Source organism: Lynx rufus, unplaced genomic scaffold, assembly GCF_022079265.1.
Source record: "Lynx rufus isolate CCGP_SWC_20201006 ecotype Redwood Valley unplaced genomic scaffold, mLynRuf1.p SCAF_2, whole genome shotgun sequence".
NCBI classification, from domain to species: domain Eukaryota; kingdom Metazoa; phylum Chordata; class Mammalia; order Carnivora; family Felidae; genus Lynx; species Lynx rufus.
The window spans coordinates 20777957-20920872 of record NW_025814834.1 but is presented as its reverse complement, the minus strand read 5'-3'; the positions used below and the strand labels follow the sequence as shown (position 1 = coordinate 20920872).

General features: G+C 46.2%; 2 protein-coding genes and 1 long non-coding RNA gene across 5 annotated transcripts; all 3 read left to right on the top strand.

The window, feature by feature from the left end:
• The first annotated feature begins 22357 nt into the window (after positions 1-22357).
• On the top strand, positions 22358-76698 carry SMARCAL1 (SWI/SNF related, matrix associated, actin dependent regulator of chromatin, subfamily a like 1). 3 transcript variants are annotated; one of them, XM_047084284.1, is made up of 18 exons: positions 22358-22397; positions 23653-23689; positions 24124-24999; positions 25763-25813; positions 29812-30045; positions 32213-32263; positions 37057-37243; positions 40540-40690; positions 42286-42444; positions 45540-45605; positions 53211-53351; positions 57721-57939; positions 63951-64021; positions 67339-67441; positions 70915-71097; positions 72188-72288; positions 73454-73550; positions 76418-76698. In XM_047084284.1, exons 3-18 carry the CDS (start codon positions 24183-24185, stop codon positions 76631-76633), a joined length of 2847 nt encoding a protein of 948 aa, XP_046940240.1. In that variant the 5' UTR covers positions 22358-22397; positions 23653-23689; positions 24124-24182; the 3' UTR covers positions 76634-76698. The 3 variants fall into 3 exon arrangements, with proteins under 3 accessions (XP_046940240.1, XP_046940239.1, XP_046940241.1); XM_047084283.1 differs by having other exon boundaries at positions 22367-22532; XM_047084285.1 differs by lacking the exon at positions 73454-73550 and having other exon boundaries at positions 22367-22532.
• A 10064-nt stretch (positions 76699-86762) lies between these two features.
• On the top strand, positions 86763-89647 carry RPL37A (ribosomal protein L37a). Its single transcript, XM_047085311.1, has 4 exons — positions 86763-86841; positions 87220-87348; positions 87885-87967; positions 89524-89647. Exons 1-4 carry the CDS (start codon positions 86839-86841, stop codon positions 89585-89587), a joined length of 279 nt encoding a protein of 92 aa, XP_046941267.1. The 5' UTR covers positions 86763-86838; the 3' UTR covers positions 89588-89647.
• A 9043-nt stretch (positions 89648-98690) lies between these two features.
• On the top strand, positions 98691-107556 carry LOC124516003 (uncharacterized). Its single transcript, XR_006962953.1, has 3 exons — positions 98691-103546; positions 104631-104691; positions 104973-107556. It is a non-coding gene; the product is annotated as an uncharacterized LOC124516003 (long non-coding RNA).
• The last annotated feature ends 35360 nt before the right edge of the window (positions 107557-142916 follow it).

Below are 142916 nucleotides of genomic sequence, written 5' to 3'. Positions count from 1 at the left end.
ACTGTGATTTATTACACAAAGTGCCTTTAGATATGGGGACACTGGCCTCATTACCTGGGTTCTTTCCAAACTTAGATACAAAGACATGGCCTGTCAATCTTGGGATTTGGGAATGGCAGGTAAAAGAAGGCTGAAAGGAGAAGGTGGATGAGTGTTGTAAACAGTCTTAAAACAACAAATTATTTTTATTGAACCAAGAAAAAGAAAAGCCACACAGGGAGGCAGTGACAGGATAGAGGTTCTATCCTGTTTGCAGGCAGAGGCTATAGCTTTCAGCTTCTCTTCCAAAGCAGAGACCATTCCCATTTATGCTTCCCTAGAGATGAGCCACAAAATCATTTTCAATGAGGAGCAGCCACAATTAATTCCCTGACCATATGCAAAAATCCCAGAGGCCCTACTTATAAAAATTTTTCTAAGGAATCCTCTTTTTCTTTATTATTTTTTATTGATATAATGACCAAAGGAAGGACAGGCATGATTTTCTACTAATCTCTTTCCTAACTCTTTTAATCCTCTAGTAAGAGGGCTTCTGAGTATCACATTTCTTTCTTATGTCCGCTTTTTCTTATCTTTCCAAGGTGACAACTTCCAAGATGTCTTCTTGGGTAAAGATACAGAGAGAAGCAATATTGCCCAGTAGTTTAGGACACTGAGTTTTGGTTCAAAAAGACTTATATTTGATACCAGCTCCTCCACTCTTTCAGTCAGCAAGGTTAGATTATGCTGCAGTAACAAATAGCACCACACTTCTAGTGTCTTAACACACAATAAAAGTTTATTTTGCCTTTCCACCAAGTCAGTGCAGGCAGGTCTGAGTGACTCTGCAGGACAGCTGCCTTCATGTAATGCTTAGCAGTCCAGGTTACTTTAATGTTATCCCATCTCAACACATGCTATCATGACTGCAGAGGCAGAGGAATCAGGATCGAGTATCACGTGCCAGCTCTGAAATACATCATCCCAGAAGTACCTTGTCACTTGAAGTCACAACCCATTCAGAACACTATTCACAGGATCTTCCCCACTTGCAAAGAAGGATGGGAAATATAGTTTCCCATGTATCCAGGAAAGGGAAGATAATCAGAAATATTGGTGACCACTGGTATTAATGACCATATTTACCAGCTGTTTTCTCCTGTTGCTTAACTGTCAGAGCCTCGGTTCTCTCAGCTATAAAACAGGAAAAATAATAGCACCTAACCCAAAAGTTTGTTGGGCAAATTAAATTAGGTAAAGCATATAAATTGTTTGGCAGAGTGTCTGGCACCTTATAAGTGTTCAAGAAATAGTATGTAGCATTTTCAAATATAGCATTATTAGCCCACTTTATACTTGCTTAGACAATAGGGTATAAATGTTCCAGGGACTAGAAGTGAAGAGGGATAATAACTCTCAAATCCATAATTTTAACTATTAGGCTTCCCAAGAAGGCTAGGTCCTAAAGAATATGTGTGAGTTCATATGTGGAATTTAAGAAAAAAAAAACAGAATAGGGGCACCTGGGTGGCTCGGTCATTTAAACATCTGACTCTTGATTCTGGCTCAGGTCATGATCTCATGATTCATGAGATAGCACAGAGGCTGCTTGGGATTCTCTCTATCTCTCTTTCTCCCTCTGCCCCTCCCCTGCTCTCTCCCAATCTCTCTCTCTCTCTCTCTCTCAAAATAAATAAACATTAAAAAAAAAGAAAGAAGCAAAACAGATGAGCATAGATGAAAGAGAGAGAGAGGTAATCCAGGAAACAGACTCTTAACTACACAGAACAGACTGAGGGTTACTGGAGGGGAGGTGGGCAGGGGTGTGGATTCAATAGGTGATGGGTATTAAGGAGGGCACTTGTGATGAGCACTGGGTATTGTATGTAAGTGATGAATCACTAAATTCTACACCTGAAACTAATATTAAACTATATGTTAACTATCTAGAATTTAAATAAAAATTTGGAGATGGGGCACCTGGGTGGGTCAGTTGGTTGAGCATCTGACTTCGGCTCAGGTCATGATCTCACTGTTTGTGAGTTTGAGCCCCATGTCGGGCTCTGTGCTGACAGCTCAGAGCCTGGAGCCTGCTTCAGATTCTGTGTCTCCCTCTCTCTCTCTGCCTCTCCCCACTCTCTCTCTCTCTCTCTCTCTCTCTGTTTCAAAAATAAATAAACATTAAAAAAATTTTTTTAATTGGAGAAAGAGAAAAAAAAGAACAGGTTATGGGGGACTATTCTTTAGACTTCTAGAATATTAATCAGGTGTGATCAAATGTACCTGTACCTGTCAAATGCCTGTTATATCAGTTAGGATTCTTAGAGGAACCAGACAACATACTCAGAGACTTTCCATTGAAAGTATTATATACAGATGTGTAGGTAAGAATAAAGGAACCAATAGGAAGTATTGAGTCACTCAAGAAGGTAACCTCAGGGAGTTAATGCCATCTTTAGACCTGAAGGAGCAAAGGGAGGAAGTGGTATTATGGAGTCTAAATGAAAGAAGCATCATGAAAAGAGTACAACTCGACAGAAGGTGGTAATGGAATGTGGCCACTGTAAGAACCATGACAGCAGGGAAGAATCAGGAGTAATAAATATCCAAATCTCCTCTCCCTCCCTTTCATCTCCTGGTGATGCCAACCATTGACCAAACCCAACCATAAGGCAGAAGACAAATGGTCCTGGGTGATGCAGTCCCATAGCGTTCAGTTCCAGGGCAGAGAAGTCATTTGAGATTAGGGACACAGCACACCTGTGCCCCAGCTCTCACTTTCTCTGAACACTTCTTAGCTGCCACCTCCTCCACTCCCTCCCCCTTCTCTGCCTCTCCTGCTCTCACTTTTCCAGGCTGACTGAGCATCTCCTTAGGTGAAAAGTGCTGCCTTCATGGAGGTAATTAAAGCCCCAGGACATCTACCTACCGAGTGCAATGAAAAATTCACTGGCGCCAGCCCAGAGTCTTCCTAGACAGTCCCATTGACCTCCCACTGCTGTTGCTGCTATTTTGAGTCCAAATACAAACACAGTTCTTGCCTCTGTAGTCTCTTGATGAGAGGAGTGTGGGTGGTGGGCATCTGTTGTTTTTGCTGCCCAGCATCTATTCACCTCATCTTGATTACCATCCCTAGCTCTCTCTGGGGTATCATGCTTTCTCCCCTTACTCTCAGCTTCAGGTAGGGTTGTCTCATCCCTGCTCAGACATGGAACATGTGACCTAGGGTTAAACCAGTCATAGCTCCGCATTCTGCTGTACACAGTAATTGGTTCAGGGATGGATGTTATAGTTATATTTGCTAGAAATGCTGGGACAAAGACTGTTGTTTTACAGATAGAACATGTAGAAGTCATTATGATTGACTCTTCACTAACCATTCCATTCTAGGTAATTGTCTAAACCAAGTTTTTTCAGTCTCAGCACTACCGACATATTGAACCATAGTTCTTTGTTGTGAGGGCTGTCCTGTGCAGTGTAGGATGCTTAGCATCATCCCTGTTCTTTACCCACTAGATTTCTACTACATTTATGACAACCAAAAGTGTTTTTGGATATTGTCAAATGGCCCCTGTGGAACATCTTCCTTGGTTGAAAACCGTTGGTCTAAGCTAACATGATAATTGTATTCCACTTGTCCATGGTTGGTTGAAAAATGAGCAAGGGGGCAATTCTACCCCATAAGACATGAGAAGTCCTCTAGGACATTCTGGGGACCATTTATTTTTTCTGAAGAAAAAGCTGGAGGAAGAGGTAGTTATCCTTCTTTTCCCGTGCATTGCAATGTCTGGGTACGACACTTGGAATTCCAACAGCCATTTATGTGACCACAAGGGGAGCCATTCTGAGAGAAAAAATTGATACTGAAAATAAAGGAGGAGAAAAACTTGGCTCCTTGATGACATTGTTGAGGCACTTAATTAACCCATCTGGATCTCACAATATCTTTGGATTTCTTGTTGTGTAAGGTGAAAATTTTCCTTATTGATTAAGCTAATTTGAGCCAGGTTTTCTGTGGTTTGCAGCTCAAATTATCCCAGTCAACAAAAACTTTAATATGGATGTACACGACCCTGGGGATTTCTAAATGTTCTCTTGTGATCACAAAGAGATCCTACATACAACTTGAGAAAATACAGAGGATGTAGAGCTGAGAGGAGAAAAGAAACGTATTTTACTGAGAATGGTTCAGACATGAGACAATACATTTTCCTTGCTTGGTTTAGTCCATTAGAGTTGGGTTTTCTGTCCCTTACAGTAAAACATGATCTAACTGATGCAGAAGCAAGTAGAGCCTCCAGCATCAGAAAGTCACCTCAGAGAAATAAAGAGATGTGAGTACTTAGGATATCAGTCCACCCAAATTAATCTGGATCTTTTGGCTGTGTATATACAAGCAAGTTAAGTAGAATAAGGTACTTCCCAACCTCCCCAGCCCACTTTTCTGAAGTATAACAAAATACTCCTACCTAAAATATTAATAAAACTAAGGAAAGTTTGGCCCCAAATGTGGACAACTTCTCACAATTTCAAATTCCACTGACTTACTGTAGATTTTGCCTGGATGTTCCATGTAGGTATTTGATCAAAGTGAATGATATTGGATCCATAGAAGGAAAGAGTTGACAGTAAACTTAGATACATCCTATCTGACTTTTTCATTTTTGTTCAGGAGGAAACTGAGGCTCTGAGAGGGGAAATGATTACCAAGGTCACACTGTTCCTGAGCGGCAGAGCCAGGACCAGAAGCCATGTCTCTTGACCCCTCCATCCCTATGCATTCTCCCTCACTTCACCTACCAGATAGTGGGTCTCATTTTCTGAAACGCTCCCTGCAGAGCCTCAGAGCTTGGCTGGGCTTTCCTGAGTGCTAGAAACCATTCTCCCAACATCCAAATATTCTGTCGGTGGAACCCCTGAGAATACACGCTTTAGTATCTTTTTCCTGGAGCAGCTGTGTCAGCAGCCCTGGGAAGCCCTAGGACCAGCGGGGCCCTCACCCTCAGCTAGGACAGAAGGCCCGTCTGGTGAAGCTGGTCCAACTGCCTGCTCTCCTTCAGGCTGAATCGGAGCCAGCTGGATGCTAGAGGGTTGGATAACTGGAGACAGCAGAGTGGGAGAATGGGCCCTCCCTGTGGCAGGAGGCACAGAATCTTTTGTGCCACCAAAAATTCAATCCAAGTTTAAAGCTGACACAGGTGGAGTGGGCGGGCCTCTGTGATTTGATGGGTTCTCTGAGGTTCTGGATGCCTAAAAATATCTCCTCTACCCACCTGCCTATGACACCCTCCCTTCTTATCAGGCCTGCAATTCCTGCCATTAGAGTCTCCAAGGTTTAGATGACAAAGGATGGAGGATGTTTCCCAGCAGGTCACCGTTAAAGCAGGTTTCCTGGGAGTGGAAGGGAGGCCCTTGTGTCTGCTCCTTTTAGCACAAAGAGCTAACATTGCCAGGAGCTCAGAGAAGACGAGACTGGCCTACTTTACAATTTTGGCTCCTACTGAGACACCAATCACTCAATTCATTCATGCCCATATGACCAGGGCTTTGAAGAAATTAGGAAGCAGGCTTTAATAAAAATAAGGTGAAGAAACTGACAAAGTATCATATTCTGCCTCTCCTTTGGGTTCCTACTTAGGTTTTTTCCTCTGTGGGAATCTGGGTCCAAGTTGGAGAACTTTTCCATGTGCCTGTGGCAGCCAGATATCAGAATGCTTCCAGAGTTATGCAGGGCTCTCCAATTACTGCTGTTCTTGTTTTCCCCTAAATCCTTTCCCATTTCCTCTTGTCATCACTTCCTTTTGGCTAGTCCCAGAAGGAAATTTAAAATCCTGGCATGCTCCTGAGAAGCAGAGGGATGAAATGGTGGAGGGCAGGGAGGGGCAGTGGAGGAGATTCATAATCCTGCTGATTGATTTTGCCCACCCCATTTCGACAGGTGTGAGCTTCCACTCTGCTCTGTCAGAAGCTGGGGCGAGGGAGAAAGATCGACAGGAAGGATCAGAGGGAATGGTTGCTGACAGAAAGGGCCTGGCGGGTAGCAAAGTGATTAATGGTCTTGGGCTTGGGGAATAGACAGTGGCCACAGGAGGGGAGGACAGTGTTGACGGGGTTGGGGGTTATGCTAAGAATTTATAAGCTCTGGTGTGAAGGGGAAGCTCTCTGAATACTTAAGAAGATGCTTGGTATAGGGCTGATTGGTGGGGCTCAAGGTGGGTACCTTGATTTGGATCAGATAATTCGTGCATTCATTTATAAGGTGCACGTGGGTAAGACTGGAGAACCCAATTGAAGGAATGGATTAATGCCAGACAATTTTTCTGTCTTATCTGGGCTGGACACACTCTGGTGGCAGGGTGGGGGAGGTGGGGGATGGCTTGCCCTTGAAGCAGATGGATACTCCCATTGTCAATCATCCTGGCAAGAATTTAATCAGTCATTAGCTATAAGAATATAAGGGGGAAGGACCTACATTGGGAAGAAAAATAGCATATTTGTTCTCCCCAAAGTAAGATATCTCTTCAGCTGCTGCCTCAAGGCCAAAAACAGCCCCAGGATATTTCTGGTGTGAGTACATTTTGGGGCAGGTTGTCAATGGAGGCCAACCAGGAGCCAAGCAAGGAAACTGATTTAAAGGATGAGCCTGATATGGGAGCCAGAGTTTTTGATAATTCTCAGTTTTCATAATTTCCTTTCATTAACCCTGGACTTGAAGAAAATCTCCTTAAGATATATTACCTGGTCTCAGTGATGTTGTCATAGCTGAAGGGAGCAGCTGACACCTGCTTAGGACGCAGCAGCAGAGCAGTGAGCAGCATCCCCTTCCTTGAGGCCAGAGAAGTAGCAACAGTGGCAGTCACGGGCAGTTGTACCCAATAGGAATGTCATGAAAGTCACTGGCTGAGGCGGTGGCTTGCAGATAAGGCAGAATGAAAGAATATTATGGACTTGTTCCTGAACAATGGGTAAGGCAGCACTCTGGGAAGTCCTCAGAATGGTCTGATAGGACTACGTCTCAGCTCAGGACACTGTAATTTTCTGCACTTTCTTTTATAGTATCAAACATTTCCTGAGGGGCCTGGCATTGTATCAGGCTCTAGGGATACAGGGATGAAATGGACATGATTCCTCCCTGAGGGCCCTTCCTGACTAAGTGACTTTACTGCATCCCTGCAGGTGTCTGGAAACAGAGGGCCTTGGATAGAAAAGGTACTCTAAATCCTGGGCTCAGAGGGACCACACCACTTGTTTTCCTTTGCCTTGTCCATGTTTCCAGGCCGGTGGCTTAATTTAGGAACCACAGGTTTATAAGATCTGGAAAAAAGGTTGGAGGATATCTGGCTCATCTCTCTGATTTTACAGACTTAGGAACATCTATATGGTAGGATATAGGGGGTAGAGAATCTGATAGGATCTGATGTCCAGAACTGTCCCTTTGCAAAGCATCTCTCTCTGCAAGTTGATATCAGAGCATCACCCTGGAAATGATATCAGCCCTGTGGCCAAGCGTCCTGACTCAGACACGAGGATTTAAATCCTAGTTCCAGCTCTGTGACCATAGGTATATTACTGAACCTCTAGAAGCCTCATTTCCTTGTCTATAAAATGGGGACAATAACTGGCCGCTACTCACAGGGAGTCCATTGGGGATTAAATGAAAAAAAAATCTGTGTCAAGAACTTAGTGCTGTGTATAGTACATTAAAAATGTTCCACAGATTTTAATTATTTAAGGAAAGCTTTTTCTCAAAATATGCTCAAGTTGGGATTGATTTGCCTTTTTTTCTGCCTCAAAGTACGCGGCATCTGTAAACCTTGCTACTTTTAAGATCATCAGTCATTACCAATTGATGAAAATAACCCTTGTTGAAGCTCTTGACTCTCATTTCCCTGCAGCTCTTTCCCTAATGCTTCTTCTTACATTTCACACATTCTGTAATAATACTCTAGGTAAGAGGTAATAATGTTCCAGCTATCTACTTTTGCATAACAAACTGCCCTACAACATACTGGGTTAAAAAACAACTGTATATGTTATATCTCATGAGTTTATAGGTCAAGAACGTGGGCAGGGCTTGGCTGGGTGGTTCCTTTGCTCCATTTAGTGTTGAAAGAGGTTATTCGGTGATATTGAGTTTGCCCTGGTGCAAATGGCTAGAATTCTGGGCTCAGCTGGGATGGTCAAGTGCTTACGCATCACGTCTCCAGCAAGGTGGCTTTTAAGGTAGTCAGACTTCTTACTCGGAGACTCGGGATTTTATGAGCTTGTGCAGCAAGGGGATAACCTTGCTTCCAAAATCCCAGGACATCAGTTCTACCATATTCTGTGGTCAATCAAGTCACTAAAGCCTGATTCAAGAGGAAAAGAATTAGACTCCAATTCCTAGAGGTAAGAGCAAAGGATATGCAGCCATATTCAGTCTACCAGAAGTACTGAGAGCATACAGATCAACTTTATTTATTTATTTATTTATTTATTTATTTATTTATTTTAGAGAGAGAGAGCAGGGGAGAGGAATAGAGGGAAAGAGAGAGAATCTCGAGCAGGCTCTACATTCAGTGCAGAGCCTGACATGGGGCTCAATCCCATGGCCCTAGGATCATGACCTGAGCTGAATTCAAGAGTCAGATGTTCAACCAACTTAGCCACCCTGGTGTCCCAGATCAACATTTTTCAACGTTTATTTATTTTTGGGACAGAGAGAGACAGAGCATGAACGGGGGAGGGGCAGAGACAGAGGGAGACACAGAATCGGAAACAGGCTCCAGGCTCTGAGCCATCAGCCCAGAGCCTGACGCGGGGCTCGAACTCACGGACCGCGAGATCGTGACCTGGCTGAAGTCGGACGCTTAACCGACTGCGCCACCCAGGCGCCCCAGATCAACATTTTTAATGTAAACATAGAAACCATTGGGGGAACAAAATAAAAGGAAATATACATGATTGTTTGTCCCCTCTATGGATAGGAAAACCCTAAGCATAAGAGGATAAGAAACCAGAGACACAAATTTTGATAGAGTTCAAACTTTTGTATTTCAGAAGCACTATAAACAAAACAGAAAATAAAACTCAAGCTGTAAAACAATAGCTACAACATAAAATAGGTTAACTTTTCCAAGGTAGAAAACTAATACAAATAAATAAGAACAAATAAATCTAATAGAAAATTAGGTAAAGTAAATTCATAGACAATTCCCCAAAACAAGAAATGCATATGACCAATAAACATGTGGAAACACTTCAATCTCAGTCAAAAAATATAAATTAAACCAATTATAAGATATTTTATAATCTCCTTGACTTTGGCTGACCAAAAATATTTGACTGGATACTGGTAAAGATGGTGGGGCAACAGAAATTCTTAACAAACTTCCTGAAAATCAACTTGATAAAATATATCAAAAGCTTTTAAAATGTCATATTCTTTGAACCACTAATTCTGCTTCCAGGAATTTACCCTAAGGAAATAATTATCAGTGTGCACAAAGATTTAGCAATAAAGATATTCATTGCAGTATTGTACAAAACAACAAAAAAATTGGAAGAAATCTAACAATAAGAGATCACTTAAATAAATTACGATATGTTTGCACAGTGTAATTCTATGCCGCCATTGAAAACAAGGTAAAATATGCTATTGATATGAGAACATTTTCACAATATATTGTTGAAGGGAAAATGTGCAGTATGATTCCATTTTTGCAATAAAAAAATATATTTACATAGAAAACAACATTGGCACCAGACAAATGTTATTGCTTCCACCACAGCCGTTTGAAGGTGCAAATATACGCTCTCAATATGACTATCATGGGTTGAATTGTGTTTTCTCCAAAGATATCGAAGTCCTAAGCTCCAGTATCTGTGAATATGACCTTATTTGGAAATAGAATCTTTGGAGATGACCAAATTCAGATGAGGTCATTAAGGTGGACCCTAATCCAATAGGACTGTGTTCCCATGGAAGGGGAAATTTGGATACAAACATAAACCCACAAGGAGAGTGCTGTGAGAAAATGAAGGCTGAGATGGGGGGTGATACAGCAGAAGTCAAGGAATGCCAAAGATTCCAGCAAACCATGAGAAGTTAGGGAAGAGGCATGGTACAAATCATCCATCAAAGCCCTCAGAAGGAACCAACTTTACTAATATCTTGACCTTGGACTTCTGGCCTGCAGAACCATGAGACAAGGAATTTCTGTTGGTTAGGCCACCCAGTGTATGGTACTTTGTTATGGCAGCCCTAGGAAACTAATAGAGATTTGCGACCCTGTCTACCAGATGAAGCTTCCTGACCTAAGCTGGGAGAGTTTTCTTGGCACGTGGAATTGGGACAATGAAAGATTGAGCCCGTGAGACGGAAAAATCATAGAAGCCCCAGAACAGACAGAGGACCCCATGTGAACTAATGAGTGGGTGAAGGAGAGTGGTCTTTGGAGACAGAAGATTGAAGCAGGGGGACAGATGAAGCAGAGATGCCCTGGGAAGGAGGTCCTAAGGCCCCTCGGAGCCAGAGAGAGCAGCTTTGGTGTCTGTTGGAGTTTAGTTCCCTTGAGGTCCAGAGATGCTTTGTGCCCTGTGGGTTTCTCTGGAGTCCACTGCAGACTTTGATAAATACTCCTGTGTTTGGGCCAACCAGAGTGGATTTAACTGCTGACAGCTTGGAAGGCATTGAAGAGAACAATCAGGACGGATCCACAGTGAATGCCAGCACTAGGTATTTCCAGATGGTAGTCCTTATTCATTCTTAAGGCTTATCATAGTTTCTAATTTTCCTACAAGGAACCCATATAATGTGTTTCATTTTAAATTAACTAGATTAACCCATTTATTCGTTCACTTAACACATAGTTATTGAAAACCCCTTGTGGGCTAGGCACTGCTCTAGACCCTAAGGATGCAAGCACACAAGAATCCTTATCCTTGTGGAGCTAAAGATAAGGAAGATGGGTCAGTAAAACATAAGTGGTGATGAGGGTTACGGAAAAAAATAAAGGGGAGGGAGAAGGTATTGCCAGAGGGAAAGAGTTTTAATTTTAAATACAGTGTCCGGGCTAGGTTTCACTGAGAAGGTAAGTTTTGAACCAAGACTTGAAGGAGGTGGGAGAGCAAGTCACTGAGTGGAAGAAAAGTGACTCCGGCAGAGAAACCCACAAATGCAGAGTGTCTGAGGCTGCAGCCGGCCTGGGGACTGCTCAGCATAGGCACCTCTTCATGTGGGGCTGCCTGGGTGTCCTCATGACACAGAGACTGGTCATCCCTCCCCACAACCCCAGGGAGTGAGCCCATACAGAGCAGGTGACAGCCGCAAGGTCTTCTATGACCTGGCCTTGGGAGGTACATTCCATACCCAATATTTTGCAACATGTTACTGGTTACAAAGACCAGACCCATTCAGTATGAGAATGTGAATACCAAGCAGCTTTTTTGGAGGCTGGCTACCACAGCTATTCTATTTAAATGATCATTTCTAAGGGGCACCTGGGTGGCTCAGTTGGTTAAGCCTCTGACTTCGGCTCAGGTCTGAGCTCAGGGTTTGTGAGTTTCAGCCCTGCATGGGGCTCTTCACCCTCAGTGCAGAGCCTGCTTCGGATCCTCTGTCTCACTCTCTCTGCCCCTTCCCTGCTTGTGTGCGTCCTCTCTCTCTCTCTTTCTCTTTCAAATATAAATAAACATTTAAAATATAAATAAATAAATTGTAATTTCCAATATTTGCAATATTTGTCAAGTTCCACCTAACACCCCCTGTTGGGTTTATCTAAATAAAACTAAGTTGTAGAGTTTGGTAACTGTCTGGTTCTGACTTCCAAGGGACCCGATCTATGGAAGCAGATCTTCAATCTGTTAATCTCCTGATATGTCATTTGTCCCCAGAAAGAAAGAATCTTTAACAGACATCAACTTAAAATTTTTTTTTAATGTTTATTTATTTTTGAGAGAGAGAGAGAGAGAGACAGAGATGGAGTGCAAGCAGGGGAGGTGCAGACACACACACACACACACACACACACACACACACACACACACATAATCTGAGCTGTCAGCACAGAGCCTGATGTGGGGCTCAAACTCGTGAACCAGGAGATCATGACCTTAACTGAAGTTGGACACTTAACCGACTGAGCCACCCATGTGCCCCTAGAGCAGGAAACTGATCTTTAAAATGCAATGTTGTTTTCCATGTAAACAAAAGGACTTTTTAAAATGGGTTTTCATGTATGCTAAGTATACACTAAGAATGGAACTGGCAGGAAAAGCACAGGAAGATGACACTTTATTTTGCTCAGTGCTTCACCAGGAATTGTCCACTGTTTTTGGAAAGTCTCATCACCGGTGGCAATGCTGTCTGTGGGAACTGAGTCTCCAACATACCTACCTGTACTAGCCTCCATTCGGATCTGTCCCATTTGTCTGTTTCATTGTCTTCTGGGGCTGGGCTCTCTGTAAGTGTTTGTCAGCCCCTTCTGTTATGCCCAAACCAGACATACAGTCTCCAGCTGCATTTCCCTGAGGGTGATGTCCTGACATCCAGGGTGGAGGGGGTTGGGATAAGAGTTGAGCAGGGATCTCCTGAGCTTCCTGACATTCAGGGGCCAAGGAATGCCCCTGTGGGTCACAACAGGAGGAGAGCCAGTTGGGGCTCACTGAGGAAGAAACATTTTGTTGCCTCACTCCTGTCCCCATTGCCACCACCACAGCTGCCCCCATCATTACCACCCACCTACCTTTATAACGAAACCCTAAGGCACGGGCTCCAGAGTCAACTTCTACTTCCCAGGTGCCTCCACTGTGCCTCCATTGTGCCAGGCATCTCCTAAGCATTGACACAGGCATTATTGTCCTCAGTTTACAGGTGGGGAAACTGAGACCCAGTTTCCACAGTATGGCAAAGACCCTGAGAAGTTCTCCTAGAACCCTCACTGCTTTCAGGAAGGGCTGAGTAGTCCTTTCCGAGTTCAGGCAGAGACAGGCCTTCTTTCTCTCATCATTCTCTCTCTCTCTCTCTTTTCTCTCTCTTTTTAAATGTTTATTTATTTTTGAGAAAGAGAGAGAAGGAGGGTGAGTGAGGGAGGGGCAGAGAGAGGGGGAGACACGGAATCCGAAGCAGTCTCCAGGCTCTGAGCTGTCAGCATAGAGCCCCAGGTAGGGCTCGAACACCTGGACTGTGAGATCATGACCTGAGCCTAAGTTGGATGCTTAATGGACTGAGCCACCCAGGCGCCTGTCTGTTCTTTCTCTTTATCCCTTTTCATTCCTGTACAGGCTTAGAGGAAAAGAGGGGCCGGGAGTTCTGGCCAGATGGCAGGGTAATAAATGACTCTGATTTAATAATCTGTTGCTCTCCTCTTAATTAAGAGGCTTTTCCCTAAATGACCTGCTGATCACACTAGAGGGCACACTGCTTGGGTGAGGTTTGGGGGGCCAAGGGAAAGCTAGATGTGGAGGAGAAGGAGCTGGATAAAGAGGTGCCAGATGGACAAGAGAAACCCACCCTAAACATGCTGGTGGGCCAGCTTCAAGGGATCCTCTTTAGGTCTCAAACATAGTTGATCTAATCACAGGGCAGTGAGGAACTGCTTCGTCTTTGCTGTGTTGGGCTGGAAGCTGAGGTAGCCACAGGGCTTTCGAACTTCTGGAATAGAGTGTTTTATCTAACACATGCCTTGGCACTCAAGTCCCCAAAGCCCTATTGGGCCTTGGGGAGTGGTTAGATGGCCTATGGACCATTCTGCATATGTAGTGTTACTTATACCCTTGATACACAGGGTAGGGGGGTTTACCCTTGATACAAGGTAGGGGTTCCTTGATACAATGGAAGGGGGGTTTACTTTCATCATTTAGAAGCAGAGGTTTGTGCCCAAGGTCTAAAAGCTTTGAGCATGGAATGCATACTAGACGACAGTGGTGGGAGGAGGGCTAAGGGTGCCCATTGTTCTGGGCATTGTCAAGATCGGTAGTTGCAATCAGATGATACTATTTAATAAACCCCCTATTTCATCCATGCAATGACACTGTGTAAGTCCTTGTGACTAAAAAAATCATGGCAATTAGCATGCAGCAGCATATTTTCAAAGCCTCGTCTGTAATTAGAACATGGTATTGATAAAGTGTTAGCTAAAGATTTAGACTTTGAGTTTGTTCGTGAGGGACTGGTGTAGTTAATATTGGTACTACCCCCCTCCCCCCATCACCACTTAAATTGTAGTTGGGAGTTAGATTGAGATGTCAAATGCGATCAAAGCCTACATTAACACCCCCACTGAGGGACTCCTGTCCCTCCCTTACTAGCTCGGACTTGTTCAAAGGACCCCAAAGGTCATGTCATTCCAGAAAACAACCTGTCACTCAGTAACTCTCTCTTTTAAACATATTTCATTTAATCAACCAAACTTTGCTCAGCCTTTGTGATTTTGTAGGATTAGGTCTTCCTTGTAACTACTATTTTTCCCCTTATTTCTGGATGTCAAATCCCTACTTATTCTTCAAAGGCCAGTTGAGACAACACTGCTTCCTTAGCCTTCTTGGCTCTGCACTAGGAGCCCACCAGGTAAATGATCTCCTCACCGGTCCCTGCAGCAGTTTGTTCTTTTTGTATTGCATTTTTTTTAACGTTTATTTTTATTTTTGAGACAGAGAGAGACAGAGCATGAAAGGGGGAGGGACAGAGAGAGGGAGACACAGAATCAGAAGCAGGCTCCAGGCTCTGAGCCATCAGCCCAGAGCCTGGCGCGGGGCTCGAACTCACGGACCGCGAGATGGTGACCTGAGCTGAAGTCGGACGCTCAACTGATTGAGCCACCCAGGCACCCCTGTATTGCATTTTTTGACACCCAGCTTCTCCCTTCCTCTAGACTTTAAGCTCCTTGGGACAAACTTTCCTTTCAGTGCTTGTTTTCCACCCACAGACAACAGGCATCTTGCACACAAATAATACGAAGTCACAGATCATCTGCCTGTTACTATGTTATCAGTACCACACTGTTTCCATTATTGTAGCTTTATAGTGTATTTTAAATAGTAACAATAGATTCATAACTTGCTCCCATTGACCATTTACTGTGTCCCAGGAAATGGGTTAAGTGCTTTACATTCTCATTTAATCCTGGCTGGAAGTCTCTGGGATGGCTACAATTATTTCCATTTTATAGAGGAGGAAACCAAAATACAAAGAAATTAACTGACTTCAAAACAAATGCAATAAGCAAAGTGTAGAACAGTGTATATAGCATGTTACCATGTATATGAAAGGAAGGGGGGATAAATATGTTTTTACTTAAATGTGCATAAAGTATAACCAGAAAAATATGCAAGAAACTGCTGATGCCATTAGGAAGGGAATGAGATGGCTAAGAGACAGGAAGGGGGGCAAGTTTTGGAGGCACTGAAGCTCATACACTTTGGGGGACAGGGAAACCTTTAAAGAAAAAATAATACAGGATCATGAATACAGAATTAGCTACAGGACCTTAGAAGAGGGCTATGCAGATGAGGGTCCCTGAAGCTGAAGCTTACATAGCTTCACATTAAATCTGCCTCCGGCCAGAAGAAAAACATTTCTCTGTGGGTACTCTTGCATGTGTATTGAGTTTGAATCATGCAATTGTATTGGCTATTCAAAAAGTATATAGTTATTTTAATTAATATTTTAAAATGCCATCTCTCCAACTGGCAGCGTGAAACAGGCCTTTTAATTCTTTTGAAGAGCAAATAACTAAGTTTCATTTATTTACAAGCAGAGAAGGATGTGCTTGTAACAAGCTGGAGGGGGCACAGAGAAGGAATTCTGGAGCTGCCTGTAGAATGGAAGGGGGGTTTACTTTCATCATTTAGAAGCAGAGGTTTGTGCCCAAGGTCTAAAAGCTTTGAGCGTGGAATGCATACTAGACGACACATCATTTGCTATACAAGGAGGGTTAAGAAGAGAGTCCCTGATCTTTCAGAAGCTTACAAGAGAGAAAAAAAAAAAACAAAAACCTAGAATAATATTGAACTGATTGCCAAGAGAGAGCTGATTTCCTGGAAACAAGTGCTGGAGGACCAAGGAGGTGAGTGGACTGGATGCTAATGCTCTTTCCCAAATGGATCTGATGGCCAGTGGTTTTCTCTTTATTGCATCCAGGAGTAGGAGGTCCTTACTGTAAACTACCTAGAAAGCATTCATTCTCTTAACCACTCAGTTAGGGTAATTCACCCCCATGATGAATGGGACTGTTCCTTCTCTTGGATTTGGTCTGTGCGGTGGGGGAGGGGGGGGTCATTGATGCAGATGTAGATGGTTCTGTTTGCAGCAGATGGCCAACCCCTCCCCCACCCCCACCCCCCACACCGCCCCTTCCCCCCCACCCTGTCCTCACTACCCTGATGCTTGAACTTGCAGCTTGCAGCTTGGAAGGGAATGGTCACAAGCCCCTCAGGCCCAAACAGAACATAAGATAGCTAACAGCTCCCTCCATTTGTCTTTCTCCTGCCGACAGAACAAATCTGAACTTGCGGAGAATTTGGAGAGGATGCTTGAGAGAATCTTCTGACTGTAAAAACTGAAATACTGGAGTACGGGAAAGAAGCCTTCTTGGTTACAATGGAGACAGGATGCAGCCCCCAAGGCCACTTAAATTTTCCCCTACTCTTGAACTTCCTTAACAGTTGAATGACATTTTATTTGTGTGAAGTTTTATTTGGGTCATGATGTGTCCCTTCCTTTTTCCATTGAAGGAGAGGAGGCAATTGATGACCACAAAAGTAAAACTGAAACAAATGAGAGTGGGGGAAGGCTAGGGGAGAGAAGTAGAAAGTGCTTCACTTACATCTTTGAGAGCTGAAAGCCAGGAAGCAATCCAACACATACAACAAATAAAAATAAGCTTTTGTTCCGTGATGTGGGCAGGCTGGATAAGGGGTCAGAGAAGCAGAAATAAAAAAGAGAAGAATTAAAAGTAAATAAGTATAATATAAAACGAAAAGGAAAGACATAAGAAGACACATATAAACACGGAGAACTAAGAGGTAGAAAGAGGGACCCAGACAGAGGGGACAGGTCATAGTGACATGGCCGGCCAGCTTTCAGGAACTATTATTCGCCCCCCTGTGGCCCTCATGGATATTGCACCAAGCCAATGACAATCCGTCGTGAAATTTGCACATCTGTAGAAACAAATGGGGCGTCACCATGTGAGCAATTTCCCACGGGAGACATGACATTATATCAAGAGTAGAATATCGAACAAAGTCAGGTGGCTGTGCTCTCACTGTAGGGTCCATGGAGGAGCATAGTAAAGGGGGAGTAAGAAGTAGGCCATCTGAGATGGAGCTTGGGCTCCGGTGTTGCTTCCATCCTTGAGGAAACTACTTAGCTCCTCTTTGCCCCCATTTTCCACGAACAATCATGAAAAAACGTAATTGTTCCAGTTCATACTTCGGCAAGGAAGCTGCAGAAAAAAATAACAGTCCATTAGAGAGTTCCACGTAGGACCCTGACTTTCTACGCCAATTTCACGTCTATTACTGCCAAAGGAAGATGAGCCATGGAGCTAGGAGGGTGGGTGTGTGCCGGCCTCAGACATTCAGGCTCCTTGAGAAGGAGCAATGGTGCTGGAGTCTCCCTCCAGGCAGCTTTCCAAAATGAGCATCCAGCCAGGCCTGCATCATGTCTTCTCTGGCCCCCTGCCATGGCTTGCAAAAAGCCCTTCTCGCTGGCTCTCTTGCCTTCCTTCCTCCAGGGCACGCTCCACTCTCCTGCAGGGAGCAAGCTTCTTAAGACACACGTCAGATCACACCATTCCAGAGTGAATCCTTCAGTGGCTTCCTACCGGTATCAGAACAAAATCCGAACTTCTCATCGTGGCCTGCAGGACGCTGAGGCTCTCTCTCCCACTTGCCTCTTCGGCCCTCTACTCCTCTAACACTGCCCTGCAGCCACACAGACATTCATGCAGCTCTGCAAACACACCCAGCCCTTCCTCGTCTGCCTGCAGTGGCGCTGGCCTTTTCCTCTGCTTCAGAACCCTCCTTGCTCTGACGTCTCAGAGCTGCTCCCCTCCACCTTCAGGTCTCAAGGTTAATGCCTGCCCCCCAACCCTCGGGAGGCCTTCCCTGATCACTCTGAAATAGCTGCTTCTTCAGTCTCTACGTGAACCTTCTGCTTGGGTCCTTCAGGGACTTGTTTTATCTTTTTGTTTCCTTTTCTTTTTTTTTCCTGCTGCCCCAAATAGACCGTAAGCTTTATGGAAAAAGGGTAACATTTTCTGGTTCTTATTCACTATTGCAATCCCAGTCCCTTTGCACTGTATGTGGCCCACAGGAGGTCCTCGAATGGTTGTTATATGAATATATGAATGGATGGATGGATAAATAAAGTGAAATTTGTGATTTTAGAGGAACACAAAAAGTGAAATTTTACAGGTCTAAAAAAACTGGATGAGGGTGTTGGGGGGGATGCTTTTGGCAAAGGATACACAAAGCTATGCTGGGCAGAGTATGTGCCAGATTTGAGAGAGAAGCTTGGGAAGTAATCACAGGCACCAAGAGCAGAGAAATGATGATGCTTGGAGAATACTCACCAAAGTATGGAACACACCGTGTGAAAAAAATCCTGGAGTTTCTCTGTCTTTATAATACATTTAGAGTTTGCAGGGAGAGGAGAGCTAGGGAAAGGCAGACCCAGGAGGGAGAAAAACTGAACTGTCAGACTCAGAGCAATTAAGTCCATCAGAACGGAACAACCGCTAAGGAAGGTGAATTTCTTGGCTTATAAACCTTCACACAGCTCCTCCGTGCTTTGGATATGTAAATGCCTTTGCCGACTGGCAGCACCGGAGGAGGGAACAGCCTCCTTTACCATCCAAAGTTTTGCATCTGCTCCAGAATCTTATCACAGCGCTCTAGGTGTAATTAACTTGAGCAATGACATGCCCTTGAGGAGGCTGTCAAAAGCTCTCTCCCCAAAGAACTGTCAAGCCCTCTCTGGGGGATCAGAAACAGAGAGAAGTGGGAAGCCCACCACCTACATCACTAGCATGTAAGCTCCAGGGGGAGGGATCTTAATCTGTTGTAGTTTTCCAGACATACTATCAGGCAAGGGCAAGCATGCAACAACCATTTAATTAGTGTCTAGAAAGAGCCCCACACTGGGACTGAGATTCCCTGTTCCAGCCTGGCCTCTGCCTGGTCTGTGACATCAGGCAAGCTGACTTCCCTGGGTGCATTTTTACAACACACCCAGGCTGATCTGGCCTCTATTTCCTCACCTACGAAACTATATAGGCTCTGAAGTCCCTTCTAGCTTTAAAATCCAACATATCAATATATCTGTAAATCTCGTATATATCAATGTATATTTGCTCGCAGCTCAGCTAAGCCTAACTAATAACATGAGTGAACTGTCGTTATGGTTGTCCGATAAAGTATAAGACACCCAGTTACATTTGAATTTCGGATAAACCACAAATGCTTTTTCCAGTATGAGTAGTCCTAAGCAACATTTGAGACAAATATTTAGGGCCTTTGACAAATCTGATCATTTTAACTATTTGTTTTCTATCCTCCAGATACAGTAAACTTTTGCAGAGACAGTATAGATCTTACACATCTTTGGCATCCCTTACTGTTGTGTCTGCCAGATTTTTGGATTTCACAGACTAAACATTATTGGATTTTCTTGGAGGGGAAAACAATTTATTTATTCTGGTAAATAAAAGTATTTATAACCATCATTGCTGTACTAAAGAAAACCAGTTAAACATGAAAAACTCTGACACCGGGGCGCCTGGGTGGCTCAGTAGATTAAGCATCCAACTTCCGCTCAGGTCATGATCTCATGGTTCATGAGATTGAGCCTGGGCCAGGCTGTGTGTGATAGCTCAGAGCCTGGAGCTTGCTTCGGATTCTGTGGCTCCCTCTCTCTCTGCCCTCCCTGGCTCTCACTCTGTCTCTTGCTCTCTGAAAAATAAATAAACATTAAAAAAAATTTTTTTTAAAAACTGACATAAACTCTCTTTTTATATAACTATAGATTTATAATTTACATTTATATACATATCCATATATATTTATAATTATACCTATAATTATATGTAATTCTATTAATCATTTAAAAATGTTAACTTTACAGAATACTCACTACACTGTCCTTTCGGTTGCGGGTTTCTAAGGCAACCGGGTGACGCTTCAGATCACTTTGGCAGTGGCTAGTTGCCCTGTGTTTGCAAGCTTCAGCTGTGTGGTCCTGGCACCGCCCCCCCCTTTTTTTTTTTTTGCTTTAGCTGCCAGAAAGGTCCGAGTTCAACTGGAGCTCAACTGCTGTAAGTATCTTCTCTTCTCCCTCCATTTCTTGGCTTATGTGCTCTCCTCCAGGTCTTTAAACCCTTTAATGAATGAACTTTCACTATAAGATGCCTCAAGAACTTCAGAAGTATGGGCGGGGGGGCGGGGCGGGGGTAAGCCTTGCATATAGTGAGGCCTCAACAAATGATGCTATTGGCAAAACAGATGTGAATATTAAGTGGCATCTGATTATATTACTTGCTGAAGATGATTTTTTTTTTTTAGGGAATTCTTATTTTCAATATGGCATTCTTAGAATTTTAGTGAGTGAGAGCTAAAAAGGTAATTGCAAATTCTAATCCAATTCCAGACCCACCAGGTTGGGACTTTTGGGGATAAGATCCACAAATGTACAGAAAATGTAGGATCCAAACTGCACTGGTCCACATGCCCTCTTAGCACATGTCAAAGGGCACTATGTGGTTTTACAGGTTTTATGTGAGCACAACAGAGTAAACTCGCTGTTATATAAATAGGGGGCAGACACCGTGAAAAGCACAGCACCCAACTTTCTTAGCAAATTAACAGACTCTGTTGGAGGACAGGGAGGGCAGGTAAAGGTGTTCATTAATTTCTGTTCGTCTGTATAGTAGAAAGTTCTTGCTGGGTGAAGAGAAATGAAAGACCAAGAAGATTTACCTCAAATAATAGCAATATCCATCTGGCATCTGTTCTGGGATTTCACAGTTCACTAAGCACTTCTCTTGTCTTGCTTTGATCCTCACCACAACAAGGAGACCTAGCAAGGTGATATTGTTTTCGATACCAGATGAGAAAATGGAGACACAGTTGCTGTGCTTGTGTGTCCATAAAAGAGGTAGAGTGAGATCTGCACGCTTTCTGGTACTAAATGTCTCTGAAGTTGGCTAAGACAGGCCAATATCTTTGTCAGTTAAAAAAAAATGATTTGCATGTTTCAAAATTGATTCTGTGTTTCAAAAGTCACACAAGTTCTATAGTATTATTATAAGAAAATCCAAATAATTCAGAAAAATATATAGATTAAAAAGAAAAGTGTGTTCCATCCTATTCTGGTCCTGAGCAGTTTGGTGAGTTTTGGGGTTTCCTTTCTAAACCTTTTTAAATGAGTTTACATGCATTTAGAGGTAAGGCTTTTTTCTTTCCTTCTTCTTCCTTTTTAAACGGATCAATCTATACACACTGCTGTGCTTTGTTTTTCTTAACATTATATCTTGGCCATTTTTCCAAATCCTTAAGTAGAGATCTACCTCTTTGTTTTTAAGTGAGCCATGTTTGAAAACAGAATAGAAACCTTTGTGTATACGGAGACAGAAATATTACCATCAATATGTAATAACTGAGTTGATCGTGTAAGGAAAGGGGTACTGATGCTCAGAAATGGGGCAAACTGACTCTGAGAGTGTCAGATAGTTTAGAGATTTTCCCTGAAGAATGGGGACTTCGGATTCAGAATCACAAATAGTCTAACAAAGCCTTGAAAAGCTAATAGCTGTCTCAGTTTTCCCATCTATAGAGTAGGGATACGAATAACACATGTTCCATTAGGTTATCGTGGAGGTTAAATAAGATAATTCACATTAAATGCCCAGCACAACAACCGATGAAGACGATGATGACCACGACGCCAATTCTCTTTAGTCCCTGAAGGTCAGGTAGGAGTTGGAACAAAGGGCGGGGGTTAAATTCCGAGGTTATCGACACCTCGAATGGATGCTCCAGGGGATACTTTTTATTAAGAGCTGCCCAATCCGCTGCCTGGGATTCCCCTGGAGACAAGCTGAGACCGCGAGACTCTAGTTTTGGGAACTTCTAGTTTCGGAAAGTTCTCGTTTTGGAAACTTTAAGACCTGGTGTTTGGCTAAACCTTTGTGGGCATGGAGGACTACAATTCCCAGGCTGCATCGCTCCAGTCCCGCCCCGCCCACGTCGGTGCGTGTCCTCTAATTCCCGCCAGGCTCGTGGCCCAAACTACAGGTCCCGGAAGACCTTGCGGCACCGGTCCCCATCACCCACTTCATCACTCCCACTTTATGAAGCGTAACTGCGGCCGCGTTGCCTGCTGGGAAGCGAAGTTCTGCGGTGACCTCTCACCCTCCAGGCCCAAGCGCGGCAGTAAGGTGGGCGAACTGGCGGCGCTGGAATACCCGCTCTTAGCCGCCCACCGGGAAGGGTACTCTAGCTCGAGAGGGATCTGGAGAAACCCCTGGGTTCGGGGAGGCCTCAAACGTGGCTCGTGTTCAGTGCCTCTACGGGTGAGAAGGCGGACGAGACCAAATGCCAGCCTGGAAGAGGGAGTCGGCCACGGGGATGGGTAGATCCAAGTGGAGATAATAGGGGTGGGAGTGGGGCGTGGCGCTCTGTTATTGCCCGGTGGCGGGAGGCGCGCCCACAGAATGGGGTGGAGCAGGGGGCCCCAGCCGAGGGGCGGCGGGGTGTGAATGTGGGAGGGTGGGGATGGCTTCAGGACTTGGGGGCTGTTTAGTGGGGTTTCATCGTCCCCTGGCCTCGCCTCCCGTGGCTAGTGAAGGCAGTCGGCGCACCCGGCTTGGGCCTGGAGATCTTGGGGGTGCAGGAGAGCCCTGGTTGGAAAGTTAGGAGCGTGTTACCCAGGGAGCCTGAGGGCTTCAGCTCTGACCTGGGAACAAAGCCTTTGCCATATCCTTCCTAACTGCTGGTGGTTAGAGGAAGTGAAAGGTCTTGGGGGGTACCATGGAAACTCCATGTGATGCAGAGCTGTGCCCAGGAGAGTCTTAGCAGCAAGGAAACCTTTAAACCCCTTCAGAGGCGGAACAGCGCTGCTGGATTCCATACTCAGGTCGTCATTGTAAACCCTCGTGGATGGAGGTCTGGTCTGAACCAAGCCAGAGAAATTGGTGCCCAGCTCCTTGGTTCTAGAATACTGTAAAAGATTGTATTGTTCATAGAAAAATGTCCAAGTAAATAAATTGAAAAAGAAAACCAGGACATGAAAAAGTGTATGTAATGATCCTTTTCTGTAATACATAAATGTTTCTGCTGAATATGTGGCATGCATCTACGGATAGGAATAGAAAAAAATCACTCTAAGCTTCTCTAAACCACTAACAGTGCTTATTGATGGGTGGTGAGATTACAGACTAATTTTACTCTTTTCTGTACATCTTTTTGTAGCATCTGAGTTTGTACAAGGAGCCTGCATTACTTTTTTTTTTTTTTTTTGCTGATTTTTCCAAGCGTCATGGTTGCTCTAACCAGGGCCAACTACTTGTGGCTTTCACCTGGCCACCTGCAGATTGGTTTGCCAGGAAGGATGACAGGATTGAATTCAAGGGGGTGAGTTTAGTGTGCAGTCTATATGAGGCTAATCCTGCCTTCCTTCTTTATTTCTTCCAGATTGGCCAGAGTCTGTGTTCACAAGTGACACACCATGGTATGTGGCTGTTTTGGTCTATGTCAGTCTAATCCATGATCACTTCTGGTTTGAAGTGTCACCCTTTTCATTATCTGAAAGATCTAGGTTGCACTGCATAACTTCCTTGGGATCTGATAACTCACATTGGCTGGGGGAGATGAGAGGGAGAAAAATATTGCAGCAAAATTACTATTTTAGCTTTGGATTCGATCTTACCTTGCTTTTTGCTTTTTTGTCAGGATCTTTGTTTTAGTGTATGCTACCCACTCTCCCTGTGTGTGTGTGTGTGTGTGTGTGTGTGTGTGTGTGTGTGTGTAATTATAAAAGAAACTTTAACATATCCCATGATTGTACTCCTTGTGCATTTCCTGGGACAAAAGCTTGTGAAAATAAAGGTAGGAGCATGGCAAATATGTTTGATGTTTATTTCAATGTTGTTTTTCCTTCCTCAGCTTTTGCCAAGTTTCTGATTGAAGAGTGACAATCCTTGCATAAGCATTTCCCTGTTAAAATGTCCTTGCCGCTCACAGAGGAGCAGAGGAAAAAAATTGAAGAGAATCGACAGAAGGCTCTGGCCCGTAGAGCTGAGAAATTATTAGCGGAACAGCATCAGCACACAGGCTCTGGCTCCTCCATTGCCACCAGCTCTTCCCAGTCCAAGCAGGGTCTGCCCCCCAATCTCCCCAGGGAGCCACCTAAGCCGGTGAGCCATGGTGTCCTTTTCAAACAACAGAATCTCAGCAGTTCATCCACTGGTGACCAAAGACCTGCTAATCCCCACCATTTTCATCTAAGCACTCCACAGCAGGCAAAGGGGAGTGGGAAGATACAAGAAGATGTGTCCACAGCCTGCCTGAGCCACAGCCCACCGAGTCAAATGACTGCCACCAGGGTCTCTCCTCCCTTGGCAAAAAGTCCTCCAGGGGCCCCCACTCAACAGCTGTTGTGTTATCAGTCAGGTCAGGCTTCACACGAGACCAAATCCACACCCTTTGCTAACACAGCTCGTGAGCCTTTGGCCAAAGCAAAGAGTTTCCAGAAGACACTGGCTTCTTCCTTTGGACAGCCACACAGGGACCCTGGATTAGACGCCAAGGCAGAGAGGCCCTCCACCTCGGGGCAGAACATTTCTGACAGCCGCTGTGGTTCAGGGAGTGTGACAGCCAGGCCAGAAGAAAGGCTCCCACAGAAATCGGGGGCCTCGTTCCACAAAGCAGTAAGCTCGCAGCAGGGAACATGCATAAGGAGTGGGGATCGTTTCCAGGTGAAGATCGGGTATAATGCACACCTCATTGCAGTCTTTAAGAGTCTGCCCAGCAGAAGTTACGGTAATGAGCCTTTGGTCTTGTTCTTCTGATGTTTTTTCCTATTTTTAGAGTCTCTTTTAATCTGACAGGTTCTCATAAATACGAAGAGAGCGCATTGGCACATTCTGTCCGTCCAGTTGTTAAAAATTTTTGTTTTTGTTCATGTTTCCTTTTGTAATAGACATCCCTCCAAACAGCTGTCAAACTTGGGGGCTGCCACAGGGCCGTATGGAGAATGGATGAATATTCACTGAGAGGCCAGGTCCCCTGCCGGGTACTTTATTTGTGCTGTAGCACTTAAGCATAACAACGATTTTTTGCAATAGATGAATGTTATTTCCATTTTAAAGGCCATAGAACTGGCTCAGTAAGGGGAAGTAACATGCTGGCATTGGTTCTTCTGGAAGGGCAGAGCCAGGATGTGGTTGGTGCTGCAGCAGCCCAGAGAGCATGCTCCTTCTCACTGTGCTCTGCCTGACTCTACTGGGTCTTGGAGAACTTGGCTTCTAGTTCCACCTCTGTCCTTCTCCCTCTTAGGTGAGGCCATAACGTGCCAGGGCCTGACTTGAGTTCCTCTATAGAGAGTAGAAACACTGTCCGCGCTTGTGTTTGCTTTTGGTCCTCTGCAGGGATTTTGTACATCGGTCGGGGCTCTCACTCTACTGTTTTGAACTCAGTACTCATTCATTCGTTAAGCAAGCTTTTACTGAATGTCTAAGTACAACTTATAACGACAGTCATCAACGTCCTTGTGAGCAAACCAAGTACTTCTGTTTCCTTTCAGATCCTGCCACCAAGATGTGGAACTTCAGCATGACCGACTACAGTACCCTAAGTAAGTGGGCGTGTCATTGCCTGGCATGCAGGGAAAGACTGGCACTAAACAGCTCCCAGAGTAGCAGATGTGGTCCAGCTCATGGTCCAGATGGCATTTAGGACACTCCCGCAGTGTTCTTCTGCCTTCTCACTAACGGCCAGCCTCGGGTGAAGGTCCCCATATGAACAAAAGCTAGCATTTAAAGGAGCTGCTACACAGCAGGTTTTTCTAAGCTTCCTATACAGGCATACCTCAGAGATTTTGCAGGTTTGTTTCCAGACCTCCACAGTAAAGCAAATGTCACAATAAAGTGACTCAGGCGAAGGTTTTGGTTTCCCAGTGCATATAAAAGTTATGTTTACACCATACCGCAGTCTGTTAAGTATGTAGTGGCATGTCTAAAGACAAAGTCTAAGTACAAACCTTAATTAAAAAATACTTTATTGCTGGGCACCTGGGTGGCTCAATCACTTCAGCATCTATCAGAACCTTGATTTCAGCTCAGGTCATGATCTCACAGTTAGTGAGATCGAGCCCCATGTTGGGCTGTATGCTGGCTGCTTGGAGTCTGCTTGGGATTCTCTCTCTCCCTCCCTCTCTTCCCCGGCTTGTGTGCTTGCTCTCCCTTTCTCTCTCAAAATAAATGAGTCAGCGTAAAAAAATACTTTGTTACTAAAAAATGGTAATTATCATCTGAGCTTTCAGCAAGTTGTAATCACTGGTCACAAATCCCTATAACAAATATAATAATAATGAAAGAGTTTGAAATATTGCAAGAATTCCCAAAACGTGACAAAGAGGGAGTGAGCAAATTACTGTTGGAACGATGGCGCTGACACCTTTGCTCGATGCGGGGTCGCCACAAAGCTTCAACTTCTAAAAACGATATTTGCGAAGTACAGTAAAGCAAAGAGCAATAAAACGAGGTATGCCTGTATACGCCGCATCTTCTGTTTCTCATAACAACCGTTTTACAGATATCTGGGAAAACTGAGACCCAGAGAGGATAAGTAACTAAAATAGGATCACACAGCCAGTGAGTTGCACAACTGGGATTCAGACCCACACAGTCTGACTTCAGAGTGCACGTTCCCACTGGAGTGCTGGCTCCAGCTACGACAGGAAGCTGGCTGCCCCGAGAGTAACGGCTCGGCAAACAGCACCCATCCTCACAACGCTACGTGGCTAGTTAACCTGAGCGCTCAGGCTCCAGCGGATACCGTTAACCCAGCCTGGCCCGTTGTCAGAGTCCCCGGATGCCCCACTCTGTCTTCTCACATTTTATTGACTCTTACACCAAGGTTTTCATCACCTTGGTGCCCGGAGCCTACATCTCTGCCTACGCGTAAGCCCTGGAGGTTCTGGTCTCCCATTTTCGTCCTCTCTTTTCTCAGCCATTTCTATGCTCCCTCTTTCCCCACCCGGCTCAAATAGGGAAAAGGTGAGGTCTGTCGAGGTCACTTCTCTGCGGGTTTGGGGCATGAGGTAGAATTGTCTGGAGCCACCAGTCGTTTCTGGGCGTGAGGGGTGATGGGACGGCCCCCTGCAGAATTTCCTGTGTCTCTCTTTGGAGTCCCACCTCTTTAAATGTATGGCGTCAGGTGATATCCCTTTCTTTGGTAGCTGCTAGTGATGTTTTTTTGGGGAAGGGCTCACTTCTACTGTAATATTTTAATCCATTTGTTAGGTCTTGGGAGGGGGAGAGCCAGTACTCTGGGTTAAGATTGCAGGTTTCAACACCTGTTTTTTTTCATTTTTGCTCAGCTTAGATCAGTGAGTTCCACTGTCATGGGTTTGTTTTACTGTCTTTTTACTCCTTTCTCACAACGCATGGTGACTTGGATGATTTCTGCTTTTGCAAATTCATTTCGGTTTTCCGTGTGATATGGTTGCTTTTTGTAACGCCCCACATCTTTTTTAAAAACTGGTTACTGGGTGGCACCTGGGTGGCTCAGTTGATTGAGAATCCCGCTTCGGCTCAGGTCATGATCTCGCAGTTTGTGGGATCGAGCCCTGCATCGGGCTCTGTGCTGACAGCTGAGCCTGGAGCCTGTTTCGGATTCTCTCTCTCCCCCTCTCTCGGCCCCTGTCCTGCACACTGTCTCTCTCAAAATAAATAAATACGCTTAAAAAAGAAACGGATTATTGGGCACAAAATTCTCCCTATTGCTTTTAGATGACTTTTACTGCTTATGAATAACTTCGCTCCTCTCTACATCCTTACCAGTGTTTTGCCCAATTGACCCGCTGTCTGCTGAGATAGCCCTTGAACACTCGCGCAGTGACCGTGGACTTGTGTGTTCATCCTTGCTCTTTTTCCTCTCTGTTGAAGTACAGTTGACACACAGCATTATGTCAGTTTCAGGTATACAGCATGGTGACTCAGCAGCTCTGTGTTACGCGGTGCTCAGCACGAGGACAGCCACCATCTGCCCTTGGTCTTTATTTTTCAGATAGGTTTATGATGTGTCTTCACAGTGGCTTATGCTTTTTATCAGTGTCGTGTGTAAAGACTGTTGGTCTTGCTGCCGACTTGCTCTAGGCGGACCTGTGGATTTTGTCTTTTTAACCCTGCCACATCTGCGTCATAGAACGCGTAGAAAGTATATCATCGTGCAAGGAACAACTATTCCCCCATAGTCTCCCCACTCAGTTAACCACTATTAGCATTTTGGTTCTGTGCCTTCCAGCCTTTTTTCTAGGCGTTAAAATGTACACACTTTATTTTTGTATTAACGGTGAACGTTAACCACTAACTCTGAGCTATGAAGAGGCAGGTGTCCATTACCGGACCACTCTGACCTCTAAAAAAATGATTTCATTCGGTTAAACTTAATATTGGCTTTTTGTATGTCTGTCTTTTCTAAAATTTCTTACTAAAAACAATTAATGGTCATATAACATTCCGTGGTATAAATGTGTCACAAGTTGCTTAAATCATTTCCTTTTTATTTCATTTGTATCCGCTCTGGGTTTTTCCAGTGTTAAAGCTGTAAGAAATACCTGTATCCGTTAATCTCTCTATTTTCAGTTGTCAGTTTGGATAGATTCCTGGAAGTGGAATCATTATCAGTGTTTAGGACTCTTCCTAGATAATACCAAACTGTTTTCCAAAAGGTTTTATTCCCAACGAGCAATGCAGATATCTGTTTGTGTGTTTTTTTAAGTTTATTTATTTTGAGAGAGAGAGCACGAGAGCCGGGGAGGGGCAGAGAGAGAGAGAGAGAGAGAATCCCGAACAGCGTGGAGCCGGATGCAGGGCTTGAACCACAAATTGCGAGATCATGACCTGAGCTGAAATCAAGAGTCAGATGCTCAACCTTCTGAGCCACCCGGGCGCTTTTTTTTTTTTTTTTTAATCTTGCAAATTTGATGAGTAAAAATGGCTTTTTATTTCTCTGATTATATGTGACGTCGAACACTTCTCCAGATGTTAGTCATTTCTCCCCTCTTTTGAGTTCGTTAGTGAGCTCTACTCACATTTCTTGCAAAAATCTTTATTTGGTAGTTTTGCCTTTCAATTCCATTTGGTTTTTTCGACAGTTTAGTTTTATATAGTCAAATCTGTTAATCTATAAGATGCATCCGTAACAGATAAAATAAGGCTTGCAACTGCGTTTTTGGACTGATGGTTCTGTGTCTCTTTCCCTGGTTCTCCAAGCGGTAGCAGAGCAGTGACCTAGGGGTCGGGTGAAGGGCATGATTTCTGGGTGTTGACCTCAGTGGCTTCTGTGACACAGCAACAGAAGTTCTCTAATAAGGTCACACATCTTGGTGAGATCCCTCCTCCCCCTGTTCATTTGTGCGTTTTTTAATTTGAACACTTAAGGAGCAGAAGTTCCATTCAGTAACCCTGCAGTTCCCAACGCCCCAGTGAAAGCACGCTCGCAAGCCTTCCTAATCTAACCAAGCTTTTTCTCGAGTCCCATCCCTGCCCTTCTCCTTTGCCTGTCCGAGCACCCCCAGGGTGCTGTGAAAGTCATCCACCTTGTCACATATGTCCTTTTCTTCCGCAGTGAAAGCAGCCCAGAGCCTCCCCTCCGTCACCCTGCAGCCTTTGGAAGAGGCCGAGGACAGCAGGGAGTTGCCCTCTGCTGGTGGTGTAGTCCAGGCCTGCCTGCCTTCAGCTCCCTCCCTTGCCTTTGTCAAAGGGCGATGCGTGCTCATCTCCCGGGCCCGCTTTGAGGCAGACATCGGCTACTCTGAACATCTGACTGCACTGTTTAAGCAGATGGATTCCAGAAATTATGGCAAGTACTTGGCTTCCGCCTGATTCCCAGGATGCATGGTGGTCCGTGTTCTCACACAGGTTGTTTTTCTCTGTTTGAATATTCAGAAGTGATTTTTGTCCTAGGAGAGCTCAAAAAATAGGCATATGCCATAAAAATAAATGCCACCAAAAATAAATGCCCTGGGGTGGACGGAGTCAGTGGTTGTCCAACTTGAGCATGCATCCAAACCACCTGGGGGGCTTGGTGACACAGATTGCCAGGCCCCGCTCCCAGAATAAACACTGATGCCTGGTTCCCAGCTGCAGATACTGATTTAACTGTTGCGAGGTGGGGCCTGGGCATTGGTATTTGTAAAAGTCTAATAATCAGCCAGAATTGAACACCGCTGGCCAAAGCAGAGCAGTTGTGCTTTAGTTTTTGTGAAGCTCTTCAAAAGGTGCCCCATGAGAACACGGGGCAGAAGTTAGTTTTAAGAATTCTGCACTACCGGGTTTCATTCTCAGCTTGGGCTTTTATGTGGCTGTTATGGATCAATATTTCCCATCCTTGATACGGTTTTAGTCTTTTCCGTAGGTGAGTATGAAAGCAAACCTTTGAAACCTCATGCCTTTGAGACATCATGTTTAGGCAATCTTATGGAAGAAGCCTCTATAGAATTACTTGCTCAGTGAGCTTTCATCAGGGTTTGGGGCTCCTTCCGGAGAAGGGTGATGCCAGCCATTACTGTTTTATTCCTTGGGTGGATCGAGTTTTAACTCACAAGGGCCGCCTGCTGAGTGGGATTTGGGTGAGATGTGCCGGGGCCTGTCCTGAGGCCAGATGAGCCACGGACACGAGGGCCAGGGTTCTTTGCCTTCTGGGCTCCCTTGGATTTTCGACTTCAGTTTGGAGTAGGCTGCCCTTAAAAGGCCGGTACAGAAGGCCTGTGTGTATTCCACAAAGAGTGACCTTTGAAATCACACCAAATAGATACGGTCTGCTGTTTTGGAAATGTGAACAGCTAAAATATTGGCACCCAGTCCTGCCCACGCTCAGACATCTAGAAACCGTGAGTGGATTTTTTTTTTTTTTTTTTTTTTTTTTTGCCGTCACTGCTATTCACAGACTTCCCCATTTGCTGCTCTGCCAGTGTCCGGGTCAAGCTGTTGTCACGAATAGTGTCCTGTGCCATTCCCACGGCGGGAGTAGCCTGTCTGCCTTTGGTCTGTCAGATTACACCGGGGCCACCTTGCTTTTTGTTCAGAAACTGACTCACTATGTTTATGCAGCTTGTTCCCTAACCACCTTGCTTTCTCCGTTGGTCATACAGAGAAGAGTTCATGTCTGGGGTCCAGAAGGCATTTATCTGCAACTATGTAGCTTTCATGATTTTCTCAGAAGGTAGCTCGGTAGGGGAGCCTCTCTAAGAACTTAGCTCCGGTTGGGTAGTGAGACACTCCCCTTCTTGATTAGTACTGTGTGTGGTGTGTACTACGCCAATCAGTGGATGGCATCATACTAATAACAACAATAATCATTTATAGTTGCTAGCTTTCTTTTGAGTGCTATTGTTTGCCAGGCACAGTTTCATAAGCATTTAATACTTAAATCTCATGTAATCCTCCTGAAAATCCTGTGAGGCAGGAGCTGTAGTGTCCTCATTTTTCAGGTGCGGAAACTGAGGCACAGCAGTGTTACATAATTTTCCCAAGGTCACACAGCTAGGAAGCGGCAGAACTGGGATTTGAACTGGTGTTTGACCACTCTGACCCCGGTACCCAGCTTATAGGGTAGTGAGGTGCATGTGAACCTCTTGATACTATGCCTGGCTTAAAGTAAGCACCGGATAAGTGTAAGCTACTGTAATTATCCCCATCTTGGAAATTCAGGGCCTTTCTGACCTGTCAGGCCATGCCTGGTCACGTATCACCGTAGGACCCTTTATCACCCCCTTAACAACGCAGTATTATCACCCCCTTAACAACGCAGTATTATTGCCACATCGGTTTGTCTTTCCTCCCTGAATTCTGTGAAAGCCACGAGGGCAGGTGCTCCTAGCCTCTGTGTCCCCACTGGCGGGCACAGGACCAGCCACCTCATCCTGGCTTCCTGGAGATTTATGAAACCAGGGAATGAACGAATAAGTGTAATGACGTCGCAGAAGGGCAGGCTGTCACGTTGGCTTGTGTGTTTCTTATCATTGCAGATGCCAAGACCAGGAGGTGGAGCTTTCTCTTGGAAGAGCACAATAAATTGAGTGAGATGCCTGCCTTGCTTGTTTCATATCATGCTGTTGTTAAGCTTTAATTATCTGCCTTAAATTTAACATATTTTTAAAGAGCACCACCCCCCCACCCCCCATCCCCTGCCTGTGGTAAGTTCACCTGCTTGTGCCCAGGACATGTGAAGGTGAAGATGGTCCCAGGCAGCCACACTCCGTCTGCTGAGATGGTGGCTTTGGGGCAGCTCGGGCAAACACAGGACCTCTTCTTCCATCCGAGTGCGGCCGTGCTAGTCAAGTTCCTGAGGCCCGTGCAACTTCCTACTCATCATAGAAGTGTTAGATGTGGACTTTGGGAATCAGTTAAGCTGGGTTTGCTTTGTGTAGATGGAAGCCACTGTAGATTCCCTCTAAGAAAGGCTCTCGGTTTTCTACGAGAACCAGATGATCAATGAAGGTTGCAGGGTCTGGGTGGCTGTGGGCTTTGTAGCACGTGTAGCATTTAATAAGCCCTTGGAAACTGACTAAGGGAAGGGATGTGTGTACAGCTATCAGTATAAGAAGGAGAAGCCAGTTGGGCTTACCATTTTTCCTCTCTGTGCTTTGCATGGGTCGGGCAGTAAATTCTAGTGTCCCTGAGAAAGGGGGGACATGGGCATAGCTCAGCCTGCCCTGGAACGCCCATCTGTCACCCATCTTCCAAGCTGTACACTCCTGCAGTGGGTCTGTGGCTGGCGCCACTTAGGTTCCTCCTGCTTGGCCCCCTGAGGACTTGCTGGGCCTCTGAGCCAGTGCTGGTCCCAGTCAGGCCAGGAGAGACATGATCCAGGGGGCAGCTCTGAGTCATTGGCCATCTTGCCCACCAGCCCAGGACTTTCAGCAAGAGGGAGAAGCTGGGTTTCTTCTGTCTCCTCCTCAAGCGACTGACTAGGTGACATCAGGTAGAGAATTCAACATTCTGGGTCTCCTCTGTCCTTTCAGTGAAAAAAAGGGGTCTTTACTCTGTTTCTATCCTACTGACAGAAGTTAAATAGGAGAGAAGTGTTTCTGATTCCTTGTGGAAGGACTTGCAGCAAATCCAAGGTTAAGTGTGACTGTGACGGGGTCCTTATTTAGCACCAGCAAATACTGGCTGACATGGCTACGACGGTGACCGACGTTGAGCTGAGGCCCTGTGGCTGCGGCTTTCTGGAACTTGTGGTTCAGAGGGAACTATTTGGCCAAAGCTAAATTTTTGATAAGCAGTAGGAGTGAGTGTTTCCCTCTTGCCCCTTTGTTTTTCAACCGCAGGAAGGCATATAATTATGTTAGCTATAAAGGCTTTGATTTTTACGGACCAACACGAAGCAGGAAATGTACGGCCTTAGCGGAGGAATGTAATGGAAAACCATGTCTCGTGACTCCTGTAACATTATATAATGGTTCCAAATCTTGTATGTGCCGTAGACTCTTTGAAATACCTGAGGAACACGATGGATTCTTCACCCAGAAAAATGCACATCCTGGCCACACGTGAAATTTTGCATTTCACGTTAATAATTCCGCAGATCTTAAGAATTCTAGTGTTAGGGCTCAGATTGCTGTGTTACATGCTATCTTGTCATTACAGCGACTGGTGGAAGAGAAGACTGATTCTACACATTTCATAGATTGCAAAAATCTTGGACCCAGAGAAAGGAGGAAACAGTTGTCTTCCTCATTGGGAGTGTTGTAGGCTTACAATCAGGCCAGTGACAGAAGTCAGACCAGGCTGGTGATCTTGAGGTTGTAGCATGACCTGTTTGGAAATGTAGATGCCAGCACCGTGAATAAGAGGCTGAGGAGACAAGGCTCTTCAGAATACCCCAGTTTAGCTCCCATTTTGTTGACAGACTGCAGACCTGGGCCTCTCCTCCACTCCCAGCCCTCGTTCCTCCTGTGTGAAGTTAGGTTCCCGGCCCTGAGCTACCAAGCGTGTGCATTTGAAACTCATTAAGAAATGACAGTAAGACCTCCTGAGTGCATGAATGCTTATTGATGACATGGTGACAGTTATTTTCTCCAGATAACGGTGAATCTAAGAGCTTTCCTTCTCCCTCTTTTCTAAGTGACTTGAGGCCTTTCGCCCACAGTGAAATTGGCATAAGGCCTTTTGTTTTCGCCCGGCTGTCACAGTCCAGAAGGGCTCTGCATCCCCCTCACTGATCTTGTCTTGTCAGCTGCTATTTGAAAACACTAACATCTCTCTGCTCTGTGGCTCAGTAGCATTCTGCCGAAGAGCAATTTTACAGAAACGATTTCTAGATGACTCATGAAGCCAGACAGCACATTCCTGTCATCTTCCAGCACCTGGAAAGGACATTAGTGACTTGGGGGGCTGTCTCAGAAACTTACCCACTTGGCTGAACCAGCAGCGTAGGACCACGGAGGCAGTAGCTGGTGGGAGACCGAGTGGAGGTTGCTTTTTCCTCTTGAACGGCTGGGAGAACATAATGCTTACAAAGCACCACATTTCACACCGGCCGGGTCGTCATCCTTTTCTTAGCTTCCATCAGGTATTTGAGCACCGGCGGTCACCAGGATTAAAATAAAAATGGTTTCTGAAAGCACACGGAGTGCTCAGTCTCCTGAAGTGTGCACAAATCAGCATGTGCAGATTTAATTTGGAGGCATAAAATGTATTTCTCTGTCAGGAGGGGAAGTCTCTTTTATATTAAAGCCATCAACCTTACCTAATTTCTTATCATGGTGATTCTGTTCACGCAAACGGTTTCCAGAAATAACTGGTACGTACACTTAGAGATGGAAATGGATTTAAATATATTGAGACTACAGAGCAATTTAAGGTAGCAGTCAGCTGGCTCAGCCCTCCATCTTGAGATCAGTACTTACAATGGTAGCCATTTGACGATGCAGAAGACTTGGAGTACCTCGTGAGGATATTAAGAAAAGATGTGACCGTGTGGCACACAGAACCAACAACCTTAGAATTTCCAGTACGACTGGGTAGAAATGAAATACACCCAGTTTCTTATTTGGTTCCCTTTACCAGGTTCCTGAAGAAAGTTAGCCCCTTGGTGGGTTATTGTGACTCCCAAGGTGCCCGTGAGAAGGGAAAGGACGAAGAGCAACAGAAGATCCGCAGACAGGAGTTACTCTTCTAATTAGATTTTTCAAAGGACAATGATAAAAGGGAAGGCCATCTCGAAAGCCTCAACCCATAGGACAGCAGGCTGTGATTAGTAGATTGCTGATAATTCCTCCACCAGTGACGTGTAGGTCTGTCATCTTTGGTGTTTAACTTGTCTCTCTCCCACCCCCAGAATTATCTGTTTTGTTTGTACCCCTGGTTTATTCTTTTTCTGTTGCTCTCTTAAATAAAGGAGCTTTTTTTTCTTCCCTCTTAATTTTAAAATCGGGTGAGGCTAAATTCTTTCAAAAAGCAAAACCATTGAAATTAATTTCCTTTCGTTTCTTGTAGGTCCCAAGTAATTTTCCCCACTTGGGGTAATGGCTCTGACTGGAAGGAGAGATTTCCCTGTCTGTTATATAGGGGTCTGGAACCAGCACACTTGGAAGGAAAGTAAAGACCCCTAAATACAAGCTTTAATTGAAAGAGTCAGAGTAATAGTCACTCTTAGGAACGGTTTAGACTCTGAACTTGGCAGAGGTTGGTAAACTTTTTTTGTAAAGGACCAGATAGTAAATAATTTAGGCTTTGTGGGCTATATGGTCTCCCATCTACTTGATTTTGTCATTGTGGCAAGCAAGCAGACAGTAGGCTGGTTTGGCCCGCAGGTCTAAGCTTGCCAACCTACTTTAGAGGTGCTCTCAGGTCACCTCCAAACCAAGGAACTTGGTCGTCTGCTTCACCATTGACGTCACTGCTGTAAAGCTCACCTCTCTCAAGGGGAGATCGGTATTCTGTCTTACGGAAAGGGTCTCAAGTGTGCAGGGCCATTTGTATTTTTATAAGTTGGTGGACTCAGCGTGACTCTGCCTTTTGTCATTGCTATTGTTGTTGTTTATAAATAGCCCTACTGTCCTCCTGATCTTTCTTGGAAACACCTAACAGCTTCTCTGCACAGAGCACGGTGCTTCCTTGCCTATCAACAGCAGATAACTTAGAGTTCTCAACTTCTCAAACATCAAACCCCAAATAAAACAAGAAGAGGGGTGCCTGGGTGGCTCAGTCAGTTAAGCATCCGACTCTTGATTTCGACTTAGGTCATGATCTCACAGTTCATGAGTTTGAGCCTTGCGTCAGGCTCTGCCCTAACAGAGCGGAGCCTACTTGGAATTCTCTCTGTCTCTCTGTCTCTGTCTCTGTCTCTCTGCCCATCCCCTGCTCTCGCACTTTCTCTCTCTAGATAAATAAATAAACTTAAAAAAAAATGAAGAGAATGGAAATGACAAGATTTATTCATTCTATATCTTGCTTTTTCATGGGTCTTTCTGGGCTGATTTTTAAGAATGTGGGTCCTTATTTATTTGAGTGGGAATACTGAGAGAATTGTTTTAAATTACCTTAGGTTAAAAAAAAAAAGAGTCACAGAAACATTTGCAATTCTTCCGAGTGTCCGTGTAGTGTAGAAAATCAATTTGGCATTAGTGACTGCCCTCTTATTTGCAGAAACTAAGTGATAAAGAGGGAAAACCAGTTCTCTAGCCTTATGGACTTGCTCAGGATGTGACCGTCATCCCGCGGGTTTCTCTCCAGTTACGTTTTTGAGAAAATGGCATGTGCCAGAATTCCAGCCACCGAGCTCTGTATTTTGAAGCGCCCTCCCTGTCCTTAGCTCTCGTGGGCATTAGCGCTTCCATTCATACCCTTCTGTGCTCCTTTCTAGTTGCACAAGTGCGCTGCCTTCCACAAGTTCAGCTGGATCCTCTGCCCAAGACGCTCACCCTGGCTTTCGCTTCACAGCTGGAGAAGACGTCTCCATGTGTCCCAGAAACCATCCCTGAGGCAGACCTTTCTGGAGTGGACTCCAAGCTCGTGTCCAGTCTGCTGCCCTTCCAGAGAGTGGGAGTCAAGTAGGTTCTTGGTCTTCTTCTTGCTTGGACTCCATCACTTAGTGCAAATGGGGTTCAGATGCTTCTTCTCTTAGGAACGCTCATCTTTCATGGACATTTAGGAGCAGCTAGGCATTAAACAGCCAGGTGTGCGGTCAGCAAAGCCTGATTATAACCATTGATTGCAAATTCTATGAGTTGATCAGGACTCTGGATCGCAGGTGTGCAGATACCCAACGAGGAGAGAGATTTCTCAGTGCATGGAGTAGACAACCAAGGGTCTCCAAAGATCCCATCACACCTCCCTGTCTCACTCTCGGCTCGGCTCTCTCCTCAGTTTGCTTTGTTCTCAGCCAGGTGCTCCTCAGGTGTGGCGGCCAGGGCTGCCTCGCACTTCTGGCTTGCACCCGTCAGCTCAGCAACCCAGCGGAAGCACCTCTTTTCTGGTGGGCCTGACACTGAAGGGTCTGAAATCCGGTGCTGATGCCAGGACCAGTCACTGTGCCCTGGGGGCTGGGGAGTCTTGTTGGTGAGAATGGATGACAGGCCCTGGAGCCAGCTGGTAGGGCCTGCCCCACCTGAGTTACTTGGATTGAGCGGAAGGTGGTTTTCCAAAAGAAAGTCAGGGTGTTCTTATTATAGACAGAAAAAAAAGATAAGCCCACATCGTGACCTGTCCTGTGTTCTAGAGCTGCTTGGGAGGACCAAATGGCAGGTTTGAACGTGCCTTCTAGTGAAGAGAATGGAGGTCATAGAGAGGAAAAAGGCAGTCCTCATGGCCATCCAGAAGACCGCAGGAGCTACCTCTGCCATTCGGTGGTGTGGCTGGGGATATAGCCCCGTGCAGGGGAAGAGAGGAAATCGTGGCGCTGGCAAACAGGACGGCCTGTCCACACGCAGTCCACTCGTGAGGTTTTGGCAAACGCGTGGCCACTGTCTCTGACGGGATTTTGGTCTGTGATTTGGGCCCAGTCCCGCCTCCCTGCATTCCCACGGCCCCAGCTCTGCTCACACCGTTTCCCTCGTTTTTCCCTCCAGTTCCATCTGTCACGGATAACACGCTCTGCACAGCTCCGTCTTGCTTGAGAGCCTGCCCACCCCCACCCCTGGGCAGCATCTGTCTTCAGTATCCCAGTTCTCCTGGGCTCCGTTAGAGACCGGGGCCCACGTGGCACCTGCCGGCCCGGCCAGTTAACCTCGTCACCACCGAGGGGTGTGACGCACCTGAACGGGAGCCTGGCCAGCAGCTTCCACCTTTTTCACTATGGCTCTGAAACTGCTAAACCTAAAGGCTAATGAAACTGCTAAAGCTGCACTTGCAGCCTTTCTTCAGAGCTCCCCAGTTAAATCCAGATTTTAACTTGCATTCTCTGAAGAGGAAGAATTTGGTGTTGAGGGAACAGGGCTGTCGGTTCCATGTTGTTTTGTAAGAACTACAGTGAGAGCTCCCTTAATCGTATGGAGCAAAGTCTCCTAGATAGGTACCAGCTTCCTCTAATATCTGAATGGTCCCTTTTAACAGATGAGGGAGTCGAGACCCAGCAAGTCATGTGCCCGAGGTCACTCAGCTTCCAAGAGTTTTCCAAGAGAGCACCCATGTTTTGTGACGACGTCGTGGCATGTTTTCTGTTAGGCTGCGCTCCTGTTGTGGCCGCAGCACAAGGCCCTCCGTGCTTTGTTGCTCACCTACCCCTGTCCGCCCTGGCTATCGGTTGTGTAAATCAAAAAGTAAGGGAGAAAATGAGTCTTTTCACACTTACCTCCCCACCTGGTCCGTGTGGAGAGTTGATCCTGGAAACAGTCTAGAAGATTTCTCTAAGGCCAGTGTGCCAAGGAGAGGCTGGGTCTGTTGGACAAGTGAGGCGGCAGTGTGCTGGGCTCCCTTCCTTGTCACTGAAGGTATATGGTGGTCACGGCCCTGGGGATGAAGGGGGGGGTGCACATCCCCCCCCCCCCCGGCTGGGCCGCTGTGGCCTCTGGGCGATGAGGACAGTGCCGTCACATGCCATGAGTAGTGGTCCACCCAGCTCGCCCCCCGCGGATGCGCTGCTCGCTTCTCTGTCTTTGCTGAGCACTGGCTTCCCCAGGGCAGCAACGCTACTTTCTGGCAACTCGAAAGGCCCCTTGCCAGCCATACCCGCTGCTGACCACGGGGGCTACACGCTGCCTTGGCTGTGAGAAGGAAAGAAAAAGAGCTAGTTGATGGGCTTGTTATCAGGTTTCTGAGCAAATGATCAGTTTTCCAGGAATTCACAGGAAAGAGGGCTGCTGTTTGGAGCAGGAGACCAGACATCTGGCACTTGGGATCCGTTTCGCTTTTCACTGATTCATCTTGTGAGCCAAGCAAGTCATTTTTCTTCTGTTCGTCTTGATTATTTTTCCCTTTTTGAGGAGTAGCAGTTACAAGAGAAACACTTCCTCAGCACTTAGGATGGATGGTGGCAGGCACTGTTTTCAGTGCTTTAGACAGTAGCTCTGTCAAAGCCCGGCAACGGCCTCTGGGGTGGGTCCTTTCATGCCCGTCTCACGGCTGAGGCGTGAGGAGATTGGGTGACTGGCGTGAAGGTACCCAGCTGCGAAGCGGTGGAACCGGGCGGCCCCCCAGGCCAGTCTGGCCCCCCGGACGCTGGAACGCGCCCCGATGCGATGCACACAGCGTCAGCAGGGGTTGTCACACTGGAGGGAGGAGGGGCTGCGGCGGCTCCTGGTGGACAAGCTGCTGAGGCTGCTGCTCCCTGATAGACACCCCGGCTCCATCCTCCCCACGGCCTGTCCTCCTCTTCTCCAGCGTCCTGTCTCTGCCGGCTCCTTCCCTTTGCCCCTGTGCATAAACGTCCTCTCTGACCTTGAGAAAGCCTAATTTCAATTCCATCGTCTCTTCTTCCTTTCCCTTCTAGGCAGACCTTTCACGTGAGAGGCGTCCCTCCTGGCCCCTCTTTAGGGGCTGGTTCCCAGGATCCTCCTGACCACTCCCCCAGGTCTCGCCTGCACTGGGCTGAGGGGCCGCCTGTCCTGGAAATTTTCTCCCTTGGCTTCCATGATGCGCTTATCCTCTAGAGCCCCTCCCTGCCTTTTGACCCCCATTTCACATTTTCCCTATTTTGACTCTTCAGTGTTATCGTTGATTATACTGTCCCCTAATTGGCTCCCGCCTTCCCTGTCCAGGGAGCAGGTCTGTAGCGAGCAGGGCCCGTGTTCCCTCGTGCGGTGGCCCACACCGGGTGGTGCGCGTCCCATTACGTGGTTAGCTAACAGCCCTGACACTAACAGTGACACTAACAGTGCCACACCACTGTCCTTCCCGCATCTGCCTTCAGTTTTGCCATAGCGAAAAGAGGCCGCCTGCTGCTTGCTGACGACATGGGCCTGGGGAAGACCATTCAAGCCATCTGTATCGCGGCCTTTTATCGGAAGGAGTGGCCGCTCCTGGTGGTGGTGCCGTCTTCGGTGCGCTTCACATGGGAGCAGGTCAGTTCCCTTTGTGTTGTGATTCTAACACCGAAGCGCCCTCGGTGTTAAAGCAGTCGAGTAGCAGTTGGGGACAGGGCCCGGGAGCTTTCAAGATCCTGTCTCAGCTGAGGGAGGAAGGGAGAGGAGATGGCCTTCTGAGGCCAGGCTTATGATTTTTCTGAATTAGAATCAGGTTGTACCTTTCCAAAGCTAGTCAAGGAGCCGTGAGCTCAGACGTGGACGCGTTGCCTCAGTCTGGCAGCAGACTCTTCCCCAGTACGTCCTGTGCCCCTGCCGGTAACACCTTTCACCTGCACCACACTTCAGCTCAAAATGGTTACCTCCTCATCCCGAGGCAGCCGTGTGCAGTGGACGCAGTAGATGTCAACCCCGTTTATGGATGACAAAACTGAATCTCAGTGAGGTGAAGCAGCGTGCTCACTGGTTGATGGGAGCATTACAGGACCTTGAAGCCGCGTCTCCTGAGGTCAGAGTTCTTGCACCCTGCCGAAGGTGATGTGAGCAGGATGTCCGTGTCGACCAGGTACCATTATAGCCGAAGGAGCCGACACGAGCTTGTCTTCCATAAATCTAGGGATCAGAGTGCTTCCAGTAAAGGAATAAACACCCAGACAAGCAAACTTGGTGGAGAATGAAGAGCTCATTGGTCATCAGTGGCTTTTCCCAGCTCTCTGCTACTCATGGCAGCTGTCAGCCTCGTCACACGCCGGCTTCTGACTCAGCCCCACCGTGAGCCACTTGTGGAGAAGAGGCGACTCTGCCCGTAGCGCTCAGCCCGGTGCACAGACGTGCCCTTCCAGCTGAAGAGAAAGCAAAACTTTAAAAATGTGCATCGAAACAATACCTTTTTATCCCTGTCCCTATGACCTGAATCTGCTGCTGCCTCTAGAAACTAACAACTCAACACGTATTTATTTGGTGCGTGTTAGATTCCCACAGCACCCTCAGAAATGCTGAAAGAAAGAACCAGGTGGTCACTTGGTTATGAGCAGAAGCGAAAGTAGAGAAAGAAGCAGCACTTGACATCACAGCAGTGTCAGCCCCGGGATGCCAGGGGAGCTCCCAGACACCAGCCGCTGACATGGAGGCTGCTGGGGGCCTCCCATTGGTTGCAGGCAGTGGCTTTGGCTAGAGATGGCAAGATTTCTGGAGAGAGCAGGTGATAAGTATTTTTGTCATTATCGGTGTCTTTGGTATATACCAGCATCTGGTAAGACTTCCTTTATAAAATTCCTCACTGAAAGAGTCACATTCTTTCCCTGCAGAAACCTGCCATCTAGTTAGAGATTGAAGGGATGGAATCCGCAGACCGCATAGTGACTGCTAATGATATTTGCATACTAAGGAAAGCAGTGTCCCGTTAGTAGAAAGTGAAGGAGTAGACGGGTAAGAGGGCAGCAGAGGTGTTTGCTGTTCATGGGCCCAAGGGTGCCAGCAAATGCAGAAGGGTGTGGAGAGAAAGGCACTGAGTTTGTTTCTCGGGGAGCGTTAACAATGTCCCTTGAGGGGGTGCTGTTGATGGGTCGGCTGGGGCCTCAGCTGACTGCTGCCGGCCGGGTCTCCCAGGCTCCATTCTCCCCTCTCATCCCCAGGCCTTCCTTCGGTGGCTGCCGTCTCTGAGCCCAGACCGCATCAATGTCGTGGTGACCGGCAAGGACCGCCTGACAGCTGGCTTGGTCAACATTGTCAGCTTTGACCTTCTGAGCAAGTTAGAAAAACAGCTAAAAACCCCTTTTAAAGTTGTCATCATCGTAAGTGACTTGGCAAAGTCTTTAAGTACTTTCTCTCTGGGGAAACTTTCTCTTAAAAGCTCCAAGAACTTTGATGCCTGTGTTCTACGGGAGCCTCCCTCTGTTTCTAAGAGAATAGAAATCACTGTCTTTATTTTGTGGGAAACTGACATTTTATTCATCTCAAATAGCAGTCCTCAACCCTAGCTGCATATTAGAATCTCCTGGGGCGCTTTTTGAAAAGTGTCATTTACTAGGCCTGAACTGGGGGTTTGCAGCCCATCTCTCCAACACGAAGTCATGGACAGGGGCTGCTGGTGCGGACAACAAGGGCGTGTACCTTCATGTGGCGGCCTCTTGTCCGGGTGGCTCAGGCACACGGTCCAAACAGCTAATAAGGTTTTTTCCAGCCAGTATAAAGACCCTCCCTCCCCCACCTCAAAAAGTACAGCTGACCCTTGAACCACATGGGTTTGAATGCATGGACCCACTTATGGGCACATTTGTTTTGATAAGTTCAGTCCAGTACTGTCTTTTCTCTTCCTTATGATTTCCTTAATACTTTTTCTCTAGATTACTTTGTTGTAAGAATTCATCATATAATCCTGTACCATACTAAGTATGTGCTAATCGACTGTGTGTTATCGGTAAGACTTCCGGATGAGTAAAGGTTTGGGGGAGTCCAAAGTAAACACTGACTTTTGACTTTACGAGGCGGGGGGCGGGAGGGGGTGGGGGCGGTTAGTGCCCCTAATCCCTGTGTTGTTCGAGGGCCACCTATACTTTTTCCTCAGGTTTGTTGTTTTTTGAGTAGGCTTTACTCAAGTTCTGTGCACAGATGTGACAGCACATCTTTCAGTCACTGGCTTTCCTTGTTTACATGCTTCACGTACTCCGTAAGGAAAGTCTAGAGAGACCTGGTGCCGGCTACCGGTCAGAACCCCGTGTGTTCACATGGCTCACAACTAAAGATTATGAAAAGGTGTGCAGTCCCCATCCCCCATCCAGGTAGCCACTAACAGACATGCAGGGCCGAAGACCGCAGCAGATGGTTTTCAATGGAAGCTTACCCTTGTTTATCCTCTTGGTGAAAGAGGGACACCCAATGCCTCGGGACGATATGAAAGAGTCTTCTTTATTCAGACGTGTGAATTTTAAAGCCAGTGGTATTTTCCTGAATTCTCTGATAGTGTCTTCCCAAATCTTGACGCTCAAAATGTGTAGTGCATATCTCATCTAGAAGGAGAGAAAGGGATGAGTTTTTAGGAGGCCCAGAAAAGTCAGCAAATCGCAGTAGAGCCTGTGGGTTTCTTGACATGGGGCTGGCTGTCATGGGAGGCTCGTTCATCCGCATGTCCAGCCAACAGCTGAGCATGAGCTCCACGGCCCGCACGGTGCTGTGCCCTGGGGGTGTGGAGGGAGGAGAGTCAGCCCCATTCTCTAAGATACCATAGTCCAGTAGGACAGACAGACACATAGCACACGGATCATTATAGTACATTTTAGTGCTTTCATAGATGTGTGAGCCAAGTATTGTGGGAACTCAGAGAAGAGAAGAAGAAGGCATAGTTGCTGACCTCGGGCATCTATTATCATGATTTGGGCGTGAGAACCATACTATGGCCTTAGCTCAAGCAAACTTAAATGGTTATATCTTTTTGTAAAAGTTTATTTATTTATTTTGAGACAGAGCAAGACAGTGTGCAATCAGGGGAGGGACAGAGGGGGAGAGAGAAGCTGTCAGCACAGAGCCTGACGTGGGGCTCGATCTCACAAACCGTGAGATCATGACCTGAGCTGATCAAGAGTTGGATGCTTAACGCACTGAGCCACCCAAGTGCCCCAAATGTTTATATTTTCTCATAGCTGTCAGGGCAATGAGTCTTCGAGGGAGTCATTTCTGGTTTGGCACAAATTTGGGTGTGGCTTTGAAAAAATGGTAGCATACCTGTAAAATGAAAACATGAAGTATCCCAGGCTGATGGTGACGGTTCTACAATGTGTAGGAAGAATAATGCCTTCATCTCCTGAGGGTTACCCTGTGTCAGGTACTTTATGTGTAACTGCCGATCTTCCCGGTGGCTCCTAAGGCAGATGTTCTCTCCATTTCAGCCCTAATGGAACCGACAGTGAAAGTGGTTACATGATTTGCCCACAGGCATGAAGCCAGCAAGATGGGGCGTCATTGATCAAAGCTGGACTGCATCTGGCTTTAGAATTCATGTTTTTCTGCTTCTGGCTCAACACTTAGCCTGCCATATGGTTTTTGGCAAGCCACTTACCACCAGTGTTGGTTTGTCTTCAGTTATTTAAGAGCCCTGTCTTCTGATTTCAGAGAAATGTTGTAAGAGGGAATAAAGTGTCAACTCTAAGATGTTACACTTCTTCGGAGAGTTCAGATAGAAGCCATTCCTTGGGGTTAGAGTGGTGGTACATGTTAGCCCACTGCTTAAAGGGTCTTTTCCTTCCCTGTCCTCTGTACTTTCTGCTGTTTCTCTCTATAAATCCCTTTTTCTTGGCTGTCATATGCATTCGTCATCACACAGTATGAATATTACAGCCCAGCTTTCTAGGAACAGATACTGTGACATTTGTGGGTTCACCTTACTTATACTCCCCTCCATTGTGCTTTTGAGGTCCATTTCGGTTTATCATAGCTGAAATGGAACAGGAGGTTTCTCACATCACCTCTAGAGATAGAGCCAGGATCCCCCCCACCGTGTCCCCATCATAGTGTGGCCAACAACCACCGGGTGCTTACTAAGTTAGCTGGCAGGACTGTTCTGTGTGTCAGCTCATTAAGATTTACAGCAACCTGATAAGTTAGGTAGTGGTATTTTACCCATTTTATTGATAGAGAAACTGTAGAGAGGTCTGTTGGTTGCTCAGGTACATAGCAAGTGATTTGAATATGTACCAAAATAGAAACTTCCCCTCAAAATACCAAGAATGTATTAGTTACAAATTTGGGTTTAGAAAATATGACAGGGACTCATGATCGGTTATGGTTGAACAAGAAACCGCTAGGGGAGGCATCCTCAGTGCAATGCCATGCCAGGTCAAGCTTAACGCAAGCCCTGTCTCCATCCGCTCAGGATTTGGCTGTTTCTTTTCAGGATGAATCTCACTTCCTCAAGAACATTAAGACAGCCCGCTGTCGCGCAGCTATGCCCATCCTCAAGGTGAGTCCTGCTGAGAATAGACTTGAGGCTGGAGCCCACCCAGCGCAGAGGTCCTGTTGTATCTTGCTCAGGCTTGCAGGGGGGTCCAAGGAGAGCAGGGGCTGTAAGTCCAGGGCCAGGGGCTCTGGGCCGTGGACGTGACTTATGTTGACCGAAGCTATCACCGTGTAGGGCTTCAGTGCCAGACTCGGTGTTCTTCCTGACGTCCTGCTAAGACTGGCGCCTGGTGCGGTCACCTCTGTCTCTCAGAGATGAAGGCCTGTTGAAGGCACAGGCTGGATGGGGACTGCATTTTGGGTCCTCCTTGGGCTCCCGGACAAGGCAGAGGGGAGCTGCCAGCATCGTGTCCTCTGAACAGCTCAGGAGAAGCTTCCTGTCTTCTAAGCCACTTGTGGGGGCCTGGCTCTCATGGTGCTAGGAACCAAGGGAGAGGAATCATACAGACTTGGAACCGGGCCGTCAGGGATCAGCAGGAAGCATTGGCAAACCCAAGTCATGCCCAGAAGCTGGTGCTCTTTCCTGGGGTCACCCTAAGCCTTTTTTGTTAGCGAGACGGGCAGCCATGCGCACCCCTTTCTGTGGCCTACACGGGGGCCTGAGTGCTTTGGCTGGTTGAGCCTTGGCTTCAGAGCAGGTGGGGGTGTGGATTTAGTGGAGCTTCGGGTCTTTACCTGGATGTGTTCTATTCTGACATGAATTCAACCTGTGCCATGTTTTACCTGGCACACACTTCCATGTCTGTGGTTTGTGTCCAGACTCTCCCGACCCCAGACGGTGACAAGGCCCCCAAATTTCCTTCCTTCTTTTTCTGGGGAGCTTTTTCGTAATATTGGGGGACAATACCACAATTAGGAAGGTAGCTTTTTCCTCTCCTAAGGTAGAAATCTCTCACAGATGACTTTGGGAGAACCTACTTTGGTTTATGTAGACTGAGCAGACAAAAGTACATGTTTATCTTGTGCTTTATTAAAGCAGCCTTGGTGTTGTGCCAGTACTTTAAACCTGCAGTTTTCATTGCTTAAAAGAAGCTTTAAGTTGTACCTAAACTAGGGAAAACAAATATGCTAAGTGTTGCTGGGGCTTATTAACATTTGAAAATTCACTTAATTTTTTCAACTCCCCCCGAAGCACAGCCGTCTACTCATTTCAAGTTTTATTTTGCTTTCTTTTGTTTTAGGAATAACAAGTAATATGATACATCTTCCAAAGCAGGATTATGTCATATGCTCCAAACTTAAAATAAAAGTCCTTTACTTTATTAAAAACCTTGATCCTCTGCTCATGTTACCTATAAATATTTATGGACACACTTAAATGAAACATTTTTCCCAGAGTGGTGACCCTTCTTTTAGGAGGCTTTAATATGTTCTCTTTTGCAAAATGTTACCAGATCTTCGTACTGTGGTTCCAGTATTATAGCCATACCTAAAAGTAAATGTGTACCCTTGATTGTTTAGGCCAAAGAAACGGCACAGTAGATCGGGTATATCATTAAAGGTATAGTTGGGGAGCTTCTGAGCAGCCATCTTGTTAATGCAGTCATTGCCCAGCGGGGAAAGCTGGACCGCATCCTTGTTTCCGAAATATATGCTTCTGAGCCAGACCTTTTATTTTTATTTTTTTTTTTTTTAATTTTTTTTTTTCAACGTTTATTTATTTTTGGGACAGAGAGAGACAGAGCATGAACGGGGGAGGGGCAGAGAGAGAGGGAGACACAGAATCGGAAACAGGCTCCAGGCTCTGAGCCATCAGCCCAGAGCCCGACGCGGGGCTCGAACTCACGGACCGCGAGATCGTGACCTGGCTGAAGTCGGACGCTTAACCGACTGCGCCACCCAGGCGCCCCGAGCCAGACCTTTTAAAGCAGCATTTATATCTTTAATATCATGGGTATATTTCAAATTGATATATTTGAGACAAATCTTTTAGCAGTTAACTAGCATAGATTACTCTGCACTTGCTATACAACTTGGATGTGTTAACACTTTAAGACAGGACCCACGAACATAGCCTGCTATTTATGAAGGTGTCCTGAATCCACTCTCGTACATAACATTGAGTTCACAGGGTTCTGGACCTGTGAGTGGAGGTGGGGCTGAGGCATTCTGCCTCAAACCTTTCATCTCTCCGCTGTGTTTTCATCTAGATCAGAGTTTCTCAGCCTTGGCACCATTGACACTGTGGGCTGGATCATTCTTTGTTGTGCAGGGCTGTCCTGTGTGCTGTAGGAAGTGTAGCACGATCCCTGGCCTCTACCCACTAAGTGTCAGTAGTACCCCCAGTGGTGACAACCAAAATTGTCTCCAGATATTGCCAAATGTGCTCTGGGGGGCAAATCACTCCTCCCCATCTCTGTTGAGAACCACTGATCTAGGTACTCCAAGGAGATGAATCTAAATATTTTTGGAACAAGAGGAGAGTTGGGAGAAGTAAAATATGCCCTTGAAAAGCCATGTCAGGGCCTAATTTGGTACCACTTGGTTGTTCCTCCAACTTGTGCACCTCCTAGAACTATTTTCTGATGATTTCAAGACATGTTCAGCAAATGTGCATGGTGGGGTGATTAGGTTATGCCATCCAGTCTGTGAGCTGGCCGGGCCAGATCACATCCTGGAAATGCAGGTTTCATAAATGGTGACGGCAGACACAGGGCACGTGTGGTTGAGGTTGTAGGAAACTGGTGTCGTCCCCTGGGAAGTGTGACGTCTTTCTTCTCCTACAGCACTATTTGTTTGGGCTACTAAAGAAAGGTAGTTCTGTTTTTATGTATACATGCATGAAAGTAGGCAAGACAGAAAGCTATGAAGAACAAAATTCAGATCCCCTTTATTCCTTCCAATGGAGAAAACCACCAGTAACAGCTTGGTCATTTTTCCAACATGGCAGTTGGAGAGCAGGGTCATCATTTTTAGTGGCTCTAGAGCATCATGTTGTGTGGACGCGTCCCATAGTTTAACCCTTAGTGTTGGATGTTGTTTTGCTATTATGAATAATTTTGCAAGCGAGCACCACCCACGTCTTTGCAGCTTGCACACCTCGACCCCATTAGGACAGATGTCTACACGCAGAATTGCTGGGTCAGAATTTCACCTTTTGATAGATGCCTCTGGTGTCCCATGTGGCCAAGCATGACTGTCTCTACTCCCACTCAGCCTGAACCGCACACTCTTTCCCACATGACTCTGGCCCTCATGGGTGTCAGTCTCTTTCTTTTGTGCAACGAGGTACGTGTTTGAGTCTTCCTTAGTGGTGTTGGGTTTATAGTGCTTCTTACTGTCAAACCAGTGTTAGATGATTTCAGTAGAGAGAAAAAGCCCTCAGAATCCCCACCATCCTTTCCTAATAAATACCTGTTTTTCTTTTTGTGTGAATAGAGCCTCTTTTACAAATCACTGTTGATTGGTTAGATGAAATGAGAGTAGTGGTCTAAAATGTATGAGCCTTTTCTTTTTCCATCCTCATTAAGTGAGTGTAAATAGATGATATATTCAAAAGGGTGTACGGTGAAAAATGACTCTGTCCCCCCTCTGGGCCCCTGACCCCTTGATCTGTGTCTGCAAGGCAGCCCAGGTTACCAGATTCTCACGTTTACTTCTAAAATGTAGTCTATGCCCAGTGAGTATGTGCATCCGGGTTTTCTTCTTCATTCCTTCTTAGAGTGTTCTACAACCACTCCTTTGCCCCTGCCTTTTTTCTCTTAATAGTGTACCTCAGAAACTGTCCCACCTCATTTCAGATGACACAAGCTCATTGTTACAAATACTGTTTTTGGTTGTACGACTCTACCATAATACATGTCATCTGTTCCGTTTTGATGGGGTTGTAGCCAGGCTTTGGCCATCTTTTCATACGATATACAAGTAGGTGGTAGAAAACCCAGTCCCGCCACATCGACAAGAGACAGCTCTTCGCCCCTGTCAGCCCAAAGGGAGAGTGGTGTCAGTTGGAGGGTCTGCTGTCCCAGTTGACGAGGCTGCAGGAGGAGTCCCTTGTGGTCCTGCTGTTCTGGTATGAATTCTTTCAATTGCAGCACAGAATCAGAAATGAAATTATTGGAATCTAGTACGTAAGGTAAAATAGACTTTTTTCCAGAGGAAAAAAACATGCTTAGTATTTAATTTGAGCATGTGTGTTATATTAGTGATACCTATACCCATGCAGGCCTTGAAGGTCAAAACAACAGAACTTTAATTAGCTATAATTATAACGTTTAATGTTTTCTTGTACATTTTGGTGTTTTTGAACTGCTGTAGTCATGTTCTTCCTTGTTTCTGTTCTTACCTCAGAATGAGTTGCCTTTTACATGGCATCAGAATTTTATTAATATCGAAGCAGTGATGCTCGCCTGCCTTGAAAGCTCTGTGGTTGTCATGCAGATCAGTTTAGTGCTGGTGGTGGTGTTCAGACTTGTGACTGGAGCTGTGTCTCTTTTGGGGAAAAGGCTAAAACCTAGAAGGGAACTATTTTATATGAAATATGCTGACCCGACCAGAGACTCAGGCCATTTACGAGGCATCACTAAGTGGTAGGGATCACTGCTGATCCCTGGGGTGGCCCTTGGTCAACAGGGGCGTAATTATGCTATTTATCTTGGTTTGGCCTTGCGTGTTGTGGAGAGCAGGGGGACGAACAGAACCTCGATCTTCTGCTCGGATTCCAGTCACCGGATTTCTCCTGAAGATTGGGGTTTCCCTCTTGTTCTCAGGATTTAGATTTAACTACAGATGTTGACTCTTTGGTTGTTTCTTGGGTAGTGACAATGATCCTGCGTTTGTTCTTGATCTGTGTACTTTTGGTCACGTGTCCCCAAACTGTGTTGGCCTCTCTCCTTGTTTTTGAAGATTCTATAATGACTTCTACACTCGTGACAGCATAGCTCCAGTGTCCGTGCCACATAGAGCTTGTGTGTAACAGGACACTTGGGTAGCGTGGGCTTGACCTGCTTTTGGATGTCACCAGCCTTCTCACGTTGTACTTCTAAATCTCAGGGGACTCCGCCTATGGCCTGAACTTTATTTAGAGTACCATCAGGAATAACACTTGGCAAGAACTTTGGGCTTTGGGAAGCATGACTTTTTTCCCCAGTCTGGAGCCTTGGTGAAGTGTGTTTTAACCGGTCAGAATAATTCAGTAAAGCAAGTTATTAGCTCAGTTGAAAAAAAAAAAAAAAAAAAGAGGTAATGATGGAAAGCGAGTAAGAATTCCCAGGCTGCGTCTTGTACGAACTTACAATTTTGGTTCTTTTCTTTGCAGCATAACATTCTCTTAGCTCATATTTAAAAATCTATGTGAAAAAAGAAACCTGTGTGTAGGTTATGCACTGTGAGTCAGATTGGGTTCTCCTTGGCAAATTACATATATTAACTTGTCCTGCCAGCAACCTGTTCCACAGGGCTGACCTGATGACCTTGACCCATGAGGAAACTAAACCTGCCTTTGAAGGTCATCTGCCTCCCCCCTACCCCCAAGCATCTGTTCCTGTGAATCACATGATCTCTTGCGGATACCGCATAGAAATTATTTTTTTTTCACCGCTCCCTTGCGGATTTCTTGGGTACTGCTTTCTGTGCTTAGCCACAGGGGTTAACTGTAAAGTATTCAGCTTAGTGTTGATGGATGTAATTTTATACATTTATATTTTCTTAAGTTGGAAGTTCTCCGAGGTGGACGGTGACCTACAAATCATGTACAGCTGGGCAGGATGACAGGCTGCACGGGTGACAGTCATGATGGCACCACCGTGTTGGGGCTGAGCAGGGAGCAGGCTAAATCATTCCAGAAAAGATAAGACCCTGTTCTGGCTTCTTTTCAGAGCTGGTCTTTTTCTTTTTCTTTTTCCATAATGCTGCCTCTGCTTTTTAAACACCCACAAACGTCCATTTTCAGCGGCTTCATCAGCCCTAGTCAAGGCAGCGTATGGGATAACGGGCTCCAGATTAACACTGTCCTGGAGTGATTTTCCATCACCTGGTTTGTGAGCTGCCCCTCCCCAGGCACCAACAGCGACGTGGGGAATAGGTTTAGGATGATAGGCTGATTTTCTCTTCTTGATAAGGCTTCTCATTTTCCCGTTTCATTGAAATGGTCTTGAGCCAAGGCAAGCAGTGCTACAGACGTCATTCAAGAAGCTCATTGTTATTTTAATGAGTCTGCATTAAACCGCGCAGGAAATTAGAAGGCTGGGTAATTGAACTGTGGAAAATTATAGCTGGAGAAATTCATAGCTCTCCTGTCATAATGGAATTAGGTATTGGCGGTCGCTGAGAGGGCAGAAGTGCATCTTGAGAGTTGTATATATTGTATATTTATAAAGAAACATTTTTCTTCCCTCTGTTGCACCTTTATTTATTTATTTTTATGAGGCAGCATATCCATTTGAAAACCTAATTTCCTCTCCTAGGTGATTTACTGCGTGCGATTGCCTTACACTCCTGTTGTTAACTCAAGGTTACAGTGGTTAACAAGGTGTTTCTAGACAACTGAGCTCCGTGGTAGGCTTCCTTCCCAGAGCTGAAATGGATTTTACCTCCAGTAATTTTTGGCCATTCCCTCCCCTAGTATAGCAGCGAGTGTCTCCTTTTCTGTTCTCCCCTCTTTCCCATCTTAATACGACGTGGTACATTTCGGTTTGATCACCTTCGGGTCAGGTTGGTGTCAGGATGGTGGGGAACTTGGAGCTCATCGTTGGCGTAGACCATTTATTTCTGTCCTACCCACTGCCAAGCAGGCTGCTGCAGACTTGGGCTGGGTTTAGGGTCAATGGACCCAGGTCCCACTTTTTAAAGTCCTTTTTAACTGAAAAATAGGCTAAATCAGGGCTCTCTGGGCTCAAGGCATTGTGTCGCTGAGTTAGCGACAGCCTTTTTTTCCTCCAAAGAAAATCAGTTAGAGGCTTACGCACAGGCCACCCCTGACTCTTCCTCCTGTCCTCAGTGTCATTATCTGATCAGAAGTTCAACTTGGATGTCAGAGATCAGAGATCCCCTCTGGAAAAAGGTCAGACCTGGTGGTCTCTCCCCAGCTTCCACTTCCAATACTGAATTCTTTGAGTTTCTTTTGTCTTCCCTTGGTTACTGGTTAGCTGAATATTTTTCAGCATGCATCGAGTATTTATAGATCGCTTGCTTTGTGCCAGGTACTGTGCAACAGAAGATAAAGGTGGACACAGCCCTGATCTTAAGATGCTTGCAATCTAGTGAGGGAGACAGAAGAGGTAGAATTCAGGATAATGTGCTAGGTCCTGATACAGGGGGACAGGGCTGTCCCAAAGGCAGCCCAGGAAGTGGCATCCAGCTGCTTCCGTGGGTCACACCGTGAGGCTTGTGGAACTTGTGTGTTCTTCTTCTCTGGCCACGGTACCTTTGCTTAGAGTTCCCAGGTGTAGGCCAGCCTGCAGTGTCTTCAGAATCCAGATCTCCTTGGGTTCTGAGAGCAGTAAACTGGATAACTGCTGCAGAGTGCCCAGGAAGTGAGAAATGCTCCCGCTACATTCCAGGGGATTTTGCTGTCTCTGGGGCATCCAGCTCCTATCCCAGTGGGGCATTTGGGATATTCCCTATGTGCTCCTCTGTGCACTCTCAGTCCCTCTGGCTGTTTGTTTTCTAGGTTGCCAAGAGAGTGATCCTGCTGTCCGGCACACCAGCCATGTCCCGGCCCGCAGAGCTCTACACCCAGATCATTGGGGTCAGGCCAACTTTCTTCCCTCAGTTTCATGCATTTGGACTTCGCTACTGTGATGCCAAGCAGGTATTTATTCTCCCCTCCCCTCTCCCCCACCCATTCCTTACCCTGATTTTGAGACCTCCTTTGTGTTCCTTCTCTTTGGCCATGGTTACGATCAGAGGCACACTGGCCAGGGAGCCGGACCCAGATTTTAGTCCTGCTTTGCCCCTAACTCTGACCTTCGAGTGTCCTCAAGGATAAGATAAGAACAGTCCCTCCTAGTTGTAATGCTTGTGATTCCAGGGTGGTGTTTCCCAATAAAGGGACCGGTGGCTGATGCGTAGGTGCACAGAACTCTGAGAAGGGCACCTAGGCGAGCTAGGGGTGAGGCCGGGGCCCATATGCTCTGTGCAAAAAAGACCACAGAGACATCGAAATGGGTGGAGTGGAGAGTGTGATCTGGTGCTGCCTTGGTGGGCTCTCGTCAGTCAAAATGTTGACTCATGACAGTGAATTGTGCCTGCTCAGGAGGCTAGAAGCCTCTGAGCTACAGATTCTCTATGAACACAGTGCCAGTGGAGCAGGTTCCTCTGGAGCTACAATCTGCACAGCTTCAGTCTCCAAACGTGTCAGAGAGAGCCTTGTGAACACGAATGCCATTGCAATCAAAGTCTTGATTTTTTGTTTTAGGTTTATTTATTTTGAGAGAGAAAGAGCTCATGGCACACACCTGTGTGCATGGGGGAGGGGCAGAGAGTGAGGGAGAGACAGAATCCCAAGGAGGTAGTGCACTGTCACCTCGGAGCCCGATGCGGGACTTGAACTCACGCACTGTGAGATCATGACCTAAGCCAAAACCAAGAGTCAGACACTCGGCCGACTGAGCCACCGAGGCGCCCCAAAATCTTGATTTCGAAAACCTCAATTTTTTTTTTTAACTGGAAAAAAAAAATGTCTGTTTAATGACCTGGGGAAATACAAGAGTGGGGAAAAAAGTAGGATGCAAAATTTTCCCCATAATTCATTCATTCATTTGTTCTCTCTCCCTCCCTCTCTTTATCCCTGTCTCTCCCCTCCCCTCTCCCCTGCACCTCTCTTTCCTATATGATTGGAAGATGACGTACACAAAATAATGTACAAGAAATGGATTACTTTTGTAAATGAGAAAATTGGCATTTTTTAAATGTTTACATGATTTACCAATCCTGCATTCCTCCTGATGGGCCGTTGAATCCCTCAGTGTGCATCAGTCTCATCAAGCCAGCTGAGCACAGGACACTGTCCTCCTCAGCAGAGGAGGTTCCTAACTGAGCCTTGTTTCTCTCCTTGTCTACAGCTGTGCCTCCCTCTACGGTGGGCTCAGCATGTTTCCTGAGTTGGGGGGGCCTCTCAGTGTCAGGCAACCATAACCAGTTTGGCCAAAGCCTGGGCACGTTTCCCATATTCTTCCCCAAAAATAACCCATGAAGGGATGACCCAGAAAATCAGCCTCTCGTTTGCTTAGGTGTTCATTTTTTTCCTTACGCACTGAGCTGTTTTCTTCTGGGTTTGGGCTCCTCCTTCTTGGCTCTGGTGCCTTCTTCACCCTCTCCAGACCCCCCCATGGGATGCAGCTCCTCTGTTAGCTCGCGTGCCATGGCCTTGGTTGGCCGCGGGGGATGGAAGCGGAAGTCCCGGCCGGCGACCTCCCTGGCCGTTGGGATGGGAGTGGGGCTGGCTGGCGTCTTCTTCCTGCGCCCCTAGTAGCTCCCTCTGATCCAGGCTCCGGAACTTCCACAATCTGAAAACCAGAGGGAAGATTCATCAGTTTTTCCTTCTAATCTCTGTTTTTGAAACTGTGGCCAGGGCAATGAATTTATCCTTCAGCGGCAATCCTTCATCTGGCAAAGTCAGACTCCTCAACTCCTCACCTCTGTTCGCACGAGGGTCCACACGGCCCTGAATGAGAATGGCAGACTCAGGTCCCCTCTCTCAACTGTAGGTCACTTCTCCTTTCCCCCAGCTGTTCTGCTGTAACTTTGTAACTTTGTAACTTCATGAACCTTGAAGCCACATCCTGAGCCTCCCCTGACTTCTTTCTTGGGGGTGGGGCCCCTGCTGCAAAGGCTCCAACCGGTCTCTAGGACCTCATTGTTTCAGACCTTAAGGATTCCTGTTTTGTGGTCAAATGACAACTATACTGAGCCACTATTTGCATCGAAGATGCTGACACATTGGAGAAATGGCTGCAGCTTACTCCTTCTGCGTGCATGCCTCATGCCGTCTTGAGAAAAAGCCTTGCTATGCAAGTTTGTGATGTAAATAAGACTGTCTGCCTTATTTTTTAAATGCTCTTTTCAAAAAACTTTTCAAGTACTTTAAAAATACCCACTTACGTTCAAACACAGTGCTTATAATGTAAATTGTAGTGCTTTGCAAAGTTAATTGCAAACCATTTTTAGCTGCTTATTGAGGCAGGAAATTTCTGTTATTGAATGTATTTAAAGCGATACACTTCTTTAACGAAATCTGTAATGCACTTTCCCCAGGATCAATCCAGATTAGATTCCACACAGTTGTCGTGGTCCCACAAAACTCTTCACGAGTGATTTGTACTTCTGTCCTATTTGTAAATGACCCACTTTCTGAGAAGGACCTTCGCTTCCTCGGCCATCTGGGCCCGTAGTGGAATGTTTACCTAGTGATGATAGGGGCTGAAGACAGAATCCATTGCCTTTGCCCCCAAACTGCCCCTTCCTGTGTCCCCAGTCTCTGTCCACCATCTCCCCAGTCTTCATGCCATCCTCATTCATCCTTTCTCTCTTCATTGCACCCCCCCCCACCACCACCACCAGTCAAGAAAACAAACATAGACAGTGCCTTTCCTTCCTTCCACCTAGCCCAGTGCCTGCTACATGGTAACTTTTCAATAAAAGCTTGTTGGATTGTGAATATTCTAAATTTTAAACCTTTAGTATTATTGGGTTTTAAATTTTTTTTTTAACGTTTATTTATTTTTGAGACAGAGAGAGACAGAGCATGAACAGGGGAGGGGCAGAGAGAGAGGGAGACACAGAATCTGAAACAGGCTGCAGGCTCTGAGCAGTCAGCACAGAGCCCGACTCAGGGCTCGAACTCACGGGCCATGAGATCATGACCTGAGCTGAAGTCGGACGCCCAACCGACCAAGCCACCCAGGCGCCCCAGTATTATTGGGTTTTAACCTATAAGATTAAAAGCTGACATAGTAGCACTTAGGAGCATGACATCCAGATCAATTACGGTATCCACTTGTGTTAGCATGATGTTTATTTAATGCAGCCAGTAGGCCAGAGCTGTTTTGTTGTTGTTGTGGCCAGCTTCTTACATTGAGAGAAGCCACTGAAGAGAATGCCCCATGCTGAGCTCATTTTTGACCCTATGCATAGCATGAAGGCATTTGCTGAAACTTCCAGTTGATTTCAGGATATTTTTTAAAAGAAGACGCAGTTTTTGATCATTTTACTTTGCCTTTGACCATCTCTTCCTATTCTCTATGTAGCATGGGTTTTTAGGACACCTGCCATATCCCCACGATGAGAGACTAGGTCCACTGGCCCTCAAGAATGAACAAGCCTAGCTTCTACTCGAGGTGGTTCATGGCCCTGGGGAGGCTGAGACAGGAGAAGAGATAAGCAGCTGGAAACATAAGGCAGCAAACACCCTGGTTCCCTGATTTTCTACAGGATTATAGACATCAGTTCTTATTTCGAGTAAGATTGTTAGTGAAGAATAAGGTTTTCATTGCAGCATCTTACCTAGCTATATGACAGGGAATAGATATTCTTGCTCATTGCCTCTCATGAGCTGCTAAGTGAAGAAACCGATTTTATGAAGGACTGCCTGTGAACCCTAAAACCCACCTCTGGTTTCAGCCACACTGGTACAGTCCCGTGCTCTGGGTTCCTTCCTTCAATTCCCACCAGCAGCAGCAACACCCTGCATTCATGTCACTGCACTTGGTTGTGTTGGTGTAGCCCATACTAAGGAACAACAGCTTCTTAAATCCCAGTGCATCCCATCAAATAAAGGTATTACTGATAATATGATTTGTTATGTTGTGCAGTGAACTCTAGGAGAAGCCCTAGGGAAGGTGATTTGTTTATTTAGAATATGGGAATAGTTTGACAAGCTGGGTGTCTTATTGGTCTTTTAATGTAATAGATACCAGACCTCTTGGCATCTTGCATTTACTGCTAGAAAGTTCAGCATGTAGAACACCAGGATATGTGTTTTTAGTTCACTTCATTCCTTACTGTTTCTCTTTTCATTCCTAGTTCCCATTTGTATTATATTAGGTTTTATTCATCTTTTAGAGCCACTTGAAGTTCTCTGAACAAAGCCATAGGAAGAGAAAGCTGTGAGAATGTTGAGGTCACAGCCTGGTTAACTTGGCCCTGGGAGAACCTAACTGGATGTATGTTTCTCTCCACAGCAGCCCTGGGGATGGGATTATTCAGGTTCCTCCAACCTCGGAGAGCTAAAGCTCTTGTTGGAAGAGGCGGTCATGCTGCGACGCCTCAAGAGTGATGTCCTTGCCCAGCTCCCAGCCAAGCAGCGCAAGATGGTAGTCGTTGCCCCAGGCCGGATCAGCACCAAGGCCAGAGCTGCCCTGGATGCCGCGGCCAAGGAAATGACCACCAAGGAGAAAACTGTGAGTCTGGGGCTGCAGACAGGGATTCAGGGGTTGATGTGTCCACAGCTGTTCCTTCCTGGGAGGGGCTCTACGGGGGGTACCCAGAGTTCTCTGAGCTTGCCTTTCCATGATCTCTTCCCACCCCTCTGGACAAGGACAGTGAGCCCATGTCATTTCTCAGCCTACCTAGTCTGCTTCTAAAACCTCTTACTGATTTGCTGTTTTATGCATGTGTAGATCACTGTTGACAGATGGTCATAAAAATAAACCCCATGGTAACTGCAGAATGGTGATATATATTCTGAATCCCTCAAAGAAAGTTGGAATTTATGTTTAGTGTATTTTGAGAATGCCTTAGTCTAGTAACTGTTACTCAGTCTAGTAACAGTTAAGAAATTAGTCCTAAGCGTATCTGATACATATGTGTTAACACTCTGACAATACATGTTATTTTAGTCAAAATAACAAATTGACATTTATATAACAAAGTGGAGTTTTCAAACCCTCTTAACCCTTAATCCTTATTACAGTCATTCATGGTTGGCAAGAAGTTGGCATCCCCATTTTACAGGAAGGGAAACGAAGGCTCACAGAGATTGTGATTTGGCCAAAGGCTTATGGCTGCTCCGTGGCAGAGCTGAGGCTATAACCAAGCCTGTTACCCCTATATTTTAAGGTCTTTCCACTATGGTGGTTTCATCTTTTCAAAACACTTTCATATCTGTCTTTAGTGTCATACTGTGCTAAGTGCTATAAAGTAATTTACACCAGCTCCATCTCTGTCCTTTTGAGATAAAACCTTGCAGTTTTCATTGCCAAGAAAATAACAGTTATTGACATTTTTTGACATTATCATAAAGCATTATCTGGGCTTGTTATTACCTTGTATAAAGAAACTTAGATCCAGATGAGATCCCAGCCTTCTGGGAGAGCACAAAATAAATAAGAATGACGAGAGACAGAATGCGTGGGGTTTTTTTTATGTTATTTTACCATGTTATGAGCAAGACCAGCAGGTAACTTTTAAGAAACAGAGTCTAGGGTGGAAGAGGCGCTGTAAGCTATCAAGCTGTATTTAATTTATGCTGTCGTGCATCTAATAATCTGGGTGGTCTGGAGGAAGTGAGCGGGCATAACGTCTTTGCTGTGGGGTTTTCCAGCAAAGTTCCCCTATACCAATGTGGACACACAGACCAGCCATTCTCAAATTGTATTTCAGTGGAACCATGAGCAGAAGCATGTGTTCTGTTGCTAAAATCAGCGTTGGTGGTCTTTTTCTGATGTCTAGAGATAAAAATTCGATGAATGGAAATCCTTTTTCTCAGTTTAAGCTTTTTCTTATAATTTTCTTAAATCTTTAATGTTTACTAACGGTTGCCCACTAGTGAACTCCGTCAAGAAAGCCAATGCCCAAGTACAACAAATATAGTATTAATGGGAAAAATTCAGATGTATGATAGTTTTAGATGCAAAGATCCGAATGTGTATAAACATTCTATTATTTTAGTTCCTTGTGTGTACAGAAGTAGCCTATCGGTATTTCATGGAATTCCCTAGAAAACCCCCTCGCCTGTACCTGGCCCCCTCCCAAACCGGGCAGAGAACAGCAGTCAGTGGGCATTTGAATTGAGGAGGAACATCACATTGAGTGTGGCCAAGTGGCAACTGTAAATTGTGCAATATCGCTAAAAAGGAAAAGAAATAAATAGAAGTATGGGAATTTTTAACTTTTAGTGCAGCAAGATTTGAAAGCATTTTTAAAATTTTTCACCAGCTTATGTAGTTCTTCACATTAGGTGAGGGGGCTCTTTCCAAAGTTGATTTCAGATGTAACCTGAAAGTTTGAGCTCTGAATTTACAGGGATAATGTAAGATTGACTAGGCTAAACCATGGAAATCAGGAATGTTGGGTATTTTTATAACTTCCGGTGGCCATATAAATCCCCTAAATTCTTTGGCATATTTTGATATTTTCTTACCTAAAAAGGGGAGCCAGTACTGGTCTCCTAGACCTCATGCAGGAAAAGTGCCTAAGGACAGTGTCAGTGGCTCTGAGTCCCTCCTGTTGTGTGATTGTCGTCTCCCTGCCCTTCTTCCCAGGGTCTTAAACACTGGTTTTGCAGATTATGAAAGCCTAAATTGCAGCGTAATTCAAGAATCCAGCAGAGAAGGAGCCCAGCGCTCTTCTCAGTCCAGTGCTTAGAGTTGCCATGTTTCCTTGGCATCTCAGAAAAATTAAGTTTGTCCCTAAAAGAGAGAAATTGAGTTGGTACAGATTACCTTCAGCATTATGCTGAAGCTGGTTACTAGATTCTTTCCGATAACAAGACAAATCCCTGAAAAATTGCTTCCCTTTTGTGTTTTTTAATGTCAATTCATTTTTATAATGGAAAATCCAAGTAGAACATGAATTCATGAGCTTTGCCCTTTGGACCGCCAGAACTTGTCTTACTCCAAAGCCACGGATGTGGTGCATCTGTCCACTGTGGATCTGATCAGAGGCTGCACCCTCACTTAATTCAGGAAGGGGAGCCAGGAGTGGGACCAGATGGCTTTTGACCTGCCTTCCAAACCCTGGCTGGCTGTGAAAGCTTGAGTTGAACAAAATAAAATGTTCGGGGATCGTGGTTTTATGGTTTTAGTCAAGTGAGGAAGCCCTGTGAATCTGTAGAAAGGTGCCCTCCCATTTTGATAGTTACCTTGTAGCCCCAAGTTTCCCTGCAGTGTTGTGCGTTCCACTGCTAACCTGTCAAGAAGTGATTCTTTGTTCCCTCACACCTTCCCATCTGGAGGAAGTGGCCCATTTATGAAATATAATGCACGACGAAAGCTTTGTCTTATTTTCAGCTGAAATAATAGATATCTTTTCACAGGCTAAGAAAAGCTGACTCTAATTCTGATCAGCTTTTGTCTATAGTAATTTTTTTGATCAGCAGGACTAGGCAGAAAAATGGAACAAGTCCGTGCAGACTTCCTGGTGACAGTGTTACTTCACCCTTCTGCTGTTTGACGATGCATTCAAATTCCAACCTAAAAAAATAATTCAAAACCCCAGTGGATCTAATTTAGTACAAGTCAAGGACACAAGAACAGAGAATACAGGTTATTTAAAATTTCCTGGCCCACAGCTGGCAAACGAAGTGAGATCATTCATGGACCAGTATTATGTCTACTTCGTGTGGGGAAGGTCTGTTTTTTTGTTTTTTGTTTTTTTTTTAAGATAAAACTATTGGTTTCTCCTACATTAAAAATACAGTAGCTATCTATTGCCTAGAATCTGAAAAATAAAAGTACTTATAAGAAACACTTATTGTTTCTTATACTATAAAAAAGAGTCACCCATCTTTTAAAAATATCATATAATGTTGGCATATATCATTTGGGTAGTTTTTTATCAAACATATATATTTTGCTTTAAAATATGTATTATATAGAGATATGGGTAACAGATTTTATATATAGTTTTTTAAGTTTATTTTTATTTACTTATTTATTTATTTAGAGGGTTGGGGAGAGGGGCAGAGAGAGAGAGAAAGAGACAGAATTCCAAGCAGGCTCCAGGCTCTGAGCCATCAGCGCAGAGCCCGCCGCGGGGCTTGAACTCATGAACCACGAGATCATGACCTAAGCCGAAGTCAAACGCTTAACCATCTTAACCACCCAGGTGCCCCAAATGAATAACATATTTTAAAAGCAGAATGGATACCCTGTAACCATCCATCAGCCAGTGAAGAATACAGGTTACAAAACCGCATTGTGAACACTTTCCTATGTTGTTAAATGTTCCTTTAAAGTTTCCCCCATGCCCATGTTATAATTTTGCTAATAACTTTGAGTCAGACATTTGAGTTATTTCAGCTCACTATTCTAAGTAATAGCAGCTTACATAGGAATTCGTGAATGTGGACTATATGGTGAGTGTAGATTTGAAGGAGAAAGTCACCGCGACTCAGGGATGTGCGTACTTTGAAGGCTTTGGTGCACATCACGGGTGACCGGTGAACTTGGGTGTTTGTTCCCCACACCTCATCAGCTCTCAGCAAATCTCACATGGGCAAGGTCTCCCAGAGTGCTTCCCGCCACTTGTCCATCGTTTCCTCTCCCTGTCTTGTTAGCCAGTGCGGAGTGAGCAAGTGTGGGTGGGAGGGAAGGACCTGACGAGAGCGGTGGTGGTGTCCAAAGGGCGTGGGAGTGAATGTCAGGACCAAGGACGACCGGGGTGCCGTCTGCTTGTGGCCCTCCCGCTGCAGGTGTGGTCAGTACCTGGAAGCCTGGCTCTGTCCCCTTGGTGTATCCTGTGAGGGACCGTGTTATGTGAGAGGGCCTGGCCTGCTGCAAGGACCCTGTGAGGGGTCATGAATGGACTTCAGGACGTCTGTGAGCTCACTGGCCAGAAGTGAGCTAGCTCCATCCGAGTCTAAACAGGGTCTGTAGCTGAGAAAGAGTTTAAGACACTGTCACGGGGTCGCGTCTCCAGTAAGAGTTCCCGGGAAGTTTGAATTGTTCAGTTGGGCCTCGGTCACAACATAGGAGGGATGGTGGTTCCGCTGCACTGTCAGTGGCCTCCTAGCTTCCTGTGGTTCCGGGTTATCTTTCTTCCTTCTCATCAAGTCCTAGAGGAAAGATGCTGTTAAGAGCCGGGGAGCTGTTTTGGCCAGGCAGCTCCTCCTCCGTTGTGGTGCCCATTGTTTAAGGTATCATTTGGTAGTGTTTCTATAAAACGTGTGTGTATTTTGCTTTAAAACATGTATTATATACATGTACACTTATATAGAGATATACATAATGTATGTAATGAGTAACATTTTACTTATTTTTGTAAATTTATTTATTTTTATTTATTTAGAGAAATAGAGAGCAAGCGGGGGAGGGGCAGAGAGCGAGGGAGACACAGTCCCAAGCAGGCTGCACAGCCTGGCTGTGGCTGCTTTCCTGAGTTATCCACAAGTTCAGGGCCATATGTGTTATTACTGTGGGGTCACTTCTTTGTTCCGTGAAGACGCTGTTGTGTCCGTGAGCGGCCTCACAGGGCCCAGGCACAGAAAAACTGAGGGCATCTGTAATCCCACCCTTGCTAGTGGAAGGAGAGGGCCACCCTAGTGAAGATGGTAAGAGTGTCCTCCCTGGGGGCCCAGAGCGATAGAAAATGTTATCTTGTGACATTGTGAAACTATGTGTGCATCTCCTGTGTTAGCATTCTCAATTAGTATTTATTTAGATGCAAACTATAAAGAAAACATGGTTTCTTCCCCTAGGAGGTCAATCACCTTATGTGGGAGCCAGGCCAAAACACGTGAATAACGGTTTTGAGATGATACTAGAATAAGCTAATTGGTGCCAGTTGGAATCAATTGAGTAAGTCTTGGATAGAATTAAACTTAGTTAGGGGCGCCTGGGTGGCTCAGTTAAACATCCGACTTTGGCTCAGGTCATGTTCTCACGGCTCATGAGTTTGAGCCCCGCGTTGGGCTCTGTGCTGACAGCTCGGAGCCTGGAGCCTACTGCGGATTCTGTGTCTCCCTCTCTCTCTGCCCCTCCCCCGCTTATGCTTGGTCTCTCTCTCTCTCAAAAATAAAAATAAACATTAAAAAAAATTAAAAGAAAGCCTTTAAAAAAAAAAAGAAGTAAACTGAGGTATGGACACGATGTGGTAGAAGAGAAAGGGGGAGGCAAGAACAGCACGGGCCACTGGCGCATGGAAGTCGCTGGCTGTAGTAAATGGCTTAAATAGCTTAGCAAGACTGCATTTCAGCCGCTCATGTGAGCTCGGCACAGACGGCGGGTGAAGCCCCATTCCAGGGGCTTTTGTACTCACAACAGTTCTTGGGAGATGACCGGGTCCCTGTAATGTCACGTTTCCAATGACACGGTAGAGTCTATACAGTTCCTATGGCTTGGCTAAAGTCAGGGCCTCCTGGCTCCGATAACTGGCATTCGAGTCTGTAAAGCTCAGAGCAGTGATGATTGTGTCAGCTTCTCCCAGGGTTCCCAGAGTGGGAGACTTTAAACCTAGTCTTCTGTTTCCACAGAACCGGCAGCAAAAAGAAGCCCTCCTCCTCTTCTTCAGTAGAACAGCTGAAGCGAAAATCCCGTGTGTCATGTGAGTGGCCCCCACATGCTGACTTCTCTCTCCCACCCTCTGTCTCTCCCTCGTCTTTTGAAAGATAACACCTATTACCTTAGTCCGCCAGAATGGTTTTATTGCTCTGTATGAAATGATCAGGCATTAGAATTATTGCTGCTTCCGTACAAGGCTTAGGGCAGCACGGCTCATCACCACAGGGCAGAAGCGGGCCTGTCCCGGGAGCAGTGCCAGTATGAGGTGAGCAATGCCAGTCCTTGAGAGATCCTGTCTTGACCACTCATCAGTGGAGCTGCTGCACTTACAAGGAGGGTAGGGGTTGACCAAACACTAAGGGGAGCTTTTTCCCTTATTAGGAAAACTATGGTCACTTGCTTGTAGAAAAACATTAGGGGTTTCATGGAAGACCGAGAAGGTTCCCTCATATGGGGATTCTCTGGGGTTCTCCAAAGACAGAAGTTTCAGCTGTTCTTTACCTACATAGAAAGGCTGTCGTACAAACTGTCCAAGCTTGCTCAAAAGATACAGACAAGTGGCCACTGTCACACTGAGTTTTCCTTCTGCCTTATAAACTAAGGCTGAAGTCATAATTCCTATTCTTAAATGTATTCACTGACTTGAAAAATTGTCTGCTTTTCTTAAAGAAAGGAAAAACCCACTCATGTTCAAATATTCACTGTGGTAGAAACTTGAGGCAATTCTCATGACGTGCGTTTGCCTAATTTTTTATTGTTTAACATTCATGTGAGGCTCTGGCAGGATAATGGTCCAAGTGATTTAATTACAATGAAAATGAACTTAGTGTGGGCTGAGCGGTGCCAGCTTGGCTGTGGGGACCAAGATCTGTGGATAAATTGAGACACAGACAGCCTACCTCACCCTCTCACTCAGCCTCCAGATACCCCAGCCTCTCCAGCCTCTCCCTCTGCACCCCTAAATGCGGTAAGGGAGTGAGTTCACTGCATTATTCAAATCTAAGTTTCTGCACAAAAAGACTGCTGAATGTTGGCCGGCTCTCCTTCAGCCTCTGGGCACTGCCCTTTTCATTTATGATCCTGTTAGGAAACTAATGAACTCCAGATGTGGTTTTACAACCTGGAAACTTATCTCTCAGAAACTAATCTGAATTGCCCCCACCACCCCATCTCTCACGAGCTGCTGAGTAACAGATGGCAAGGGTGTGATCCTTTCCCTCAGTCTCTCAGCTCGGGACCTACAAAATCCAGGGTCTCTTGAGTGCTAGCCACAGAACCAGCCATTTTTCTTAGAAAGTTTAAATCTAGCCATTCAGCCACCTCATAAATAAACTTTGGTAATATCTGGTCTTCATCCGTTTAGGCTGCCATAACAAAAATGCCATAGATTGGGTGGCTTGAACAACAGAGATGTATTTCTCGCATTTCTAGAGGCTGAGAAGTCCAAGATCAAGGCACCGGCACATGAGGTGCCTGGTAAGGGCCGTCTTCCTGGCTCCCAGACAGCTGTCTTCTCACTGTGTCCTCACGTGACAGAAGGGGTGAGGATGCTCTCTGGGGTCTCTTTGATAAGATCATTAATTTCATTCATGAGAGCTCTATCCTTATGACCTTATCACCTCCCAAAGGTCTCATCTCACAGTAACATCACCTTGGGGGTTATCATTCACCATGATTTGGTGAGGGGGGTGCACAGACATCCAGTCTATCACCTGCCTTGTACATACTTTCTCAAAATTCCACAGTAACTTGGGTAGTGCTTTATTGTTTCCAGCCAGTTTTGACATCTGTTAACTCCTTTCACGCTTGGAGCCTCTTTGTGAGATCAGTCAAATAAGTGAAACTGGCCCCATTTTCAAAATGCAGAAACTAAGTAAATTTCATGTATATCTCGGAGCCTCAGAGTCATACAACTAGTAAGTGGAAATGACATTATAAATCTTAAAACCCCAATTTCCTCTGCTAATGGTTTTTCTTCCCTTTTTTGCTGTTGTTTGTCTGTTTTCATTTTAATGGGCATCTTTTGATACAAAAGCCAATGGTATTGTGGTAGGCAGATATTTCCAGCCTGGCAATTTAGGGACTTGGGAAGGGTAGAAATACAAAGCCGTTTCTGAGATGCAAAGGAGAGAGAGGAATTAGGAAAACTGACACCTATAGTTGTTAATGAGCTGTCCAGCTTGATTGTATGGCTTTGTGACTTTTTGATGCTGTAGCAATAAACTTTCTTGCTTATATCATGGCAAATTTTATGTCTCTCAAACTAATTAAAGTAGATTCTATTAGTACCAACTATTCACAGATTAAACTCAAATCCATTCCCTGGTTGGCCAGTGTTGCTTGAAAATAATTCTTAGATGCTTAGAGGAAGCCTTTGAGATTTGTCCTTCTCCATGGAGGGCAATGTCTGTTCTGTGCCCAGACACACCCACGTGTGAGGAAGGCCTCAGGCAGAGTGAGTCCTGTTTGTGTCCGAGGAGGCTCACCTTCCAGTTGCCCTTGTGGGAACAGTGACCTGTCCTGGGATTGTGAACCCTCCGCAGGGCATTAATCCCAGGGAAGCCATAAGAGTTTGTTGACTGGGTGATACACCACCCCCACCCTACAGCTCCCCAGGGTAGCTGCCTTCCTTCGGGGCCATGGCTAAAGATGGGCGTGGGAAGTCAAGAAAAAACACAGTTGTGGAAGAGAGAAGTAAATCAAGGGGAGAATAAAGAGCATGCAAATATGGTTCTTCACTCCATCTTCCTTTGCCTCAGAAAAAAAATTCCCTTACCACTGACTTAACTGTTCGCTTTGCAGCTTGCCGTCTAATGTGCGAGGGAACTAGGGAGCTTTTCCCGACCGTCTCTTCAGTACTAATACTTACGTTTCAATATTGCACTTCCAGAAATTTGATTACTGTCAAGAATCCCTTAATCCCCCGCTTAGGCATTTTCAGATCTTAGACGACATTGCAATTTGTATTGAAAACACATTACAACAATAGTAGAGCAGAAAAAGTGAAACTGTTAATTGTCTTCTGTGATCCCAGATAGTAAGAAAGTTTCAGCAACATCATCAGAGACACATAAAACATAACACTATTTTGATTTATTAGCGTGCGGGAGATGACGTAAAAGTAAGGAATAACTCTTTCAGCACATGGCAGAAGGTGGCCTCCCTGCAGCTCCTAATTTTGCTTCTTCTGTTCAGGTGACCTGATGTGAGCAGTAGAGCTGAGAGGTCAGCTCCCAGAGAAAGGGAGGGAAAGGGCTGGGGAGAGAGCAGGTGCCTCAAAGGTGTCTGCTAAAAATGCAGTGAAGTCATTTCAGCTGGATAAGTATATGTTTACTTCATTGTGCTCATTGTCAAATGCAGTGAATACGTCCTGGACCTACTGGAAAGTGGAAAAGAGAAGTTTCTAGTGTTTGCACACCATAAGGTGGTTCTGGATGCACTTACTAAAGAGCTTGAGAGAAAGGTGAGCCCTCTTCGAAATTCAACACAGGATATGCTTAAGAAATCGTTTCCTTTTTAAGGTCATAAATTTTTTCTCCTGCAATTATTTTTTTTCTGAAAATTTTAGAGGTGGTTCATAATCCATCTGGGTTTGAATTTTGTATGTGATGTGATGTAGGAAGCCAGGCAGTAGAATTAAAAGCCATAATCCTTGGAAAGGAAAAATCAGAGCTGTCAGTATATTCAGGAGACTCAAGCCAACTAATTGGAAAATTATTAGAATGCACAAGAGTTTAGGAGAGTGCCTAGATTCCAAATAAATACACTAAATAAATTGATTTTTTGTGTACCAGCTATAACTAATTAGTAAATATTCAAGTTCACAGCACAAAAAAAGCATAAAGTACCTAAAAGTAATCTCACCAAGAAGAGTGTAGAAACCAATGAAGAGTTGGAGAGATTTGGGCCATGCTCTATTGAAAAAGCACAAGGCTGTAAAAAACTGGTCCTTCCCAAATGAATTTGTAGGTTTAACTCAATCCTAATAAAATTTCCAGTTGGGTATTTTAAGGGAACTTTATATTATTGTGCTAAAAGAGTCTCAAAAAATAAGGAGGAGAGATAGCTAAGACAATGTTGAAAAAGAACAATGTTAATAGACTTGTGTCTCCAAATATTAAAATCTGTTATAAAACTCATGCTTGTCCCAGAACTGGTGTTCAGATGGGTGGAATAGAATGGAGAGCCCTCTTTAGTGTTAAGAACTCTTTAGTTAAGTAGCCCTTTAGTATTTAAAAAAAAAAAAAAAAAATAGTGTACTATCAAGGAGTCATCAAAAATTTGGCTTAATTTATTCAACAGATCAAGTTTGGATAATTGGCTAAGTAATTGGATGGAACACTTAAATGAAACTCAACTTCACTGTTTATTAAATTTCAGACAAATCAAAGCTCATTAAAGCCATGAAGCATTAGAAGAAACTAGATGAATGTATAGCTAATCATTGGATGGAGAATGACCTTCTAAATGTAAAAACAATGAAAGAAATCACAAAGGAAAGGATTGATTTAAATTACCTAAAAATATGGATCTGTTCTGTCACACATATACACTGTGGTTAAACCAAGGGCTTTTTTTTTTTTTTTTTTGTACATTTGGTACCTTTTGGCGGGACAATTTGGCAATAACTTAATGCACACTCGAATTTTTCCCAGCTTCTCTTCTAGGAATTTATCCTAAGGAAATAATCAAACTGGTCAGATTTATGTATAAGATTTGTGATATTATTTATAATATCAAATAGAGACCTAAATGTTCATCAATAGGCATACTGCTAAATGATAGTCCATTCAACTATAAAAAATAATAGCGTAGATCTGTGCTTCTTTTTTTTTTTTTTTTAATTTTTTTTTTTAACGTTTATTTATTTTTGGGACAGAGAGAGACAGAGCATGAACGGGGGAGGAGCAGAGAGAGAGGGAGACACAGAATCAGAAGCAGGCTCCAGGCTCTGAGCCATCAGCCCAGAGCCTGATGCAGGGCTCGAACTCACGGACCGCGAGATCGTGACCTGAGCTGAAGTCGGACGCTTAACCGACTGCGCCACCCAGGCGCCCCTGTGCTTCTTAACTTTGTGGAGATCAGAGGGCCGTTTAAAAAGAACCTGAGATATGAAAAAATTCAACTCCACTCATAATCAAAGAAATGAAAACCAATCACATCAGCAGAGGTTTTAAAAACGTGCAGTGCTCAGGGTGCCTGAGTGGTTCAATCGGTTAAGCATCCGACTACGGCTCAGGTCATGATCTCACGGCTCGTGAGTTCCAGCCCCGCGTCGGGTTCTGGGCTGACAGCTCAAAGCCTGGAGCTGCTTCAGATTCTGTGTCTCCCTCTGTCTGCCCCTCCGCTGCTTGCACTCTGTCTCTCGCATTGTCTCAAAAATAAATAAGCATTAAAAAAAAAATTTTTTTTTATTTTTTATTATTTTTTTTTTTTAACGTTTATTTATTTTTGAGACAGAGACAGAGCATGAACGGGGGAGGGGCAGAGAGAGAGGGAGACACAGAATCTGAAACAGGCTCCAGGCTCTGAGCTGTCAGCCCAGAGCCCGACGCGGGGCTCGAACTCATGGACAGTGAGATCGTGACCTGGCTGAAGTCGGACGCCCAACCGACTGAGCCACCCAGGTGCCCCCAAAATTTTTTTTTTAAACATGCAGCGCTCACTTTTGATAACGGTGCAGTGAGCTGGACATCCTCATTCGTTACTTACTGGAAAGCGATTCTGCGATAATATCAGGATCCTTAAACTCAATCTCCCTTTTGCCCAAGTACTTTGATTTTCAGTAGTACAGTCTAAGGAAATAACCAAATATGGGCAAAGAACCATGAACAGATTTATTTTAACCCATCCTTTAAAAATGTTTTAGAGATTTTTATTAGAAATTCTTTCTATTAGAAAACTTTATATTAGAAATAGCCTTATAGAGCTATAACTGATGTGGAATAAACTACATGTAAAGTGTGCAGCTTGGTAAGAATCAAGATAGTCAATGTGTCTGTTGGCCCCAGGAATTTCCTTGTGCCCTTGGTCATCTCTCCTGTCTCTCCCTGCCCTCCTGTCTCCAGGCCACCACAGGGCTGCTCTCTGTCACTGTAAATTAATTTGCATTTTTAGGGCATGATATAAATGTGGAATAATACAGTGTGCACTCTTTCTTTTAATTTGATTTCTCTCAACATATTTTGAGATTCCTATCTGGTATTATGGGTATGAGCAGTTCATTCCTTCTTATTGCTGAGTAATATTCCATCATATGCATATACCATGGTTATTATCCATTCACCTGTTGTTGGTGGGCATTCGCCGACCCATCCTTTTTTTAGTAAAAATTAAGAATCCGCCAAATGTGAAGGAACACACGATAAATTATACTGTTGCCACGTAACAAATATGGACATTATAAGTTGCGTTTTAGAAAACTTTAATAGTTTAGTTTATTTACAATATGTTTATTAGAAAAAAGCAGGATATAAAACGTTGTGTTTAAAAGATTATCATACACGTTGAGAAAAGAGTGACTGGAAAAAAATAGGTCGGTAATAGGACTGATATCTGAATTTTTTTGTAATGTTTATCGTTAGAAAAAAATAAATGCCCCTTAAAAGCCAATAAAGCTAAACTGGACAAGCAAGGACCGTGTGGCCCAGCGGTTGGCCCCTGAGCACTTAACCTCAGAGGAGCGAAAGCGCGTGTGTTCACGGAAACACGTGTGCAGGTGTTCACGGCACACGAACACACAGGTGTAGTAGCCCCACGCTGGAGCCGACCCAGGTTCCCTCCAGAGGTGAATGGCAAAACTGGCACATCCACACTACGGAGTAGGACTCAGTAATAAAACAGGAAAGAGCTACCACCACCTGCAACACGCTGGATGATCTTAGGGGTGATGCCAGTGAAAAGAGCCCGCCCTGCTCCCCGCCCCTGTCCCTGCAGCACGTGCAGCACATCCGCATCGACGGCTCCACCTCCTCAGCAGACCGGGATGACCTGTGCCGGCAGTTCCAGCTGTTCGAGAGTCACGCCGTGGCCGTGCTGTCCATCACTGCCGCCAGCATGGGCCTCACCTTCTCCTCGGCTGACCTGGTGGTGTTCGCCGAGCTGTTCTGGAATCCAGGGGTAAGGGACGCGCGTGACCTGAGCTCCCCGGGCGCGCTCGTGGCCGTGGGGCAGCAGGAGCGAGCGTCAGTCTGGGCAGACAAGGTTCCCTGTAGCTGTCAGCTGTCCCTAGCGCCAGTTACTCTTCCGTCTGTCCCTGTGGGGCCTCGTAGACACATTTCTACTTCCCACACATCCATCGTAAAAGGAACGAAGCCTTGCACATCGATTGGCTTGTTAGGTCTTCACGACAGCCTCATAAGGACTAGGATTATCTACTCCGTCTTGCCAATGGGAATATGGAAGTTTTAGAAGGCTAGAAGGAACCTTAGCATCCATCCCTCTGTGAGGAAATTGGGGCACAGGTAGCTCAGGTGCATAGCTCTACCCGAACGGGGTCCTGTGGCGGCAGCAGCTGCAGCCCAGGCCTCTGGCTTTCCAGCCTGGGTCCCTTCTATTAACCATCACTGTGAGCTGCTTAGCCGATGGGGCCACGACAGGCGACCGGTGTGAGTGTTCCCTGAACGTGGTCCTTGTGCCCACTGGCCTTATCTGATCAGCTAAGAGCTGTGACAGCAGATATGGGTCACTGGCCACACGGAGGGCCCTGCTTCATGATGGATGGGCTTCGAGGCTGAGGCCTTGTATAATAGAAACAATGCTCTTGGGTTTTGTTATTTATTGTAGTGCTTACCACCATATTAAAAAAAATCGCCCTACCCCTAATCATATATGGACTCTCCCTTGGTTGCGATCTGTTCGTTTATTTAGAAGGTAATGGTTTCTTTCACTGCGAGAAGAATGGAAGTGTGCCAGGCTTCCTTCATGTGCCCTTCAGTGCGGCCTCGTGCTCACTGCTCGTTCCCTCATGGCACCTAGTGCTGTGCCCAGTACCAGAGGTCCATTCGCAGCTGTCTGGCCACAGATTCTAGTTCTCCCAGCCAGCATTTTTGTTTGGTTTTCTCTTTAGTTGGATGACAGCTTGTTTGAAGGTAGAGGCTCTCTGGCCTGCTGCCTTGGGTCACGGAGTGAAGTCCTTTGAGGAGGAAGGGTGTGGTGGGCTCGGGGGCAGGGGGCCGCCCGCTTCCGTCCTCATCCCCGGGTCTCACAGGTGCTGCTCCAAGCTGAGGACCGGGTGCACCGAATCGGACAGTCCAGCTCCGTGAGCATCCATTACCTCGTGGCGAAAGGCACAGCTGACGACTACCTCTGGTATGGCCAGCCCCTGGGGTTGAGTGGGGCTGATAGCAATGATGTATTTTCCTTCCTAACTGCCCCTGCTCTTGCTGGTGTCTTCAGGGACCCGTGCAGAAGGCCCAGGAACGATGCCCTCCCGTTTCCACCATAAGCGGGCCTCCTTCTCAGCCTTCACTCACAGCTTGCTGGGTGCATGAGGAATAAGGCGATGTGGCTCCTTTCCCACTGGCCTGACCAAGGTGGGGGGAGCCGATTGTGATGAAGTGTAGGTGTAGGTTTGCTTGTAAGACACTGTGTCCCAGCCATGAAAGCACTGCTGAGACACACAGTGATATCCCCCTGTGCCCCCTTTATGCCACGTGTTGGTACACTAAGGCCATCTTCCAGCAGTGCTGCTGACCATCAGAGAGAGTGGCTCACTCTGGGCCAGGAGGTGCTTTCTCAGCAGAGCTGGGGTAAAATTCGCAACACTGGGGCTCAGGTCTGTTAACCAAACAAAAAATCCCAAAATGCTCCTTCCCAATGCCGTTTACCCCTGCCAAATGCTAACTTTTTTGATTATCTCGTTAGTTACTACTACTCTGTTTCCAGCCTTATGACTACAGAGTCTTACCTTTGCCATACGTGTAGGCGGTCCCTGCTTCCCAATTCTTTGGATTTGTGGATTTGTTAACTGGGCATCTCATAAGAGCACCAGGTTCAGAATTTTGTTTTAAATTTTTTTTTTAATGTTTATTTCTCAAGAGAGAGAGACAGAGCACAAAAGGGGGAGGAGCAGAGAGAGAGGGAGACACAGAATCTGAAGCAGGCTCCAGGCTCTGAGCTGTCAGCACAGAGACTGATGTGGGGCTCGAACTGACAAACTGCAAGATCATGACCTGAGCTGAAGTTGGACGCTTAACCAACTGAGTCACCCAGGTGCCCCCAGAATTTTGTTTTAATGAGGCATTTATTTCCTCTACATCTTCCAATAGAACTTTGAACCTCATGATATGAGCCCTAAATTGGTTCACAGCTGAGAGGAGGGAAATATTTTTGGATGGGTATTTGTGCCTTGAGAGCTGCAAAGAAGTGAAACAGCATGCCTCAGTCCTATAAAATCAAGGAGGGTGGTCTCCTTTTAATCAGTCTGCTGGTTCTGTGCCGCTTGTAGTCACTGCAGCTCATTTCTCCCCAATAGGCCCATGATTCAAGAGAAGATTAAAGTTCTGGGTGAAGCCGGACTTTCTCAGACCAATTTTTCAGAAATGGCAGAAGCCACTGATTATTTCCACAAGGTAACACCAGCACATGACTCCTTGCCACTGGGGCGGGGTGGGGGGGGGGTGTGCATTAAGTTGTCTGCTCAGCCCTTGGGTCCTGAGAGAGAAGGTGTGGATGCCTCCTGGGGATTTCCCCCAGCCTCGTGCAGATAGGCGGCCTTACGGTAGCTCAGTAGCTCATCTGGAAACCTCGATGTCCTCTCCTTCTCATGGAACTGCCCAGAATCAGAAGGGGAGTTAAATCAGCAAAATCTTTGAGTGACAGGAAGACCAGAGAGTCTGAGGATTTGATCTTTCATTTACATTCATTTAGCAACTAAAGGCTTCCTTTCAAATGTAATTATTGAGATAAATAATACTCAGATCATTTTTTCCTTTTTTTTTTTTTGAGAGAGAGGGGGCACAAGTAAGTGAGGGGCAGAGAGAGAGGGAGAGAAAGAGAATCCCACGAGAGACAGTAAGAGCAAGAGAGAGGGAGAGAGAGAGAAGCGGGCTCACCTGAAGCAGGACTTGAACTCGTAAACCCCGAGATCATGACCTGTGCTTAAGTCAGATGCTTAACCAGACTGAGCCACCCAGGTGCCCCACAGAGATCATATTTTTAAATGTAGAGTGTAAATTATCCTTATAGATAGAAACAGTTAATAAGCTAATTTTAAAACAACCTTAGTTTTGGGGTGCCTGGGTGGCTGAGTTGGTTAAGCATCCGACTTTGGTTCAGGTCATAATCTCACTGTAAGTGGGTTCAAGCCCCGCATCGGGCTCTGTGCTGTCAGCTCAGAACCAGGGGCCTGCTTCAGATTCTGTGTCTCTTTCTCTTTGTCCCTCCCCTGCTCACACTTTTTCTCTCTCAAAAATAAATTAAAAATCATTAAAAAATAATAAATTGAAAATTTCAAACACTTAATTTAAAAACAAATAAGACAAACTTACTTTTGAGCTTTTTAAAGAACTCTCAAATTCAGTTGGATGGTAAATATTTTAACAGAGCCTTGGTTATCATATGCCCTTTGAAAAGAAGGAGGCTTATTTTTAAAGGATTCTGAATTGGTGCGAATGAATTTATTTAGAACTCATTTATCATACTGCCCTTACCATCACTTACTCTGAATTAGTGAAGAATTTCTGCCTATGGTACAAGTGCGAGATAATATAAATGCAGTTTATCAATATTTGTTTTGATTGATAATTACATCTATTTTTTTAATTAAAAGAGGGCTGAAAATTTCATCAACTAGTAGGAAAAGAAGACGTTGCCTCCTAGTAGGAGGTAAAAGCAAAAGAGTTTATGTCTTGCTGAGATAGCCTGCCTTCCGAGAGGGGAAGTGGAATACTAATCTGATCTTGGAACTTCCTTCCATTAATCATGCATGCTCCGAATTAGCTCACGGTCTTGCCACCATCATAATCAAATGCAGGCTAACAGTTGTTTTACTTGGAACAGGCTGCCTTGTGGGGCAGCATTTCTTTGACCTTGCAGTTCCTTCAGACAGAGGCCGATGAGACTGTTTCTGGAGGAAGACACGTGGATCACGTGAGGCTGACCTTAATGACCTTTAATATCACTCCTCCTGGGGAAGGCTAGGGTCCTGAAAGGCAAGGGAATGTTGGATGCAGGTTGATTGGATAATCTGGAGCTCTTTGATCAGGTTTCAAGGACTTAGCGTCACCAGTGCCGAGGGCTTTCTGGTAAGGAACAGTGAGGAAATAGAGGCCAGCTAGGTTGAGACCTGATTAGAAAGGGGCTGAAAAACCAGGTAAGCTACTTTAGCATCAGTGAGGTAGACACGGGGACCCCAGGATGTGACAAGAAGATCCTGTTCAAGGACAGCCTGGGGCAGAAGTCAGCCTGGCAGAGACCTGCCAGGGATTGAAATGGGAAGAGGCCTACAGGGGAGCCATTGCAAATCCGTGCAGGTGCCCAGTGACACGGTCTGAGTGAAGGGTGTGCCTGTGGAGCATCGCGGAGGGAACAGACAGGAGAGGCAGACTGGCTGCCAGTTTGACGTAGGACATTCACGGTCGGGACACCCTGGTGATCGCAAGCCAGGGAGATGAGAAAAATGGTGGGGAACCATGAAAACTGGGCTTTTCGGAAAGAGCTGCTGGTGGGAGGATGTAGGATTGAGAGGAGAGATGGTTTTGGTTTAAACAGCTTTAGTTTAATGGGACCGGGATGTCCGCAGAGATCCTGAAAATGTCCCTCTGGATGGAAAGACGGTCAGGGTCAGGAATTCACACTTGCGAGAGGACAGCAGAGGGGTAACAGCGAGCCCATCGCTGTTGTCGCGAGCCTGTCGCTGTGGTTGTAACTGCCGGGCATGACGTGACACTGTGTCGTTGCCGACTGCGTACCTGTGGAGTTGGTGGGCGTATGAAACAAGTGTGGGAATCTGCTCATCGGTGTGTCAAGTATATGTCTGTTTTATTAATCACTCTGAAAATTAGGGGTAAGCCGTGGCTGAGCACACTGCTTTGGCGTTGAATTACAACTTAACTATTAGCCCTTGGTGGAGAATGGCTTTGCGGGAAGTGAGAGCTTGGGAGCAATTTCAATACCGATTTGGAAAGCTAGAAGGCAGAAAACGTTTCCAACAAATATTATAGTTTGAGAGTGCGTTCTTCAGTTGCTCTCACACCGTTTCTTCCTTTTCCTTCTTTCCTTTTTTTTTTTCTTTTCCTTTACCCCACGAGTAGCAGAGAAGAAAAGATGTCAGGTGGTAAGTCCACCTGGGGCTGCACCGGCCATCGTGCGGCACTGGACGACGTAAAACGTGCAGCCCCCACCTCTGTGTCTCCCTCCCAGAGGAGGAGGCGGTGGGGGGGGCAGTGCTGGAGCCCACACTCTTCTGCTCATCGCTTGTTTCCTCTCTCTGATGAAGGACCCAAAGCAGCAGCAGATCTACGACTTCTTCCAGAAGTCCTTTGAGGAAGACGGAAGCGACAGGGAGCTCCTGGAGGCTGCAGAATCCTTTGACCCTGGAAGTTTCCAGGACCTGGGAGGCATGCTGGACGAGAGCACGTTGACGGACAGCCCCCTGAAGAAAAGGAGATTTGAATTTTTTGATAATTTTGACAGCTTTACCTCTCCCCTGTAAGGGGGGGGGGGGGAAGGCATTTAAAAATCATGGAGTTCATTAAAATAAAGTGTTTTGTTTTTAAAGCTTGCGTTCCTCTTGACATAACAGCAGTGCTGGCGTCTGTCTTCAACCCAGCGCATGACCAGGCCAACGGTCAGCATTTTCTTTCTGGCCTTTCTATGTGGATCTGCTTGGGTCTTAAGCTTGGCTTTTCTAGCTGAGAAATAGAGACAGCAGACTGTAGTTGTGATACTTCATGTTCTTTGAGTAACGAGCCGTGTCCCACACAACCCCTGAAATCTGGATTTTTAAATGTATCGATTCACCAAGTGTTTATAGAGCACCTACTATGTGCCCGGCAGCGTTCTAGGTGCCAGCAATAACTCACCAAACAAAAGAGAGAAAGTTCGTGCCTTTGCAGAGGTGATATCACAGGAGGGGTAATAGTTCTACATCCTACAAAGAAAAGTAAGGAGGTAAGGGCAGAGAGCAGGAGTTGACAAGCTTTTTCTGTAAATAGATAGTGAATAGTTCTGGCTTTATGGGCCAGGTTGTCTCCGTTGGAATGACTCACCTGTGCTGCTGTAGGTCAGAACAACCAGAGGTAATCCAGAAACAAGTGATTATGCCTTTCTTTCAGTAAAACTTTGTCATGGGCACTGAAATTTGAATTCATATGGTTTTCATATGTCATGAATTATTCTTTTTATTTAAGTTTACTTATTTTGAGAGAGAAAGAAAGCACAAGTGGGGAAGGGGCAGAGAGAGAGAGAGAACTCCAAGCAGACTCTTCACTGTCAGTGTGGACCCCCACTTGGGGCTCAATCCCACGAACCATGAGATCATGACCTGAGCTGAAACCGGATGCTTAACCAACTGAGCCACCCAGGCGCCCCATGAATTATTATTCTTTTGATTTATTTTTAGCCATTTAAAAACATGAAAAGATGTGCTTAGCCCACAGGCCATACGAAAGCAGGTGGTGGGCCGGACTTGGCCCTCGGAGCAGTTTGCTAACTCCTAGTCTAGAGACGCACAACCCAGTAGAGATGTAACACAAGCCACAGACATGATTATAATTATCTGAAAGTGTTTTAAAAAATAAAGAAGGATCAAATTAGTAATATTTTCTTTAACTTGATATATTTGAAATATTGTCAGTTCACCATTTATAATCACTATTAAAAACTTACTGAGAGGGGCGCCTGGGTGGCTCAGTCGGTTGAACGTCCGACTTCAGCTCAGGTCATGATCTTGCGGTCTGTGAGTTCGAGCCCCGCGTCGGGCTCTGTTCTAACAGCTCAGAGCCTGGAGCCTGCTTTGGATTCTGTGTCTCCTTCTCTGTCTACCCATCCCCCGCTTGTGCTCTGTCTCTTAAAAATAAATGTAAAAAAAGAATTAAAAAAAAAAAAACCTTAACTGAGAAACTTTCTATTACCTTTTTTTCTTTTTTTTGTAATGCTCAGTCTTCAAGGCTGGGTGTGTATTTGACACCATCCCAGTCTGGACTGGCCACGTTTCAAGTGCTCATTTCCAGCGGACTTGGGGCTGGTAGCTCCTGTGTTGGGCAGCACAGGGTTAGAAAGTGGTGAGGGGTCTCACGTGGCCAGAGTAATAGGTGATGTCAGTGTAGAGACAGACAGAGGCCAGTGATGTGGAGCCCCTGTGTCGGGTAAGAAACGGGATTTAATTTTGTACGTGAAACCACTGACTGGTTTTGAGCAGGGATAGGAGGCGATCTGATTATGTTTTTAAAAGATCCCTCCAGTTTGTGGATAGAAAATCGTTGAGGAAGAGCGGGCAACGGAAGAGTTCGAGAGGAGGCTGGTGGACTGTGGCAGCCGACGCGGGGTGTGTCGTGCAGAGCAGAGGAGTGAAGGAAGCGAGAAGTGCTTGGGTCGGACACATTTTGACTGTAGAGCTGAAAGAATTTGAGCTGGATTGACGGACAGGCATTGGAGGAAGGAGGAGTCAGTACTTAGACTTAGGATTTTGCCTGTGCAAAGCTGTCGTGCCACTGACGGAGATAAAGATGGGGAAGGGTAGGCCGGGGTGGGGGGGCAGGGCAAAGTCAAGGGTTTGGTCATGGACTTGTTGAGTTTGAGATGGAGACGCCTTCCAGGAGGGAAGCTTGCTGCCCAGCTCCAAGGAGCACGACTAGCCTGCACCAGGCCACAGTTTCCGGTTGGTGCTGGTCCACAGAAAGCCACTTTGAGCTTACACCCTTCCTAGGGCACCCAGCATCGGTGACTGAACAAGGTGGGCACGAACACTGGGCCCCTTGGACATCTCTGGTTAGTAGTATTCGCTGCAGAACTGCCCACTGGGCACTGGGCTGTCTGAGGCTCCAGTTCACCTCCTTCTGGCCACACTGTTTCCTCCCCTTCCTTTCACAGACACTGATCTCTAATAAATATGCTGTACCCCAAACTCTGTGTGTTCCTGGAAAACGCAACTTGGGGCAAGATCCAAGTGGTGATGTTCCATAGGCCGTAGGATTTGAGTCTCCAGCAGAGGAAAGTTACAACAAGGGCTGTGAATTCTGCCCTCACCAGATTTAGTGGTGTTTATTATAGTCTTGGGGCTGGATGAGACCACCAAGCAGGTAAGGTGGCTTCAGGAAAAAAGATCTGACTGACTCCAGAGCACTCCAACATTTAGGGTTGGGAAGAAGATAAAGGAGACCAAGCAGCAAAGAGGGGGACAAAGAAAATGGGTGTCCAGGAAGGGATTTTAAAAAGTGTTTAAGGGGCGCCTGGGTGGCGCAGTCGGTTAAGCGTCCGACTTCAGCCAGGTCACGATCTTGCACTCCGTGAGTTCGAGCCCCGCGTCGGGCTCTGGGCTGATGGCTCAGAGCCTGGAGCCTGCTTCCGATTCTGTGTCTCCCTCTCTCTCTGCCCCTCCCCCGTTCATGCTCTGTCTCTCTCTGTCCCAAAAATAAATAAACGTTGAAAAAAAAAAAAAAATTTAAAAAAAAAAAAAAGTGTTTAAGTGGCACCTGGGGGGCTCAGTCGGTGAAGCATCTGACTTCGGCTCAGGTCATGATCTCACCGTTCGTGAGTTTGAGCCCCACCTCAGGCTCTCCACTGTCAGCACAGAGCCCTCTTCGGACCCTTTGTCCCCACCTCCCACCAGCCCCCCACCACCCCCACTCTCTACCCCTCCCCAGCTTGTGCTCTCTCTCTCTCAAATAAACAAACTTTTTTTTTTTTTTTTAAGTGTTTCAGGAGTGGCCGGGTGGTTCAGTTGGTTGAACGTCCAACCTCGGCTCAGGTTATGATCTCACAGTTCGTGGGTTTGAGCCCCATGTCTGGCTTTGTGCTGATAGTGCAGAGCCTGCTTTGGATTCTCTGTCTCCATTTCTCTCTGCCCTCCCCAACCCCTGTACACGCTCTCTCTCGCTCGCTCTTTCTCTCTCAAAAAAATAAATATTAAGAAAAAGTGCTTCAAAAAGGAAGGAGTTGGGGCTTTAATCAGTATTACTGAAGGACAGTGGGCCAGATTTAAGTGAAGTTTAGAGTTAGCCCAATTTTCTTAGCAGCAATGCCAGATGCCTAAGGTGTTCCAGCTCGATTGTGCGTGCATTTGTTCACTGGACTTGGATGGTTTTTGCTTCTGTGCTGTTGGCTAGGGGCCAGGCGCTGGGCCGAACACATGTTTTGACACAATGAACCCCATCTTGGAGGAAGGTAGTTATATTTTCATTGTGCAGATGCAGAAACCGAGCCACGGAGTCCCAGCTAGGGAGTGGCAGGGCAGTACCCCCCCCCCCACCTGCCAGTCCACCCCCTCCAGAGCCCACCTAGGGCAGGGGCCCGGCTCATACAGCCGTAGCCTCAGTGGTGCTCTGGCGGGTCTGTGAGCAGTTTACCGAGTGGCTCCCTTCCTGAGGGGCTCAGCCCTGGCTGTGAACCTGAGCTGGCCTCTCTGTGGGTTCCCAGCTAACTCTGCTCAAACTAGAAACTGGAATGCACCACTTTCTTGTGCCTTTCAACCCCTTTCCTGGGCTTCTAGACAGCTCCAATTGAGAGAGGGAGCTCTGAGAGCCACCCGAGCCCCTTCGCTGCTGTCCAGGGGCAGTCAGGCATACTGACCTGTCAGTACCATCGGGACCGTGGGGCCATGTCCCGTGTAAGGCTCTGGCCTTGGGAAATAATGGGGAGGATACTGACTTTCTGCCTTCCTCGGTCAAACCTGGCATTTGATGACTGAGCCTCCTATTAATTATTGTGTTGATCTCTGGCTGTGAGCTTCTCTGCCGGGTCAGAGCTCCTCAGGAAATCCAGCCCGAACATCTGTGTCTAAGGGGCCTGAGTTGCTTCTCCCGTCTTTCTGAGGACTGTGGAGATGAGCTGCATTCCGCCGGCTTCTCCTGCCATGAGGAGCCCTGTGGTGGTGCCACATCTCCATAGATAATTAGGCCTTTGGTTTCCTCCTTCCTTCCTGAAACAAGAACGACCCAGTGTTACCTAGAGAAAATCCAGAGTCAGAGGCCTGAGAGAGGATGCTTGTCTGGGCTCTCATCTAGGCCACTTGAAGTGGTCTTTTACTATCTCACTTCCAGCTCTCTGTTTTATTTTTAAATTTTGTTAGCTGTACCAGTTTTTCTATAATAGTGACAGTGACCTGTTGGAAGCTTACAGAGGATAAGTATTGGGTCTATCTAAAGTTTACTCTAACTTTGTCCTAAATATATATCTATATCTATATCTATATCTATATATCTATATCTGTATCTGTATATGTGTATATGTATGTGTATATATACACATATACAGATATAGATATAGATACATATACACATATACATATACATACATACATACATAGATATGTATGTATCTATATATGTATACATAGATATACATATATAGATACATATACACATATACAGATACAGATATAGATATATAGATATATGTATATATATATGCAGTGTTGTTTAGAATTCCCGAGCATTGTTAAATTAATAAATCCCTGTTTTGTTCACCTCGTGGCCTGGTGGCCCTCGAGATGCTGCAAAAGGTGTCAGAGCAATGCCTGCTATTGGGAAGGTTTGCCCTTGGTCCTTACAACTTGGTGTGCATGTTTGAAACCCCCATTTCTCCATCGTCTTAACAAATATGGCCTGTTGAGCCTCCATTAGAAGCCCCTAGTTAAATCTCCGTTTCAGCCGCTCTGCAGAAGAACTGTCTCTGAGATGCCCCTGAGGCCCTCCAAAGCAAATTCTATTGACACCATGAAGCCTGTATATTCTAAGTTATACCATCCCAAAGGTGCCTCGAAACTTTGTTGAGGACAGTTCAGCCATTACTGTGTGGTTCAGAAAAGACACTTAGACTTACTCATGGAGACTGGATGCCTTTGGGTTCAAGGAAGGATTTCCACACTAATTCCTTTTCCTCCTTTCTTTCACAGCTCAGTCCAAACACACCTGCCACCATCCACTGTTGTTTTCTGGAAATGTCAGCTGTAATAAAAAAATCTGGGCCCATCTCATCCCACTTCCTGCCCCTGCCATCGGTGGTGCCCTCAGGGCCCCCTAGGCCCCCTGGAGTAGGCTCTGCCTCCCCTCACCAGGGCCATTATTCCCTGAGTGACCCTGGTTAATTTCTGCCTCCAGGCTGGCATCAGGAAGACTAGAGGGAGCGAGGGATCCTGTGAGCCTTGATCCATTTGTATTTGAATTATTGGGTCTTTTCCTTCTTGGCTTCCCACGGGCCTTTTTCTAGGTCAGAGGGAGAGCTAAGAAACCCAGCTGGCGGCGCCTTCCCCTCACCGCTGACTCTTAGGTTTTGCCTTGTCTGTGCATTCTTGTCTATTGGAATCCTGACCCTTTCTGAAGCTCTTTTTAGGTGACATTTAAACTGTAAGAGGGAGGAGCATCTGGCTGGCTCAGTCGATTAAGCGTCCTACTCTTGATCTCGGCTCAAGGTCATGATCTCACGGTTCATGAGTTCAAGCCCCACGATGGGCTCTGGGCTGACAGTGCAGAGCCTGTTTGGGGTTCTCTCCCTCGCTCTCAAAATAAAAGCAACTTTAAACTATAAAAGGGATGGAAAGAAGTCCAACCTTATTTCCTAGCCTACCCTCTCACTTCTTACCAACACAGGATTACAAAGTTAAAAACAAATGGCACGGAAGCTTAAAGAGAGTTTGTTGGAGTACTCTCCCATACCTAGGTGTTATTTTGGTTTTGTGTTTTCCTGTGAGGTCCCAGTGAAGGAAATGGATTCCTAATCATAGCAGAAAACACCGAGAAGCCTGTGAGTCACAGTATTTGGGATATTATGACAGCCAACAGTTACCTGGTTTTACAACACCCTCTGCCCCCACATTCTCCCCCCCCATTCACATGATTTATTGAGTGCCACGGACTCTTCCTCTTTGTTCTTAATCCCCCCCCTTCTGGGGTGAAATATACACAAAAGAGCTCGTAAAATAAATTTACAGCTTAACAAAATATTACAAAATAAACCCTCATGTAACCATAACCCCAAGGTTGTGAATGTAGTATGTTCTAGAAGCTTTATTTATTTATTTATTTTGCTCTTAATGCTTAGATCTACAATCCAATTGCAGTTTATTTTTGTACAGGGAGCAAGGTAAGGTCGGGATTAATTTTTTTCCACATGAATATGCAGTTTCTCGGTGTCATATTTTGCTTCTAAGTTTATGTATTTATTTTGAGAGAGAGAGAGCCCACGAGCAGGGCAGGGGCAGAGAGAGAGGGAGAGAGACAATCCCAAGCAGGCTCCGCACCGTGAGCCCTGACGCAGAGCTCAAACTCATGAACCGTGGAGGTCATGACCTGTGGAGGTCATGACCCAAGCAGAAACCAAGAGTCAGACGCTTAACCAACTGAGCCAGTCAGACGCTTAACCAACTGAGCCAGTCAGACGTCCCTCAAAATCACTTATTGAAAAGACTGTCCCTTCATTCAGTGTCTGCACTGCCTTTTCACTGTTATAAATTTGATATAAAAATTAATCTAAAAATATGTAAGTAAAAAAATGAAAGCCCTCCACTCTCCTTCCTCCTATTCCTAGCCCTACTTCCTACAGGTAGTAACCAATATAAACAATTTGGGATAGAGCCTTTGGTAATTTACTCCCTATGCATATAAATATATGAATATACATAGAATTGTTTTCACAAAAATTGTATCAAACATTTCGTACTAAAAATGGCTCATTTCACATAATATATTTGGCCACTGTTTCATACTGATTGACCTTATCTCTTTCAAAAGTCACCAAGTAACTCCCATCCTGATGGATGCATTACCTGTGTCAACGCCCCGTGAAATGTCCCTTTAAAACAAAAAGCAAACAACTAGGGGTGCTGGGCTGGCTCAGTCGTGGAGCATGCAACTCTTGATCTTAAGGTTGTGAGTTTGAGCCCCATATTGAGTGTAGAGATTACTTTAAAAATTAAAAAAAAAAAAAAAAGCAAACAACTAGGATGATGTTTGTGGAAAGAAGAGAGGAGGGAATGAATCCACATGCTGAATCCATTTTGGACACCTGGTTCTTTTTAGGTGTTAAGGACTTGACCTTGGCAGGGCTCACCTTCCCCTTGCTGAATCCCCTGCCTGGTGTAGAGGTCGACCCACAGGGCTCTTGACATTGTGTGCAGAATTGTATCTTGTCCGTGGCCACCAGGCACTTCAGTGAAGGGCAAGCAAGAGCTCTTTAGACACGAAGTGAAGGAACAGCGTGGAGCCTGGGACTCCAGGATAAACCCTTCTGGTCTCCAGCATGAGATAAACTGGGCATGATGCTTGAACCCCAGATTTCTTTCAAGAATAAAAGGTTCCATATGCCCCAAAGAGAACTGGTTGGCTCAACAGCTAAAAGAACTCTCCTCTAGAGGCAACTTTTAACTTCCTTTTCTAAAGGCCAGAGTGAATTTTGATTGTTCCTGAGGAGCAGGGGTGACTCAGCAGAGATTTTTACTGAGACTTTTATGGGTACATATTAATCTCTACACCTGATGGTCGTCTGAGGGGAATGGAGATTTATTAGCCCACAGATAAGACAAATTGAGACTTTGTGCACAGTTCTCTGAAGCCACTTAGACCTGATTTCACGAGAGCCTTATTTGCACACCCTCAAGCTTGCTATTTAGAGAATTGTTCAGTTTTAACAAAATTGCTCTGGGCATGAACAATTTCCTCCTACTATGGAGTGTCTCATTTTCAGCCACTCTATCGCATTCTTACTCATGCATTCTGTCTTCTCTTGCTCTCTCTCAGACCCCCTGAAGGCCAGAGTCTAGGTGGCTACACAGGGGATGGCGTGGGAAGATGGTCAGTTTGCTAAATGATGATCTGAACTAAGCTGTCGAGCCAGCCCGGGAGGGCTCACCTCAGTGTGGGCCGCTCCCGGGCAAGGCTGGCCCTGCTTATACCTCACCCAGGGCCAGCCTGCAGGCACAGACAGGAAGAGACGGACCATCGCAGTGTTTGTTTCTCAACCCTTCTTCCACCAGTCCCATTTGTTTGCACCACTAGGAATGTATTTTTGCTTTAATTTATAGTTTTCTAGAAGCAGGGCATAGTTTTGGTGGAGGTTTCCAGAAATCATCCCCCAAATGCAGTGCATTTCTCTCCTGAGGGAGGAGAGACTTGCTCCCTCAGCCCCTCGAGATTCTTCCACCTAAAGGGGTAGAGGGTACATGGAGCCTGGGGTGGAACGGGGAGATTTTGAGCACATCCTATTCCCCCAGTGGGTCTCAGGTAGCAGTAGCCATGACTAGAATAGTTTCATTGTGCCCAAGCTAAAAAAAAAAAAAAAACAAAAAAACTTAAGGGAAAAAGAGATGCGCATATTTTTAAGGGAAAGTAGAAAGCAGAAAGCAGATGTTGTTGACCCCTGAACAGAAAATAGGATTGAAAAAGCAGCCAAGGAAACAGCTTGAAGCTTGTGATATAGTAGACAGAACACTGATCTGGAAGTCTTTTATTGGGCAAGTCATATGACCTCTCTGGGCCTCAGTGTCCAGCTTGGAGATCATCAAGTCCAGTGCCTCATTGTAGAGTTGGTCACTGCTGAGAGGCAGGGAGGTGGTTCTCCAGGCCATGTAGGGACTGTGGCTAACCAAAAGTGTCATCCCACAAGGTAGTCGCAGAGTCTGGTTTGGACCAAGTGCCAGAGACCTAATTACAAGTTAAGTACATTTTCTGTTATGAGTTTTCAGTGCACTAAATATTATGACTTGGAGTGATACATGCTAATAATTAAGAGAACTGACTGGAGGATCAGGCAGACCTGGATTTGAGTTCTAGTGTCACCGCCAATTGCTATGTGACCTCGGGCAAGTTACTTAACTTCTCTGAATCTTAGTTTCTTCACCTGGAATAATAATAGTAATAGTTACAACTGTATAGTGTTTGGTATGTTGTAGGCACTGTGGCAAACACTTTTCATGCATTTAATTCACTGACTCTTCACAACAACTTCTAAGGTAGGTATTATAATTATCCAGATGGTACACTTGAAGAAACTGATGAAGAAAAAGCAAAATAATTTGTCAAGAGTTCCCACAAGGGTTAAGTAGCAGAGTCCTGCTTTGAACCCAGACCTATGTATCTAACCATGACACAAGATATCCTCTCTTTATCCTACTAATGCAGAAAACGACTGTTACGATTTCAAAAGGATCATAGGAAAAACCTCCTTCAGAGCTATCATCAGTTTGCAATTTTATGACTGGTGAATGTGGTCCCATGACTGTCTCCTGGCTGGGCTGAAATTCTGAGAATGGAGTCTCGTTATTCCCCATTTTGCCAGCCACCTGCACGGGGCCCGCGATTTTTAGAAGGTATAACGTAGAAAGCAGTAAGACTTGGAATCATAAGCTTTAAGCACTTCTGTAAGCCAAATGCCAGCGAGCAAGTCACTTAAAATCGGAACCTTCCCTTGTCCGTACAATGGAGGAAATCGTACCTGCCTTGCAGGACTTTGTAACATACGTGTAAGATAACGTGGATGTGTGAAGCGTGCTTCGTTTGTTGCCACAATCTGCGAATCAGGGCAACCCTGGCGGCGAGAAGACGTCTTGCCACACCCCCCGGGAGGCTTCCGGTGCGAGGAAACCTCCGGAGCATAGAGTTCAGTTCCTAGCTGGGCCTCCCATTCGCCACTTCCGCCCGCTCGCCTAAAACCGCGCTTGCGCAGTGAGTCTCTTCCTCTCTGGGCTCGGGCCTAGTTTGCGGCGACATGGTGAGTGTTGGTGCCGCTGAGGCCGGGAGTTCCATCCGCCCGCATCTGACCTTTTCTTGGTTTCTTCGCCCTAGCTCGGCCTCTGCTTACCCCGCCCTGCCCCGCGTCGTCCTTGGCTTCCGTGCCTTCGCCGCCCCGCTGGGACGCCGACCGGGGCGGAGGGGCGGGGGCGACTTGGTGGCGCCTGGCCCCTCCGGGCCGGGTTAACAGAGTGCCGTGGGAGCATCGGGCCCGCTCCTGGCCCTGGTTTTGCAGGGTGGAATGAGGGGGAGCTAGGTCACAGGCGGAGGCTGGGGGATTGGAGGAAAGGGGTTTGGCGGGGGCAAGGTGTCCGTCCTGGGTCCTAATATGGCTGGTTTCTCTCTCAACTCGTAATAGGCTAAACGCACCAAGAAGGTCGGAATTGTCGGTAAATATGGGACCCGTTATGGTGCCTCCCTCAGGAAAATGGTGAAGAAGATTGAAATAAGCCAGCACGCCAAGTACACTTGCTCCTTCTGTGGCAAGGTAAGGCGGTCGGTGTCTGGTGGAGGGAGGGAGGGGAAGGCTTTCTTCCGAAGTGAGCCCTCTCGTGAAGGAAGTTTGTAAACCGTGTGCCGATTCTGAGTTGCTGAGCAGTTAGATTTGCGCATGCTGACGTTTGCTGATCAGTTACGGGACGTTAGGGTATTGTTGATACCTGTGGATTTTGCAAAATGCTTTTTGAGAACCAAAGGGTAAAAAACTTGACACGGAGCCCCGGCCCACGCCAGACCTGCGTTGGGGGAAATGATTGTGTCCATTTTGTCTACTGGGGTTCCGTAAAATTTTGTGGGGTGCAGAAGTACTGTTTTGGGAGAAGATGGAGGGGGTCTGTCACATCACTGGCCATAAGGCACCATGAGGAATGCAAATTTTGCATTAGAGGACTTAAGGGTATTAGAAACACGTAATCTCATAACAGTGCATCAGCTTGGATTTCCTAATGTAAATCAGACACCTGGATGTGTGTGAGATAAAAGACTTTTCATTGGTTCACAGGGAAAATTGATTCTCTTTTACAGACCAAGATGAAAAGACGAGCTGTGGGGATCTGGCATTGTGGTTCCTGCATGAAAACCGTAGCGGGTGGTGCCTGGACCTACAAGTGAGTCCATTTCTTTGTGGCATTTGCAAGTGTGTGGGTCACGACAGAATTCAGGTTTGGGGCCGAATGGGCTAGTTTTAACTCTCTAGGAGACTGAGAAAGTGAGCGTGCTTTTGCGTCTTCCATGACTCCTTGAGAGCTGTGGTTTATGTTCAGTTATTTAAGGTATAGAAACAAAACTACTGAAATAAAGTCTGACTTTAGAATTGTATAGGGTCCTAAGGGTCCTCACTGAGCGCTATGATACTGTAAGCCCATTAGCAAGACTGGGTGCATACTGAAGCTTGACTTGTAATGCAAGCTGTTTTTATAAAAATTAGGTCACTTAGCTCATCACTGTATCTGGAATCACGAGGCCTCCTGCACCACTACGCCTTTGCCTTCCTAAACAGAGTTGGCTGGACCCTGACAAGTGCCCCGTAATACTGCTGAGATAAATCTGTCTGTGCTGGTTATTGATTGAGTGGATTCGAGTTAATCCATTTCTGGGAATTGAAGCCGCCGTCGAAGGCCTCTAATCTTGGAATGCATTGCCTTCCCTGAAGGCTGATGTGTTCTTCCTTTAGCCAGTAGGTAGACGCGAGATGTCAGTACACTAGCCGCCTACATATAAAATGATAAGACTAGTGTGGTTGAGGAACCGATTTTTTTTTTAATGTTTATTTCTGAGAGAGAGAGAGAGACAGATTCCGAAGCAGGCTCCAGGCTCAGCTGTCAGCTCAGAGCCCGATGCAGGGCTTGAACCCACAAACCGCGAGATCATGACCTGAGCCGAAGTCGGACGCTCAACTGACTGAGCCACCCAGGCGCCCCAAAGAATTGAATTTTTAACTTTATGTTGATTTAAAACAATGGTGTGTGGGTGCATAGGTGGCTCAGTCAGTTAAGCTTCTGACTCTTGATCTCAGGGTTGTTGACTTCAAGCCCTGCGCTGGGCATGGAGCTTACTTAAAAAACGAAAAGCAAAAATTGCAAAATTGCAGCAGTGTAAAATACTGAAAAGTGTTGAAATGATAGTTTTTATATATGTGTCTTGTGGAGATTTTATGAGGGCAAGAAGGAAAGTGGAGACTAGGGTGCTGTCTTGGTTGTGATGATAAAGTTCCTGTGCCCACCGTATGTGATGGTTATGGGTTTTCCAAATAAAGTTCCTGAATCTTTAGGTGTAACTTTTGTAGTCATTTTAATAGCTGCCTTTCCAAAATATACTTTATTCTATTCTACCTATTTTGACATTGTTTTCTTGATATTTCTAATGTATTATACCATCTTAACAGTTTATTAGTTTTTTCTGGCATTCTGTCCATTCCCTTTTACTGAGTTTAGGTCAGCCTCTTGCAACCATTCATTCCTCCCTGTTCCTTTTTTATGCTGCTTGATAAATGAGATGCATGAAATTAAATTGCCTGTCTAATCCTGCAAGAGCCTGAAGACAAGACTCATTGTTCAAGGATGCCATCGTCGTTAAGATTGAACTGTTAAAAGGCAGGATTTACTCATGCCATTTCACATGTTAGTGTAGCTGTGTTGGAACCAACTTCTGTTTTTCTTTCCAGCACCACTTCTGCTGTCACAGTAAAGTCGGCCATCAGAAGACTGAAGGAGTTGAAAGACCAGTAGAAGCTTCACCATTTGAAACATTGCTAGCCTATAATAAATGGGTTAATTTATATAACAAAATTACTTTGGCGTATTGTTAAACTTATTAATTAGATGTTCCAATTAGTGTTGCATTAATTTTGCTTTCTCAGAAGACTTGGAAATTAAAAATCCTAATTTTCTTGGAAAAGGGTGCTGAGGTGGGTTATCATCATAGCGCATTTTTCTGTAGTCAGATGACATGTGACAAAAATATGAGCCTTAGAGATTAGGTATGCATCTTCGCTTTCTATGCGTGTATCCTTGCCAGTTCAACTTTGAGGTACATTAGTTCAAGTTGCGCAGACTTTTGTCTTTAGATCAGTTCTTTTTTGTTTTGTTTTGTTTTGTTTCTAAAGATAGGATGGTACGTATTGCCTCCTGACTTCTGGGTGTTTTGTCTTACCACACATTGTATCAGCATCTGCAGAAAATAACACGGAACAATTTTAGAGCAAATTTTGCAAAATTCCACACCATTCTCCATTTTTCTGTTTGCATAGAGGATTGACAGGATTGAAGCGCTCAAGCTGATCCAGATGGTCCGTCTCACTAATAAACAGTGAAGTTCCATAGAGGAATTCAAGAGTTGTGAATAGGTCATGGTTATGATGTAACCTTTTTCCCCCTTTACTCGAGAATTATGTAGTTCTCTGCCAGTTTTGCCAGTTTGCCTTTTCTCAGCCCTGTCTAAGCTGCCATGTGTGGTAAGGATTCCTTTGCCTCCTAACAGGTATGTCTGTGTACACTTCAAAGACAGTGATTCTTTGGGAACCCAAATCTGATGTGATAAAAATACGGATTCCCTCTGTCCTTGGACAGAGTACAAATCTTTGTGGATCTTCATGGACTGCCCTTAACTCTCTTTGGCCCATTACTAAATATCTTAAGTTCTCTGTAACACCTGTGTACAGATTTTTTTCCCTCCACTTCAGCATTGGCTCTGGCACGAATGTTACCTCAGGGCAATAATGCACTTGTGTCAAACTCCTGTTAGACCTACATAGCGCTAACTAGAGGTTTGTGTTACTGTTGCCCCCAACAGTTTTGTTCAGTATTGTATCCCCGGTACCTAGTATAATTCCTTGCACATAGCAGGCTTAAGTATTTGATGAGTAAATGTGTGGCTCTCATTTTTGTAACAATGGTGCCTATAACTGAGGTGATTTTGTATTCTGAAACAGAGTACTCTGGGCCAGTACAGATAGGACCAAGATTGATAAATCAGGATTTTTAGACCTCCTGGAAACGTTTGGCACAGGTCTTCAGAATCCCCCGATTTTGCATCGTAGGGAGTTGAACAAACATGAGGTGCCTGGGGTTAATAGGCACCATACTCAGCCAAACTGCTCGGGTAGTTATGTGATCTGTTACTTAACCTGTGCTTCAGTTTCCTGAACAACTCCTGGTAGCAGAATGGAGTAGGTGATGGGAGCTAGGGCTGCTGATTCAGGATCTCATTTGAAGACTTTCTGTGTTGTTACTTTGGGAATTTGGATGTGATTCTGGACGTAATAGAGAACCATTAGAATTTTGTAAGCAGTGAGGTAATGTTTAACATTTGTCAGGCTTGAGTAGTCTTAGGTACTGTGTATCATTTAATCCCACGACAACTTTAGGAAAAGTAGGTAATATCCCCGTTTACACATGAGAAAGTTACGTAACTTGTAAATGGTGGAGCTGGGATTTGAACACTCGCTTTGCTGGCCACAGAGTTGATAATCCTGGAACTTTTTTATTACTTTTAACATGGTTTTTATGATAGTTGAAGAGTAGATTGGGGACATAGAGGCCAGTTAGGAGGCTGTTGAAATAGTATATATTTTGTGGATAAGGAAATAGTTTGATAAGGTTACAGTAGGTGGCGGAGGTAGGGCTGAAAATTAGGTTTCTGACTTTTTAGTCCATGTTTTTCCCACTTGATTACACTGGCTTATGAGCTCAAAAGTATGTTTCTTCTTAATCTGCCTCTTCATAGATTAAAGATCTCCACCTTCATTTTACTCTTAACAGAGCAACTCTACCCCCTGGCTCTTTCAGAACTTTCTATCTATGGGTTTGTACCTCACATTATTGCATTGATTCACGCCACGAAATGACACCTCTGTGTACAAGTGCACGATGTCAGCAAACGTACAGTGATGCTCCATGTTCCCATCTAGCAGCTTGCTGAAACTTACAACCAGACTGACACTGCATCTGGTGTATACTCCCAAGTAAACCGGTAAATGATGACCATGAGCAGGGGCAGGACTGGACGCTTCCAGAGCTTTACTTCTTTTATCAGCAATCCTGATTTTATATATGATGAGACATCTGGTAAATTTGGGTATAGTAGGACGTCTTGAGTGACCCAAACATTTTTCATAAGGCTTTGAAACATCTCTGTGCAGGACCCCCAGTCCAGGCTGCCCCAATTTGCACAGTGACTCCCAGAACTGATTTCAAGTCGTTTGCCTGCATCAGGATGTAAAGGTGAATAAGGCAGGTGTTCCTCACTAAACTTACAGGCTAACTCGTATCGTAAATATTTTTGTGTGCTGTGATAAATGCACAGGTAGCCAGAAAGCCAAAATAGCACATCTAATTGAAAGTTTTGTTTTGGGCTTACAGATGAGGGATGGGAACGAACTACTTAAGAATAGGCCTAGAGACCAAATCCTGGAACTGAGATCTGGGGCTGAGAACAGATTTTAGGAGGGCCCAGCTACAATTGGGAATAACATCAGCAGCAGTTTTGAAATGTAGAAACCAGAACCTAGCTGTCCATACAAAGAAGTTTTTCCGTATTTACAGTCTTAGGAAAACCAAAAGCCATTTTGTAGTTGATAGCACTTAGGGCCAAAACTGAAAACAGGGCAGGGAAACTTATGTGTTCTGGGACGTATCAGTTAAAACAAGTCGGGTCAAATGAATGTGCCACGGTCAACCCTGTAGGTCAGAGAGCCCTGAGAGCAGTGTCAGGACGGGGTAGTACGCCTGACACGGGGAAGACCCACAGATATTCTTGTGGTTCAGCCAATGCAGAAGCTGGGAGGGAGGGGGGGCGGTGGTTAGAGGGTGGAGACCATTAGATCAGCGTGTATTAACCATTCCCTGAAATAGGGAAGAGACAGGATTGCCGGTGACCCTGCTCACTAGCAGGGGTGAAACAACGTGCCTCATTACACTTAAAACTTACTGGTGTGGAAAACCAAGAGTGTTTCAAAGTTACACGTAGCGAGTATATGTCTGTGTGCATATGTGTATGGCAATTCCAGTCAAAATGAATTTTTCTAAAGAGCTCTACAAAATGTTTCTAAATTTTATTTGGAAACAACTAGAAAGGATAAAAAGAAGAAAGTCCACATAGCTTAGTGGTTAAGAACATGGACTAGGGTCAGAAGTAGTTTATATTTCTTATTAGGTAGTGACCTTGGGCAAGTTTACCCTTTTTTGAACTTGTTTCCTCATCTGTAAAATCGATTTAATGGCATTTCCTTCAAACAACAAATGAGGTAATTTTGGTTCCAGATACTGTCCATGTTAAGGTCCAGGAACCCAGGGTAGGTGGGGCCCCAGATCTTGGAGAGGAGTCCTGGGGACACTGGTGCTGTTTGAGTGAGGGTGTCAGGGCAGAGGCCAGAGGGAAACTGCCTGTGTTAGAAAGAAGAGTTAAGATGTGAGGTTCAGGCTGAGGAATCTTCTTTTTTTTAAAAAAAATTTTTTAGTTTATTTTTGAGAGAGAGCACGAGCAGGGGAGGGGCAGAGAGAGGGAGACACAGAATCGGAAGCAGGCTCCAGGCTCTGAGCTGTCAGCACAGAGCCTGATGTGGGGCTCGAACCCACAAACTGTGAGATCATAACCTGAGGGGAAGTCGGACGCTCAACCAACTGAGCCACCCAGGCGCCCCTGAGGAATCTCTTCTAATGTACAGTTTTGGTTCAGGAGGAAAGGGGACTAAAACAAGACCTTTGAAAATAGGAAGCCAGTGTCACACTGTGTGCGTGCATGTATGCCCCTGTGATGTGTACATGGCCACGTGACATGCCAGTAATATGGAGCACTCTTAGGTTAAATTTTTGGAGGCTCTTGTGATATTCTCTTTGGGGGAGGGTTTATTTTGCTCTTTTGTCTTCAATCCACATATGGTGTCCCTGTGAACTTGTCATGGTTTAAGTTGTAGCACATCTGTGATAAGTTTCCAGCAGTATCTTTTCCAGGTGCTCTCCATGGGTATTTTAGTCTAATTGTAGATGACTTAGTCACTTGTCAGCTTACTCCAGCCTGTGGGGAAAACAAGTTCAGGAGTGACTGCATTTGTGCAGGAACCATAAAAGGATTGCCCCAACCACTGTGGGAAAAGGGATGGACAACCGATAGAGTAAATGGAACCAGTCAACTCTCTTCAGAGAGTTTGAGTCAAATGATACAGGAGCTGAGTTAACACTAAGGCAAAGCACTAAGCTTCTAGAAAAGTTCATGGGCTCCCTGCTGCCAGGATCACAGGGCTGCCCCAATTCCCACTTGTTTCAGCTAGAGTTCTTTAGAAGTGTGCATCCAGACTGACTCAGGCTAATGGAAGCAGAAGAGAGATTACTGGAGGATAATAGAGTGCGTCAGGATAGAAGAAAAAGGTCCAAGTTTGTAAGGGAAAGAAACCAGGGCATCTTTTCTTCAGTTATCAATGGGAGATGCTGAGAAACCATCCCTTAAAGGAGTCCCCTGTGGGAGGATCAGATCTGTGTTTTGTCTTTTTGACAGTATTTAAGAGTGAAAAACCTGAAGAAAGCATCTAATTGGCCTAATTGGGGTTATATTTCCATCCCCTAGCACCTTAGTAGACAGTCTCACCAAGACCACACAACAGCAAAACTCCAAAAGGGAATCAGATTGGCTATAATTTTAGGAGGGAAGGTGTCTTTAACATCAAACTTCAATTGTCATTTGAATTGTGTTCTTCCTAAACCATCTAATTTGAAAGTACCATTGGAATTCTGTCTTTCAAACCACCTTGCAAATCACAACTCCTGGAAGAGCACTACAACATTGGCCACGGTCAGAGAAGGAGCTTTTGGAGGTCTGATGATAGGTCATGTCTTGGATTGAGTGGTCAGTGGGTAATGGAATGATGACTCCATTCTGTGGTTTTTACCCCCTTCTCAGGATGTAGTATGGGACTAGATAGACTTAGTAAACGGTGAAGTCTTTTCAACTGTCCCTTGGCCAGTGGAGGAAGGGCTATTAGGTTTGGAAATTGTCAAATGCTATAAACCTGTAGAAATTGTGCTTTCTCCCTGCCCCCAACACATAACACCAAGATAGTAAAATAAAGAATCCCCGGGGAATCACAGATTAATGTTACCACCAAACAACTGAAATTGTCACAAGCAATGGTCTCATTATCATAACCAATTTCAGTTATGATTCTGAATGCAGTTCTATATTGGAGAAAATCAACATGTCTGGCCCTGACATACTGCTGTTAACCTAGCCGATGTTTTCCCATCATGCCTATCAGCAATGTAATCAAAATTAGTTTGCCGTCATGTTACATGGATGGCAGTATACTTTTATTGTTTTACTTCAGAGTTATCAAGTCACATGTTCTCTGTCCTAATCCTGCAGAATCTTGATCATGTTGATCCATTACACTAATGACACAATAATTGGAGTGAGAGGTCAGGATGTATTGTGATCCTTATATGGCTTAGAAGACATGTATATAGTGATGTAGGTCATCTTTGGAATAGTTTCTGAAGTGATAGACAAATTGTTTCTGAAGTGATAGACAAATTTCTTTGCCTTAGACATCCCCAACTGAGAGGGGCATAATGTTGGATCTCTTTGGATTTCAGAGGCAAAACACGTTTAGATGTGCTTCTCTGTCCCGTTTGTGGAACATCCTGTAAGGCTATTGGTTTTGAGAGAGAGTGGAGAAAGAAAGGACTTTGGGGCAGGTCCACGTCACTTTGTTACTTAGTCTATGACCTATCAAATTCGAATAGACTGGAAGTATCAGTGGAAGAGATGTTTTATGATGCTCCAAAAGAAGAATCATAGTACACTGGAGGTTTGGGATTAGTGACTTCTGTTAACATCTATTATCCATTTGAAAGGTGTCTCTTGTTTGCTAGTGGGCCCTGGCAGAATGCCTGAAAATACATCATAGATAATTCTGTGCAACTGAAACTAGCCATTATAAACTTGATGTTTACATAGATACAGATATAGATATAGAGACATAGATATAGATAGATATAGATATAGATATAGATATAGATATAGATATAGATATAGATATAGATATAGATATAGATATAGATATAGATAGAATCAGCTGTGTGCAGTAGCGTTCTATTCTCAAATGGAATCTTTGGATTTGCTAGGTCATAGAGACTAAGTAGCAGAACAACTTGGGCCACAACTTAAACCTGTTCCAGAGTCTTTTCTTTCTCCAGGCAGTGGGCTTAGACAATGGCCAGCTAGTCAGAGAGGTGGGAAGAACAGGAATCAAAGATTGGTGACAAGGATGTTAGTTAAAGGTAAAGATATGCCGATAGAATTTTTAGAATGAAGAGAGTTGATGATGTTTTATCCCATGTAAATGCCCACCAGAAAATATCTACTATGCATATTGCTCTCACTAGCTAGATAAATAAGAACGCTTTCTGTGGTTGTCTGTCATCTGTTTTCCCCAGCCACTACCTTGGTGCTTGTTCAGTAGGCACCGGAACAAAACAATCATGATAGCAGAGATTGAGCCTGCATATGAGCTCAAAAGGATAGATTTCCCCTGGCCAACAGTGACCTGGCTGTTGCCTCTGCTGAGTGGCAAACTGCGACAAGGGAGGCCAGTGCTAAGTCCTAATATGGCCCCATTCCTTAAGGGTACCATTTAGCAAGTGAATGACGTTAGATACCTTCCAAGTCAGCCATTTGTCTTCTTAGGGAAGACGTGTATTATGGGCGAGGATTTTGTTGCCTCTTATGTTATATATTAAGATTTTTCTTTGTTGCCTACAGTAGGTCTGCTAGCATCACCCTTCGTGGACTTGGCAGAATGCCTTATCCATCACGGTATCCCATACAGTATGACAGAGAAGGAAGTGAAGAAATTACACCAACTGGCTCATACTTACGGAAATAATTTTTACCATACACCCCGTTATCCAGAGATAGCTTGCTTAGTAGGCTTAGGTCTGCCAAAGGCTTAGCTATGGAACCAGCTGGGGGTTAACTCATTATGAAGCTAGATACCATCCTAAAAGACACAGTATATGATGCTTCCCACCCCCATGGTCAGGATGCATGGATCAAGTGGGACTCCATTGAGAATTGTGCCAGCTGACCCATCGAAGGCATTTTTGCTTCCCTTGCTTGCGACCTTGAGTTTGGAGATTGTAGTGCCTAAGGAAGTAATGTTTCTTCCAGGGAACGTAACCTTAGTTCTATTTAAATTGAAACCTTGAATTACTTTGGGCTCTTTATGCCACTGTACCAGTAAGCTAGAAAGGAGTTTCTCCAGATACATCACTTTTACTGCCCAGCTCTGTGCTCCAGGAGATTCTCTGCCCTATGTGGGCTGTAGTAGTGGGTTCCCTTGTTCTCTGGCTTCTGGGTAGGTCCAGTAAAAGGAGACACTGGCAGAGGACTTGGCAGGTGAGGAGAAAGTAGTCACGAAATTTATTTCCCCTGCTCCTCCTTGCAGAGCTGCTTCAGGTATAGTGGCCTGAAGAGTCAGCCGTTAGGTGGCTCTTTGCTTATGTCTACAGATTCTCTTTCTGAGATTTAGCACCACTCTTCTCTCCTTAATCCTGCAGGCCTAAAGTGGTAATGTCTCCCCATTGTTACTGGTCCTGGAGGGCTTCCTCCATTATTGATTTCTCTTAACCCTGCCCACAAGGTTGACCTTAGTCCCTTTATTCAGCTCTGCTCAATTACTCCACTTGAACATCCCATCTGTCTTGTGCCAGGACCCTGACCAAATCAGGTGTTTCACAATGACCTGTTTTGACATTTCTGGAGCTGAAATCATATTCTCCTCCAAATTTGTTCCCTATCCTGTGTCCTCTATTATTCTTCCTTCTTATGTTATATATTAAGACATATTATTTTTGTTTCCCAAAATCTCATTTTTTTAGCAACTTACCTCCTCCATTCTGTTGGTTATAGCAGGGTTACCAATAGCAGGATCCTTTCCCTTGGCCACAGAAGGATGTCACATGATACAAACTGGTATAACTGACCAAATTATTTCTGGGAATTTGTAAATTGTGCAGTGTCACACACACAGATGGCTAGTTGGAATTGAGTCTTTTAGTGGAAGTAAGACCATGAATTGCTGCCTCTAAGATTTCCTGAAGTTGCCTCAGTTCTTGCCTTGGTAGTAGCTCTTCCTTTAATTTGGTAAGATCCCACTGTGGAGTAGGACTCCAGTGGTTACACCCTGAGAGAAGTGAACAAGAAATAAGCCCTTACAGGGATTGAAGATGACTTCCAAATCACATAATGGTTGGATTTAGTTAATTTAGAATTACTAGTGCCTTATCTGCCTACAAGAAGCAAATGTAGATCCTCGCTGGGAAAAGAAAAGATACCCTAAACTTCAAGGTGTCTCTACACTTTTTTATATATGAAGTCTGGCACCCAAGTAGAAGTAACCAAGTATACACGGAGACAAGAGAGTTTAATTTAAAAAACCAAGAGAGGAACTTGGCTGACTCATTTGGGAGAGCATGCAGCTGTTGATTGTGGGGTCTTGAGTTTGAGCCCCATGTTGGTGTAGAGATTACTAAAAAAATAAAAAACAAATAAGAAAACAAAAAACCAAGAGAAACAATAGACAACTGAGAAAGACCCACAGGGTATCCAAATAATAGAGTTGTTAGACACTGATTTAAAAGTAACTGCTTAATATAGACAAGGAAATAAAAGGCAAGACTAAGAATTTCATTACAAAAAAAGGACTATTCTTGGGGTGCCTGGGTGGCTCAGTTGGTTCAGTGTCTGATTCTTGATTTCAGCTCAGGTCACGATCTCATGGTTCGTGAGTTCGAATCCCACATCAGGTTTGTGCTGGCAGCGTGGAGCCTGCTTGGGATTCTCTCTGTCTCTCTCTGCCCCTCCTCTGCTCATGCTCTCTCTCCAAAATGAATAAATAAACATAACAAGACTATTCTTATACTGAAAGATTTAATAACTAAAATTAGAACTCCACGGATGGACTTAAAGGCGAATGAGATGCAGATTAAGAGATAATCAGTGACTAGAAGATAAATCAAAAGAAAATATCCAGAAAGGAGCACGAAAAAACAAAGGAAAGGAACAAATAAGTGTAAGAGACAAAGGAGATACAACGAAGAGTTCTAATACATGTGTAATTGGAGGCCAGAAGGAGAAAAAGAGGAGGGGTGATAATGGCTAAGAATTTTCCAAAACCAATTACAAAAATAGAAAGCTGCAGATTTAAGGATCCCTGTAAGCTTTTATGCAAAATAAATACAAAAAAAAAATCACACCTAAGAATATCACAGTATTATAAATATCAAAGACAAAAGGAACATCTTAAAAGAAGCTAGGAGAGAAAAAGCACTAAGGCAGTAGACTTTTTTAAAAGAAATCTCTACACCCAACGTGGGGCTCAAATCCACAACCTCAAGATCAAGAGTTGCATGTTCCACTAGCTGAGCCAACCAGGTGCTTCTAAGGCAGGTGATTTCTTAACAATAGACTCTACAAGATAATAGATATATATCTATAAAGTTTGTCAAATTCTGTATCCAGTCACCATATCCTTAAAATATGAAGGCAAAGTACAATTTCAAACAAACCACCGAGAGCTTTTATTACTGCAAAGCCACCGATTGGACAGAGAGTAACTAATCTGAGGAGACTTGAAGATGGAGGAAAGACTGAAAGTCAACAAAAAGGAAAACTAAGTAAATACAAGTGACTGTAGACTATACATAATAATAATTTGGGGGGTAATATTAAAATGTATTAAAGCATCAGCATATATTATAGGTTAAGAAAGAGGGTAAATAGTGTTAAAATGTTATAAGGCTCTTGCATTGTTCAGAAAGAGGTCAAACTACAAATCAAATACATGTTGTAATCTCTAGTAATCATTAAAAGAATAGAAAATAATGTATAACTAACAGTACAGTGGAAATAGAATTAACAAGCACTCAGAGGGGATAAGAAAGGACAAGTAGGACAAATGGTACGTGGTAAAGTGGTAGATTAACTCTCTCTCTCTCTCTCTCTCTCTCTCTCTATATATATATATATATATATATACACACACACACAAACAGACTAAATGCTTCAATCAAAAGATAGTCAAGTTAGGTTACATACACAAAGTATCAAGGTTAAGGAAAGACAGACCTAAAGAATAGGGAATTATAAATGATATAAGGATCCAGATACACAAAAACTAAAGATACAGAAGGGTTTAAAGTAAAAGAATGAAAAGAGATATAAGCTGCAAATACTAATCCATGAAATAAAAGCTACATTAATATCTGACAAAGTGGATTTTAATGCAGGAAAGGATTTCTAGAGACAAAGAGGGACCTGTATACAGTAGGGGGATACTTTCCAAGAACCGCTCCCCCCCCCACAGTAGGTGCCTGAAACTGGATAATGCTGAATCCTATATAAACTGTTTTTTCCTAAACATATGTACCTGTGATTCAGTTTAATTGACAAATTAGGCACAATAAGAGGTTAACAACAATGTAATAAAGTAGAACAATTATGACAATATACCGTAATAAAAATCGTGTGAATTTGGTCACTGTACTCACTCTTCTTGTGATGATGTGAGATGATAAACTGTCTACCCGATGAGATGAAGTGAGGTGAGGACATAGACATTGTGACCTAGCGTTAGCCTACTACTGATCTTCTGACCATACACCTGGAGAAGGATCATCTGCTTCCAGACCACAGTTGACTGTGGGTAACAAACTGGGAAGCTGGACTTCAGACAAGGGGAGACTACGGTATCCTCAAACATACAGAAAAAAAATGTGCACATTTTTTCCAACATTTCTGGGCCATTGAGGAAGGTATAAAACACTACATACGTAGGTGATATAGGTGACGATGCTCTGAACTTCTTGAGGAACAGATTGAAGAATTACTTGAAGAACTTAGGGAAACACCAACTAGAGAAAATTAAGGAGAACTGATAAAGTCTACAAAGTCAATGCCAGTTGACCAAGAAGATCCAGCAAGTTGGGATCAATATAAGCTAGAAAACATAGGAATTAGTTAATTTCTAGATAATAGATATTTCTATGAAGTGAAAACTTAAAATAACAAATGTTTCAGAGCTCAAGACATAATAGATGCTAATTATTAAGAAAAAAAATCTTTCAATCTGAACTAGAGCCATCCTCATGTCTATGTTTTGTTCTCTGTTACTAAAGCCTGCCACTCCATTTGTTTTCTGTTTTGGCATTAAACATGGAAGTATCCCTAAAAATGTCAACAAGGGGAAAACAATAATCATTTGGCACGTATATCACTCTATTCACTGTTTTGTGCATTGACCAGAAAACAATCTTTGTAAGGTGTCACATACAGTCATTAGTTCTTTAGATATTTTTGAAGGTTTATATAATGTACTTTGGCATTAGAACCCAATGGATTTCCATATATCCTTTGGGAATCTAACCTGTAAATCAGAACAGTACTCATCTACAGATGATATTTATTCCTTCCACAAAGCAGAGAAATTGGTCAGCATGTATTGGCTGCAGAACATCATACATAACGCTAGGGGGTGATACAGCGTATTAGAAGAAAGTTACATACATGGACAAGTAAGGTTTGGGAGATTCATCTTGAGGGCATATATAAAATAGTGAAGAGCTTGTGCAAAATTACAGTTAAATAAGTACCAAGTTATTTTTAAATTTCCAGAATGGCATGATGTGACCAAGCCAAAAGTAAAAAATTAAAAAAAAAAAAAAAAGAGAGAGACCAAAAGGAGTTGTTAATGAAAGGTCTTTTGAGACAAACAACCCACTAATATAATATATAATTAAGATGGACTTGGGTATATTTTCTAGGATCTTCTAGTTTGAAGGGAAAATATTAGTATTTCCATTTTGCTAATAATATTAAAAATAGTTTTTACCAGTTGTAAAAACAAAACTTCATTGGTAATGCATCGTCAAAATACATTGAATTGAATTGAATTGAATTGAATTGAATTGAATTGAATTGAATTGAATAAGATTTTATTTATCAAGCACTTCTCAATCTGGGGTGTGCAGGGCCCTAACCACAGTTTCAGAGTCAAGAATTTTTTTTTTCCTTTAAAAAGGTCAGTAAAGGAGGAAAGTATTAAATACACTGTCATAAAACACTGGGCTTTGTAATTGAGTAACTAGAGCACTGAGGACATGAACCAATGGGGGAAGCTAAGTGAGAGCGCGGCCCCCCAAAAAGTGGGTCAAAAGGTTACACTGATGCAGGGAGACACCCTGATGGTGCCACCACTGGGCAGAGCCAATGGGATGCTCAGTAGAAGTATGACTTGGACAGGAGCCAGTGGGAGAGAGACTTCCCTCTGGAGAGGGAGCTGTGTGTGTGTGTGTGTGTGTGTGCGCGCGCGCGTGCATATGTACATGTGTGCATGTGCACACACTGAATCGTGTGATTTGCTAAGATGCAAAGGCTGGTATTATACAGATGACATGAGGGTCTTCTCTTTCCTGATGTTCCTTTTTTCTAAGCCTTTTAAATCTTTCCCTCCCAAGCATCTGTTTTTTAACTCATCAACTCAAGGCTGTTCTCATAAATTTCCCTGCTTTAGTTTCTAAGTCATGATTAACAGTGGGAAGGTTTTCTTAGGAATACGTAAGCATGCACCTTGCTGTGAGCCTGGCTGTGTTCTAAGGGGCTTGACCTGTACAGACACAGTCAGTCCTCACCACAACCCTGCACTGTGCAGCTGTGGGACCATATTTTATGAGGCTCTTCATGACTTGACTCCTGATTACCTTTCCAACCTTGTCTGTGGTGACGTCCTGTTTCCTCTGTAAGCACCAGCCATGCTGAGTTTCTTCCAGTTACTTGAAGACACCATACTTTAAGATCATAGCGAGTGTTGACCGTGTTCTTTCTAGTGCCAATTCTCCTTTCCTCCCGCGTTGTTTCCCCTTCTTCTCACACCAAACTCATGGGGTTAGAATGATTGTTTCCCCTTCTTACAGATGAGGAAAAAGAAGCTTAGAGAACTTGAGTGTTGTGTCTAAGGTCACACACGTCAGAGAGGGGACACTAATGGGGAAGAAGGATGAGCTTTGGACCCAGAAGTTAGGTTATCCAACTTCTCTCTGTCATTTGCTGGCTTAAACTTCAGAGAATGTTTATTCTTTCTTTCTTTCTTTCTTTCTTTCTTTCTTTCTTTCTTTCTTTCTTTCTTTCTTTCTTTCACAAAGAGACTGAGGTTCTCTGAGAGTAGCATGTTGTAAAGGATTTTGGTGACAGGAGGGCCAACCCAGGCACGAGACAAAGGCATAAAATTAGGGGAAATATGAAGTATGACAGAAAGAAAGGAAAGAATGTTTTCAAGAGATAATGTTAGCAAAGTACAAACAGGACCACACTGATGAATTCAGGGCCCCTGCATGCTCCGTGCCCCAGACTGAGGAACCCAGGCAGGTCAGGTTTCACAGAGGATGGTGAGTATGGAGAGTGGACGGCAGAGGGAGCCCTAGACGGGTTTTGCTCCAGACTGGAGTTCGGAGAATGAGAAAGTGACATGTCCCTCATGCTATCTCACCATGAGCTCTTGCTTTTCTTCGCTCAGGACCCAGCTAGCGCTTCCCTAACAGAAAAACAGGCCTTGGGAAGTGCTGCCTGACTCCTCTTCTCCAGAGCAGGAAACCAAGCCTCAGAGGGATTGGGTCACGGCCCCCATTCCAGTTACACAACTAGTAAGTTGTTGAGGCAGGATTCCAGTTCTTAGGGCTCTGGGACTCTCAAGTGCAGCCTCCTCACCCACAGTCATGTTCTGCACCCCTCAACCTCTCATGGGCCTGCATTCCCTCTCTGTCAGTGCAATCCTGGGTACCAACGGAGTTCAAGGTCACTCCCAGAGTAACATGGTCTGTTCGTTTTAGCAGGGACATTTCAAAAACAATGCTTTAACTCAGAGTTAAGAATTTTTCTTAAAAAAACACCCAGCAAGGAGAGGACTGTGGGCTGGTGGCAACAACAGTACCCGGGCCATGGGTTTGGGTCTTTAAAATCCCCCCATAATTTCCATTTGCTTCCTCTCTCTCTTTCTTCTGAACAACTGGCATCATCTTAATCTTCCTTTCAAAGCTTTGGAAACACAGCTCCAAACCCTACCCTGGCTGCCCCCTTCCAACCTTCCCCAAACCTCCACCGTGGCAGCTTTGACCATCAGTCCCCAAACCCTGCTCCTGGGTGCGAGGGTGGGCTGTACGCGTGGGTACCCCCAAAAGGAAAGAGCTCCAGCTTCACATCTTTAGTTGCAACAAAATAAAGACTCTTGTCTTCTCCCCTTCCTCCTCTGGGACCCCACTGTGCAGGTCGGCATGGGACCAAGTCCCAGGGTGGGGGGTGCTCGGCGAAGACTCGGTGACAGGCTGATTGATGGGTTCCCGCCTCTGCTTGCCCTTCCGTCCACTCTTGCAAGGCTCTGGCCCGGGTCCACCATCCGGCTGCCTGAGGGGTCTGCTTTTCTTTGTTGACTCAGCACCAATGAGTCAGGGCCAAGATCAGATGGGGGTTCTGGGGAGCACTGCAGGGCACTGGGGAGGGAATACGAATTTAGTGGCCCAAAGGAAGGCATGGCAAGGAGTGTCTGAGCGGAGGGCACTGGGGTTGTGGTTTGAGGGGCCTGAGCAAGGAGCTGACCTGTTGATGTTATTGACCATCAGCCGTTGGTGAATCACTTTCTTGTAGAAAAACATGGGAGGTTGCTCAAATCGTAGTGCCTTTAGGGCCCTAAACATTCCCAGTCTCATCCCTCTTGCACTGTTACTCTTTTAGAGATGCCAAAATGGAACCAAGTCCCCAGGAACTCAGCTGGTGGAAGATGAGGAGACAGCAGGTGAGTGCAATTCTCAGATATACCCCAACGGCGATTCAGCCATGTCTTTTTGCCAGAGCTGCTGAGGGTCAAAACAAAGTGGCTGATGACATTTGGTGGCATCCTTGCATGCTTGTCCACCCATACATAGGTCGTATATGCTGGTAGCGGGGCAGGAGGAGAGTTGGGTGTGGCTACGCAGGGGGACAGAAGCTAAGGAGACATCAGCCTTCCAATAACACTCAGGGAGGAGGGAGTGGAGGGGAAGAGGTAAACCAGTGACGCTATCCTTGCTCGTTCAGGTAAGACAGTTATGCCAATGCCCTCAGAACCACGGACATCGTGGCATCCTGGAATCGTAATGCTGGAGGTGAACTTAGAGGCTGTCTCCTCCAACCCCATCATTTTCAAGAGTAGGAGATGAAGACCCAGAGAAGTGAAGTGACCTGTCACCGTCATACAGCCGGATGACAACAGAGCCAAAAGCCTTAATCGGGGCTCTTTCCATGACGAGAACCCGGGATCAGATCCGCAACAGGCTTTGGTGGAGTTCAGCATCGTTTTGGCCACAGATTTGCAGATGAGCGATTCATTACTGCCCGGGGGCTGAGACACTCTAGAGGCCCTTGGTTCGACATATCTGTTCCTCTGAAAGAAGTAGTCTCTATTCAGGTCAGTTGAACTCTTGAAATTTTTTCGCTCTCAAAAGCCAGGTCATCAGGAGAAAGGGCCATGGAGAGTAAAAATGCCTTATCAAAAAAGCTTTCTGCCTAACAGAAGGGAGATGATGCAGGAGGGTCTGTTTCTCGCTAGGTCTACGTGGGCATAAGATATGGCGAGTCCGTGGATATTCTACCAGTGCCATTCTGGGAAAATAGTAGGCCTTCCATTCTCGGGAAAACTCTTATCCCTTGTGCGTTTCTCAGGGGGCTGAGACGTGCCTGTTGTGAGGGTTAGTACGATACAATGAACAAAATGCCCTGTGACAAGAGACTGCATACCTGCGCCCAGAGCCGCGTGATGAGGCCACCCCACCCCACCCCGGCCTCCTCAAGAGACCCCCCCCTCCCTGGCCACCGCTTCTCTGGCAAGCGATTTTCATCTATTTATAGAAATCTCCTAGCAAGAGCAGAAAGGCTTTCTGCTTTGGTGGCACATTTCTCCCACAGCAAGGCAGCGGCTTTGGAGAGGACAGTGGCCCGAATGGACGTCCTGCACCCAGGAGGACGCTCATCGTCCTCTGTGGACTGGGGCATCCACTCCATTTCCCCGGTGCTTTCCTCCAACATGCTCGGAGCACAGCGCAAACGATTTTCTTAACCCTACAAGATCCGGGCCGTGGTGAAAAACGGGTCTCGGCTTCAAAATTCGAGACCTAGGGTGGCCGTTTTTACATGTTACCGTATGACAATGCCACAGACTCTTAGCAGGTCCAGATGGACGGGATCTTAGGGTTGACCCCACAGATGTGGCACAGAGGTGAAGAGACTGGGCTGTCGTATTAGACCACTCACATTACATCACTAATTATTCTTGGTATCTTTGCTCCCTCGGGCAGTTTCCCAACCTCTCCAGGGCTCCCGATCCCTTGTCTATAAATGAGGACAAAGACAATACCAATACCCACCTCCTAGGTTTGTTGTAAGGACAAAATGAGATGCTTTTTCTAAAGTTCTCAGCCTGACACATGATAAGCATTCAATTAATGTTGTATATTGTTATTATTACGTTATTACTTTTCCCCTCACTTTACAGAAACTGAGGTCCGTAGAGGTACATTTTAGGAAATGTATTTTCCTCTCTTAAAGTCACAAAAGCAGCTTAGTTGTGTGTGCACATTTTCATTGATTAAAAAAAGGGGTCATGTGGGCATCTGGCCATGAGCCAGGAAAGGCCAGGTTATGTGGCAGTCACAACTCCCTAATGCCGGGGCTTACAGCAGAAATGTTCATTTCGTGTTCGTACTCTTTGTCCATCGTGGGCTGGCTTGGGGCTCTGGTCCTTTCGTCATCCTTGTCCTGGGGCCTGGGCATTTGGAGCACAAACCTACTCTTACGGCCTCCATCTGGAAGGGATTCTGATCATTTCTGCCCGTTTCTGGTCAGAGCAAGCCCACATGGCCATACGGCATTTCAGCAGTGTGCGTAAGCATGACCCCCTTACGGGAGGCAAGCAGGTGCTGGTGAAGAGTGCTGCCATCTATGGTGATCCTGCTACACAAACGCATGTAACCTTAGTGGGACTGACCCTCTGACGAGAACCAGTTGAGACACCTGCCCTCAGATGTCAAAACTGATAGGAAAAGTGAAAAGACCCTTCACGTAGCATTAAAAGGAGCATCAATTGATGCCCACTCCTTGAAATAATTCCTCAGAACCCCCAAACCATGGCCAAGATAAAAATCTCCATTCCTTGAAAACCAACCACACACAGTCATTGTAGCTCATCCTAGAATGAGAGGGTCCTTGTACTAGGATGTCACAGAGAGTTTGCTTTGCTGTCCCACCCCAAAGCGTTTACCACCCATCCCATCCCACTGCTTACCCTTTGTGGTTCATTCATTAACCACTGCTGATTTAGTGGTGATCACCGGCTCAGATGATGGAAACACAAAAGAGGGAGGGACACAGCCCTTGTCCTCAGGAAAAGGGGTAAACTTCTTCTGAGTGGGGGAAGACTAGAAGTAGAGTCAACAAAGAGAATGTAAGATAAGGGCTGGTATGGTCTGGGTGCCGTAGACCCACAAAGGAGGGTTACTTACTCTAGACTGGGGGTGTCAGAAAAACTCAAGTTGGGAAGGCTGATATTGTGGAAATTTTATTCTTTTTTTTAAATTTGTTTTTTAACGTTTATTTTATTTTTGAGACAGAGAGAGACAGAGCATGAACGGGGGAGGGGCAGAGAGAGAGGGAGACACAGAATCGGAAGCAGGCTCCAGGCTCTGAGCCATTAAGCCCAGAGCCCGACGCGGGGCTCGAACTCACGGACCGTGAGATCGTGACCTGAGCTGAAGTCAGACGCTCAACCGACTGAGCCACCCAGGCGCCCCATGGAAATTTTATTCTAAGGAGGGGAGGGAAAAGTGCAGTAGTGCATCGATATTGGGGACAAAGTATTCTGTTCTTTAGAAGTAACTGTTCAGGGGGCGCCTGGGTGGCTCAGTCAGTTGAACGTCCGACTTCAGCTCAGGTCATGATCTCCCACTCTGAGTTCGAGCCCCGCGTCAGGCTCTGTGCTGACAGCTCAGAGCCCGGGGCCTGCTTCCAATTTTGTGTCTCCCTCTTTCTCTGCCCCTCCCCTGCTCATGCTCTATGTCTCAAAAATAAATAAAAACATTAAAAAAAAAAGAAGTAACTGTTCAGCCTTGTAGGTATTTCTCATTCATTAGCAAGTATCTTCTGAGTGTTGGACACTGGCAATACAGCAGGCAGTTAAATGACATAAACTGTGCCCTTTGGGACTTAACTGAAGCCAGGGTGCTGAAAGAATGGGTCTGGGGTCATCCACAGTTGCAGATTTGTGGGGCCCACACCAGAGTCTCTACGTATAGAACCCAGAAACTGGCATCTTAAACAAATGCCTATGATATTTTTATCACACTCGAAATTTGGGGGTTACTGCTTAAAAGGCAGCCATAATATTGATAAACGTGGAGAGGACCCGGGGAAAACGGGGTGCGTATATTGAATTAAGAAATACGTTGGAGTAAAAAATATTTGTGCTACCTGTGGGTCAGGGGCCAATGCCCGGTGAAGTGCGGTGCAAAGGTTAGAGACTTTGGCATTTCTTTGTCAAGCCTGCTGTTGGCTTCAGTGCACTACCGGCTCTCCAAGCCAGCTCTCCTACGCTAATGATCTGCTTTGTTTTTAAATTTGTGTTGTCTTTTTATCTCTCCCAATAAAAAAATTTAATGGCAGAATCGGATACTCACTTTGTGTATAACAACCAGTGAGGGGTAAAGATGATTAGTGCCTGGGGAATAATGACATCTCTCCGTTGGCTTGGAGTTTACAAAGAACTTAGAGTGCCTCCGTGGATCTTCACCCAATCAGTGGAGGTAGGTCTTCTACTAGCCTTATTTTGCAGTTGAAGAAACTGAACTTGGAGAGCATAGACAATCTGCCCAAGGTCACGTAAGGTAGCTGGTTAGTTAGCTGTGCCTGAATTGGTGGACTTCTTTGAGATTTTAGCCTTTGGGATTATTCCTTTGACGCTAAGGATCTGGGTGAAGAGTTTGCCTCATTTGCAGCCAGGCTACCTCTGACAGAATTGGCTCCTTCAAGAAAGCCCCATGAGCCTCACCCTGATCATGTGATCCTCCTCTTGAATCCTGGCGTCCTCTAACACTGCTGGATCAACAGGAATGACGTGGTCCAGGTGAGAGTGAGGGACAGAAAGCAGAAGAGAGAATCAAAGAAAATGTCGGAAGACGGAGGCCGCCTTCTCCCACTTCCTAAATGCAGCGTGCTGCCTACAGCGTGCTGGACCTACCTTGGCAAAACATAAAGAAGCTGTATGTGGCCTGCAGTCCTCCTCCCCTCCCCTCCGCTGTCTCCCTCACTCCTGTCCACTACCTAACTTTTAGCTCGGTGGTCTCCTTTCCTTCCTAAAGAGACTGTGAACTTCCTCAAGATGAAAGAGTTAGGGGGCCGATTCCGTTACTCTCCCCAGGGGCATGCTGGTGCTTTGAGCATAAGGCCATATTGGGAGCTGCAAGACCTAAAGGAACGATGATTAACAAGCGCTGGGAAGGAATGGTCGTTGTTGGCCGTTATGGGGAATCCCAGAGAACTGTTTTCCGACCTCTGGTGAGAGAAGAACAAGCCATAGAACCAAGGACCCTGGAGAGTCTCCTTCCCTTCCTTGTGGTGACCCTGACATACCAGCAATAGCAGATGGCTTTGGCTTTAGAAAGCTGGGCTAGAATTCCAACTGCACCAAATGCTTGCAGTGACCTTTGACAAGTCTCTTCACCCCCGTGATGCTCAATATCCCCAGGTGTTGAGTAAGGATAGAAAGGCCTGCCCCACCCTCCTCATAGGGCGGGCACGAAACTCAAAGGAGAGGATGTACACAGCTAAGTTAGTGCCAGCTGCGTGGTACCAAAGTGCCACGGGGAGCAGTAGCAAGTGAGAATGGAGCTGGGGAGTCCCTGAGGACAGGTGCTTTGTGAATGACCATTCTGAGTCCGGTGGAGGACTCTCCTTTCATCCTATGATGGGCATGAACACGGGTCACTTGTTCGGCGAACTTGTAACGGCAATCAAAAGTCCATCAAAAGTCAAGTGGAAAGGACTGGTTCAGAGGAGGAGCTTAACCCCACTCTCTAGGTTTCTATGACTCTGGCTCTCCCAGCTGTGTGATTCTGGGGAGGTATTCAACTTCTCCAGGCCTCAGTTTCCCCATCTGTGAAATGGAGATAATAAGGATCCCTATCTCAGTGAGTGGCTCTAAGATCTCAATGAGACAAGAGTGGAGCGTTCGGCAAAATGCCCAGCACCAGAGAGAAGCCGCAAGCATTAGCTGTTATTATCAGTGTTATATTTGACTGGCATATATATATATGGCCTTAACTACGGCTGCTCACCAGGCATGTGCCGGACAAGTGTGAGAGACACAGGCTAAGCATGTAACAAGTACAGGAATTCGTCGCGTATTGACACTGGTACACAGCGCGGCTGGTGCAAATGCGTAGCGAATTGGGTGGCTCTGTGTCCCTTGTTCTCTCCGAGACGTAGGAGTAAGAGTGGCCACACAGCAGCCCTGTGCGGCCACATCCCGTACAACAGACGGCATCACGCCCTTTGTCTGGCCTCACGGTCTTCCCTTGGGTCCCTAAAAGGAAAGAGAAGCGTGACTCTCTGGGAAGCTCTTAATCCCGGCCATCTGGCCGCTTCCAGCCCTGCCTCACCTTCCTCTGCGAGTATACGAGTATACGGGGGCTGCCAGCCCGGAAGCCCCTCCAAAGAGCTCCCCCTTCGCCAGCCCCCCACCTCACGTGGAAATGAAGATGAGGCTGCAGGAGAAGCTCGAGCTCCTGGAGGGAAGACAAAGGCCCGGCCGGCACTAGCATGCAGTCCCCAGCTTGCACTCTCAATTTCTTCCTACTTCTGCCTTTAAGAAGCACCCCCCTCCCCCCATTTGTTTTACTGAAAGCTGATCCCTTCTGGAAACCTTGCAGGGGAGTTTTGTGCAGTCTTGCTGATTTATGGAGTCAATGGGAGGCTGGGTGGGAGGCGCTGAAAGAGGGAAGGCCAGCCCCTTTCACAACAGGGTGTTTCAGAGGTGGTGGGGTGGGGCTGGGTGGGGGACTGGAGGCCCTGGGCTCCATCGCCTCCATAAATAAATAAACGGCATCAGTGTGGGTGGAAGGGTCTGACAGTGCCCATGCTGGGGGGTGGGGTTGGGAGGGGAGACCGGCTGCGATTGACGATTGGCGGAGATTGGCCATCTCAGGGCGCAGTGGTTTGGGAGGAAGTGAGTGTGGGTTCCTACTGCCCAGGCCACCAACTCACAGTGCCTTAACAGTGTTGCAGGAGGAAGAAAAATTCTAAGTCTTGAAACAAAAAAGATAGCAAGAGGAAACTGCATGACCAAAGTGAATACATGTTTAATTAAAACTTCTCCTTGTGACACCTTTGTTAGCAAGTAAACATAACATGTACAAATTTTCTATGAGAACAGCTCTTCGTTGAGGTTTTCATATTTTGCAGGAATCCCAGGGAACACAGCTATTAACACCCCAGAATCGTAAGCAACCATAAATTTAGTAAGTTACTAATAGTCAAACCACTCCAAAAGCAAAATTAGAAATCCGCTTTAGAGATTGCATGGACAAAATTTATTCCGTGTGGATGCACTCGGACATGCTTGATGTGATATGGAGCCTCCAGAAGCTCAAGTGTCCAGGGCCCAGGAGCTGTCAGTCTGCCAACAAGCCTAGACAAGTTGCTCTCCTTCCCTGACCCTTTCTTTTTGTTTGGTGAGGTCCCCAAGTTAGAAGCTCCCTCAGTGTCTTCTCCATCTAAAAATCTGTGAATAATTCTGTGGTTTTTTTCTTCTTTTATTACTTTATTTTTCAGCCCAGAAGATCTAAAGGGTGATCAGTAATCAGTCAATCATTAGGCACCGGACTGGGGCTCTCCTGTGAGGGAGGCAGTTGAATGAGGCTGGTGATATTTTTCTACACTCTGCATAGAACCTTTATGACTTTCATCATATTCACATAGCATCTCACTAGTATTCAAGTTAATCATTTTCTGTAAACCATCTCACTTTGTTTTTTTCCAGTTTATTCAAAAATAAAGCAACAGGAACAGAAAAACAGAATTCTTCCACCTGCCTTACCCCCATCACCCCGCATCCGCTCTCCTCTCATTGCCAACAGATGGATTTCTAGTATAACCTTCCTAGGGCTTTTTATGCACATGTGACAAAATGCAAATCTACTTATACCCCCATGTTTTTTCTTTAAATATTTTATTTTATTTTATTTTTTTATTATTTTTTTATTTATTTTGAGAGAGAGAGAGCATGCACAAGCAGGGGGGAGGGGCAGAGGGAGAGATAATACATTTTTTTAATGTTGATTTATTTTTGAGAGAGAGAGAGAGAGAGAGAGAGGAGGGGCAGAGAAAGAGGGAGACAGAATGCAAAGCAGGCTCCACACTGTCAGCACAAAGCTCGACCTGGGACTCAAACCCATGATCCATGAGATCATGACCTGAACCAACATCAGGCATTGGACACTTAACCCACTGAGCCACCCAGGCCCACCTACCACATTTTATTTAAACCAGACATCCTATGGATGAATCTTTGGTTTTCTTTGCTATTACAATAGTGCCATCATGGATATATCTCTATCTAAAATCTATGAGTATCTTCCTGTTTTTCCTTCTTGTATCACTTTATTTTCCAGACCTCGAGATTTAACATATATCATTTGGTTTGTACAAAAGTATTATGGACTGAATGTTTGTGTCTGCCCAGAATTCAAATGTTGTAGACAGGGCCTGTGAGGAGGTGATAAAGGTGAACTGAGACCGTGCCCTGATCCGATAGAGCAAGTGGCCTTGTAAGAGGAGGAAGGGACCTGTGAGGATGTGGCGAGAGGGCAGCCATCTTTGTCAACTTTCTTCACTGTAAAGTTACTCTTTGTCCCCATTTCTATACTGTGCGCTTTGGAAGGAAGTCGCTACGCCCAACCCACACTTGAGTGGGGGGTTATGCTCCCCTCTTCTTGAGAAAGGATTATCTATACAAATCATTTGGAATTCTATAAGAGAGATTTTTCTCTTCTTCGCCATTTATGTATTTATTCATATATTTATATCTGTGTGGATTCCTGACTACTTTACGCTTTGGGTTAGAAATCATTGCTGCTTTACTTTGTTGCACAGATTTTTCCAGCTTTGTCCATTGAGAGCCCTTTTAGTTGGTTCCTGTGTCCCTTTGACACACTCCTATTAATGTAGGTTTAAAAAATTGCTTTTAATATTTTTTGAGCACTTCCCTACTTTTTGGCATTGTAAGATGTTCCAGGTTCATAATGCGTGTGTGTGTGTGTGCGTATTTTTTTTTTTCCTGCAGTCCTAGAATCAGCCACTTCTCCAAAGAACCCTGGTTCCTTGTATTGGAGAATGATATTAGAAATCAAGACCTGGATGCTGGGTGTACATGTAGCCACTTGAGTGTCAAGTCACATTTTGAATTCACTGTAAGCATTCAGGACGCCCATATTTTCCGTCTCTTCTTCTTAACCCCCTGATGATGCCCATCTAAGTCAACTGGCGACCTCACTGTTTCCTCAAAAGGCCTTGGGATCCCCCTCCCTCTTCCTTCCTCCTTTCCTCCCTTTCTTTCTTCATTTATTAATTTTTCTAAGATTTTATTTTTAAGTAATCTCTACACCTAACGTGTGGCTCGAACTCACGACCCCAAGGTCAAGAGTCACATGCTCTACTGACTGAGGCAGCCAGGCGCCCTTCTTTCTTCATTTAAATTGTGGCCCGCACTTTGCCTAAATCCTACCCATCCTCAGGTCTCAGTCCTCCCTCTACCACCTACCCTCACACCGGCTTCCTTTTCAACATTCCTTCCTGTCTTGTTTCTTGCTGCAGGAGGCTCCAAAACCTCAAATTCAACAGAAGCCCAAGTTATTCCTGGAAAGAAAATTCCACAAAACCCAAGCAGAATGGAATTAGGAAGGGAAGACACCGCCTAACCAACATGTTTAGTCTCTGTTCTTTTATTAAAATGAGTTTTGTGGTTGAACCCATATAGCTCAACTATCTGAGTTTTATTAGGGGTTTTCTGTCTTTCTACACTCCTGATACAGGCATCAGGGTTGAGTTTTATGATTCAGAGTCAGAGCTGAACAATGCAGTAGGTGCAGCATCTGTGAAGAAGCGATGAGGGTGATTGGTACTTTGAGATCAGTCCATCCAGCTTCTCCACTGGAGTTTTACAGATGGGGAAACTGAGTCCCAGGGAGGGGGGTGTGGGGAATCTCACCCAGGGCTATTTGGCTCATTAAAATGCAGAGCTGGGTCTAGAAGAATTTTTTTTAAGTTTATTTACTTATTTTGAAAGAGACAGAGAGAGAGCTGAAGAGGCAGAGAGAGAGAGAGGCAGAGAGAGAACAACCCAAGCAGGCTCTGCACCGTCAGCACAAAGCCCGATTCGGAGCTCAAACTCATGAACCTGAGATCATGACCTGAACTGAAATCAAGAGTCAGACAGTTAACCGAGTCACCCAGGCGCCCCCTAGAAGAATTTTTGATCTCTGTCCAATGCTCTTTCTGCTACTGTGTGAAAGGGCTCAATTAAGATTTTTCTTCTCAAGAAATTTGTCTAAACATCCCCATCCTGCATCCAGCGAGGCACCCGACTACATTCTGGCTGGGGGCCGGAGTGGGCAGCCCCGTTCTTTGAAGATACACAGGTTTTGGAACCAGTGAGACCTGCACTGAAAGCCTAGCTTCACCTCTTTACAGCCATTTAATCTCAAGCAACTTCTCAGAGTCTCAGTTTCCGTATCTGAAAATGGGTTTAAGGATGCTTGGGCCACAGGAGCGTTTTTCGGTTTAAGTAAAAGCCTGGATATGAAAGCACCTGGAGCGTGCCAAATACATAACTGGCACTCGGCATTTATCCAAGGAATCTGAATCTGCTGGGATTGTTCTGTAACTTCTCGCCTGGTGCATTTGGTATCGTGAAACCAATAGAAAGCTTCTCTGTTACCTTTATTTCCTTTGTGTCTCTACAGAGCTGGACACACAGCGCTCAAAAATTCTTGCTGAAAGAAGGAATGCCATAAAGAGCAAAATCCGCTCTTTGGAACTCACCCCACAGGGGGGCCAGTGGAAGGGCAAAGGGTGTCATGGAATCTCCCGGGGCCTTTAAGCAATCTAAGGGGGGCCTGCCTTCTGCGGGTGTGCGGGAGCAGGTGAGAGAGCAGTCGCGCTGCCCTCTCATTTTACAGATGAGGAGACTGAGGCTCGGGTCAGGAGGGAATTGCCTGAGGCCCCCCAGGGAGGGCTCTGCCAAGTGGGCCTCTGCCAGCTGGCCAGGGTGGAAGCCTGATAGAGCGTATCCTGGGGACTGGGGCCCCTGTACTTTCATCCAGCCCGGCCTGCCTGTCGCTGCTTGGGGCCCGGGCATGTTCACGGCTGAACAAGATGTGGCAGGAAACCATGAATCGAGGCGGGGGAGGGGGTGAAGGCATTAATGAAGTCGAGCTGACTTCTGGGTCTAAATCCCTTTCCCTCTCCTCCAAGCTTGCTCTGGCCTGTCCCTGCCTGGAGGAGTCTAGAGGCTGCCCTCAGCTCTGCCTTTCAGATCGTGCCAGGAGCCAGGTGACAGCCGAGAGAAGCCCGGGAGAAGCCAGGGCTGGCTCAGTGTGCGTAGGGAAAGTCAATCCGAGACCAAGCTTGTCGGTTGGAAGGATGGGTGCCTTTCCTTTTATGGGTGCAGACTTTTAGGAAAGGGAAGTTTCCTTCGCAGGAAGTTTGTCTGTAGGAGGCGGCATGGCATTGAGCCAGAGTTGGCAAACTTTTTCTGTAAAGGCCAGATAGTAAATAGTTTAGGCTTTGGGGGCCAGACAATCTCTCCTGAAGATATTCCAGCTCTTATAGTACAAAAGCAGCCGAGCGATACATACACGAACGGATGTAGCTGTGTTCTAATAAAGCTTTACTTACACACGCTGAAATCTGAATTTTGTGTAATTTTTGCATGTCAAAATATTAGTCTCCTTTTGATTTCTTCCCCCAATTACATTTATTACTTATTTATGTTTAAAGTTTATTTATTTATTTTGAGAGAGGTAGAGAGTTCAAGTGGGGGAAGGGTAGAGAAAGAGAGGCAGAGAGAATCCCAAGCAGGCTCTGCCCCGTCAGCGTGAAGCCCGACGCAGGGCTTGAACCCATGAACCGGGAGATCATGACCTGAGCCAAAGTCACCGCTTAACCGAATGAGCCACCCACGTGTCCTCCCCCAACTATTTAAAAGTCTAAAAGCCCTTCCTGCCTTGATGGCCGTACAGAAACAGGCACCGGGGCAGACGGTGAGGGCGTTTTCAGAGTCCTGGCATAGACAACACGGACTTGGGAGTCAGACAAGCCTTAGGTTCAAAGCCCAGCTCTGCCACACACTTGACATCTGACCTGTGGCAGATGACAGTCTCTCTGAGCCTCAGTTTCCCAATCTGTAAATAGGGATAATCACGTCTACCTCATAGGGTTTTCGTAAGCATGAAGTAAGATTGTAGTGTAAAGAACCTGACGTGCACTATCTGACCTCGACAGAGCTTTTCTCATCCATAAGAGAGCTAGTAACGGGGCCGACAGAACCCCTGAGGCCTGTTTGAAAAGGCAGTCACCATGGTTACAAACGCTGTAACCCTCTGCCCTTGGCTGCACTGACATCTTGTTTGCGTGCAGTATACTTCCACTGAACGCATGGTCACCAGGTCTGTGCGGGGCTTAGGGTGTAGTGGGTGTGGAAAGATGAACTTGGCCTAGTTCCTACAACAAGATAGGTATCTCCTTAGGAGGGGTGATAAGACGTAAACCCCAAACAACCATAAATCAAAACAGCATGCAGACTAAGACCTCCCGGGGAGGCCCATGCCTCGCGTTCACCGAGTGCCAGGTGCTGTGCTAAATTCTTAGTGTTCATATGTTGATCTCATTTACGCAGCCCCCCTGAGGAGAGGGTTAGGGTTATGGTTATCCTCATTTGATCAGCGGGGAAATGGAGACAGGGAGACTGTTAAGGTACTTGTACGGAGATTCCCACCCAGGCCTGGCTGGCGTGGGAGCCGGGATTTAGCCATGGGCCCAAGGTGCCGCTGGAACCCAGAAAGTCCATTCTGACTGTGAGGGTTGGGGTTGCTTCACAGAGCGGGCGGCTCTCAGGCTGCCCCCTTGAGGCTGGGGAGGGTTTCTCCACGTGTGGAGGGGGAAGCAAGGGTAGGGGTGGGGCAGGATTCAGGCAGAGGGAACAGAGGGAGCAAATGTCTGTTGGCTGGCGGGGATGTGGAAGGCTCTAGGCCTGTTTGGGGAACGGCAAGCGGCCTGTTTGGCCCGAGGATAGTGCGTTTTGTACAAGCGTCCGGTACAAGTGATGTCCCTATGACTTCAAGCAGGGGTGGGGAGAGATGGGGCCTGGTGACAGCATTAGACTCTCCTAAATAAGAACCTGCTTGCAACAAAAGAATACATTGTAAAACATCTGCCATGCAACGTATTTAACTCTTCAAACTTGTTTTTTCTTCCATAATTCCCCTCCCAACCTGCAGACATGACTTTCCTGGGGTGAAGACGAGGCCATAGGGTAGAGTGACTACAGGGCTGGCACGGATGCGGGTGTCGCAGCAGACGCCGCGTGACCCTGGGTTGGTCACATCTCTGTTCTTGCCTCAATCCCCTCAAACGTAAAATCAGGGGTCAGGTGATCTCTCGGTCCTGTCCAGTTCTAACCTTCCAAATTATGGCATACTATCCCTGTTGCAGTAAGAGAGGCATCCTGCACTGCGGGGTGAGTGTAGGCCAGGCTTCTGCGAGGCAACGTTGGATGACTGACAGCAGCGTCGTTCCTGGGCAGCTGGGGCCGGGATTAGAACTCCCGGCCCTCAAGCTGTCCGTGTGCTGCTTAGGTCGCCTAACCCTTACTGATAACGCGTGTCACCCCTTCTGCACTTCTGGTGATTTCCGTATCCGTGTTCTCCATCCATCCACCCATCCATCCATCCATCCATCTATCCAACAATATATCAACTTTTTAATTAGTTCATTTATTTATTCACAGCTAACCTCTGGAGCCAGAGTCAGAATCCCCCATCTACCAGCTCCCAGACCATGGGCTATTTACAGAACCTCCCTGTGCCTCAGTGTCCTCCTCTGTGAGGTGGAGACAATCAGGGAGTTTGCCATACAGGGCTGTGAGGGATTAGATTTGTCCTGTACGTGAAGGGCTTAAAATCATCCTGACATAAGTATTCACGGTTACGATTTTTTAAGTAAACTCTACGCCCAGCTTGGGGCTTGAACTCACGACCCTGAGATTAAGAGCGGCACGCTCTACCCGCCGAGCCAGCCGGCGCCCCCGCTGTTAGTTACCGTTGTTGAAAGCATTTCTTGAGTGGTTATTGTGTGCCAGGCACTGTGTTAGGAGCTCTTCCTGTGTAACACGTTCACCCTCCCCGCAGCCCTACAAGGCCGGCTTTTCATAGGAAGAAGAAACTAAGGTTTGGAGAGTACGCGCCCTGCCCCAGATGGGCTACTGCCCCCAAGGGCTGCAGAGGACACGTCAGCAGGCCCGAGAAGGAGCGGGCTGGGAAGGGCGGGCAGGCCCCCTCCTGCCCGTGTCATTGAGCATCGCCTCACGTCGCCTCCCCGCTGCACTGTTCGCTTCTCTCTCAGACCGGGACTGGGGCCGCTGTCTTGTCTTGAACTGCAGAACCTGTCAACACATGAGAATCATTCGCAGCGACCGGGGAAAAATGTGATTTAGGAGCGGGTTAGAGAAGCTCTCGGGGAGACCGAAGCCTGCAGCTCCGTCGTTCATTTTGGAGCCGCCTGTCGGCCAGACCAAACGGGAAACATCCTGTTCGGGAATAATCAGGACGTCAGGACTTAGATAAGTGAAGACACACATGTCTCAGCTGATATCCCAGGCGTATCGGACCGATTAGGCTGCGTAGTGCAATTTCCTCTCCGGTCTGACTTCCTTGGCCCGACATCGTGCAGATGGCGTGCTCTGCTTACTGGAAGTAAGTGTGGAGATGATAAAATAGAAATATGAGACATTTGGATATCACTCGAGCTGAAACTTGACACTATAGGTCTGATTGAAAATCCAGCAGGCCCCTCTCCTGACCCTTCATCCCTGCTCCCCCTTCCCCGCGGAAGGCGCCTGAGGAATCCCCCCAGCTCTCTCCAAATCTCGCCGGTGTTAGCTCTGGCTGCATTAGCCCTACTCCGCCCAGGAGATGTTTGACCAGGTAAACCCCCCCCCCCCGCCATGAAAGTGCCAGGACTCACGTGTATGTGCACACACACACACCCCACGGGCTGCCCAGGGCTCCCCTCCTGGCATTCAACTCTTCACTGAGGGCTTCCTGCCTGCTGTCCACTGAACCTTCTAGAGTTTCTCTCTCACACTTGCCATGGGAAAAAGCATCTTCCTCTGTCCTCTGAGGTCCATTTCCTTCCTCCCTCAGAGCCCAGCTCCCAGAGCGCCTCCTCCAGAACGCCCTCCTCATCTCAGATCCCCATCTTTGGCTGGCCTTTTCTTTGTCCTAGTAGCCTGTACCTATTTCAAAGTCTGCCCTCAACCCAGAAATCCCCCTTTCTTTACGCTTCAGGATGTCTCCCCTGCACCCCCTGTCTCCAGACCCCACAGTCCTATAACCTGGAGCCCTCAGCCCTCTGTACTTCTGGTGATTTCCATATTGACTGCAGATTCTAGGGTGCCTTGGGTCACCCTACATAAGGGGCTGACTAGAACCCTCAAAACCCCCTTTCCCACCCCAATCTCTAACTAGACCAATTCTGATTACCCAAACCTCAAGACTATATTTTTGCCTTTTTCTTTAAAGATTTTGTTTCTTTTAGGTAATTTCATAAGTAATTTTAAGTAACTTCGTGGGGCTTGAACCCACGACCCCGAGGTCAAGAGTCACATGCTTTACTGACTGTGCCAGCCAGGCGCCCCGTTGCTTTTTTCTCCTTAATGATTGAACTTGCTTTGAGGAGTCCAAGAGCCCAGACAATAGTGACGACAGACCCAGTTACTGACCCGTCCTGATGATTTCTCTCACGAGTGTGTCCTCGGGGCTCTGGTGCATTTCATGTGAGAACACGACTTCCTTTTGAGCATCAGTCTTCCTTCTCAAACCAGGTAGAAATACCGATCTGCCCCCGTTGACCTCACGTCTCGTAGAGGTCTGTCCAAGAAAGCCTCTAGAGCAGAAAGATTATGATGGCTTTGCTTTGTTTTAGGCCTCGTGTTTTAAGCTCTTTAAACCCCAGTTTGTGATCCACTGACTTCCAGTCCTGATCTTGTGAAGGGAGAAACCACCGTCCCCCTCGGAACGGAGGATGCCGGAGCGTCACATGCTCCTCACAGACTTGACGCTCCTGCTTTCTCTGAGGCCCTCCTGGGCCACCGACCCCTGAAGTAGTCCCTCCGGGCCGCTGTGACAAATATGATACACCGAGGGGCTCAATCAATAGGCTGTACCTACTGGCTGTCAGCTCTGGAGGGCAGAAGCCTACGATCAAAGCGTTGATAGAGTTGGTTTCTTCTGAGGACCCTTCGGGCTTCTCCCTGTGTCTTCATATGGTCCCCCCTCTGTACCCATCTGCACCCGAATTTTCTCTTATTAGGACCCAGTCACGTTGGATGAGGACCCACCCTAATGACCTCATTTTACCTTAATCACTTCCTGAAAGACTGTCTCCAAATACGGCCACATCCTGAGGTACCAGGGGTTAGGGAGTCGGCATACTAACGTGGGGGGACGTGATTCAGCCCCCAACACTTGCCACTTTTTAAATATACGCTGCCTGGCTGTAGGGCCCCCTGGACCTCTCATTTAGGCTCCCAAGAAGACATCTCCTCCTCTGTGACATGGGATCAATAAGGATACCGCTGTCTTGATGTTCTTGTGAAGGTTAAGTGCCGGTGAGGCTCCATGGGGCCTGGCTTACAGTAGGTGCTTAGTAAATGCTAGAACCATTTAAATAAATAAAGATGATGATGATGCTAATAAGACACTGCTATTAGCAGATGTCTTGGCCCTAACAGATTCCTTTTTGTTTTTTTTATAGCGCCTGATAATCATTTTTGCGTGTGTCACTTTCGTTTTGCTCATTTCTTTCCCAAGGAGGCTGCCCCGTGGCTGGCCAGCACCCCAAGATTCAGGCCAAAGCCACTTTCCACCCCCACGGTGAGGACTCTGAGGTGCCCCGGCAGGAGGAGGCCCGGGGCCTGCCCGCCTCTCCCATCGCATCCTGGGAACCAGCAGGCCCTAGGGCTCCCGGAATCATAACTCACTCACTCAGGCATCTGCTTTTGACCTTGGCACCTTCCCCTCAGCTGTGCCAGGTGCCTGGGGGGCTGCCAGCTCTCCCCACCTGCCAAGCTGACTCTCTTCCATCACTCAAGTGACCTGGGAAATCCCATCTCCCCTCCAGCAACCCAGCGAGATCCATCACAGGAAAGGTCCTCCCGTGCGCGTGCTCGCGCCCCCCCCCCCCACCTCCCCTGCACACACGGGGCTCTGCTCACACTCAAAGCCCCTGCTGATAAAGGCTTTCTGCTCCAGACTTTCTGTTTATGTGCATCCAAGTGTCCGTCTCTGTCAACAGTTTTTAAAATCTGACATCGTAGGGCTGGGTCTAATCCCACCCTCTGTCCTGTGTATTCCGTGTGCATCAACACGCCCGGGAGAGAGGCTGGGCCCCCACGGTTTGCAAAGCAGTTACGCATGAGCGCTTTATTCCTCCCTCCACCCTGCTTCTTGCTCCTGTGCTTTAGTATCCGCTGTTTCCCCTTTGCCTGGAAGCACGCCCTCTGCCTCGTCCCCTGGTGAATGCCCGTCCTCAGTCAGGCCCGGGGCCCGGCCTTTGGAGGTGCGCTGCTGACCCTCCCCAGTTGAACTGATGCCCCTCCTTGGTGGCTCCACTGGACCTCTGGTGGCATCTCGGCCATACTTACCATCCTGTACCGTGATGATCTGTTTGTATAGCCTCCCCGGCTGGACCGGGAGCTCCTGGAGGGCAGGCGTGACAGTGCATTTAACTTTGCATCCCCAGGGCCCAGCACAGGGCCTGGCTGCAGATGAATGAAGGCTGTGAGGAGGGTTCTGGGCCCTGGCCGTGCTGGGCAGTGCCTTCCATGGCATTTTCCGTTTGCCCTCACCTCTTCCTTTGTCCTGTTTTTAGCCTAATTCCTTTCAAGGAGCTGGCATGGGACTCTGAGCTCATTTTCATGATTGCTTTAAATATTTGGGGCTGTTGGCATGCCAACACGAGGACCCACGCTAAGGAGGAGAGGAATTCTCTAGCTCTCTGGGTCCTGCCCAAACACAAGGAATGTGCCAGAGACAGGGGAGGTTCTGAGAAAGTGCCAGATTGGGTCGAACTAAACCGCTTTTCTACCTGGCTTAGGGAGCCAGGAATTTGCGCAGCAGACAAAAAAGTGAGAGGACACGGAGGCCTGGAGTGGAGGGGGGTGGGTGGGGGGGAGCGCGGAGAGGGGCTGGAGTGGGGGCAGGGCAGGAAGAGCCCCGGACGGAAGTGAAAGGGTTAACCGCGCCCACCTGGAAGTGTTGTGTCCCTGCCCAGAAACGGGAGGGGCCCCTGGAGCAAACGCCCCGGACAGGACTGTCCCCCGAGCCAGTTTTGGAAACCAGACAGATGGGAGGAGACTCTGAAAGTCTTGTCACGGGAGAACTTGGAAGCCACGAAAAGAAGCCCGTGAGCATCTGCGCGAGGAGGGGCCTCAGATCACCCCACGCGGCCCCCGTCACACTGTAGATCAGGAAATGGAAGCTCAGAGAGGAAGGAGGTCACCAAGAGCAGTTAGTTTGTGGCCGTAGCGCCAGGACCGGATCTCCTTGTTCTCTTGCCAAGGCTCCTGGCTGCTCAAGGGCTGGAGAGGAGCTAGAATTGGGTTCTTCACGTTTTCCCCAATAATTGTTATAAATCAACGAGGAAGCCGAACTTCTGCCTGGTGAGCTCTTGTTCCCTGCCAGGCACAGTGCCAAGCGGTTCACATGTTTTATCAGAGCAGCGTTATAGGCATAGCCCCATAGTCCCGTTTTAAGGATGGGGAAACTGGATTCAGAGGCTAAAGGATTTGCTTAGATCAACCAGCTACTGAGCATTGAAGTCCAGATTCTAACCCAGAGACTGCCTGATTCTGGAGCTTGTGCTTTTATTTTATTTTTTAAATTTCTTGTTAACGTTCATTTATTTTTGAGACAGAGAATGAACGGGGGAGGGTCAGAGAGACAGGGAGACACAGAATCTGAAACAGGCTCCAGGTTCCGAGCTGTCAGCACAGAGCCCGATGCGGGGCTCGAACTCACGGACCGCGACATCATGACCTGAGCCGAAGTCGGACACTTAACCGACTGAGCCACCCAGGTGCTCCTGGAGCTCATGCTTTCAACAACTACTTTCTAAAATGTTTCCTGTCTGACCTTGACAGATCTCAAGAGACTGGGTCAAAGGAAAGCTAGCACAGAGCTTCTGGATGAAAAATGCAACATCTCAGCCCTCTTGGCAGTGAGATTTGTGGTCCATAGGCATAGGCATCTGAAAAGAGTCTTTCCTAAAGATTCCCCAGTCCAAATGAAATATTCTGTAGACATAAAAAAAGGATGGGATCTTGCCCTTTGGGACAACATGGATGGACCTAGAGAGTATTACACTAAGTGAAATGAGTCAGAGAAAGACAAGTACCATATGAGTTCACTTAAATGTGGAACTTACAAAAAAACAAAACAAATGAATAAACAAAAAGCAGAATCATACTTTTCAATACAGAAGACAAACCGATGGGTGCCTGAGAGGAGGTGAGTGAGGGATGGGCAAAATGGATGAAGGGGAGTGGGAGGTACAGACTCCTAGTTACGGAATGAATGAATCATGGGAGTGCATTCATGGGAATAAAAGGTATAGCATAGGGAGTACAGTGAATGGTATTATAATAGTGTGGTCTGGTGACAGACAAGCTGTACTTGTGAACATGGCGTAGCATACGGACCTGTTGAATTACTGTGTGGTGGTGCGCCTAAAACTACTGTAACCTTGTGTCAATGATACTCAAATAAAAACTTTCTTTAAAAAAAGAAAGAAAACTAAAACAAGCAAACAAACCGGCCCGAAAGAGGTCTGGGGCCATGAGGGTAGAGATGGACAGACAACACCGGGTGGGGCTGAGGATCCAAGAGTGGGTTGTGAGATGAGGGAGCCCAAAAGAGCAGATGAGCGGAAGGGGACCGATTCTTGACTCACTTCCGGAGCTGGCTGCCGACTCTAGGGGCTCTCTTGCCTATGAGAGGGAGTTCGTAAAAGAGGACAACAGCCCTCCAGAGTTCGCATACTTCACATCTATAGAGCATCTCCAAGCTCACGAGGGGCTCCCTCACACATTCTCGTTGGATTCTTACGAGAAGGCACGGTGACTATTCCCACTTTCAAGATGAGCACACTGGTCCAGAGAATTTAAGTGACTGGCTCAGAATCACCAGCTAGCTAACAGCAGTTGCAGATCAGAACCCAGGTCTTTTGAAGCCTACGTGGAAATCCTTTATTTTGATATCACTGCCAGTGGACAAAGAGCCCGCAGAGGTGCTGCCGGAAAGTGCACTGTTGTCTTGGAGAATGATGACCTCGCTCCCAGTGCTGTGCTTGCCCTGATGGGGCTACAGAAAATCCTATTTCCTTTGCCATCAGTTGGTTCAAGGAAGGCCATGCGACACAGTTCTAGCTAACGAGGCAGGAATGCCGGGCGGCGGATGGGAAAACTTGTCTTGCTCCTGCAGAGACACAGGAAGGGGCAGTCTCTCTACTCCTCTGGTTGCTGCTGTGACATGATGGCTGGGACTGCTGCAGCCAACATACTGCTTTGAAGAAGCCACCGCATGGAAGAGGGATGAGCAAAGAGACAAGAGAGTCTGGGTCCTCGATGACATTATTCGATCAACACTGAGGTCCGTCTGCCTCCGGCTGCACATCCCAGACAAAAAGCCTTCAGACGTGGCACAGTCGAGAAAATGAGAGTCAAGAAATTTTCTGTCTCCTTCTTAAGAGTTAGAACAATCTCCCCAGGAGGGCCCTGGCAGACTTCCCTCATGACTTTTTCACAAGTGCCCTTGGAATGCCATGATTGTCTTATTAGGTGGGGTAAAAATAGCAAGCCCTCCATAATATAATTTTTATTATGGACCAGGCACTCTCCTAAGTGCTGTATCATAATGCTCTAGAAGAGATACTATTAATATTCTCATTTTATACAGGAGAAATGGAAATAAACAGTTTAAACGATTTACCCAGGGACCACACAGCTAGGAAGTAGCAGAACTACGTTTTAAATTCAGACTCCAGCACCTGGGTCCTTAGTCACCACTTACTCAAGTGAAGAATGAGGTCAGCCTCCCTGGAGCACATGGCTGTGTGAAGGAGAGGTGGGGACTTGAACAACATTGAAGTTTTGTTGGGAAAGAGAGAGAGACAAATATTGGTTAGCAATAGTGTTTGCTACAGTTGACCTCATTGGCTACTCTACTTATAGATTTCCTTTGACGGAAGCCAGCAAATATCCTTGTGGGCGAAACCAGTTCGAGTGTTTCTGAAACCATTACCTGTAGTGCTAACAGTCCTAACTAAAATGGTTGCAGGCCAGAATGGTCAGAAAAGCCTTCAGGGAAGAGAATGATTTGAGGATGGATAGAATTTAGAGCAAATGAACATTCCAGGCAAAGAGAGCTGCAATAGAAAGCGACACACCTGGAAATCTAGGGTAGAGTCGAGTCTTTGAAGTCCTTGAATGCCAAGTGGAGGAGTGTGGACTTTATTCAGGCAATGAGAGGATCCTTGAGCAGGGGGTGACTGGGCATTCTGAGATCCGTTGTAAAGTCGAGCAAAGGAAGGCGTGTGCAGGAGGAGAGAGCTGAAAGACAAGAGGATCTGTCTTATGATTAAAGTTTGAATAAGGGAGAAAGTGTTGGAAATGGCAAGGGGGAGACACCCTACAAAGCTATTAAGAAAAAATTATGGATTGGTCTGATGACCAAGGATGAGGAGGAAGAATCCAAGGTGTCTTTGACATTCCAAGCTTTGGTGACATGAAAATAGAAACAAGGAGCTTGCCTGGCAGAGGTGGAGGAGAGGAAGCAGGATATGGCAGATTTGGCATCAGGCTTGAAGATTTGAGATGATGGACACCCACGTGGAGATGTGGGATTGGGACATTCATGACAAGTGAGAACTAGACATGTCAAGTAGCAAACCAAGGGCGTGGGTGGAAGGGGATGAGACCGCCAAGAAAGAGCATTTGGAAAATGGAGAGGAGACCACTGACGCCTGGACCTGAGGTAACATCCAGGATTGCCTGGTCCCAGGAGTGTGCACCCAACAAGAGACATGGAGGAAGATGGGAGACATTGATGGAGAACCCAGAGAACATGGGGACAGAACCCGGGGACTCGAGGGCTTCAGGAAAGAGAGGTCACTAGTCCTAAATCCCACAGCTACAGAGAAGTCCAGGTTGGTGAAAGCAAACATCTTGGGTATTTTAAAAGAAGAGATTTGGAAGACTGTGGACAACCCAACATCTTTACAAGCTGCTTGTGGGTTTGGCATAATCCTTCAGAAGGGCAGTAGGCAATATGTTTCCAAGGCCTGAAAATATATATAAAATTGCTGATCCAGAAACTCTTCTTCAAGGTACATAACCCCAAAGACATAATAATTAAAGCTTGACTACTTTCTCAACCAACGGCACAGTGTCAAGGATGACATTGTTTTAAGTACTTTATATTCAGAAATTATCAGGTCAACCTTGTAAGGTAAGTATTATTAATACTTTTCCCAAGCAAATCATCATTTTACAAATAAAGAAAATGAGGCCAAGAGAGGTTATGTCATTTGAGGTAAGGGATTGAGATCTGGGGACGACAGCTGCAAGGCCCCTGATTTTAACCACCCGGCCATCCTGCTTCTTGACCCAATTAGAAATGAACACAACGTTGTACCCCTGAGGGTCTTCATTTCAGCGTTATGATAACAGGAAACAATCTAAATGCCTAACAGCTGGAGGTTGGCTAAATAAAGTCTGATTTCCAAATGAGAGCATGATGCTATATAGATGTTAAAAAATCATGTTCTAAAAGAATACTCAATGACATGGGAAAATGTTGATGATACATTTTTAAGTGAGAAAAGCTGTTTTCAAAACAGTAAGATCTCTCAAAATATGAAAAAAGAGAGATATTTGTTATGACTCCCATGTGTGTCCCCTGGCAGACTGATCTGGCTTCTGTACTGGATTGCCTGTGCCAGCACCAGGTACCCGCTTCCATCCACCCTGCCTGGCACAAGGGCCCGTCCCCAAGCCCCAGTCAGTGGGTGGTGGTCATCCTGCTGACTCTGGACTGAAGTGCTGTGTGTTTTAACAAAGATAAGCAGGACGCGTGGCAGAGTCAGTGCCCAAGATGTCATTGTTTCCCCTCAGGTCACTCCTGGAATACTTTCTTGATGAGGCAGGATTCTCAGGAACTGTTGACTAATGGAAATCGTTGGGGGGAACTCGCAGGAGGAATATTTCAGATATATGGTACCACTTAAGAATAGGTGTAGAGGAGAGGATGCGTCCCTCCAATGTAGGGGATCCTGGAAAGCACCTGAAACTAGGGTGTCCTGATCCTCGGACCAAGGAAGGTAGGCCAGTCTCCCACCCCTGGGGTCACCAGCTTTACGTTGCAAGCCGCCGAGGTCCAAGATGATTCAGAAGGCCCACTCACAATCCTCTTGGCTTTCTGTCCTGTGCTTCACCCCAGCTCCGCAGAGCCATGTTCAGGCAAAGCCCAGAACTGACTGCTTAGAAAAATATTTAATTGAGATTCCTCCTCCAGTGCTTATTTCTGTCTCAATAAGGCCTTGGCATGCCATGGGTAGCTAAATATATTGGCTGTTTCCTCTCCAATGCCAACCTAGTTTTTTAAATGTTCCCAAGTACATCTGCCCAGTTTTCCCTTAGAGAGAATTTACAGCATTAGCCCTCCGTAACCCAGAAGGGGGGAAAAAACGTGAAGGAGGTTAACTTACTTAGAGAAGAGAAAGCAGGGGATTATGTCTGTCTTCATTCAGAAGTGTCTTCATTCATTCATTCAGAAGTGTCTTCATTCATTCATTCATTCATTCAGGAGCCATCTATCGGGCTTCTCATGAGTTATTGGCATTGTGCTTAATGTGGAGACTACAGAGACTTATGGAATTAGACCCTGTCCCTGCCCTCAGAGTGTTCATAGTCTAGATTGACCAGTGATACAGAGTGTTAATGATGGAGGATGGACAAAGCAGGGCTGAAGGAAGGACGTACAGAGCCCTAGAGTGAGGATGCACAGAGGACATTTCCTAAATAGCACCTCTACCTGTCCTAGAAGTACTTAGGAATCAGAAAGGAGAGAGCTCAGCAAAAATATAAGGCTACACAGGGATTCCTGTGCATGTCATGTTAGTTTGGGCTCAACGGCACGGGCACTTTTCTCAATAGAATTCTTCCCTTGGGTTTGGTATTTGATCCTAAAGGAGTCTTGATTACAATTAATTTTTCCTCCCTAAACTTTGGTTTCTTCATCTATAAAATGTATTATTGCAAGCAGATGGTTTATAAACATAATTTAGAAGGACACGACCCATTTTGTAAATAAAAACATATATGGAACCCCAGTATATAAGACCAGTAACATAACTTCTGTGGTTGAGGCAGGGGTAGGGGACTGAAAACTAATCCTGAGCTACCCCTGTTCCCCATCGAAACACCTCAGCGAGACTCCAGAGTTCCCTAGGCTGCGGTTCAAACACAGGAGTTAAGATGATGTTTCAGGCTTTTCTGGCTCTAAGCCAGTCCTCAGTGTTCTTTCCTCACCTCCATGTGGGCCCGTGGCTGGTCCCTGCCTCCAGGAGGGGTCTGCGTCTGCCATGTGGGAGCTCTGATGGAGACTGGTGGGAAATGGTCTTGGAGGGCTTGGGATCACCAAGTTCTGGGAGTGGTCCGGTCATGGTTCATTTGGTGAAGGAAGTAAGTTATCATCTGCAAGCAGGAAGAGTGTTGGCAGCTGCAAGGATGAGCACAGTCTGGGAGCTCGTGACAGATGGCGCTGGCCCCACTTACTCATCCAGGGCTTCTGGAAGAGGATCTGGGGGCGAAGCATCCTTTCGACATGTCAAGGTCTTTCGCATCTAAAACGGGCTTTACTCTTTGTGACATCAATAACGCAAGGTAGAGAGTGGTTTCCCCATATTATGGATGAGGAAACAGAGGCTAGTGTGGTTGTCTTCTCCGTGAAAGAACACCGAGACGCCCTTTCGAGAGTATGGTCTGTATGTCATACCCTCTCAGACTCCTGGCTGTTCCTTCTGTTCTCCAGCTTTCATTCATTTCCTCAACGTGCCTTACTTCCCCTGCATTTATCTGTTTCCTTCTAGTTCAGAACAATCTGAAGTTTGATTTTTTTTTTTTCTTAACTCTTCTTGACATTGCATAGAAGGCAATGGAAGTGTTAGGGGGTCTTGAATGAATGACCTACAAGGGTGGAGGATTTCCTTCTCGGTTCGTGAAACACTGCTTTGGTGATCTTGGCAGGAGGCTGGAGTGTGGACATGAGAATTTGAGGGTGAGGGTGATTTCAATCCTGGGGAGTCTGTAATGCCTCAGATCTTCCTAACATAGGGGCTGAATACCAGACGTTCCTTTGGGTCTGCGTGCCGATGCTCTCAGCCTTTCCTAGCAGCCTTTCTCCACCGGTCTGGAACCTTTTAGGGCATTCCAAGCCCCCGCACCTCTCCCCCCGCCCCGGGGCTGGCCTGCAGTCAAGCATCTTCACACTCTGCTGCTTCCATCTGGAACTCTCTTCCTCGATTCCTTAATGCTGGCGGCCTCCAGGCCTGCTTGCTGTTCTGGTGCCCGGAATCCCACACAGCAATGCTGGCCCAAGTCATGGTCAACCACAGCAGTAGATAAGGGTGGGCTTCCCTGGAGGCAGAATGCATGGGCAAGAGAATCCATCCAAGGTACCTCTGAGTATTCATCAAAGGGTACCTAACAGAAAGAGACACGACAAATTATCAACAGGGAGGAGATGTCTGGAATACACATGACTGAGGAAGGATATTATCAAGGGCAGGTAAAAGAACATCTCCAGGTTACCTTAGGATTCTAAGATTCTCTATAGCATTTGGCTCTCCCTAAGACATGAGAATCTCTGATATGGAGTCAAATCCTTTCCAGAAACTCTTGTTTTTCTGCTGCAAAAAGGTGAGGGAGTCTGAACAGTTTTACGGGACCACTAGCTGACTATTTCAGGGACTCAACTGCGACTTGGGAAACACAGGTGTGAAACACGCCTCTGGCTTCCTCCGGACAGCTTGAATAACTTCCTGCCTCCATCCAGGCAGACCTAGTTATGAATCCCGTTGAGGTTTTAAGGAACACGATGCTGGAGTAAAGGGAGGGGAGGGGGTGGAATTAAATAGAAGTGGAACCAGGCCCTGCCTTTCAGGGGCATGCACTCCCCGGAGACATGCACACAGAGGGCCCTTGTTCAGCTACCTCACCATAAACTTGTCCAAAATTGACCAAATGGTTTTCTTCTTCAGTCAACCCCCTTTTCTAACCCCTGAGTCCCTGAGATGCTCCATATACTTCCCTTGTTATCATGACTCAAACCAGAGGTCATCCCGATTCCTCGTCGCCTTTATCCCCCACCTCTGAGCCATTGGAGGACCTCCCCCTTCCCGCCTTTGTTCACGATTTTCTCACTCCCTCCTCCTGCCTCTTGTCTGGGGAGGGAGGAGGCCGTTAGCATTTCATTGCATAAAAGTCTGATCTCATGATATCAGAACCTGCAATTAACCTCATTTCCGATGAAATCATGCCCACCTGATTCCGCCTGGCTGCTCCATGCCCCCACCCCATGCCCCTGCACCTTCTCTGCCATACCATCTTGAGTGGCTGCCCTCCGTGGCCTCTCTTCCGTGGTCTGGCTCGTCTTGTCTTCTACTCTCTCATACACATCTTCCACTTGATCCCTCCCTTCACACCCGGGCCGGAACTGATGCCTCCTCCTCTCTGCTCCAAGCTGCCCGTCCTTCACAACACATCTTTTCTGTGAGGTGTTCCCAGTTGGGCCATCCCCTTTATGACGTCACCTGTTATGTGTTGATCATTTCCAATCTCCTACCAATTTGGCAGTTTATTATACGTTACTAAGTGTTGTCTTTCCGACAAGGTTGTAATCTTCCTGGTGGTAAGGATGTGGCCGTACGCGTTTGAATGATCTCTCTACTGCATCCAAAGCAAGGATGCGGGAATGAGGGAGATTAACATTTATCCAAGGCTGTACGACATTATCTCATTGAATCCTTTCAACCCTAAGAGTTGGATATTTTTTGTCTCCATTTTGTAGATGAGGAAACTGGAGCCCAGAGAAGGATTTTTACATCTACAGCTGGTAAGTGGCTGAGTCCACATTTGATAACAAAGTCCTTGATAACAAAGCATTTTTTACTATTCCCTGTCTTTATTCTGAGGTGGGGCATAGGGCACTTACAAACGCACTGAGTCCGAAAGACAATTTAACACATAAAGCTGATGTGCATTTAGAGTCATTGTTAGCATTGGACATCATACATGTATTTCTTTTAATCCCAACCTGAAAACCTGAATCCCAGATCGATCTACTCCAAAGCTTTTTTTATTTTATTATTATTATTATTCTTTCAAAGAAACTAAGAGCAAGTTTTATGAGTGATGTTTTTAAAAATAGCATATTTATTTTTCTGGAAGCATGCTTCTTCTAGGACTTTTGCTCAGTAAGAAATGGCCTGGGGATGTATGATGTGTCCTCTGAACTGAAAAACCAGGGAGGAGGCTCTGATCGCTGGTAGTATGTCTCTCTCCAGGCTATTGTCACAGCAGAAGGTGTTCCTGCGCTTGTGTGCGATTAGATTATAATCAAAGGAATGGGGTCGTGAAGCACATTCTTGAGACAGAACTCATATAAATACATACACTTTGGCTGCATTCCCAGATGTCAGAAATGCCCCCATGAGCGCCCCCGCCCCAAATATGCCATTGAATTAGATTGTGAAGAAAAGGGAGAGGGGGAAAAGGGGAAGGGGGAAGGGGGAGAGAAAGAGAGAGAGAGCAATAGGGAGAGAGGGAGAGATAGAGAGAGAGAGAGCACGCATTCAAATACAGAGGAGGAAGATAAAGAAAACAAACAAAGAAAGCTTGGTGGAAGGCTTTCTCTATGAAGTGGATAGAACACACATCGTGAATCTTCAGAATTGAAAGGGAAACCAATTTTTGTATTAAGTAGCAATCTTCCCCCCAACAGGATGGAGACAAGGCTTGGTGCTTTGGGATTAAGGCAGAGTTAAAGCAACTTGGCTTCAACCTGTGCTTTCTGCCTGTGATGCTGGAACTTTCTGACTAGATGGGTCAAGGCCTGGGCTCCACCTGGCCATCCTCTGTGCGTCTCTGGCCTGTCCCTTCTTTCTTCCACAGTAGGGAGAAGAGAGGAAGTGTATGATTGACTAATCCCATCTCACTCTGTGGTTCCCTGACCTTGATTCTCAAGAACCTTCACTACAGAAAGCAAAGATTTCTGGAGCATTACCACAGAATCGACGTAGAGCTCTCTGCCTTTCTAAAAATGGCACCATGCTCTCTGCTTCTCTGATTCTGCCCCTCTGTTCTCTTCATTTACCGTCTCACTCTTCCTTTGTTCCCAAAAAGAAGGGATTCAAAGGCCCAGGGACCTGGAGGAGATGAGCGTATAGGCCCACCAGAGAGTCCTCTTTCTTTTCTGGCTCCTGGGCCTCTCGTGGCTGCACAAACCATAGCCCTTCCAGAGCCTTGGGGACAGGGGTCAGTGCACAGGTAAGAGTGAGTCTCTGCTGTCTGCATTTGTCCAAGCTGATGCCCAAAGGGCAGGTATTTACCACCGTGTGTCCAATGTTCAGACAGTGAGTCAATGTGTCCCATGCCATAACTGCTTAGACAAAAGTGTCTCTGTTCTTGAAAGGGGAAAGCCTATCTCGCAGAAGGCGACATGCCGTAGCAGAAACAGAATGGGCTGTGGAATCATATGTTCCTGGGTTCAAATGCAAATTTCACCGCTGCATGCTGTGTGATCTGGTAACTTCCGTGAGTCTCCGTGTGCTTGGAGATGCCGGACCCACGGTCAACACTAAACAAGTGTCTGTTACAGCTTCTCCCTTTCAGGCTCTGTTCCGGCGCAGAGAGAACAGGGGCCCTTCGTCACCTCTCCAGATTCATTTCCCTCTCCTCTTTCCTATACACAGGCCACTCCAGCCTCGACCTCCAGACCCTCCCCGCTCACGGGGTGTGCACTTGACCCCTGCTCGCCTTGGCTCGTGCTGCCACCGGATCTCTTTGTGGCTCCTTTCCCCCACTCAGGTCTCTCCCCACACATCACGTCCTCAAAGAGATCTTTCCAGATCAGGGTGTGCAATGCTGCTCTTCCAGCCCTCTCCAGCCCATCTCTACTTTCCTGTCCTCAATAGCACTCACCACCCCCATGCGTTACATTGTCTCCTCCATGAGATCAGTACCTTCACAGGGGCAGGGATTTCATTTGCCTGGTTTTTCACTCTATTCCCAGTGTCTGTAACAGTTCCAGGCACATACCTGATATTCGATAGATGTTTGTTAAATGATCGTCCCCCCGAAATGTTGGGAGGGCGGTTCTGCTTCCCGGTGGGGAAGGGTGAGGGGCACGGGGTCCCGGCTGCCTGCAGGGCATGCCTGGGCAAGTTGGCCCCACGCAGAATGTCAGCGCTCGCTTGCCCCTTCATCCGGGTGCCCCAAGGCAGGTTATGACTTGCACAGGCGTGTGGGGTGACCTGGCCGCTTGGGGAAGAACTCTAACGCTCCCGGCTCTTGTGCCCAGATACCTGGATGCAGGTGCCAAATCTTCCCGAGCACTGCAGGCCACCGTACGTGGGTAAGGTGCTGGACCCACCCCCCACCCCTGCCCTGGGGCTGTGCTTCTGGCCCTGGGCAAGGGGGGCGCAGGCCGGTGTGTGTGCGAGATGAGCTCCTGTGTGTGTAAGGACCTCACTCACAGCGGAAGCTCCACAGATAGGAAAGAACAAAGGCGCCCTAAGAGGTGGCCTGGAACAGGGGCCGCTGGGCTCGGAGTCAGGAGAACTGGGCTCGAGGCTCCGCTCTGCCGGGCCGGCCTCTTCCCTGCTCTGAGCCTCAGTGTCCTCCGAGGATGAGGGGCTGGACCCCGTCTGTGAGGTCCTTTCTCAGCGGCTTCGGGAGTCACCATCCCGCGAGCAGGGCAGTCCCACGGAGCTGCACACTGACTGGACAAAGCACAGCTAGCTCCCTCTTCCCTTTCATTATTCGCCCGGAGAGAAGTGGCCTGATTCTTCTGTCACCTGGCTTCTAGAGCTGGTTCTGAGGAGTCACAGAACATTCCCTTTGCTCACACAGGCCTTTGCCCTGAGGACTATCAGGGAGGGGAGGTGGTTCAGAATTGTCAGGGACAGAGGGGATGGGAGAGGATTGCCCAGAGGCTGGAGGGATCCATTCTGTGGGAGCTGGGGAGGTGGGCCAGAGAGAGATACGGGGCTTTCCTTTTCCAGGCCAGAGCTCCCTGCTTCTTGACGGATGTGGTGTGATGTTGTTCATTCGACAAACTTCTCATCCCATCCGTCCTTCGTGAGGGCCATGGTGGCTTGGCCAAGAAGAGGTCTTGTCTGTGTCCGTCTGTGGCACTTCGGAACCGTGGCCTCCAAATCCTTTGATCCCCTTCCCCTTGACAGGTGGGATGTCTCCCTTGCCCTTAAATCTGGCCTTGTGACCATTAGACAAATGAGCGGAGTACACGAGGTACCGTGCCAATATCTGGGCCCCAGCCTTCAGAAGCTGGCAGCTTCCACTTCCTGTCTCTTGGGATGCTTGCTTGCCCTTGGAACCTGGCCACCATGCTGAGAAGAAGCCAAAGCAGACCGTGGGGAGGAGAAGCCCGCGTGGAGAGGAACCGAGGCTCCCAGCCCTCGGCCCTGGCGGAGCGCCCGGTGCCAGCGTGCCAGCCCCGTGAGTGAGCCGTCCTGAAGCCCCCGGTCCAGCTGCCCAGCCTACAGCATGTGGAGCAGAGGCACGCGGCCCCCGGCAAACCCTGCCCAGATTCTAGGTACACGATCACCGCAAGTACGTGGTGCTCCTAGAAGCCACTAAGTCACACAGCTGCTTGGCACAGGACAAGAGAGGACGGGGGAGCTGGGGCTGGTGAGCAAGGGCCCTGAAGCCCTTCCAGACAGTTGCTTGTATGGTTCTTAAAACAGCAGCCGGCCCGCCGGCCCACAGACTCTAATTTCTCTGGCAAAGACTCTCTCTGAATGAAGATGACGATTAGGAAGAACTGTATTCCCAGGGGCGCCTGGGTGGTTCAGTCGGTTAAGCGGCCGACTTCGGCTCAGGTCATGATCTCGCGGCCCATGAGTTCGAGCCCCGCGTCGGGCTCTGTGCTGACAGCTCAGAGCCCGGAGCCTGTTTCAGATTCTGTGTCTCCCTGTCTCTGACCCTCCCCCGTTCATGCTCTGCCTCTCTCTGTCTCAAAAATAAATAAACGTTAAAAAAAATTAAAAACAAAAAAAAAACAAGGAACTGTATTCCCAGAAGTCCATTCCCTCCCTTGTCATTTCACGTCTCCCTCTTCTCTCCAGCAGATACATTCTTCTCAGTCCCCGCAATGCCCCCAGGGGACTGAACCGCACGCCTTGGTGAAATCTCAGGGTGTGCTGTGTGTGCACAGGTGAATGCACGTGTGAGCGTGTGTGTTCGTGCACGTGTGTACGTGCACGCGTGTGTGCAGGTGTGTGCAGAGGACAGTGTTGCAGACATTGGGGGTGGGTATCGGGTAGTAGAGGAACAGACCCTTTTGATTGCCGAGGTTCCCGGTGAGCCCGTTGGAAACCAACCATTCTTTTTCGAAAACATTTTAAAAGTAAAATCAACCTTTTCTGCTTCTACCATGCCCCATTTTCCAAATTTTCTACAATGGACATGGATTGCTTTTGTAATGAAGAAAAGAAAACTCACGTCCAATTCCGACGCTCAGGATTGACCAGAATTCCCATTCTGGTGAGCTTCCTTCCAGCCATTCTTCTGTACTCAAACATCTATTGGATATGTGGAGATCATGCCATAAATATGGTTCTGTGTCCTGACTTTTTCACCGTATTTTATATTTTAAGACTCTTTCTATTATCCCAAGCCTAATTTTTTATTTTTTTAATGTTTATTTATTTTTGAGAGAGAGAGAGAGGAGAAGGGGCAGAGAGAGAGGGAGACAGAGGACCAAAGGGGGCTCCACACTGAGAGCTGAGAGCCTGACACGGGGCTCGAGCTCACAAACCGTGAGATCATGACTTGAGTCTAAGTTGGGCGCTCAACTGACTGAGCCACCCAGGCGCTTCTAAACCTAATTTTTTAATGGCCTGATAGTGGTCTAGCATAAATAAATAAATATGTATTTAATTATTTCATTATTTGTTAAACTTGTTCAGCATTGTTTAGTTGACATTCAGGTTGTGATATGTATGTTATGATATAATAGTATATATGATTATATTTTAATATATAATTATGTATAAAAATATATAATATCACAACCTGTATCATTATAACATATACTATGTATGATATGTGCATCAAATATATGTATGTGTATCTCATATCCTTGTACTTTTTTTTAAAAGTAGGCTCCACCCCAGCACAGAGCCCAACAAGAGGCTTGAACTCACGACACTGAGATCAAGAGTCTGACACCCAATCAATTGAACCACCCAGACATACCTTATCCTTGTGTCTTTAATCTTCCTAGAGGTGGACGTTTCATGTTAAACACAGAACATTGGGAGGCTCCTAATATGAAGGAGGTACAAAATGGCAGAAAACCCCTTCTGAAATATCTGTGTGGCTTCAGGAACCATCTCCTGACTGTCTAGGCATCGCTCACCCTTTCATTCCTGGGGGAGAATCAGAGATAGGGAAGCCAAGGGAAGAAAACCCAGGTGAAGATGTGTGAGAAAGTCTGTAGCTGGCAGAAAACACTCCTAAACTAATCTTATGCATATTTGAACGGCTTGGGAGATCGTTTTGTTTCCTTGTCCAGCTTAATATGATGAAGGAAGAGAAGGCCACTAACGATGGTCACATGGGTCTATGCCTTGCATTCATTACCTCATCTAATCCCTGTAAGGACTCTGTGTTGCCATTATTCTTATCTTACAGATGGGGAAATGGCTCTGAGAGGTTCGATTGCCCATCCAGAGTCGGACAGCTGGTAAGAGGAAGCACCGGACATGAACCCCGCCCGGGCTGTCCAGCTCCAGAGCCAGCGGGATGAACTGCCGTCTACATTTCCATAGCAACACAGGAGAAGGTGAATGAGCTCTGGCCCTCCCCAGCCCTCCCTCTCTCCCTGTCCCAATTTGCTCTTTCTCCCTTTGAATAGGAGGGCCTGTGGGGAAGACTTAAGGAACACTTTTCCAACCGTCATAAGATATGGGACACCATCCCCCGCAAGTTATTGAACCTCTTTCCCTGCAAAATGTCTCCCCGTTGCTTTCACGGCCTCCTACCTCGGACCCTGACTGGGTGACCTCTGGAGGACCGTGCCGGGCAGAGGATTTGGTGGGTTGCTGGGGGGCCCTCTGTGGCTGTTCTGACCTGCATTCTTCCAGCATGAGTTGTCTAGGAGCATAAGCCCCAAGCATGTGCAGTGAGGGGAGGGAGGGCATCGCTGGCAGGGAAACCACAGGGAGTCCGGCAGATCAAGAAGTATTAATAATGTGGCCGCTGGCTACCGGGCCGGCCCTCTGAGTCTGTCGCAGGGGAGGGGCCAGGGGGCAGCAGAGGGCAGAGGGATGCGAAAGGCGCCTGAACCCTGTGTTTAAACCTCGGCATGCACGGAGAGGACTGCCCCTTAATCAGAGCTTTTGTCCAAACCCCCACTCTCCTAGCCACTAAATTGCATCTCTTACCCCTTCAGAGTTCCTTTGCGGGATCTGTCCTCTGGGGAGCCACCCAGATGGACCCCATGTGGCTCTGTTTAGATGCTTCATTCCATTCGGGTAGCTTCATCTGGAGGTGACATTCAAACGTTAAAAACAGTAAGAGTGAATTTAGTGCTAGATTATTTGTAACGGCCAACTCTGAGGGCGGGAGCAAGCTTCCAGAAGGCATCTGCTGGGGCCTGTGTTAGCTGTTCAGCTGCTGGACTTGGGGGAGGTGTAAAGGCGTCAGCAGAGAGACTGGGGTAGCAAGGGCACTCCTCGGGCTCAGGGTAGTGGCTATTTTCCAAGTGGTATGGATGTTTTCCGTGTCTGAAGAGCTGCTGGGCTATACCTGTACGTGCAGGTGTGGCTGGCTCTCCCTACATCAGAAAAAAATGGAGCCCTGCCCTTGGTTTCTTAGGAGCATTGCAAAGAAGTCTTTCTTGACCCCTCAAGAGATGTACCACAGGTCCCTCTCCTTCTAGATCTCCACACAGAACCCAACATTGGTTTCTTGCTCAGTGTTCCTGAAGCTGCCTCGTTGCAGCTCAGCAGAGATGAGTTTAACATGACCCAAAGCCTATTCCTAGTTCCACACAGAAGGGGTTCTCTGTCTTCAGTCTCTCTCATGGCGAATGCACCCTCTGATGCCTCCCTCATGGCAGACGCCCGATCAAAGGTGGTTGAAAAAAGTTTGGTTTGTGGGCTAAATTTGAGAATTTAAGTTAAGACCTGTGGCTCTCAAGGGCAGGTGGCCAACCAGCAGCCTCTCTCCCCAGCAAATCTGACCATTCCCCTCTTCTCAGTGACAGGACAACGGGCCTGAGATTCCAGATGTTGGGCTTCTAGTCCTGGCTCTCCCACTACATGGGAGAAATCCCCTTGGGTGAGAATTTCCCTTCTCTGGGCTTCATTTCCCTCCTCTACAAAACAGATCTGGAAAAGCTGATCTCTCAAGCCCATCTGGTTTCTAGAGTGATTTTATTCCATGGTTCCCTTTACATCGCCACAGGGACAGAGCATTCATTATGATTAACAAAGCACATTGGAGAACCAGATGGTCTGGGTTCAAATGCTGGTTCAGCCACTCTACCACAACTTTGTAATAATGGAAGGCTTGTAGTGTGGGCTAAATAATACTGATAGAGTGTTTAGGTCCTTAGTGAACTCTCAAGAAACATCATCTGTTTTTGCTGCCTCTGGTTAACTGTAGGTTTCATATGAACCGATACCTGTAGCTGCCATATTCTGATTCTTTTTTAAAAATTTTTTTTCCAACGTTTTTTATTTATTTTTGGGACAGAGAGAGACAGAGCATGAACGGGGGAGGGGCAGAGAGAGAGGGAGACACAAAATCGGAAACAGGTTCCAGGCTGTGAGCCATCAGCCCAGAGCCCAACGCGGGGCTCCAACTCACGGACCATGAGATCGTGACCTGGCTGAAGTCAGACGCTTAACCGACTGCGCCCCCCCAGGCGCCCCATGCCATATTCTGATTCTTAGTGGAGTAACTGTGTGGAGCAGGTTAGCACAGGCTCTCTGTCCTCTATCCGAAGTAACAGAGTGAGCATCCATTGAGGTTTTACTCCGGGCCGATCGCCATACCAGACATTTAACATACACTTTCTCATTGCAGCCTCATAGCAATGGCAAGCGGCAAGGATCACACCCCCTCCTTTCTCTCCTAAGGAAACGGAGGCCCAAAAAGGTGAAAGCCACACCACTAATAAGTGGCAGATCATGGAGTCAAACCTAAGTGTGTGGGGTCTCAAGCCTACACCAGGGTGAACAGAACAGAACAGAAAGACAATTCCATATCGGTCCAGGCTCTTTCTGGGGCGGAAGGCTGACACCTGCATGTAGAGACGGAAGCCGTCCTGAGGACCAAATTTTTCCTCTAAAGCCATCTCCCTCTTCTTTCAGGTCAGGCCTAGAGATCCAAACCACAGAGGAAGATGAAAGAACCTTGTTGATGAAGTCCTCCACCCAGGGAAGAAGATAAAAGAGAAAGAGAGAGAGAGAGAGAAAGGAATAAAAGGAAGAAAAGAACAGAGGGAGGGGAAAGGAACAATCCTTGACAAATATTTTCTGTTAATAAATTCCATTTTGCCTCTAAAATGTTTGCCAACTATCTAAGCAGGAAAAATTTTTCACATACCAGGGCAAACCGTCGCCGAAACGCCTCTCCAGTTGGCCTGGCCACAGCCTCTGTTTCCATAACCTCCCAGGAGGCAGCCTGTCATGGACCTCTGTGGTCTTCCTCTAGGAAGACCTGCCTTTTCCATGAAAGAGATCAGGGGGATTCAGGCATAGTCTCCACCACGCGTGGGGAGAAGCAGCCCTCCTAAGCCCTGCACGTCTCCCTGTGTGCCCAGCTCTCCTCTCCCCTCCCTCTGTTTTTCTCTCCTCTCCTGCTCTCTCTCTCTCTCTCTCTCTCTGTCTTGCTGAACCACTGCCCTCCTGCTTCCCTCCCAGAGTCACCCAACTCCCTCCAGTCATGACCAAGTCTCTCCTACCCCATTTTCTCTTTGTCCTTCTTCTTCTCCTTCCTCCTCTCAAGCTTGGATGGTGTTATTGGGTTGGGAGGGAAGAAGCTCTCAAATCCTTGGTGTAATCTCCTTACACCTCTAACACTGTCTTCAGGCACTCATATGTTCCAAAAATACCGAGGGCCTACTGGTAGCTTCCACTTTTGGAAAGTACATCAGGCCTCAATATTGGGTTTGGAGAAAATTCTAGTTAGTGCCAAGGACTTGTTCACTTTGTTTTATTGAATTTGCTTAGGAATAAGACCTCTTAAAGATCCTCTGGGTATATTTTGTGCCAAAACATACCATTCAGGGACTCCTGAAGCCATCTGGGAAATATCTGGATGAAAAGGAAAGGCATCTATCAACATCATTCTGTCAAGCTGGAGAGCAAATGTGGATCTAGTTAAAATTAAAAGAAGAACAGAGGGTTGGTTATCTTTTCCCCTGGTGGACCATCTTTCTACCTCCAACTCAACTTTTCCCTTCCTGGAATAGAGAGAGATTGGTTTCCACAGTGTTGTTCTCACTCAGGCCAAGTAGGAGAATGGCATCTAATACAGCTCCTTGTCTTAGAAGGAGGCATGTTCACTCTACTACGGCCGGACCTTAGGGTTGAGTTACTTTTATTTTTCCCTCTGGTGTACTTTGGCGACTTTTTGGAGGGTCTGATGATTTCTTATTCTATTAGCTCATGGAATCAGGGCCTTTGGGTGAGCACAGCTTCCTAAGAACCAGCCTTTATTTAGAATAATCCTTTCTGGATCACCTGGGTGGGTCAGTCGGTTGAATGTCTGACTCTTGATTCTGGCTCAGGTCATGATCTCACCGTTAGTGGGTTTGAGCCCTACGTTGGGCTCCTCACTGTCAATGTGGGTTGGGATTCTCTCTCTCTCATCCCCTGCTCTCTCTCCCTCTCTCTGTCTCTCAAAATGTATTTATTAATACATTTAAAACTAAACAAACTCTTTTCAAAAGTAACGCTTTCTTTCTCCCTCCCTCTAGCGCCTATTTGTTGGCACTCTGTTCCGGGCATCGTGCTGGAGGGTGAGGATGTGATGATAAGTACGACAAATGAGCTTCTTGTCTTGCTGGAACTTAGTGCCTGGTGGGAGAGATAGAGTTGAGATATCAGTATGGGTGAGTTGGTGATGTAGCAAGAACCATCTTTAATTTTTGGATACAATGTTTTGTCCCCTGCAATTAAAAGCTTCATTGCAGCATATCCTCTTTGACCCTGCAATTCTACTTCTGGAGTGTTTTCTTATTTACCTGTGAAATAGCACGTGTGTGTGATTATTCATTATAGTGGTGTTGGTGATAGCGAATGATTTGGAATGTCCCAAAAGTCCATCAATAGGTGATTGGTTAAATACATTATGGTATAGCTATATAATGGAATTCTATCTGGCTGTAAAAACCCCCAAAACGAGGAAGCTCTTTTTGTACAGACATAACATAATCTCCAAGAGACATTGTTAAGAGAAAACAGCAAGGTAACTGGTAGGGAGTTTGGCATGTTGCTGTGTTCGTAAAGATCAGGAAAAAGGAGTGTGTGTGTGTGTGTGTGTGTGTGTGTACTTGGTTGTTTATGTACAGAATACCTCTGGAAAGCTACAAGGGAGGCATGAGAGTTGCAAGACTGTTCACTGTATCCCCCGCTTGTAACTTTCATCTTCCACATCAGTGGATATGGTACTTTTTCAAATATTTTAATTTCGTTTTAAAAAAGAAGAACAAGAACGTGGGAACACTGGCAAACCAAAGCACAGATGCACTTTTTAAGGCAGGCGATAGCTATGCAGTTTTATCCATTATTGGCGTGGGGATGGGGTGGCGGGGGGGAACCGCAGGCTTAATATTGCCAGATCTTCCATTTTTTTCAAAATAAGTTGGAAAAAATAATACGCTTGAGGAATATTCTAATTTTAAATTGTTGGCTCGATTTTTTAAAAAAAAGTCAGGCTAACTAAGGCATGTCTCTGAGTTATGTCCAGTCTCAGCCCATCACCGGAGGAATCCTGTGGTCCCCCAGGACCCCTCAGGACTCCAGGATCCCTCCAGTCCCCTGAGGGACTCCAGGATCCCTCAGGAAGCTACTGTCTACATTTGGGAGAGAGGTAATGGAGGCCACGTAGGTCAGGGGAACCTGAAGTTCAGGGTAGAAAGAGCAGGATCCGGCGACCATTAGATGTGGGGAGTGAGGGAGAAAAAGTGGAGGAAGAACGAATTTTCAAGCTTGGCTGGTTTGTCAGATGGAGTGATTTGTAGGCAAAATGGTTTAAGAATGGCTCTGAAATCAGGGGGGGCCTGGGATCTTACCCCTTCTCCACCATTTGAGGTAATATTTGGGTTTTCTTATCATTCAGTGGAAATA

What these genes read in the sequence shown, in the direction of transcription:
- SMARCAL1 (XM_047084284.1), top strand. Translation starts at nt 24,183, where the DNA reads ATGTCCTTGCCGCTCACAGAGGAGCAGAGGAAAAAAATTGAAGAGAAT. An exon ending in TTCCAGAGAGTGGGAGTCAA is followed by an intron (nt 37,244 to 40,539) that starts GTAGGTTCTTGG and finishes ATCTGCCTTCAG; the next exon opens with TTTTGCCATAGCGAAAAGAG. An exon ending in GCGAAAATCCCGTGTGTCAT is followed by an intron (nt 64,022 to 67,338) that starts GTGAGTGGCCCC and finishes TGTCAAATGCAG; the next exon opens with TGAATACGTCCTGGACCTAC.
- RPL37A (XM_047085311.1), top strand. An exon ending in CTTGCTCCTTCTGTGGCAAG is followed by an intron (nt 87,349 to 87,884) that starts GTAAGGCGGTCG and finishes TCTCTTTTACAG; the next exon opens with ACCAAGATGAAAAGACGAGC. An exon ending in GGTGGTGCCTGGACCTACAA is followed by an intron (nt 87,968 to 89,523) that starts GTGAGTCCATTT and finishes TTTTCTTTCCAG; the next exon opens with CACCACTTCTGCTGTCACAG.